The 144,179-nt window shown below is 42.2% G+C and overlaps 3 protein-coding genes across 7 annotated transcripts; 2 read left to right on the plus strand and 1 right to left on the minus strand.

The window, feature by feature from the left end:
• Positions 1 to 24,400: 24,400 nt before the first annotated feature.
• LOC129476734 (general transcription factor II-I-like) lies at positions 24,401 to 54,204 on the minus strand. Its single transcript, XM_055269595.2, has 4 exons — positions 53,969 to 54,204; positions 47,891 to 47,949; positions 36,977 to 37,160; positions 24,401 to 24,563 (listed from the first exon to the last, which is right to left on the minus strand). The coding sequence occupies exons 1-4, from the start codon at positions 54,010 to 54,012 to the stop codon at positions 24,401 to 24,403; spliced, it is 450 nt and encodes a 149-aa protein (XP_055125570.1). The 5' UTR covers positions 54,013 to 54,204.
• A 169-nt stretch (positions 54,205 to 54,373) lies between these two features.
• LOC129476766 (TATA-box binding protein associated factor 11 like protein 2-like) lies at positions 54,374 to 113,244 on the plus strand. 5 transcript variants are annotated; one of them, XR_010119871.1, is made up of 6 exons: positions 54,374 to 54,705; positions 57,587 to 57,693; positions 75,029 to 75,100; positions 79,512 to 79,586; positions 79,935 to 80,007; positions 81,364 to 87,024. XR_010119871.1 is itself a non-coding variant. In XM_063635513.1 (6 exons), exon 6 carries the CDS (start codon positions 112,318 to 112,320, stop codon positions 112,912 to 112,914), a length of 597 nt encoding a protein of 198 aa, XP_063491583.1. In that variant the 5' UTR covers positions 54,374 to 54,705; positions 57,587 to 57,693; positions 75,029 to 75,100; positions 79,512 to 79,586; positions 79,935 to 80,007; positions 111,617 to 112,317; the 3' UTR covers positions 112,915 to 113,244. The 5 variants fall into 5 exon arrangements, 1 of the variants encoding a protein (XP_063491583.1); XR_010119873.1 differs by having other exon boundaries at positions 84,362 to 87,024; XM_063635513.1 differs by lacking the exon at positions 81,364 to 87,024 and adding an exon at positions 111,617 to 113,244.
• A 10,849-nt stretch (positions 113,245 to 124,093) lies between these two features.
• LOC129482833 (transcription initiation factor TFIID subunit 13-like) lies at positions 124,094 to 125,200 on the plus strand. Its single transcript, XM_063635508.1, has one exon. The coding sequence runs from the start codon at positions 124,135 to 124,137 to the stop codon at positions 124,507 to 124,509; it is 375 nt and encodes a 124-aa protein (XP_063491578.1). The 5' UTR covers positions 124,094 to 124,134; the 3' UTR covers positions 124,510 to 125,200.
• The last annotated feature ends 18,979 nt before the right edge of the window (positions 125,201 to 144,179 follow it).

The following is a 144,179-nucleotide window of genomic DNA, read 5'->3' on the forward strand; positions in this document are numbered from 1 at the left end:
AGCCACTGTGAGTAAACTCCACGATAATGAAGCTTCTGGGAATCACCACCATGACAATGAAGCTTCTGGGAATCACCATCCCGATGATGAGTCTTCTTGGAATCACCACACCGATGATGATGAAGCAACTGGGAATCAACAACCACGATGATGCAACCTCTGGGAGTCACCACCCTGATGATGATGAAGCTTCTGGGAGGCACCATTCCGATGATAAAGCTTCTGGGAGTCACCAGCCTGATGATGATGACGCTTCTGGGAGTAACCACCCCGATGACAAAGCTTCTGGGAGTCATCACCCCGATGATGAAGCTTTTGTGAGTCCCCACCCCAATAATGAATATTCTGGGGGTCACCAACCAGATGATGAGGCCTCTGGAAGTCACCAACCCGATGATGATGAAGCTTCTGGGAGTCACAATCCCGACGATGATGAAGCTTCTTGGATTCACCACCCTGATGTTGCAACTTCTGGGAGTCACCACCCTGATGATGATGAAGCTTCTGAGAGTCATCACCTCAAGGATGAAACTTCTGAGTGTGACCACCCTGATGATGAAGCTTCTGGGATTCACCAACCCGATGATGAAGCTTCTGGGAATCACCACCCCGAGGATGAAGCTTCTGGGGTTCACCCAAACAATGATGAAGTTTTTGGGAGTCACCACCACGATGATGATGAAACTTCTGGGTGTCACCACTCCAATGATGATGAAGCTCAGGGAGTCACCACCCTGATGATGAAGCTTCTAGGAGTCACCACAACGATGATGAAGCTTCTGGGAATCACCACCCTGATGATGAAGATTCTGAGAGTCACCACACCGATGGCGAAGCTTCTGGGAATAACCACCTGGATGATAAACCTTCTGGGAATTACCAACCCCATGATGAAGACTCTGGGAGTCGCCACCCCGGTGACATAGCTTCTGGGATTCAGCACCCCGATGATGATGAAGCTTCTGTGAGTCATCACCCCGATGATGAAGCTTCAGAGAGTCACCACCCCAATGATGAAGCTTCTGGAAATCACCACCACGATGATGAAGCTTCTGGGAGTCAACACCCTGATGAAGAAGATTCTGTGAGTCACCACAACGATTATGAAACTTCTTGGATTCATCACCCTGATGATGAATCTTCTGGGAGTCACCATCCCGAAGATGGAGAGTTTGGGAAGCACCATCCCGCTAATGATACTTCCGGGTATCACCACCTCAATGATGATGAATCTTCTGGGAGTCACCACAACGATTATGATGGAGCTTCTGGGAGACACCACCCCTATGATGATAAAGCTTCTGGGAGTCACCAACACGATGATGATGAAGCTTCTGGGATTCAACACCCCAGTGAAGATGAAGCTACTGGGAGTCACCACCCCAATGATGATGAAGCATCCGGGTGTCACCATCTCGAAGATGATGAAGCTTCTGGGAGTAAAAACCCCTATGATGAAGCTTCTTGGAGTCACCACCCCGATGATGAAGTTTCTGGGAATCACCACCCCTATGATGAAGCACCAAGGAGTCACCAACCTGATGATGAAGCTTCTGGGAATCACCACTTCAATGAAGAAACTTCAGGGAGTCACCACGGTGAAGATGATGAAGCTTCGGTGACTCACCACCACGATTACGAAGCTTCTGGAAATCACAACACCGATGACGAAGCTTCAGAGACTCACCACAACGATGATTAAGCTTCTGGGAATCACCACCCAGTTGAAGCTCCAGGAAGTCACCACCCTGATGATGATGAGGCTTCTGGGTGTCACCACCCCAATGATGAAGCTTCTGGGATTCACCACCGCAATGATGAACCTTCTGGGAATCACCATCCCAATGATGAAGCTTCGGGGAATCATGACCCTGATGATGATGAAGCTTCTGTTAGTCACCACCCTGATGATGATGAAGCATCTGGGAGACAGCACCCCTAAGATGATAAAGCTTCTTGGAGACACCACCCCCATGATGATGAATCTTCTGGGATTCAGCACACCGATGACGATGAAGCTACTGGGAGTCACCACCCCGATGATGATGAAGCTTCTGGGTGTCCCCATCTCGAAGATGATGAAGCTTCTGGGAGTAAAAACCCCGAAGATGAAGCTTCTCCGGGTCACCACCACGATGATGACGTTTCTGGGAGTCACCACCCCGATGATGATGAAGCTACTCGGAGTCACCACCCGGATGTTGAAGTTTCTGGGATTCACCAACTCGATGATGTAGCTTTTGGAGTCACCACATTGATGATGAGGCTTCTGGGAGTCACCACAACGATGATGAAGTTTCTGGAATCATCACCCCGATGACGAAACTTCTGGGAGTCTCCACTACAATGATGATGAAGCTTCTGAGAGTCACCACCCCGAAGATGAAGCTTCTGGGATTCAACACCTCGATGATGATGCTACTGGGAATCACCAACCCAATTATGAAGCTTCTGGGATTCATCTCCCCGATGATGAAACTTCTAGGATTCACCACCCAGATGACGAATATTCTGGGAGTCTCCAAAGTGACGATGAAGATTCTGGGAGTCACCACCCTGATGATGATGAAGCTTCTTGGAGTCACAACCCCGATGATGATGAAGCTTTTAGGAGTCACCCCCCAGATGATGATGAAGCTTCTGGGAGACACCACCCCAATGATGATGGTTCTGTGAGTCACCACTCCGAAGACAAAGTTTCTGGGAGTAACCACCCTGGTGATGAACATTCTGATAGTCACCACCACGATTATGAAGCTTCAGGGAATCATCACCCTGATGATGAAATTTCTGGGAGTTGCCACCCCGATGATGAAGATTTTGGGAAGCAGCACCCTGATCATGATGCTTCTGGGAGTCACCACCCCGATTATGAAGATTCGAGGAATCATCACCCTGATGATGAAATTTCTGGGAGTTGCCAACCCGATGATGAAGGTTTTGGGAAGAAACACCATGATCATGATGCTTCTGGGAGTCACCATCTCGATGATGAGGAATCTAGTGGAAAGTCACCAGCCTGATGATGATGAAGCTTCTGGGAGTCACCACCCCGATAATAATGAAGCTTCTGGGAGTCAGCACCCCGATGATGATGAAGCTTCTGTGAGTCACCGCCCCGATGATGAAGGTTCTGTGAGTCAACACCCTGATGATGATGAAGCTTCTGGAGGTCACTACCACAATGTTGAAACTTCTGGGAGTCACTGACCCGATCATGAAACTTCTGGGAGTCACCACACTGATGATGAAGCTTCTGGGAGTCACCACCCGATTCTGATGAAGCTTCTGGGAGTTACCACCCCAAATATAATGAAGCTTCTGAGAGTCATCACCCCGATGACGAAGCTTCTGGGAGTCACCACCCTGATGATGAAGAAGCTTCTGGCAGTCATCACCACGATGTTGAAAATTATGGGAGTCAGCACCCTGATGAGGAAGCTTCTGGGATTCAAAAACACAGATGATGAAGTTTCTGAGAGTCACCATCCCAATGATGAATCTTCTGGGAATCACCACCCCGATGATGAAGCTCCTGGGAGTCTCCATTACGATGATGATGAAGCTTCTGAGAGTCACCACCCTCATGATGAAGCCTCTGGGATTCACCACGCCAATGATGAAGCCTCTGGGAGTCACCAACCTGATGAAGAATCTTCTGGGATTCATCACCCCGATGATGAAAGTTCTAGAATTCAGCAATCCCATGATGAAAATTATGGGAATCACCACAGCGTTGTTGATGAAAATACTGTGAGTGTCCACCCCTATGATTATGAAGTTTCTGGGAGTCAACACCCCAATGATGATGAAGCTTCTAGGAGTCACCCCCCAAATGATGGCAAAGCTTCTGGGAGACACCACCCCAGTGATAAAGGTTCTGTGAGTCACCACCCCGATGACAAAGCTTCTGGGAGTCACCACCCTGATGATGAGGCTTCTGGACATCCCAACACCGATCATGAAGCTTCTGGGAGTCACCACCCCGATGATGAAGATTCTGGGACTCAACATCTCGATGGTGAAGCTTCTGGGAGTCAACACACCAATGATGAAATTTCTGGGAGTCACCACCCCGATGATGAGGCTTCTGGGAATCCCAAAACCAATCATGAATCTTCTGGGAGTCACCACCACAGTGATGAGGATTCTGGGATTCATCATCCCAATGATGAAGCTTCTGGGAGTCAACACACTGATGATGAAGATTCTGGGATTCACCACCCCAATGAGGAAGCTTCTGGGATTCACCATCCCGATGATGAAGCTTCTGGGCATCGACACCCCGATGATGAAGATTTTGGGAATCACCACCCTGATCATGATGCTTCTGGGAGTCACCACCCCGATGATGATGAATCTTCTGGGAGTCACCACCCCGATGATGATGAAGCTTCTGGGAGTCACCACCCTGATGATGATGAAGCCTCTCGGAGTCATCACCTAGATGTTGAAGTTTCTGGAATTCACCAACACGATGATGAAACTTTTCGGAGTCACCACACTGATGATGAGGCTTCTGGGAGTCACCACAAAGACGATGAAGTTTCTGGAATCACCACCCCGATGAAACTTCTGGGAGTCTCCACCGCAATGATGATGAAGCTTCTGAGAGTCACCACCCCGAAAATGAAGCTTCTGGGATTCAACACCTCGATGATGAATCTTCTGGGAGTCACCAACCCGATGATGAATCTTCTGGGATTCATCTCCCCGATGATGAAACTTCTAGGATGCACCACCCCAATGATGAATATTCTGGGAGTCTCCAAAGCGATGATGATGAAGATTCCGGGAGTCACCACCCTGATGATGATGAAGCTTCTTGGAGTCACAATCTCGATGAAGATGAAGATTTTAGGAGTCACCGCCCAGTTGATGATGAAGTTTTGGGAGACACCACCCCAATGATGATGGTTCTGTGAGTCACCACTCTGATCACAAATTTTCTGGAGTCACCACCCTGATGATGAAGCTTCTGGGAGTCACCATCCCGATTATGAAGCTTCTGGGAATCACCACCCCGATGATGAAATTTCTGGGAGTCACCACCCCGATGATGAAGATTTTGGGAAGCACCACCCTGTTCATGATGCTTCTGGGAGTCACCACCTCCATGAGGATGAATCTACTGGGAGTCACCAGACTGATGATGATGAAGCTTCTACGAGTCACCACTCAATGATGATGAAGCTTCTGGGAGTCACCACCTCGAGGATGAAGCTTCTGTGAGTCACCACCCTCATGATGAGGAAGCTTCTGGGCGTCACTACCCCGATGTTGAAACTTCTGGGAGACACTGCCCCGATCATGAAACTTCTGGGAGTCACCACCCCGATGATGGAGCTTCTTGGAGTCACCACCCAATTCTGATGAAGTTTCTGGGAGTCACCACCCCGATGATAATGAAGCTTCTGGGAGTCATCACCCCGAAGAGGAAGCTTCTGGGATTCTCCATCGCAATTATGAGGAAGCTTCTGAGAGTCACTACCCCGATGATGAAGCCTCTGGGAGTCACCAACCTGATGAAGAAGCTTCTGGAATTCATCACCCCAATGATGAAAGTTCTAGGATTCAGCAATCCCGTGATGAATATTCTGGGAATCACCACCGCATTGATGATGAAAATTCTGAGTGTCCACACATATGATTATGAAGTTTCAGGGAGTCAACACCCCGATGATGATGAAACTTCTAGGAGTCACCCTCCAAATGATGGCAAAGCTTCTGGGAGACACCACCCCAGCGATAAATGTACTGTGAGTCACCACCGCGATGATGAAGCTTCTGGGAGTCACCACCCGATGATGAAACTTCAGGGCGTCCCAACACTGATGATGAAGTTTCTTGGAGTCACCACCACAATGATGAAGATTCTGGGAGTCATCACACCGATGATGACACTTCTGGGAGCAACCACCTCGATGATGAAGCGTCTGGGAATCACCACCCCTATGATGAAACTTCTGGGAGTCACCACCCTGATGATGAAGATTTTGGGAAGCACTACCCTGATCATGAAGCTTCTGGGAGTTACCACCACGAAGATGTTCATTCTTCTGGGAATCACTACCCCGATGATGATGAAGATTCTGGGAGTCACCATCCCAGTGATGATGAAGCTTCTGGGAGTCACCACCAAGATGATGATGAAGCTTCTGGGAGTTACCACACCGATGATGATGAAGCTTCTGGGAGTAACCACCACGATGATGATGAAGCTTCTGGCAGTCACCAACCCGAAGATGAAGAAGCTTCTGAGAGTCCAAAACCCGATGATGAAACTTCTCGGAATCATCACCCCGATGATAAAGTTCCTGGGAATCACCACTGCGATGATGAGGCTTCTGGGAGTCACCACCCCAGTGATGAAGCCCTGGGAGTCACCAACCCGACGATGAAGCTTCTGGGAATCACGACCCCAATGATAAATCTTATTTGAGTCATTATTCAGATGAGGATGAAGCTTCTGGGAGTCACTACCCCGATGATGAAGCTTCTGGGAGTCACCACCCCGATGATAAAGTTTCTGGCAGTCACCACGCCGATGATGAAGCTTCTGGAACTCACCAACCAGATGATGATGAAGCTTCTGGGAGTCACCACCCTGACGAAGATGAAGCTTCTGGGAGTCACCACCCCGATGAAGAAGCTTCTGGGAGTCACCACCCTGATGATGAAGATTCTGGGAGTCATTACCACAAGGATGAAAATTATGGGAGTCATTACCCTGATGGTGAAGGTTCTGGAATTCAAAACACTGATGATGAAGCTTCTCGGAGTCACCACCAGGATAATGAAGTTTCTGGGATTTACCAACCTGATGATGAAGCTTTTGGGAGTCACCACCCGGATGATGAAGCTTCTGGGTGTCACCACAACGATGATGAAGCTTCTGGGAATAAACACCCCGATGATGAAACTTCTGGGAGTCTCCACCGCCATGATGATGAAGCTTCTTAGAGTCACCACCACGATGATGAAGCTTCTGGGATTCAACAGCCCGATGATGAAGACTCTGAGAGTCACCAACCTGATGATGAAGCTTCTGGGATTCATCACCCCGATGATAAAACTTCTAGGATTCACCAACCCAATGATGAATATTCTCGGAGTCACCACCTCAGTGATGATGAAGATTCTGGGAGTCACCACCCCGATGATGATAAAGCTTCTGCGAGTCACCTCCCTGATGATGATGAAGCTTTTAGGAGTCACCCACACTTTGATGATGATGAAGCTTCTAGAAGACACCACCCAATGACTAAGGTTCTGTCAGTCACCACTCTGCTGATGAAGCTTCTGGGAGTAACCACCCCGATGACGATGAAGCTTCTGGGAGGCACTACCACGATTATGAGGCTTCTGGGAGTCCCCACACCGATGATGAAGCTTCTGGGAATCACCTCCCCGATGATGAAGACTCTGGGATTCACCACCCCGATGATGAAGCTGCTGGGAGTCAAAACCCGGATAATGAAGCTGCTGGGAGTCAAAACCCTGATAATGAAGCTTCTGGGAGACACCAACCCGATGATGAAGCTTCTGGGAGTCACCACTCCGATGACGAAGCTTCTGGGAGTCACCACCCTGATCATGAAGAAGCTTCTGGGAGTCATCACCGTGATGAGGAAAATTATGGGAATCAGTACCCTGATAGTGAAGGTTCTGGAATTCAAAACACTGATAATAAAGCTTCTCGGAGTCAACACCAGGATGAGAAAGTTTCTGGGATACACCAACCAGATGATGAAGCTTTTGGGAGTCACCACCCCCATGATGAAGCTTCTGGGTGTCACCACAATGATGACGAAGCTTCAGGGAATCATCACCCCGATGATGAAACTTCTGGGAGTCTCCACCGCCATGATGATGAACTTTCTGAGAGTCACCACCCCGATGATAAAGCTTATGGGATTCAACAACCCGATGATGACGCCTCAGGGAGTCACTAACCCGAGATGAAGCTTCTTTAATTCATCACCCCGATGATGAAACTTCGAGGATTCACCAACCCAATGATGAATATTCTGGGAGTTACCACCACGATGATGAAGATTCTGGGAGTTACCACCCCGATGATGATGAAGCTTTTAGGAGTCACCCACCTGATGATGATGAAGCTTCTGGGAGACACCACCCCAATGACGAAGGTTCTGTGAATCACCACCCCGATGAAGAAACTTCTGGGAGTCACCACCCCGATGATGATGAGCTTCTGGGAGTCACTACCCCAATTAGGAGGCTTCTGGGAGTCCTCACATTGATGATGAAGCTTCTGGGAATCACCTCCCTGATGATGAAGTCTCTGGGATTCACCATCTTGATGATGAAGCTGCTGGGAGTCAAAACCCCAATGATGAAGCTTCTGGGAGAAACCAACCCAATGATGAAGCTTCTGGGAATCACCACCCCAGTGATGAATCTTCTGGGAGTCGACACACTGAAGTTGAATAATTTAGGAAGCACCACCCTGATCATGATGCTTCTGGGAGTCACCACCCAGATGATGATGAATCTTCTGGGAGTCACCACACTGATGATGATGAAGCTTCTGGCAGTCACCACCACGATGATGATGAAGCCTCTGGGAGTCTCCATCGCGATGATGAAGCTTCAGAGAGTCACCACCCCAATAATGAAGCTTCTGGGAGTCACCATCCCGATGATGATGAAACCTATGAGTCACCACCCAGATAATGAAGAACCTTCTGGGAGCCACCACCCCAGTGATAATGAACCTTCTGGGAGTCAGCACCCTGATGATGATGAAGCTTCTGGGAGTCACCACCCCGAAGATGTTGAAGATTCTGGGAGTCATAACACCGATGATGAAGCTTCTTGGAGTTACCACCCCGACGATGAAGTTTCTGGGAATCACCACCCTGATCATGAAGCTACTGGGAGTCACCACTCCGAAGATGAACCTTCAGGGAGTCACCACCCAGATGATGAAGATTCTGGGAGTCAACACCTCGATGATGAAGCTTTTTGGAGTCCCCATCCCGATGATGATGAAGCTTCTGGGAGTCACAACCCCAATGATGAAGTTTCTGGGAATCACCACCCTGATGATGAAGCTTCTGGGAGCCACCACCCTGATGATGAAGCTTCTGGGAGTTACCAACCCGATGATGAAGATTCTGGGATTCATCAACCCGCTGATGAAACGTCTAGGATTCACCACCCCGATGATGAATAATCTGGGAGTCACTTACGCGATGATGATGAAGCTTCTGGGAGTAACAACCCCGATGATGATGAAGCTTTTAGGAGTCATCCCCCAATGATGATGAAGCTTCTGGGAGACATCACCCCAGTGATGATGATTCTGTGAGTTACAAGGTAGATGACAAAGATTCTGGGCGTCACAACGATGATGAATTTTCTTGGGGTCACCACCCGGATCATGAAGCTTCTGGGAATCACAACCAAGATGATGAAATTTCTGGGATTCACCATCCCGATGATGAAGATTTTGGGAAGCACCACCCTGATCATGATGATTCTGGGAGTCACCACCCCGATGATGATGAATCTTCTGGGAGTCACCACCCTGATGATGATTAAGCTTCTGGGAGTCACCAACCCGACGATGATGAAGATTCTGGGAGTCACCAACGTGAAGATGATGAAACTTCTGGGAGTCAAAACCCTGATGATGAAACTTCTCGTAATCATCATGCCTATGAAGAAGTTTCTGGGAATCACCACTGCCATGATGAAGCTTCTGCGAATCACCACCCGATTACAAAACTTCTGGGAGTCTACACCGTGATGATGATGAAGCTTCTGGGAGTCACCACCCCGATGCTGAAGCTTCTGGGAGTCAACACAACGATGATGAATCTTCTGGTAATCACCGCGCCGATGATGAAACTTCAGAGTATCATCACCCTGATGATGAAGCTTCTGGGAATCACCATCACGATAATGAAGTTTCTGGAAGTCACCAACCCTTTGACGATGAAGCTTCTGGTAGTCAAAACCCCAATGATAAAGCTTTTGGGAGTCATCATCCCGAGGATGAAGTTCTGGGAGTAACCAACCCGATGACGATTAATCTTCTGGGAGACAACACCACGATGATGAAGATTCTGGGACTCACCACACCGATGATAAAACTTCTGGGATTCACCATCCCAATGATAAATCTTCTGGGATTCACCACCCAGATGATGATGAAGCTTCTGGGAGTCACTACTCCGATGAACATGAAGCCTCTGGGAATCACTACCCGATATTGAGACTTCTGGGAGTCACTACCATGATGAAGCTTCTCGGAGTCACCACCCCAATGATAAAGCTGCTGGGAGTCACCACCCCGATGATGAAATTTCTGGGAGTCACCACCCCGATGATAAAGCTTCTGGGATTCACCAACTCAATAATGAAGCTTCTAGGAATCACCACCCAGATGATGATGAAACTTCTGGGAGTCACCACCCCGACGAAGATGAAGCTGCTTGGAGTCACCACCAGGATGACGAAGCTTCTGGGAGTCAACACTCTGATGATGAAGAAGCTTCTGGGAGTCCTCAAAGCGATGATGAAATTTATGGGAGTCATCACCCTGATTATGAAGCTTCTGGGATTCAAAACACCAATGATGAAGCTTCTCAGAGTTACCACCAGGACGATGAAGTTTCTGGGATTCACCAACCTGATGATGAAGCTTTTGGGAGTCACCACCCGGATGATGAAGCTTCTGGGTGTCACCACAACGATGAAGCTTCTGGGAATCACCACATCGATGATGAGACTTCTGGGAGTCTCCACCACGACGATGATGAAGCTTCTGAGAGGCACCACCCAGACGATGAAGCTTCTGGGATTCAACACCCCAATGATGAAGCCTCTGGGAGTCACCAAGCCGATGATGAAGCTTCTGGGATTCATCACCCTGATGACGAAACTTCTAGGATTCACCACTGGGATGACGAATATTCTGGCAGTCAACACCACGATGATGATGAAGATTCTGGGAGTCACTACACTGATGATGATGAAGATTCTGGGAGTCACCACCCTGATGATGATGAAGCTTTTAGGAGTCACCCCATGATGATGATGAAGCTCCTGGGAGACACCTCTCAAATGATGAATGTTCTGTGAGTCACCACCTCGATGACGAAGCTTCTGGGAGTCAGCACCCCGATGATGATGACGCTTCTGAGAGTCACCACCCCAATTATGAGGCTTCTGGGAGTCCCCACACAGATGATGAAGCTTCTGGGAATCACCTCAATGATGATGAAGTTTCTGGGATTCACCACCCCGATGATGAAGCTTCTGGAAGTCAGCATCCCAATGATGATGAAGCTTCTGGGAAGCACCACCCCGATGATGAGGCTTCTGGGAGTCCCCACACCGATGATGAAGCTTCTGGGAATCACCTCCCTGATGATGAAGATTCTGGGATTCACCACCCTGATGATGAAGCTGCTGGGAGTCAAAACCCCGATGATGAAGCTTCTGGAAGACACCTATCTGAGGATGAATCTTCTGGGAATCACCACCACGATGATGAAATTTCTGGGAGTCACCACCCCGATGAAGAATATTTTGGGAAGCACCACCATGATCATGAAGCTTCTGGGAGTCACATCCTGATGATGATGAAACTTCTGACAGTCACCATGATGATGATGATGAAGCTTCTGGGAGTCACCACCCCAATGATGAAGCTTCAGAGAGTCACCGCCCCAAAATGAAGCTTCTGGGAGTTACCACCCAGATGATGAAGCTTCTGGGAGTCAAAACCCTGATGATGTTGCCTCTAGGAGTCACCACCCTGATAATGAAGTTTCTGGGATTTACCACCCAGATGATGAAGCTTCTGGGAGTCACCACCCCAATGATGAAGATTTTGGGAATCACCACCCTGATGATGAAGCTTCTGGGAATCACCATCACGATGATGGAACATCTGGGAGTCACCACCCTAATGATGAAGCTTCTGGGAGTCAATAACCCGATGATGAAGCTTCTGGGATTCATCACCCCCCTGATAAAACGTCTAGGATTCACCTACGCGATGATGATGAAGCTTCTGGGAGTCAAAACCCCGATGATGATGAAGCTTTTAGGAGTCACCCCCACGATGATGATGAAGCTTCTGGGAGACACCACCAGATGACGATTCTGTGAGTCACCACCTCAATGACAAAGACTCTGGGAGTCACCACAACGATGATGAAGTTTCTGGGAGTTACCACAACGATGATGAAGTTTCTGGGAGTTACCACAATGATGATGAAGTTTCTGGGAGTCATCACCCCGATTATGAAGCTTCTGGGAATCACCACCCCGATGATGAAATTTCTGGGAGTCACCATACCAATGATGATTTTGTTAAGCACCACCCTGCTCATGAGGCTTCTGGGAGTCACCACCTCGATGATGATGAATCTTCTGGGAGTCACCACCTTGATGGTGAAGAAGCTTCTGGGAGTCACCACCCCAATGATGATGAAGCTTTTAGTAGTCACCCCACGATGATGATGAAGCTTCTGGGAGACACCACCCCAATGATCAAGGTTCTGTGAGTCACCACCCAGATCATGAAGCTTCTGGGAGTCCCCACAACGATGATGAAGCTTCTGGGAATCACCTCCCCGATGATGAAGATTCTGGGATTCACCATCCCTATGATGAAGCTGCTGGGAGTCAAAACCCCGATGATGAAGTTTCTGGGAGACACCTACCCGATGATGAATCTTCTGGGAATCATGACCCCTATGATGAAACTTCTGGGAGTCGCCACCCCGATGATGAATATTTTGGGAAGCACCACCAGGATCATAATGCTTCTGGGAGTCATCACCTCGATTATTATGAATCTTCTGGGAATCACCACCCCTATGATGATGAAGCTTCTGGGAGTCACCTCCTCGATGATGATGAAACTTCTGGCAGTCACCACCACAATGATGATGAAGCTTCTGGGAGTCACCACCCCAATGATGAAGCTTCAGAGAGTCACCACCCCAATAATGAAGCTTCTGGGAGTCACCACCCCAATGATGAAGCTTCTGGGAGTCAACATCCTGATGATGTAGCCTCTGGGAATCACCACCCCGATGATGAAGCTTCTAGGAATCACCACTACGATGATGATGAATCTTTTGGGAGTCACCACCCTGATGATGAAGCTTCTAGGAATCACCACTATGATGATGATGAATCTTTTGGGAGTCACCACCCTGATGATGAAGCATCTGAGAGTCATCACGGTGATGATGATGAAGCTTCTGGGTGTCACCACCCAGATGAGGATGAAGCTTCTGGGAGTCACCACCAGGAGGATGACGAAGATTCTCGGAGTTTCTACCCCGAGGATGAACTTTCTGGGAATCACCACCCTGATGATTAAGATTCTGGGAGTCACCACCCCGATGATGAAGCTTCGGGGAGTCAAAAACCCGATGATGAAGATTCTAGGAATCACCGCAACGATGATTAAGCTTCTGGGAATCACCATCCGGATAATGAAGCTTCAGGAAGTCACCACCCCCATGATGATGAAGCTTCTGTGGGTCACCACAACAATGATGAAGCTTCTCGGATTCACCACGGTGATAAAACTTCTGGGAGTCACCACCCCAATGATGAAGCTACTGAGAGTCACCAACCCGATGATGAAGCTTCTGGGAGTCAACACCCCGATGATGAAGATTCTGCGAATCATCATCCCGATGATGATGGTTTTGAGAGTCAACACCCTGATGATGATAAAGCTTCTGAGAGTCACCACCGCGATGATAAGGCTTCTGGGCATCCCCACCCCGATGACGAAACTTCTGGGATTCAACACCCCTATGATGAAGATTCTGGGAGTCACCACCGTGGTGATGATGTAGCTTCTGGGAATCACCATCCCTATGATGACGTGACTTCTGGGAGTCACGACCCCAATGATGAAGCTTCAGTGAGTCACCACCCTGATGACGAAGCTTCTGGGAGTCACCACCCCGATGATGATGAAGATTCTGGGAGTCAGCAGCCCAATGATAAGGGTTCTGGGAGTCCCCACCCCGATGATGAAACTTCTGGGATTCTCCACCCCAATGATGAATATTCTGCAATTCACCATCCCGACAATGAAGCTTCTGGGAGTCAAAACCCCGATGATGAAACTTCTGGGAGTCACTACCCGATGAAGCTCCTGGGAATCAACACCCTGATGATGAAACTTCTGGGTGTCGCCACCCCAATGAGGAAGATTTGGGAAGCACCACCACGATAATGATGCTTCTGGGAGTCACCACCCCGATGATGATGAATCTTTTGGGAGTCACCACCCCGATGATGATGAATCACCACCCCGATGATGATGAATCTTTTGGAAGTCACCACCCCGATGATGATGAAGATTCTGGGAGTCACCACCCTGATGATGATGAAGCTTTAGGAAGTCAACACCCCAATGATGATGAAGCTTCAGGGAGTCACCTCCCCAATGATGATGACACTTCTGGGAGTCACCACCCCGATTATGAGAAAGCTTCTGGGAGTCACCACCCGGATGATGAAGAAGCTTCTGAGAGTCACCACCCCGATGATGAACTTTCTGGGAACCACCACCACGATGATGAAACTTCTGAGAGTCACCACAACGATTATGAAGCTTCTGAGAATCACCACCCTGATGATGAAACTTCAGAGAGTCACCAACCCGATGATGATGAAGCTTCTGAGAGTCACAACCCCGATGATGAAGCTACTGGGATTCACCACCCGGATGATGAAGATTCTGGGAATGAACACCCTGATGATGAAACTTCTGGGAGTTGCCACCCCGATGATGAAGATTTTGGGAAGGACGACCCTGATGATGATGCTTCTGGGAGTCACCACCCCGATGATAATGAATCTTCTGGAAGTCACCACCCCGATGATGATGAAGCTTCTGGGAGTCACCACCCCGATGATGATGAAGCTTCTGGAGGTCACCACCCCAATGATGATGAAGATTCTGGGAGTCCCCAACCAGAAGATGAACTTTCTGGGAATCACCACCCCAATGATTAAGCTTCTGGGAATGACAACCCTGATGATGAAGCTTGTGGGATTCACCACCACAATGAAGAAGGTTCTGGGTGTCACCACAACGATGATGAAGATTCTGGGAATCACCACCACAATGATTAAGCTTCTGGGAGACACCACGCTGATGATGAAGCTTCTGAGGTTCACCACCCCAATGATGAAGCTTCTGGGAATCACCAACCCGATGATGAAGCCTCTATTAATCACCACCCCGATTATGAAGCTTCTGGGAGTCACCACTCCGATGATGAAGCTTTTGGTAGTCACCACCACAATGATGAAGATGCTGGGGCTCACCACCCCAAAGATGAAGCATCTGCGAGTCACGTCCCCGATGATGATAAAGCTTCTGGGAATCACCACCCCGATGATGAAGCTTCTGGGAGTCAGCACCCCAATGATGAAGCTTCTGAGAGGCACCACCACGATGATGAGACTTCTGGGAGTCACCGCCCGGATGATGAAGCTTCTGGTAATCACCAAACCGATGATGAAGCCTCTGGGATTCACCACGATGATGATGAAGCTTCTGGGATTCACCACCCCATTTATGAAGCTTCTGGGATTCACCACCTCAGTGATTATGAAGCTTCTGAGAGTCACCACCCCTATGATGAGTCTTCTGTGATTCACCACCGCCATGATGAATCTTCTGGGAGTCCCATCCCCAATGACGAAGCTTCTGGGAAACACCACCCCATCGATGAAGCTTCTGGGAGTCACTACCCTGACGATGAATATTCTGGGATTGAACACCCGATGATGAAGCCTCTGGGAATCACCAACACGATGTTGAAGCCTATGGGATTCATCACCCTGATGAAACTTCTGGTAGTCACCACACCGATGATGAATCTTCAGGTAATCACCACCCCGATGATGAAGCTGCTGGTATTCACCACCCTGATGATCATGAAGTTTCTGGGAATCACCATCCCGATGATAGTAAAGCTTCTGGGAGTCACCACACTGATGAAACTTCTGGGAGTTACCACCCTGATGATGAAACTTCTGAGAATCAACAGCGTGATGTAGAAGTTTTTGGGAGTCACCACCGCAATGATGAAGCTTCTGGGAGTCACCACGCCGATTTCAAAATTTCTAGGAATCACCACCCCGATGAGGAAGCTTCTGAGAGTCACCACCACAATGATAAAGTTTCTGGGATTCACCACCCGGATGATGAAGCTTCTGGGAATCACGAACCCGATGATGAAGCCTCTGGGAGACTCCACTAGGATGATGAAGCTTCTGGGATTCAACACCATGATGATGAAATTTCTGGGATTCACAACCCCGATGATGAAACTTCTGGAAATCACCACCCCAATGATGAAAATTCTGGGAGTCACCACCCTGATGATGAAACTTCTTGGATTCAAAACCCCAATGATGAAGCTTCTCGCAATCACCACCCCAATAATGAAGTTTCTAAGAGTCACGACAGCGATGATGAAACTTCTGAGAGTCACAACCCCGATGATGTAGCTTCTGGGATCCAACAACAGGATAATGAAGCCTCTTGGAGTCAACAACCCGATGATGAAGCTGCTGGGATTCATCACCTCGATGAAGAAACTTCTGGGATTCACCACCCCAATGACAACGAGTCTGGGAGTCACCACCGCGGTGATGATGAAGCTTCTGGGAGCCACCACCCTGATGATGATGAAGCTTCTGGGAGTCAACACAACAATGATGAAGCTTCCATGAGTCACTGCCCCTATAAGGACTATTCTGGGAGTCACCACCCCGCTGATGATGAAGCTTCTGGGAGTAACCACCCCAATGATAAGGCTTCTGGGAGTCCCCAACCCGATGATGAAGCTTCTGGGATTCACCACCCCGATGATGAAGATTCTGGGACTCAGCATCCCGATGATGAAGCTTCTGGGAGTCAAAATCCAGCTGATGAAGCTTCTGGGAGTCATTACCCAGATGATGAAGCTTCTGGGAATCAACACCCCGATGATGAAATTTCTGGCAGTTGCCACCCCGAGGATGAAGATTTTGAGAAGCACCACCCCGATGATGATGCTTCTAGGAGTCACCACCCAGATGATGAAGAATCTTCTGGGAGTCACGACCCCGATTATGAAGCTTCTGGGAATCACCATCCCGATGATGAAGCTTCTGAGATTCAACACCCCGATGATGATGAAGCTTCTGAGAGTCACAACCCTGATGATGAAGCTTCTGGGATTCACCAGCCAGATGATGAAGCCTCTGGGAGTCACCAACCGGATGATGAAGCTTCTGGGATTCATCACACCGATGATGAAACTTCTGGGATTCGCCATCGCGATGATGAAGTTTCTGCGAGTCACCACCATGGTGATGATGTAGCTTCTGGGAGACAACACCCTGATGATGATGAAGCTTCTGGGAGTCACCAACCCGATGATGAAACTTCTCTGACTCACGACTCCGATGACGAAGTTTCTGGGAGTCACCACCCTGATGATGATGAAGCTTCTAGGAGTCACCACACCGATGATAAGGCTTCTGGGAGTGCCCACCCCGATGATAAATCTTCTGGGATTCAACACCCCGATGATGAAGATTCTGGGATTCACCATCCCGGTGATGAAGCTTCTGGGAGTCAAAATCCCAATGATGAAGCTTCTGGGAGTCACTACCCAATGATGAATTTCTGTGAATCCACGCCCTGATGATGAAACTTCTGGGAGTCGCCACCCTGATGAGGAAGATTCTGGGAAGCACCAACCCGATGATGATGCTTCTGGGACTCACCACCGCGATGATGATGAATTTTCTGTTAGTCACCACACCAATGATGATGAAGACTTTTGGAGTCACCACCCCGATGATGATGAAGCTTTTGGGGGTCACCACCATGATGATGATGAAGCTTCTGGGAGTCACCACCCCAATGATGATGATGCTTCTGGGAATCAGCACCCTGATGATGAGGAAGCTTCTGGGAGTCACAACCCTGATGATGAGGAAGCTTCTGGGAGTCAATACCCTGATGATGAACTTTCTGGGAATCAACAACCCTATGATGAAGCTTCTGGTAGTCACCACCCCGATTATGAAGCTTCTGGGAGTCACCACCCCGATTATGAAGCTTCTGGGAGTCACCAGCACGATGATGAAGCTTCTGGGAGTTACCACAACGATGACGAAACTTCTGGGGATCACCACCCTGATGATGAATCTTCAGGGAGTCACAACGCTGATGATGATGAAGCTTCTGAGAGTTACCACCCTGATGATGACGAAGCTTCTGGGAGTCACCAACCCGACAATGAAGAAGCTTCTGGGAGTCCAAACCCCGATGATGAAACTTCTTGGAATCATCACCCCAGTGATGACGTTTGTGGGAATCACCACTGCCATGATGAAGCTTCTGGGCTTCACCACCCCGATGATGAAGCCTCTGGGAGTCACCAACTCGATGATGAAGCTTCTGGGATTCCTCACCCCGATGATGAAACTTTTAGGATTCACCAATCCCATGATGAAGCTTCTGGTGGTCAACACACAGACAATGAAGATTCTGGGAGTCACCACCCCGATGATGAAGCTTCTGGGAATCACCACCCCGATGTTGAAGCTTCTGGGAGTCGACACCCTGATGATGAAGATTTTGGGAAGCACCACCCTGATCATGATGCTCCTGGGAGGCACCACCCCGATGATGATGAATCTTCTGGAAGTCACCACCCCGATGATGATGAAGCTTCTGGGAGTCACCACCCAGATGATGATGAAGCTTCTCGGCATCACCACCCAGATGTTGAAGTTTCTGGGATACACCAACGCGATGATGAAGCTCTTGGGAGTCACCACATTGATGATGAGGTTTCTGGTAGTCACCCCAACGATGATGAACTTTCTGGAATCACCACCCCGATGATGAAACTTCTGGGAGTCTCCACCGCAATGATGATGAAGCTTTTGAGAGTCACCACCCCGAAGATGAAGCTTCTGGGATTCAACATCTCGATCATGAACCTTCTGGGAGTCACCAAGCCGATGATGAAGATTCTGGGATTCATATCCGCGATGATGAAACTTCTAGGATTCAACACCCCAATGATGAATATTCTGGGAGTCTCCAACGCGATGATGATGAAGATTCTGGGACTCACCACCCTGATGATGATGAAACTTCTTGGAGTCACAACCCTGATGATGATGAAGCTTTTAGGAATCACTCCCCAGATGATGATGAAGCTTCTGGGAGACACCACCCCAATGAAGATGGTTCTGTGAGTCACCACTCTGATGACAAAGATTCTGGGAGTCACCACCCTGATGATGAAGCTTCTGGGAGTCACCACCACGATTATGAAGCTTCAGGGAGTCATCACCCTGATGATGAAATTTCTGGGAGTCACCACCGCGATGATGATTTTGGGAAGCACCACCCTGATCATGATCCTTCTGGGAGTCACCACCTCGATGATGATGAATCTACTGGGAGTCACCAGCCTGATGATGATGAAGCTTCTGTTAGTCACCACCCCAATGATGACGCTTCTGGGAGTCATCTCCATTACTATGAAGCTTCTGGGAATCACCACCGCAATGATGAAGCTTCTGGGAGTCTCCATCGTGATGATGATGAAGCTTCTGAGAGTCAGCACCCCGATGATGAAGCCTCTGGAATTCACCTCCCTGAAGATGAAGCCTCTGGGAGTCATCAACCTGATGAAGGATCTTCTGGGATACATCACCCCAATGATGAAAGTTCTAGGATTCAGCAATCCCATCATGAGGATTATGGGAGTCACCACTGCATTGATGATGAAGATTCTGTGAGTGTCTACCCCTATGATTATGAAGTTTCCGGGAGTCAAAACCCCGACGATGATGAAGCCTCTTGGAGTCACCCCCCAAAGTATGGCGAAGCTTCTGGGAGACACCACCCCAGTGAAAAAGGTTCTGTGAGTCACTACCCCGATGACGAAGCTTCCGGGATTCACCACCCCAATGATGAGGCTTCAGGGCATCCCAAAACCGATGATGAAGCTTCTAGGAGTCACCACCCCAATGATGAAGATTCTGGGATTCAAGATCCCGATGATGAAGCTTCTGGGAGTCAACACACTGATGATGAAACTTCTGGGAGTCACCACCCCGATGATGAAGCGTCTGGGAATCACCAACCCGATGATGAAACTTCTGGGAGTCAACACCCCGATGATGAAGATTTTGGGAAGCACCACCCTGATCATGATGCTTCTGGGAGTCACCACCAGGATGATGCTGAATCTTCTGGGAGTCACAACCCCGATGATGATGAAGCTTCTGGGAGTCACCATCCCAATGATGAAGAAGATTCTGGGAGTCAACAACACGACCATGATGTAGCTTCTGGGACTTAACACCCTGATGATGATGAAGCTTCTGGGAGTCACCATCCCGATGATGAAGCTTCTGGGAGTCACCACCCCGATGAAGAAGCTTCTGTGAGTCACCACCCTGGCGATGATGAATCTTCTGGGGTTCACTACCCCGATATTGAAACTTCGGAGAGTCACTGCCCCAATCATGAAAGTTCTGGGAGTCACCAACCCGATGATGAAGCTTCTGGGAGTCACCATACCAATGATGATGAAGCTTCTGGGAGTGACCTCCCCGATGATTATGAATCTTCTGGGAATCACCACCCCTATGATGATGAAGCTTCTGGGAGTGACCTCCACAATGATGATGAAACTTCTGGCAGTCACCACCACGATGATGATGAAGCTTCTGGGAGTCACCACCCTGATGATAAGGCTTCTGGGAGTCCCCACACCGATGATGATGAAGCTTCTGGGAGTCACCTCCCTGATTATGAAGATTCTGGGATTCACCACCCCGATGATGAAACTTCTGGGAGTCGCCACCCCAATGATGAATATTTTGCGAAGCACCACCATGACCATGAGGCTTCTGGGAGTCACCACCCCGATGATTATGAATCTTCTGGGAATCACCACCCCTATGATGATGAAGCTTCTGGGAGTCACCCCTCTGATGATGATGAAACTTCTGGTAGTCACCACCACGATGATGATGAAGCTTCTGGGGGTCACCACCCCAATGATGAAGTTTCAGAGAGTCACTGCCCCAATAATGAAGCTTCTGGGAGTCACCACCCCGATGATGAAGCTTCTGGGAGTCAACATCCCAATGATGAAGCTTCTGGGAGTCACCACCCCGATGACGAAGCTTCTGCAAATCACCACTATGATGATGATGACTCTTTTGGGAGTCACCACCCCGATGATGATGAAGCTTCTAGGAGTCATACAGCAATGAAGATGAAGCTTCTGGGAGTCACCACACTGATGATGATGAAGCTTCTGGGAGTCACCACCCCGAGGATGACAAAGATTCTGGGAGTCTCCACCCCGAGGATGAACTTTCTGGGAATCACCACCCCAATGATTAAGCTTCTGGGAGTCAACACCCCGATGATGCAGCTTCTGGGAGTCATCAACCCAATGACGAAGTTTCTGGGAAGCACCGCAATGCTGATGAAGCTTCGGGAAATCACCACCCTGATAATGAAGCTTCAGGAAGTCACCACCCCCATGATGATGAGGCTTCTGAGAATCGCCACCCCAATGATGAAGCTTCTGGGCTTCACCACCACGGTGATGAAACTTCTGGGAAACACCACCCCGATGATGAAGCTTCTGGGAATGACGATCCCAATGATGAAACTATAGGGAGTCACCACCCCGATGATGAAGCTTCTGGGAGTCACGACCCCAATGATGAAGCTTCTGGGAATCACCACCCCGAAGATGATGGTTTTGAGAGTCAACACCCCGATGATGATGAAGCTTCTGAGAGTCACCACCCCGATGATAAGGCTTCTGGGAGTCCCCAACCTGATGATGAAACTTCTGGGATTCACCACCTTGATGATGAAGATTCTGGGAGTCACCACCGTGGTGATGATGTAGCTTCTGGAAATCACCATCCCGATGATGATGAAGCTTCTGGGAGTCACCACCCCGATGATGAAGCTTCAGTGAGTCACCACCCCAATGACGAAGCTTCTGGGAGTCACCACCCCAAAGATAAGGCTTCTGAGAGTGCCCCCCACCCCGATGATAAAACTTCTGGGATTCACCACCCCAATGATGAAGATTCTACAATTCACCATCCCGATGAAGAAGCTTCTGGGAATCAAAACCCCGATGATGAAACTTCTGGAAGTCACTACCCAATGATGAAGCTTCTGGGAAGCAACACCCTGATGATGAAACTTCTAGGAGTCGCTGCCCCGATGAGAAAGATTTGGGAAGCACCACCATGATGATGATGCTTCTGGGAGTCACCACCCCGGTGATGATGAATCTTCTGGGAGTCACCACCCCGATGATGATGAATCTCATGGGAGTCACCTCCCCGGTGATGAGGAAGCTTCTGGGAGTCACCACGCGGATGATGATGAAGCTTCTGAGAGTCACCACCACCGAGATAATGAACTTTCTGGGAATCACCACCCCGATGATGAAGCTTCTGGGAGTCACCATTACTATTATGAAGCTTCTGAGAATCACCACCCTGATGATGAAGCTTCAGGGAGTCACCAACCCGATGATGACGAAGCTTCTGAGAGTCACAACCCCGATGCAGAAGCTTCTGAAATTCACCACCGCGATGATGAAGCTCCTGGGTGTCACCACGCCGATGATGAAGCTTCAGGTAATCGGCACCCTGATGATGGAGCTGCTGGTATTCACCACCACAATGATGAATATTCTGAGATTCACCACCCTGATGATGATAAAGCTTCTGGGAGTCACCACCCTGACGATGAAGCTTCCGGGAGTCACCACCACGATGATGAGACTTCTGAGAATCACCACCCTGATGATGAAGTTCCTGGGAGTCACCAACCCGACTATGAAGCTTCTGGGAGTCACCACGCCGATTTCGAAGCTTCTGGATATCACCAACCCGATGATGAAGTTTCTGAGAGTCACTACCACGATGATAAAGTTTCTGGGACTCGCCACCGGGATGATGAAGCTTCTGGGAATCACAAACCCGATGGTGAAGCCTCTGGCAGTCAAAATCCCGATGATGAAGCTTCTGGGAGTCACCACCCCAATGATAAAGCTTCTGAAATTCACCACCCAGATGATGAAGATTCTGGGAATGAACACCCCGATGATGAAAATTCTGGGAGTCACCATCCCGATGATGAAGATTTTGGGAAGGACCAACCCGATGATGACGCTTCTGGGAGTCACCACCCCGATGATGATGAATCCCCTGGGAGTCACCATCCGGATGATGATGAAGCTCCTGGGAGTCACCATGGCGATGATGATGAAGCTTCTGAGAGTCACCACCCCGATGATGATGAACCTTCTGGGAGTCACCACCTCAATGTTGATGAAGATTCTGGAAGTCCCCACCCCGAGGATGAACTTTCTGGGAATCACCACACCGATGATTAAGCTTCTGGGAGTCACAACCCTGATGATGAAGCTTCTGGGATTCACCACAACGATGATGAAGCTTCTGAGTGTCACCACCATGATGATGAAGATTCTGGGAATCACCACCACAATGATTAAGCTTCTGGGAGACACCACCCTGATGATGAAGCTTCTGGGATTCACCACCCCAATGATGAAGCTTCTGGGAATCACCAACCCGATGATGAAGCCTCTGAGAATCACCACCCCGATTATGAAGCTTCTGGAAGTCACCACCCCAATGATGAATCTTTTGGTAATCACCACCCCGATGATGAATATGCTGGGGCTCACCATCCTGATGATGATGAAGCTTCTGGGAGTCTCAGCTGTCCCCTACCTGGGGGATGTCAGGCTTCTTCAGCATCAAGCTGGCAGAAGCTCCAAGGACTGGTGTGGAAGGACAGAGCAGTTTTCCCATTTGACGGGGAACTTGTTTCAGAGGTGTCAAGAGATCCACACTAAGCCTGGTGCTATAAACTCCAGCTGTTTCCCAACTGAAGTTTTGAGGGGATGGGGAAGGAGGGTGATTTCTAGGATAGGGGAAATATGCCTTTGGTTGAATATAGGACTGTACATCTCTATATGTCTTGGAAAATTTCCTTCGGTTTTGGAAGCCTCAGAACCCTCCAGAGTTTCAATTTCAGAGGCTAAGTCTTTGAGGGTCCCAACAAGAAATATAAACAGTACAGCCTGCTGGTGATAAAAACAATGGCGGTAGTGAGGAGAGGAGAATACTGAGGGAAATGTTTCTTCTTGGCTCATGATAGTTCCTTTCTGTGAAAGTGTGCAATTGACAGAAACAGTGGGGCTTCACCTGTGGCATCACTTTCTCTACCTTAGCAAGGAGAGGGCCTTATCTCGTTGGAAAATTTCAGAAAAAAATACTAGCTCTTTCTTCTCGTCCTCTCTGATGTTGTCATCAGCAGAAATGTGAGTTCTTGCCAGCTTCTCCATGCTGTAAGTCTTATGTGGCACCACTGCCTGGGTTGGTTGTGTGAATCTACCTGCCAGAGGGTTGAGGGTGGGAGTACCTGAAACCGTTGAATCCTGCAAATACAAACCACAGCTTCCATTCTAGTCTTTATCTGTCATACAGAATAGAGTTGCACTTTCCAATCTGCAACTCTTGTGTCTTGTTTCTGTGAGAAGAACGTGGGTGTGGATGGGCATATTTGTTGTGTCCCTGTGATAGTTAATTTTATGTGTCAACTTGGTGAGGCTACAGCACCTAGTTGTTTCATCAAATGCCAGTCTATATGTTGCTATGAAAATATTTTTAGATGTGATTAATATTTAAATCAGTTGACTTTAAAGTAGAGCATATTTGTGTCCATAATGTGGGTAGGCCTCATTCAATGAGTTGAAGGCTTTCAGAGCCAAGACTGAGATTTCCCAAGAAAGCAGCAATTCTGACTCACGACTGCAACATACAAATCCGGCCCGAGTTCCCAGCCTACCGACTCAAGACTGCAACACCAACACAACTGAATTTCCAGCCTGCCAGCTTGCCCTACAGATGTAGACTGGTTAGCTCCCACGGTTGCATAAGCCATTTCCTTGAAATAAGTCTCTCATATATGTCTCCTAATGGTTCTGTTTCTCAGAAGAACTCTGGCTTATACAGTCCCTCATGATCCCCGCACATAATGACTAATAACTGTGGCTGATATCATTGAGTCAACTAATCCTCACAATTACTTACAAGGTAGGAAATAGCATTCCTCCCATTTTAAAGATGGGGGAGCTTAGATATGAAACAGTTAAGTAACTTGCTCAAGGCTGTGGAACTAGTAAGTGGAGATGCAGCATTTGAATTCAAGTTTTCCTGAAACCATAACTTACGTGTTTAACTATTATTCTATGCAGCCTCCAGGCCACAAAAGGAAGTCCTACTCAAAGTTATGATATACTGCACAGTTAAGTTGAAAACACCCATTTGATCATAGTCAAGAGAGGAAAGTCTTTGTCTCTTAGTCTTATGCTGAGTGTTTATATTTTGAGTGTCTCTCTGTTTCAGTGCTGGATGAAAGAATTACATGTTAAAGCTGATAGTAATAACCCAATGGTTACTTCTCTGGCTAGCCTCATGGGTGCTTCCATCCCTTAGTTTGGGATGTGATCTATGGTTCTGAGTGTCCTTTTTGTATTTGTTACTCTAATATTTAGCATAATCAGTAACTCTCAACGATGGCTATAGGAAGCACACATACCAGCAAGAATAGTGGCATGAAGAAATAAAAGAATCATCATTGATAAAATTCACCTTTGAGGATTTATTCATACATTCATCTGTCTCTTCTTGCATTTATTTGATAGTCGACCAGAAAAGTTTATTGAGAAGTTATTCTGTGCATGTATTTTTATTTCATTCATTCATTTATTCAGAAATGAAATTATTATTACATACTCTGTCTCGCTAGGTGGATTCTCCCAAATTCACCCTTGTTTTCACACCCTGCCTTCAACTTCTCTCCCATCTACCTCTTGGAAATGTACCTAACCCGTTTCTATTCCCTCAGAGCCTCGCACTATATTTTCCATGACGATATTTGATAAACTAATACAGAGAAATGGATTAATGGAATTGAATGGCATAATGGTTAAGACATACTCAGTTTAAGTGAGTTTTTTTAAAAGCACATCATCTTGATGCAGAAGCAATAACTTTTATGATGGACACTTCAGGCAATACATTATGAGTGGTTTTGGTCTGATAAGCCTTCCCAGTGTCCATTCAATCTCACTACACATGTTGAGGGTAGCAGTACCATTTTATCAGAAGCCAGCAATATGTCATCTTGCACGACATATTACTTGTTCATAGGATGATTCTGTCATAACATAAAAAGAACCAAGTATTTGCATTAAGAAAATATTTATGTAAGAAAAAGACAATGACTGAAAGAGGCCAACAGACTTCAAAGTGTCTCCTCTCTGGCTTCATAAAAATACTACTTTACTCCTTTGACAGAGGCTGAAGCTGCCTAATCAATAGCCATATTCCTGAACCAACATCTTGGTTAGGATGTAATTCCCACCAATATTTTTGTTAGGCTGTCTAGTTAAAAGACTACATTTTCCATGCTCCATGTATCTAGTTAGTAGGGTGTTTCTTCTAGGAAGGTTCTACAAGTAATGCTGACTCAGCTAAGAGGTGTTTCCTTTTGTTTTTCCCTCTTCTTCCTGCCTGCAAAGCAGATATAAAGGTTGTAGATTCAGCAGCCAATTTGGAACATGAAGCAATGTTAAGAATTGAAGACATATAATAATATTGTAGAGTGTAAAGATACGGAGAGTTTGGGTCCTTGGTGTGTAGGGAATTATTCCCTCCATATTGGACTACCTACATCCAGAATTCTTTGATGTAAAGAAGATATACATTTCTGCCTCATTTCAAGCTTCTTCAATTTTTGTTTCCATGTATGTGTTCTACTCACCTGAATCTGATGGCAACTAACACATCCCCCAAGTTTATCATTAAAATCTATGAACTATATTATTCCAATAATAATGTTTCATTGGCCAGGTGTGGTGGCTTACGCCTGTAATCCCAGCACTTTGGGAGGCTGAGGTGGGTGGATCACGAGGTCAGGAGATCAAGACCATCCTGGCTAACACAGTGAAATGCCGTCTTTACTAAAAATACAAAAAATTAGCCAGGTGTGGCAGCAGGTGCCTGTAGTCCCAGCTGCTTGGGAGGCTGAGGCAGGAGAATGACATGAACTCAGGAGGCAGAGCTTGCAGTGAGCTGAGATCATAACACTGCACTCCAGCCTGGGTGACAGAGCGAGACTCCAACTCAAAACAAAACAAAAATAATGTGGGCAGCGGTTCCAAGATGGCTGAACAGGAACAGCTCCAGTCTACAGATTGCAGCATGAGCGACACAGAAGATGGGTGATTTCTGCATTTCCAACTGAGGTGCACGGTTCATCTCACTGGGGCTTGTCAGACAGTGGGTGCAGGACAGTGGGTGCAATGCACCAAGTGTCAGCCAAAGCAGGGTGAGGCATTGCCTCACCCAGGAAGTGAAAGGGGTCAGAGAATTCCCTTTCCTAGCCAAGCAACAGTGTGACAGACAGCACCTGGAAAATCAGGTCACTTCCACCCTAATATTGTGCTTTTCCAATGGTCTTAGCAAATGGCACACCAGGAGATTACATCCCACGCCTTTCTTGGAGGGTCCCAAGCCCACAGAGCCTCACTCATAGCTAGCACAGCAGTCTGAGATCAAACTGCAAGGCAGCAGTGAGGCTGGGAGAGGGGCACCCGCCATTGCTGAGGCTTAAATAGGTAAACAAAGTGACTGGGAAGCTCAAACTGGGTGCAGCCCACCACAGCCCAAGGAGGCCTGCCTGCCCCTGTAGACTCCATCTCTAGGGGCAGGGCATAGCCAAACAAAAGGCAGCAGAAACCTCTGCAGATTTAAATGTCCCTGTCTGACAGCTTTGAAGAGAAAAGTGGTTCTCCCAGCATGGAGTTTGAGATCTGAGAACAGACAGACTCCCTCCTCAAGTGGGTCCCTGAATCCTGAGTAGCCTAACTGGGAGGCACCCCCAATAGGGGCTGACACTTCATATGATCAGGTACCCATCTGAGATGAAAATTCCAGAGAAACAATCAGGCAGCAACATTTGCTGTTCAGCAATATTAGCTTCTCAGGAGCCTTCACTGCTGATACCCAGGCAAACAGGGTCTGGAGTGGACCTCTGGCAAAGAGGTCCAACAGACCTGCAGCTGAGTGTACTGACTTTTGGAAGGAAAACTAACAAACAGAAAAGACATCCACACCAAAATTCCATGTGTACGTCAACATCATCAAAGATCAAAGGTAGATAAAACCACAAAGGTGGGGGAAAATAGAGAGCAGAAAAGCTGAAAATTCCAAAAATTGGAGTGCTTCTCCTCCTACAAAGGAATGCAGCTCCTCACCAGCAATGGAACAAAGCTGGACAGAGAACGACTTTGATGAGTTGAGAGAAGACAGCATCAGATGATCAAACTTCTCCGAGCTAAAGGAGGAAGTTCAAACCCATCACAAATAAGTTAAAACCTTGAAAAAAGATTAGACGAATGGCTAACTGGAATAACCAGTGTAGACAAGTCCTTAAATTCTCTACACTGATGGACCTGATGGAGCTGAAAACCATGGAACGAGAACTACATGATGAATACATATTCTTCAGTAGCTGATTTGATCAACTGGAAGAAAGGGTATCAGTGATGGAAGATGAAATGAATGAAATGAAGCAATAAGAGAAGTTTAGAGAAAGAAGAGTAAAAAGAAATAAACAAGGCCTCCAAGAAATATGGGACTATGTGAAAAGATCAAATCTACGTCTGATTGGCGTACCTGAAAGTGATGGGGAGAATGGAAGCAAGTTGGAAAACACTCTGCAGGATATTATCCAGGAGAACTTCCCCAACCTAGCAAGGCAGGCCATCATTCAGATGCAGGAAATACAGAGAACACCACAAAGATACTCTTCGAGAAGAGCAACTGCAAGACACATAATTGTGAGATTCATCAAAGTTGAAATGAAGGAAAAAATGTTAAGGACAGCAGGAGAGAAAGGTCAAGTTACCCAAAAAGGGAAGCCCATAAAACTAACAGCTGATCTCTCCACAGAAACTACAAGCCAGAAGAGAGTGGGGGACAATATTCAACATTCTTAAAGAAGAGAATTTTCAACCCAGAATTTCATATCCAGCTAAACTAAGCTTCATAAGTGAAGGAGAAATAAATACTTTACAGACAAGCAAAGGCTGAGAGATTTTGTCACCACCAGGCCTGCCCTGAAAGAGCTCCTGAAGGAAGTGCTAAATATGGAAAGGAAAAACCAGTACCAGCCACTGCAAAAACATGCCAAATTGGAAAGTGCATCAATGCTAGGAAGAAACTGCATCAACTAATGAGCAAAATAACCAGTTAACATCATAATCACGGGATCAAATTCACACATGACAATATTAACCTTAAATGTAAATGGGCTAAATGCTCCAATTAAAAGACACATACTGGCAAACTGGATAAAGAGTCAAGACCCATCTGTCTGCTGTATTCAGGAGACCCATCTCACGAGCAGAGACACACATAGGCTCAAAATAAAGGGACAGAGGAAGATCTACCAAGCAAATGGAAAACAAAAAAAAGCAGGTGTTGCAATCGTAGTCTCAGATAAAACAGACTTTAAACCAACAAAGATCAAAAGAGACAAAGAAGGCCATTACATAATGGTAAAGGGATCAATTCAACAAGAAGAGTTAACTATCCTAACTACATACGCACCCAATACAGGAGCACCCAGATTCATAAAGCAAGTCCTTAGAGACCTACAAAGAGACTTAGACTCCAACACAATAATAATAGGAGACTTTAACACCCCACTGTCAACATTAGACACATCAATGAGACAGAAAGTTAACAAGGATATCCAGGAATTGAACTCACCTCTGCACCAAGCAGACCTAATAAACAGCTACAGAACTCTCCACCCCAAATCAACAGAATATACATTCTTCTCAGCAACACATCACACTTATTGCAAAATTGACCACATAGTTGGAAGCAAAGCACTCCTCAGCAAATGGAAAAGAATAGAAATTATAAATGGAAACTGAACAACCTGCTCCTGAATGACTACGGGGTACACAACGAAATGAAGGCAGAACTAAAGATGTTCTTTGAAACCAGTGAGAACAAAGACACGACATACCAGAATCTCTGGGACACATTCAAAGCAGTGTGTAGAGGGAAATTTATAGCACTAAATGCCCACAACAGAAAGCAGGAAAGATCAAAAATGGACACCGTAACATCACAATGTAAAGAAATAGAGAAGCAAGAGCAAACACATTCAAAAGCTAGCAGACGGCAAGAAATAACAAAGATCAGAGCAGAACTGAAGGATATAGAGACACAAAAAAACCTTAAAAAAATCAATGAATCCAGGAGCTGGTTTTTTGAAAAGATCAACAAAATTGATACACCACTAGCAAGACTAATAAAGAAGAAAACAAAGAAGAATCAAATAGGTGCAAAAAAAAAAGATAAACGGGATATCATAACTGATCCCACAGAAATACAAGCTATCATCAGAGAATACTATAAACACCTATATGCAAATAAACTAGAAAATCTAGAAGAAATGGATAAATTCCTGGACACATACACCCTCCCAAGACTAAACCAGGAAGAAGTTGAATCTCTGAATAGACAAGTAACAGACTCTGAAATTGAAGCAATAATTAATAGCCTACCAATCAAAAAAAGTTCAGTACCAGACGGATTCACAGCACAATTCTAACAGAGGTAAAAGGAGGAGCTGGTCCCATTCCTTCTGAAACTATTCCAATCAATAGAAAAAGAGAGAATCCTCCCTAATTCATTTTATGAGACCAGCATCATCCTGATACCAAAGCCTGGCAGAGACACAACCAAAAAAAGAGAATATTAGACCAATATCTCTGATGAACATCAATGTAAAAATCCTCAATAAAATACTGGCACACCAAATCCAGCAGCACATCAAAAAGCTTATCCATCATGATCAATTGGGCATCATCCCTGGGATGCAAGACTGTTTCAACATACACAAATCAATAAATGTAATCCAGCATATAAACAGAACCAAAGACAAAAAACACATGATTATCTCAATAGATGCAGAAAAGGCCTTTGACAAAATTCAACAACCCTTCATGCTATAAACTCTCAATAAATTAAGAATTGATGGGACATATCTCAAAATAATAAGAGCTATGTATGACAAACCCACAGCCAATATCATACTGAATGGGCAAAAACTGGAAGCATTCCCTTTGAAAACTGGCACAAGACAGGGATGCCCTCTCTCACCACTCCTATTCAACATAGTGTTGCAAGTTCTGGCCAGGACAACCAGGCAGGAGAAAGAAGAAAAGAGTATTCAATTAGGAAAAGAGGAAGTCAAATTATCCCTGTTCGCAGATGACATGATTGTATATCTAGAAAACTCCATTGTCTTAGCCTAAAATCTCCTTAAGCTGATTAGCAACTTCAGCAAGGTCTCAGGATACAAAATCAATGTGCAAAAATCACAAGCATTCTTATACACCAATAACAGACAAACAGAGAGCCAAATCATGAGTGAACTCCCATTCATAACTGCTTCAAAGAGAATAAAATACCTAGGAATCCAACTTACAAGGGATGTGAAGGACCTCTTCAAGGAGAACTACAAACCACTGCTCAACAAAATAGAAGAGGACACAAACAAAAGGAAGAACATTCCATGATCATGGATAGGAAGAATCAATATCATGAAAATGGCCATACTGCCCAAAGTAATTTATAGATTCAATGCCATCTCCATCAAGCTAGCAATTACTTTCTTCACAGAATTGGAAAAAACTAAAGTTTATATGGAACCAAAAAAGAGCGTGCATTGCCAAGTCAATCCGAAGCCAAAAGAACAAAGCTGGAGGCATCAAGCTACCTGACTTCAAACTATACTACAAGGCTACAGTAACCAAAACAGCATAGTAGTGGTACCAAAACAGAGATACAGACCAATGGAACATAACAGAGCCCTCAGAAATAATGCTGCACATCTACAACTATCTGATCTTTGACAAAACTGACAAAACAAGCAATGGGGAAAGGATTTCCTATTTAATAAATGGTGCTGGGAAAACTGGTTAGCCATATGTAGAAAGCTGAAACTGGATCCCATCCTTACACCTTACACAAAAATTAATTCAAGATGGATTAAAGACTTACATGTTAGACCTAAAACCATAAAAACACTAGAAGAAAACCTAGGCTATACCATTCAGGACATAGGCATGGGCAAGGACTTCATGTCTAAAACACCAAAAGCAATGGCAACAAAAGCCAAAATTGACAAATGGGATCTAATTATACTAAAGAGCTTCTTCACAGCAAAAGAAACTACCATCAGAGTGAACGGGAAATGAACTCAAACAGATTTACAAGAAAAAAACAACCCCATCAAAAAGTGGGCAAAGGATATGAACAAACACTTCTCAAAAGAAGACATTTATGCAGCCAAAAGACACATGAAAAAATACTCATCACTGGCCATCAGACAAATGCAAATCAAAACCACAAAGAGATACCATCTCACACCAGTTAGAATGGCCATCATTAAAAAGTCAGGAAACAACAGGTGCTGGAGAGGATGTGGAGAAACAAGAACACTTTTACACCATTGGTGGGATTGTAAACTAGTTCAACCATTGTGGAAGTCAGTGTGGAGATTCCTCAGGGACCTAGAACTAGAAACACCATTTGACCCAGCCATCCCATTACTGGGTATATACCCAAAGGATTATAAATCATGCTGCTATAAAGACACATGCACACGTATGTTTATTGCAGCACTATTCACAATAGCAAAGACTTGGAACCAACCCAAATATCCAATAATGATATACTGGATTAAGAAAATGTAGCTCATACACACCATGGAATACTATGAAGCCATAAAAAATGATGAGTTCATGTCTTTGTAGGGACATGGATGAAGCTGGAAATCATCATTCTCAGCAAACTAACACAAGGACAAAAAACCAAATACCTCATGTTCTCACTCATAGTTGAGAACTGAACAATGAGAACACATGGACACAGGAAGGGGAACATCACACACTGGGGACAGTTGTGGGGTGGGGGGAGGGGGGAGGGATAGCATTAGGAGATATATCTAATGCTAAATGACGAGTTAATGGGTGCAGCACACCAACATGACACATGTATACATATGTAACAAACCTGCACATTGTGCACATTTACTCTAAAACTTAAAGTATAATAATAATAAAATTAAAATAAAAGATCAAGACTTCTGGCCCAAAGGGCCTGCAGCTGGTCTGACCATCTATCAAAAAATCTGAATTTAAATGGAGACACATTGGATTGTGACATGCAATAAAATAACAAAAGCAGCAGCGGGTCTTGATTTGGGTTTCCTTTCCACCCTACACAGCTCCAGTGAATGGAGGAGTGAGCATGCCTGTGGTGCTCCTGACACATCTGGGGTGGTTCCCACTGACAGTGGTCAACCTTTGGGATTTTCTACACATTGCAGGGTCATCGTCCATCTATGCTAACTTAGAATGTCCAGATAAAAGCTCCTGTTTAGAGAATGGAGAGAAAACTTTCAAACCTGAAGGCCCATGAACTGTGTCAGTCTGGGGGGAACACAGGTAGGAAAGACTACAGAATCTGATGTAAGAAGCCTAATTTCAGATTGACCCATATAGCTTTAAGATTGTGAATAATTACCTTACTTTTCAATGCTCTGTTATTCTCTCATCAATGAGAAAAGTGAACTAAACAGTCTCCCATATCCCTTCCAATCTTGACATACTCTGAGTTTATGATTAAAGAGTGATACTCACTGGGTGCAGTGGCTCACGCCTGTAATCCCAGCACTTTGGGAGGCTGAGGTGAGCAGATCACCTGAGGTGGGGAGTTTGAGACCAGCCTGACCAACATGAAGAAACCCTGTCTCTACTATTTTTACAGAATTAGCCAGGTGTGGTGGTGCATGCCTGTAATCCCAGCTACCCTGGAGGCTGAGGGATGAAAATTTCTTGATCCCGGGAGGCAGATGTTGTGGTTAGCCAAGATCGCACCATTGCACTCCAGCCTGAGCAACAAGAACAAAACTCCACCTCAAAAAAAGGAAAAAAAAAGAAAAGTGATACTAGTAAGGCTAAAACTGTGGCTGAACCCCAATAGGAGCCTGCTGGGATTATGCTATGCAAAATTACTCCACACGGAGCCCTTCTGACCATGTCCCTCCCTACAGCAGCTATCATACAGATATGCACTACTGGTATGAGAAGTCCTTGCTACAGAGGACATTGACTGATTCAATAATAGACTGATTAAGTCATTAAACCAAAAAATATTTACTGAGAAACTTCTAGGATTTTAGGTATACAACAGAGCAAAACAGACAAAAATCCCTTCCCTCATGGAGCTTACATTTTAGTGAAAGAGGAAGAGGAGTCAAGTATCAAATAGGAAATATGAGTTGAGGATATATTTTATGCAGAGCAGCCTGGAGGCCCTTGATAAGGTGACTTTTGAGCCAAAATCCAAATCAGTGAGAGTGAGCCATGTAGACATAAGGGGAAGAATGTTCCAGGCAGAGGGAACAGCAAGGCCCAGAGACAGGACAAGGTCAAGCATGCCTGGCATGTTAAAGGAAACACCATGAGCTCAGTGTTTATAAAGAGGAGTAAGAGCAGGAGAGTAGCAGGAAGCACAGTGAGACAGGTAGTAGGGGACCAGATAATGTAGAAAACAAAGCCACTGGAGAATTTGAACAGAGGGGTAAACATGATCTGAATTCCACTGTAAAAGGATTGTTCTAGCTGTTGTACTGACAGTAGACTGGGTGGGTGCGGTGGCTCATGCCTGTAATCCCAACACTTGAGAGGCCGAGGCAGACAGATTACTAGAGGCCAAGAGTTCAAGACCAGCCTGGCCAACAGGGCAAAACTCTGTCTTACTAAAAATACAAAAAAAAAAAATAGCCAGGCCTGGTGGCTCACGCCTGTAATCCCAGCTATTAGGGAGGCTGAGGCAGAAGAATCACTTCAACCCAGGAGGTGAGGGTTGCAATGAGCCAAGATCACAACATTGCACCCAGCCTTGGTGACAAAGCAAGACTCCATCTCAAAAAAAAAAGAGAGAGAGAGAGAGACAGTAGACTGAAAGAGGCAAGCATGGAAACAAGGAAACCAGTTAGGAGACTGTTGAGATAATCCAGGTGAGAGATGATGGCATATAGGTCCAGGGTGGCAGCAGTGAGGAGTGAAGAAGGACAGACTCTGGGATATATACTGAAGTTGAATCAACCAGGCACTGGAGGACAGGATGACCTTGGAAAATCTTGGGACTACTGCAGAATCGAATGAAGCTAAATGGCACTAAATTCCAACATCCACTGTGAAATCCTGGGATCAGGGATTTGTTCATCTCTGTCACCTACTGTCCCCACCCAGTGCTTGGCATATAATGGGGATATAAAATGTCTTCAATTCTTGAATGAATAAATGTGGAACTGAATATATTACAAAGCCAAAGACCCTGTAGTTTGATAGGTCATTAGGAAACCAAAAAGCATGTGGTACTAGACATGTTTTACTAACAATGGAACAATGGATTCTCTCCCCTGAGTAAATCTATTTCTCATTTTTTTTTTTTGAGAGTCTTGCTCTGTCACCCAGGCTGGCAGTGGCGCAATGTTAGCTCACTGCAACCTCCACCTCCCAGGATCAAGCTATTCTCCTGCCTCAGCCTCCCGAGTAGCTGGGACCACAAGTTCACACTACCACACCTGGCTGATTTTTGTAGTTTTAGTAGACACAGGGTTTTGCCATGTTGGCCAGACTGGTCTTGAACTCCTGGCCTCAGGTAATCCACCTGCCTCAGCCTCCGAAAGTGCTGGGATTACAAGCATGAGCCACTGCGTCTGGCCAATTTTTAAACATAATCCATTCTGCCTTCATTTTACAGTGAAAAAAATCATTTTGGTGACTTGAATTTTGAAAATAGAAATTTTCAGACATTCAGGTGAGACCACCTGGATTTCTCCAAAGTCATCTTTTTTGTAAGATAAATATGCAAAAGTCACTTTTCCCCCAAACCAGCCCAATTATATTTCTGAATCTTAGATGAACTGTCCCACAGCACAGCCAGAAGCGGCTTGCTTTATCATCTTAAAACTTTCCTCTCCCTTATAACTCAGTCCCAATGAACATACACAGATGCACAACTTCAATCAGTAAGCAAGACTCTACCCACTTCAACATTCCTTCCATGAGTAGAGAGAGGCTTTCTGTTCCTACCCCCCAACACTCCAACTACTCATGTGTTGCCCTTCAAAATCAAGCCAGAATAACTTTTCTAAAGGGCAGATCCAAATTATTTTAAGAGGAAACTGCTATGAGACCATTTAGTGACTGCCACTGCTTTTGTAGGAGCCAAGGCCTTCCTCTATTTGGCCACAAACGTCTATCTAAGCAATCCCACCACGCCCACATGGCACTCCTCACTCCACACAGAATGGGCAATGTATGTGAATATGTGAGCATATTTGACTCCTCTCTGCCTTTACTCATATTTGAAACACACTGCCTCCCTTCTGGACGCACAAGTGACTGATCTGGGTGTGCCATCCTTGCCTTCTCCCCAAAAAATCCTCAATAACTCTTCATTGCATTTTTCTGAGTATTAAGCCTCCCAAGGACAGGGTTCTTGCTAGAACCAATTTTGCACATCTGATGCTTATACTAAATAAATGTTTGTTCAATAAATGAATCTAAATGTTAATTTTAATATAAAGAAGTCATGATGAGAGGGGAACAAAAGGCCCATCTTGGTCAAATTAATCTTTCCTTAGGGAAGACAATGGATTTGTTTCTGCAGATTATCATTTTACCTCTTAATAACAAACTTAATTCGATTGCCCACTTGAAAGATGCTTTCGAGCCTTGGGATTCCATGCAATGAGGGGCTTCTGAAAGGAATGTTTTCCGGTAGTCCTTCCACATTCAGCTCATTCACATGTGTTTCAAATTTTTGGTATGGTACCGCCTTGGCTTCAGTGCTCCCCAAGGCTTCAGCTGAAAAACCAAAGTAATTGAGAAGATTATGTTTGTGTTGAAATCAGATTTTAGTACAATCAAAAGCAAGGCGCAGGTCAATTTTTTTTAATTGGAAAAACTCTAGAAACATATTTACTAACTATTGAAACAGACTTAAAGCAAAGGCAACTATAAATGACCCATCATTAGACAGATCAACGAGACAGAAAATTAACAAGGATAGTAAGGACTTGAACTCAGTTCTCGACAAAGCAGACCTAATAGACATCTAGATAACTCTCCACCCAAATCCACAGAATATACATTCTTCTCAGCACTTCATCGCACTTATTCTAAAATTGATCACATAATTGGAAGTAAAACACTCCTCAGCAAATGCAAAATAACGGAAATAATAACAGTCTCTCAGACCACAGTGCAATTAAATTAGAACTCAGGATTTAAAAACTCACTCAAAACCACACAACTATATGAAAACTGAACAACCGGCTCCTGAATGAGTAGTGGGTAAATAACAAAATTAAGGCAGAAATAAAGATGTTCTTCAAAACCAATGAGAACAAAGACACAACATACCAGAATCTCTGGGACATATTTAAAACAGTGTTTAGAGAGAAATTTATAACACTCAAGGCCCACAAGAGGAAGCAGGAAAGATTTAAAACTGACACCCTAACATCAAAATTAAAAGAACTAGAGAAGCAAGAAGAAACAAATTCAAAAGCTAACAGAAGACAAGAAATAACTAAGATCAGGGCAGAACTGAAGGAGACAAGAAAAACCCTTCAAAAATTCAATGAATCCAGGAGCTGATTTTTTGAAAAGATCAACAAAATAGACCACTAGCCAGAATAACAAAGAAGAAAAGTCAAGAATCAAATAGATGCAATAAAAAAAATGATAAAGGGGCTATCAACACTGATCCCACAGAAATACCAACTACCATCAGGGAATACTATAAACACCTCTATGCAAATAAACTAGAAAATCTAGAAGAAATGGATAAATTCCTGGACACATTCACCCTCCCAAGTCTAAACCGGGAAGAAGTCAAATCCCTGAACAGACCAGTAACAAGTCCTGAAATTGAGGCAGTAATTAATAGCTTACCAACCAAAAGAAGTCCAGGACCAGACAGATTCATGGCTGAATTCCAGCAGAAGTACAAAGTGGAGCTGGTACCATTCCTTTTGAAACTACTCTAAACAATAGAAAAAGAGAGACTCTTCCCTAACTCATTTTATGAGCCAGCATCACCCAAATAAAACTTGGCAGAGACACAACAAAAAAGAAAATTTCAGGCCAATATCCCTGATGAACATCGATGTGAAAATCCTCAATAAAATACTGACGGCCGGGCACGGTGGCTCACGCTTGTAATCCCAGCACTCTGGGAGGCTGAGGCAGGCGGATCACAAGGTCAGGAGATAGAGACCATGGTGAAACCCCGTCTCCACTAAAAATACAAAAAATTAACCGGGCGTGGTGGCGGGTGCCTGTAGTCCCAGCTACTCGGGAGGCTGAGGCAGGAGAATGGCGTGAACCCGGCAGGCGGAGCTTGCAGTGAGCCGAGATTGCGCCACTGCACTCCAGCCTGGGTGACAGAGCGAGACTCCGTCTCAAAAAAATAAAAAAATAAAAATAAATACTGACAAATCAAATCCAGCAACACATCAAAAAGTTATGCACCACAATCAAGTCAGCTTCATACCTGGGATGCAAGCCTGGTTCAACATACACAAATGAACAAATGTAATCCATCACATAAACAGAACCAATGATAAAAACCACAGGATTATCTCAATAGATGCAGAAAAGGCCTTCGACAAATTTCAACACCCTTCATGCTAAAAACTCTCAATAAACTAGATATTGATGAAACATATCTCAAAATAATAAGAGCTATTTATGACAAACCCACAGCCAACATCGTGCTGAACGTGCAAAAACTGGAAGCATTCCCTTTGTAAAGTGGCAGAAGACAAGGATGCCCTCTCTCACCACTCCTATTCAACATAGTATTGGAAGTTCTGGCCAGGGTAATCAGGCAAGAGAAAGAAATAAATTGTATTCAATTTGGAAGAGAGGAAGTCAAATTTCTCTTTCCAGATGACATGATTGTTTGTTTAGAAAACCCCATCGTCTCAGCCCCAAATCACCTTAAGCTGATAACCAACTTCAGCAAAGTCTCAGGATACAAAATCAATGTGCATAAATCACAAGCATCCCTATACACCAATGATAGACAGAGAGCCAAATCATGAGTGAACTACCATTCACAACTGCTACAAAGAGAATAAAATGCCTAGGAATACAACTTACAAGGGATGTGAAGGACCTCTTCAGGGAGCACTACAAACCACTGCCCAAGGAAATAAGAGAAGACACAAATAAATGGAAAAACATTCCATGGTCATGGATAGGAAGAATCAATATTGTAAAAATGGCCACACTGCCCAAAGTAATTTATAGATTCAATGCTATCCCTATCAAGCTACCATTGACTTTCTTGACAGAATTGGAAAAAAACTACTTTAAATTTCATATGGAACCAAAAAAGAGCCCGCATATGCAAGACAATCCTAAGCAAAAAGCACAAAGCTGGAGGTAACACGCTACCTGACTTCAAACTATACTACAAGGCTACAGTAACCAAAACAGCATGGTACTGGTACTATAACAGATATATAGACCAATAGAACAGAACAGAGGCCTCAGAAATGACATCACACATCTACAACCATCTGATATTTGACAAACCTGACAAAAACAAGCAATGGGAAAAGGATTCCCTATTTAATAAATGGTGTTGGGAAAACTGCTTGAGCTATATGCAGAAACTGAAACTGGACCCCTTCCTTACACCTTACACAAAAATTAGCCCAAGATGGATTAAAGACTTAAACGTAAGACCTAAAACCATAAAAACCCTAGAAGAAAACCTAGGCAATACCATTCAGGGCATAGGCATGGGCAAAGACTTCATGACTAAAACACCAAAAGCAATGGCAACAAAAGCCAAAATTGACAAATGGGATCTAATTAAACTAAAGAGCACAGCACAGCAAAAGAAACTATCAACAGAGTGAACAAGCAACCTACAGAATGGGACAAACCACAGAATGGGACAAAATTTGTGCAATCTGTCTATCTGACAAAGGGCTAATTTCCAGAATCTACAAAGAACTTAAACAAATTTACAAGAAAAAAACAACCCCATCAAAAGTGGGCAAAGGATATGAACAGACACTTCTCAAAAGGAGACATTCATGCAGCAAAATAATGTATGAAAAAAAAAGCTCATCATCAATGGTCATTAGAGAAATGCAAATCAAAACCACTCCAGTTAGAATGGTAATCATTAAAAAGTCAGTAAACAGAAGATGCTGGAGGGGATGTGGAGAAATAGGAACACTTTTACACAGTTGTTGGGAGTGTAAATTAGGTTAACCATTGTGAAAGACAGTGTAGCGATTCCTCAAGGATCTAGAACCAGAAATACCATTTGATCCAGCAATCCCATTACTGGGCATATACCTAAAGGATTATAAATCATTCTACTATAAAGACACACACACAAGTATGTTCATTGTGGCACTATTCACAATAGCAAAAACTTGGAACTAGCCCAAAAGTTCATCAATGATAGACCAGATAAAGAAAATGTGGCACATATACACCATGGAATACTATGCAGGCATAAAAAAGATGAGTTCATGTCCTTTGCAGGAACATGGATGAAGCTGGAAACCATCATTCTTAGCAAACTAACACAAGAACAGAAAATCAAAAACTGCATGTTCTCACTCATAAGTGGGAGTTGAACAATGAGAACACATGGACACAGGGAGGGGAACATCACACATCGGGGCCTGTCGGGGGGTTGGGGGCTAAAGAAGGGATAGCATTAGGAGAAATACCTAATGTAGATGAGGGGTTGATGGGTGCAGCAAACAACCATGGCACGTGTGTATAGCTATGTGACAAAACGGTACCTTCTGCACATGTACCCCAGAACTTCAAGTATAATAAAAATAATAATAATCACAAAATCCTACCCCCAATCCAAGGCCACAATTTAATTAAAGTCTATAAAACAGGACAAACAAAAAATCACTCAGTTTATTTCACTCCACAACTTGTATGTGTGGCTTACAATGCATTTACTTTAATATCAGTCTTGATAAACTCTGGGGCAGAAAGCCAGGGGTAACCCACCTAATCCTTTCATGAAACGTCTCCAACATGGCCTCGAGTGTGTGGGATCTTTCTCAAGCCCCCATGCTTAAGTGCCATTTGCTGATGGCCCTTCCCCATGAGTGAAGAAGCTGCGTCACTAGTTGAACACTAGGTACAAGAGAGCATGAGAATCATGCTTGCAGCTGTAGTTAGCTGGGGGGCTGGTGGAGGGCACTGCTCCATGATTGTGTATTCTGAGTTCTCCCATTTTAATGATAATTGTATATGTTTTCTATCTTTGAAGATACTTGCATTTTTACGTATCAGAATCCCAAGGCTGAGAAATAAAAATTTTAAAAACTAAAATAATAATAAGAATAGCTAAGCACAGTGGCTCACGCCTGTAATCCCAACACTTTGGGAGGCCGAGGCGGGCAGATCATGAGGTCAGGAGATTGAGACCATCTTGGCTAACACGGTGAAACCCCATCTCTCCTGAAAATACAAAAAATTAGCTGGGTGTGGTGGCGGGCGCCTGTAGTTTCAGCTACTCAGAAAGCTGAGGCAGGAGAATGGCATTAACCTGGGAGGCAGAGCTTGCAGTGAGCAGAGATCGCGCCACTGCACTCCAGTCTGGGTGACAGAGCGAGACTCCATCTCAAAAATAAATAAACAGATAAATAAATAAATAAATAAATAAATAAATAAATAAATAAATAAAAATTACCCATCATTAACAGCCTGATTTTGGCAAATTTAAGTGCCCTGGTCCCAAGACAAAATAACTCTAAGATCTTAAAAGATTGAACTCTATTTTTCAATATCCTTAGGAAGAAGAGAGAGAAAGAAAATCATTATAGACAATAAAGAATACAACCTAAATACTATTTTTTTTTCTTTTTCGAGATGGAGTCTTGCTCCGTCACCCAGATTGGAGTGCAGTAGCATGATCTTGGTTCATTCCAACCTCTGCCTCCTGGGTTCAAGTGATTCTCCTGCCTCAGCCTCCTGAGTAGCTAAAATTACAGGTACCCACCACCATGCCTGGCTAACTTTTGTACTTTTCAGTAGAGTTGGGGTTTCAGTATGTTGGCCAGGCTGGTCTCAAATTCCTAACCTCAAGTGATCCACCCATCTCTGCCTCCCAAAGGGTTGGGATTACAGGCATGAGCCACTGCACCCAGCCTGCAAATACTATTTGGAAGCAGCCTTTTGCTATGAACTGTTCATGACTGTAATAACCCTCCTCCATTTGCTGCTGCAAACTGGCACATTTCAGGCTAAACTTTCATCTACCCTGAAACAACAAGATCAATGTTCTTTACTCCCTTCAACCCCGTGAGCAAGATATATATATATATGTATATATATATATATAAAACTTTGCACACAGAATTCATGGAAAGGGAAATAAAAAAAGTAAGCAGAGGCCAGTTTAGATTACAAGAAGCATAAAAACCAAAGTTAGCACATGAAGATTTTTTGGATCCAGATTTAAAGCAAAATTTTTCAGATAATGAGAAAATGAGATACTGTCCATGTAAGAGTGAGAAACTTGGCTGGGTGTAGTGGCTCATGCCTGTAATCCCAGCACTTTGGGAGGCCGAAGTGGGAGGATCACCTGAGGTCAGGAGTTCAAGACCAGCTTGGCCAATATGGCAAAACCCTGTCTCTACTAAAAATAGAAAAATTAGCCAGGCGTGGTGGTATGTACCTGTAATCCCAGCTACTCAGGAGGCTGAGGCAGGAGAATCGCTGGAGCACAGGGGGCAGAGGCTGCAGTGAGCCAAGATTACGCCATTGTACTCCAGACTGGGTGAAGTACAAGACTCTGTCTCAAAAAAAAAAAAAAAGAAAAAGAAAAGAAAAGAGTGAGGAAACTCAACTAAGGGCTGCATATGAGCTGACACCAAAAAAATCATTGTCAATTTTGTCAGATGTGATGAGATACTGGCTGTGTAGGAATACATAAATGCTGTTCGGGGATGCACACTGAACAGATAAAATGATGTGATGACTGATGTGCTTTGCAATATTCCTGCAAAGGGAGGTAAAGGAATAGAACAAAATGTGAGACAATCTTAAAGATCACAGAAATTGAGGAATGGGTATTTTAGTGGTCATTGTACTATTTTCTCTACTTTTGAATAGGTATAAAAATTGTAATTTAAAAATGTAAAATAAAACAGCCGGGTGCTGTGACTCATACCTGTAATCCCAGCACTTTGGGAGGCTGAGGCAGGTGGATCACATGAGTCAGGATTTCGAGACAAGCCTGGTCAACATGGTGAAAGCCTGTCTCTACCAAAAATACAAAAAACAAACAAACAAACAAACAAAAAATCAGCCGGGTATGGTGGCAGGCACCTGTAATCCCAGCTACTCAGGGGGCTGAGGCAAGAGAATCCAGGAGGCAGAGGCTGAAGTGAGCTGAGATTTTGCCACTGCACTCCAGCCTGGGTGACAGAGTGAGAATCCACCTCAAAAAAAAAAAAAAAAAGAAAAGAAAAAAAAGTAAAAATGAATTGACTAATCCCTGCTCTGAAGCCACATCCAAACAGAACTCTAAAAAAAAGATTCAAGCAATTTACATGGTGCTGCTTATATGCACATCTCCCTCGCACCTCTGTATGTAACATTTAAATATTTTGCAACACGATGGGTGGGAGTGGCTCAAAGCTGGACATGCTGGCATGTGCCTGTAGCCCCAGCTACTACTTGGAGACTGAGGCAGGAGGATAACATGAGCATAGGAGTTCTAGTCCAGCCCAGACAACATAAGAAGACCCTGTTTCTTTTCTTTTTTTTTTTTTTTTTGAGATGGAGTTTCACTCTTGTTGCCCAGGCTGGAGTGTAATGGTGTGATCTCAGCTCACTGCAACCTCCGGCTGCTGGGCTCAAGCAGTTCTCCTGCCTCGGCCTCCTGAGTAGCTGGGATTACAGGCACACACAACCACACCCAGCTAATTTTGTATTTTTAGTAGAGATGGGGTTTCTCCACGTTGGTCAGGCTGGTCTCAAACTCCCGACCTCAGGTGATCCGCCTTCCAAAATGCTGGGATTACAGGCATTGGCCACCGCACCCGGCCAACCCTGTTTCTTTAAAAAGAAAGGTTGGGGAGCTGTCAGGGAGCTCCTTGATGAATTATTTTGGCGATATCAACAATTGCTATCAAAATACCACTATAAAATCCAAAATTATATCTATTCCCAGATCTTTCTCCTTACTTCTAAACTCATTTATCCAACTGTCTCCTCCACCTGCACACCTCAACTTAAATGTCAACTCAAAATAAATAATAATTAATTTATTTGTTCTTAGACTGGCTTTCCTCTAACATCTCAAGACTTGTCTTAAATTCTTACTTAATGTTATTAGCACCAAATCTGAAAGACTCTAATATACAGACTCTTTGATATAAGAAACACGTGTTTTTGAGAAACCACACAAAATAAAATAATTATCATAGCTGTAAAAACAAATATGCCCATAAACAAATAACAGTAAAGGATTAGAGGCTTTCAATCACACTAGAGAGTGATGTTAAATAAAATTATTCTGTTAATTCAACAAGAAAATATATAAACCTAATTCTAACAAACTTTCTATAAAATAAAAAAGAACCAATTGTTGAAGTCGAGAGTGAAAAAAGTGGAAGTTTCAGAAAGAGGTGAGGCCAATTGCAGAATGTGCTCCTCACGTATCATCAAGGCTGCCCCAATCACACCCCCTGCCTCCCCATCCCCTTATTCTACTTAATTCTATCCCAGACCTTAACACCTTATGTAGTAAATATCTCCTACTTACTATACCTTTCCCCACCAGATTGAATGCTCCAGAATGTATGGGGCAGTTCCCCCTCCCCCCACACCCGGCACCTGACTCACAGGTGCCAAATGACTGCAGGATTATGAGGCCGGAAGTAGTAAATATTTCCTCAATACTTGCAGTGGTTCACAGCCATGAAAAATCTAATATTTCCTCTCTCCCTTTCAGGAACCTTAAAGAAAGCAGCAATACTGTCATAGGCATTTGAATGAGAGCAACTGGATTTTAAATAGGAGCTGGGTAAAATGAGGCTGAGACCTACTGAGCTGCATTCCCAGATGGTTAAGTCTTTCTAAGTCACAGGGTGATGGAGGAGGTCAGCACAATATACAGGTCATAAAGAACTTGCTGATAAAATGAGTTGCAGTAAAAAAGCCAGCCAAAACCAAGATAACGACAAAAGTGACCTCTGGTCATCCTCACTGCTACACTCCCACCAACGCCATGGCAGTTTACAAATGCCATGGCAACATCAGGAAGTTATTATCTACGGTCTAAAAGTTGAACCATAAAAATAATCCACTCCTAGTGGAGTTCGGTGGCTCTCACCTGTAATCTCAGCACTCTGGAAGGCCAAGGCGGGTGGATCACCTGAGGTCAGGAGTTTAAGACCAGCCTGGCCAACATGGTGAAACCCCATCTCTACAAAAAATACAAAAAAAAAAATTAGTCAGGTGTGGTGGTACATGCCTGTGATCCCAGCTATTCAGGAGGCTGACACAGGAGAATCGCTTGAACCCAGGAGGTAGAGGTTGCAGTGAGCCAAGATTGCACCATTGCACTCCAGCATGGACTCCATCTCGAAAAAAAATAAAACCAGTATGAGAGCCTGGGCGTGGTGGTTCAAGCCTATAATCCCAGCAGTTTGGGAGGCTGAGGTGGGTGGATCACCTGAGATCAGGAGTTCGAGACCAGCCTGACCAACATGGTGAAACCCCATCTCTATTAAAAATACAAAAATTAGCTGGGCATGGTGGCAGGTGCCAGTAATCCCACCTACTTGGGAGGCTGAGGCAGGACAATAGCTTGAACCTGGGAGGTGGATGTTGCAGTGATCCCAGACCACACCACTGCACTCCAGCCTGGGTAACATGAACGAAACTCTGTCTCAAAAACAAAACAGTAAGAGAAAACTGGAGCTGAGTACTACTCATTGTATTTACTTTCCTAAATAAAACATCATTATAAAAAACATTACTCAGTAATATAACTTAATTGAAGGGGAAAAAACAGACTTACCAAATTTTTTTGCAAAAAGCTGATCCACCGTCTTTCATAATTTAGTGATTCTGGTATACCATACTTCCTTCACTATCGAAATCACAGGAATACAAGTTTTCTCAATCTAATGGGTTTAATAACTTAGGCTATTAAATATTATTATAAAATGGCAGTATTTTTCTTTCCTGTGACTAATTTTTTTTTTTTTTTGAGATGGAGTCTCGCTCTGTGTCCCAGGCTGGAGTGCAGTGGCACAATCTCGGCTCACTGCAAGCTCCGCCTCCTGGGTTCACGCCATTCTCCTGCCTCAGCCTCCCGAGTAGATGGGACTACACACACCTGGCTAATTTTTTGTATTTTTAGTAGAGAAGGGGTTTCACCGTGTTAGCTAGGATGGTCTCAATCTCCTGACCTCGTGCTCCACCCGCCTCAGCCTCCCAAAGTGCTGGGATTACAGGCGTGAGCCACTGCACCGGGCACCTGTGACTAATATTATTTCTAAGATCCAGATTGTATTTATTACTGAAACAATGCTGACATACACTGCACAAAAAAAGGAAGAACCAGGCGTTCGTTAAAGCTAGGAAAAAGCAGAACTGTGTGCTCAAGAACCACTAGCAGGCAGGACAGGCTGTCTCATGCCTATAATCCCAGTACTTTGGGAGGCCAAGGCGGGCAGATCACCTGAGGTCAGCAGTTCCAGACCAGCCTGGTCAACATGGTGAAACCCAAACTCTACTGCAAATAAAAAACTTAGGCAGGCATGGTGGCAGGTGCCTGTAATCCCAGCTACTTGGGAGGCTGAGGTAGGGAGAATTGCTTGAACCCAGGAGGTGGAGCTTGCAGTGAGCTGAGATCATACCACTGCACTCCAGCATGGGTAACAGGGGAAAACGTCATTTCAAAAAAAAAAAATCAGTGAACAGTTAGCAGGTGCCATTTGCTGTGGGGAGACTAGGGATATGATCTTGCTGGCAATCCTTCCATTTTAGTAAATCTAAACAGTGCGATTCCATTCTTTTTTGGCCGCACTCCACTCCAGAGCCAAAACAAGTAAGAAAATCAAATATATTTCTATTTCTTTCAAAACACATCTAACAATTAAGAGATGATATGCATGGCTCCATACTCTGAAAGGAACCTTCTTATGTCCTGGGTATCGTGGACATTTGATGAATGCTTGTTCAGTTGACTAGTGTAGACTTCAATTATAAACTGTTCAATGCATTATGCCAGATAAATCTTGCATGTCAAAAGTAGGGCAACTATTGTGCTTTTAGTTATGTCTACCCATAAATGCAACATTTACATATATTTATAAGGGGTTAATAAAAAGAAAATGAGTTTATTGTTCTAAGGAGTATTAGAATTTTGATAACATGAATTCTCCTGTCCTGGAACATAATCAAAAGTAAAAGGGATCTTATTTCATGTGAAATGTACCATTAAAAAAATCATTATAAGCATTAAATAATTATTTCACATAATCTTCTAATCTGATTTAAGACTGAAGACCTACCTCCTAAAGCTGGTTTATCAAGTTGTAAGTCTTCATGTGTTGAATTCATAAGTTCATGTCTGAAAGGTGAGAATAAATACTTAATATTCACTAGGCAATATTCAGCAAAGTAATATTCACTGGTGCATATTTTACATTTCATCACCAAGGGTGGCTTTGAAAACAAAAGAAAGGCTGGCCATGGTGGCTCACACCTGTAATCTCAACGCTTTGGAAGGCTGAGGCAGATAGATCATGAAGTCAGGAGTTCAAGACCAGCCTGGCCAACATGGTGAAACCCCATCTCTACTAAACATACAAAAATTAGCCAGGCGTTGCGGCAGGTGCCTGTCATCCCAGCTGCTCAGGAGGCTGAGCTAGGAGAATCGCTTGAACCTCGGAGGCAGAGATTGCAGTGAGCCAGGATCATACTCCAGCATGGGCGACAAAAGTGAAACTCCAGCTGAAAAAAACAAAAGAAATATCCCATTACTTTAAGGCAATGTAGATACAGCCAGAATTTCTACAGAAATCTGAACCACATTACAAAGCCAGAAAAACATACCATCTAATATTCTTTAATACAGATAGTACTAAATGGAAGAGGTATTTTTTTTTTTTTGAGATGGCATCCCATTCTGTCACCCAGGATGGAGTGCAGTGGCAGGATCTCAGCTCACTGCAACCATCGCCTCCTGGGTCCAAGCAATTCTCCTGTCTCAGCCTCCCGAGTAGCTGGGACTACAGGCACCTGCCACCATGCCCTACTAATTTTTGTATTTTTGTAGAGACAGGGTTTCACCATGTTGGTCAGGCTAGTCTTGAACTCCTGACCTCAGGAGATCCGTCCACCTCAGCCTCCCAAAGTGCTAGTATTACAGGCATGAGCTACCAGGCCTGGCCAGAAAAGGTAGTATTTTCCAAACATAAAGATTAGCGTAACCTTATTGGACTTATAAAAATAATTTTTTTTAGTAACAGAAGCAGAAGATTCTCCTGAACTGTATCATTTCAGCTAACATTTATCTACTTAAGATGAAAATAATATAACAGCTATAAAAAGTCAAGAGGTAGCCAGGTGCAGTGGCTCATGCCTGTAACCCAAACACTTTGGGAGGCCGATGCAGGTGAATCACCTGAGGTCAGGAGTTTGAGACAAGCCTGGCCAACATGGTGAAACCCCATCTCTACTAAAAATATAAAAATTAGCCAGGCATGGTGGCAATCGCCTGTAGTCCCAGCTACTAGGGAGGCTGTGATGGGAGGGTCACGTGAACCTGAGTGGTGGAGGTTGCAGTGAGCCAAGATCGCACCACTGCACTCCAGCCTGGGTGAGACAGCAAGATTGTTTCAAAGAAAAAAAGAAAAAGTCAAGAGCATGGGGAGTATTAAAATCAGACAGAACCAATGGTCTATCAACAAAACAGCTCCATTTTTTTGCTATCATTGTGTTAAGGTCAATTTGCTAAACATTAATATTTGTATTAAAGTTTTAAGTGTACCATATAACACATTAGTGCTGACTTAGGTTTACCGTCCTTTGCTGTACAATATACTTGAATATCATACTTATATATCACAACAAAAGTATCTTTCCCTAAGGCAATTACCATTAATACTGCTTTAAAGTTATAAAATGTGGGCTGAGGGGTGGCTCACACCTGTAATCCCAGCACTTTGGGAGTCCGAGGCAGGCAGATCATGAGGTCAAGAGATCAAGACCATCCTGGTCAACATGGTGAAACCCCGTCTCTACTAAAGTACAAAAATTACCTGGGCGGGGTGACACACACCTGTAGTCCCAGCTACTTGGGAGGCTGAGGCAGGAGAATCTCTTGAATCTGGGAGGCAGAGGTAGTGGTGAGCCGAGATTGCAACTCCAGCCTAAACAACAAGTGTGAAACTTTGTCTGAAAAAAAATATTATGAAATGTGAAGATTGTTTTCATAATTTTACAACACCTGAGCATTACTGTCTTTAAATAATCTAATAAATCACCATCACAACAAAAGCCCCACAAGCTAATCTGTTTCACCTTATAAAAAGCACTGACATTTAGTGTGCGGTAATTTGTTGCAGCAGCCACGGGAAACTAGTATTGTAGTGAAGCCTCAAAACTCACCTGAAGGGGCCGGGCATGGTGGCTCATGCCTGTAATCCCAGCACTTTGGGAGGCTGAGGTGGGTGGATCACTTGAGGTCAGGAATTCGAGACCAGCCTTGCCAACATGGTGAAACTCCATTTCTAAAAAAAATACAAAAATTAGCCAGGCGTGGTGGCACATGCCTATAATCTCAGCTACTCAGGAGGCTGAGACATGGGAACTGTTTGAACCCAGGGTGGGGCAGAGGTTGCATTGAGCCAAGATTGTGCCACTGCACCCCACCCTGGGGACAGAGCAAGGCTCCATCTCAACAACAACAAAAAACCCACCTGAAGAAGGTTTTCAGTTCTATCAACAGTGCCCCACCAAACCCCTTAGAAGCACATATTCCTTTGCTGTGGGCCATGGACAGGAAGAAGGAAGCGCCTCCTCATGGCAGGGACCTACCCAGGAGAAACTCAAGGGAAGGCACTGCCAGGCCAGTCCTTCTGCCAAGGACATTTTCTTTTTTTTTTTTGAGACACAGTTTCACTCTGTCACCCACACTGGAGTGCAGTGACACAATCTTGCCTCACTTCGACCTCTGCCTCCCCAGTTCAAGCGATTATCCTGCCTCAGCCTCCTGAGTAGCAGTGATTACAGGAGCATAGCATGCCTAGCTAAGTTTTGTATTTTTAGTAGAGATAGGATTCTGCCATGTTCCCCAGGCTGGGCTCAAACTCCTCGCCTCAAGTGATCCACCTATCTCAGCCTCCCAAAGTGCTGAGGAGTGAGCCACCACACCCAGCACTCACCAAGGCCTTTGATAGCAGGCTTTTTCCAGGTAAGCACTCTTGTCTGGTCTGGTTCTGCCCCACTCTTCCTCTCACCAAGTTGGAATCCCTCACTACTTTTCAGTAGAGGAGAGTGTGTACCCCAGTCTCAGCTTGGTATGATTCAGGTCTGCATTTAACTCATGAAACCTGGCTGATCTGGGGGAAAAAGTGTCTCTCTGCAGGTATGATACGGGATGGGCCTGTCCCCAGGACCCTGGGAGAGGGAAGCCCAACGTCACACCAGGTTGGCAGTGCTGGGAAAGAGAAAGTGTTATGGTAGCCCCAAGACTAAAAAGAGGCAGCAGAGGGAGCAGGGCATCATTCCTATTGAACTCATGCAGCTGCCTGAGTGAGGTGAGGGAGGAATGCACCCGAGTGATGTAAGGTAGAGAGGTGCGGTTCCAGGGTGGCCTTCACCCTCCCTTTCTGCCATGTTACTCTGATCCCTTGCAGGTAAGCCTGCCCACTTTGGGCTTAGGGATGTCACTGAGGCGTGTACTTAAACGCAGCCTCCCATGAATCATGTCTCCAGGAGTCGGGCAGAGCAGGGAGGAGTACTAGACAGAAGAGAGGCCAGGGCAGGAGGGAGTGGGCCTCAAACTCCAGGAGGAGGCTTTTCTCATGGGTCCTCTTTTCCGGTCTCTCCTTCCTTACCCCTGGGCTGATCACCTGGGGAAGAACTGAGGCAAGATTTCTCATCCTCAGGTCTGAGGGGTTCAATTACCAGGCCCAAGTAGCTGGGATTACAGGCAAGCACCACCATGCCTGGCTAATTTTGTATTTTCAGTAGAGACAGGGTTTCTCCATGTTGGTCAGGCTGGTCTCGAACTCCTGACCTCAGTTGATCCATCCACCTCTCCCTCCCAAAGTGCTGGGATTACAGGTGTGAGCCACCAAGACTGGTCAAGAAATCCTTTTTTAAAAACGAGCTGGGGTCAGTGGCTCATGCCGAAAATCCCAGCAATTTCGGAGGCTGAGGTGGGTGGATCACTTGAGGTCAGAAGTTTGAGACCAGCCTGGGCAACATGATGTAACCCCATCTCTACTGATATATATAAATAAATTAGCTGGTTGTGGTGTTGGGAACCTGTAATCCCAGCTTTTCAGGAAGCTGAGGCAGCAGAATCACTTGAACCTGGGAGACAGAGGTTGCAGTGAGCCGAGATCATGCCACTGCAATCCAGCCTGGGTGACAACAGTGAGACTCCATTGCAAAAACAAAAACAGATTCCATCTCAAAAATAAATAAATAAATAAAAATAAATAAAACAAAAAACGTGGTATGGCAATGAAAATACTGTGTTAAAGTTTCATAGAAAATAAAAGACCACTCAGATACAATAAGCTGTCTTTTTAGATGAGTATATTTGTTATTCTTATTTTACAGCTAAAGAAACCGGTTCAGAGAATGCTATTTCATTGGACAGTGTTGCATTTCTGGACAGTGCAGCTGAGATCAGACTTCGTGTGTAACTCCACTAGCCTACCAGGGTGCCTCTCATAAAGGTAAGAAATGTAAATTTGGCCTAATATAAAGTCTCCAGGGCAGCACTGGGTCAATTCTACATACAGTACTTCTATGTGAAAATGCTTCTGAAGGCAACTGGACACCAGCGCCCTTGCTTGTTGCCTTTGGGCTCTTCCTCTAAGGCCAATAGTGACCTGAAATTACTAACTGTTCCAATCAAGTGGACAAAAGGGTACCAAGGTCGTCAACATCAGATAAATTCATCTGAGGACCTATCTATGTGCTTTGAAAGACAAAACTGCTTTTGTAAAGGATACCGTATTTCAGAAAAACATAATCATATTAACAACTAATAACACTGTAAAATGCTGATGTGTTGAATGCTACTTCAGAAAAACCTGTTCAAATCTAGGAAAAAAATTTCTGATAGAAAACTACATATTGGTTGGGCGAGGTGGCTCATGCCTGTAATCTCAGCACTTTGGGAGGCTAAGGCGGGCAGATCACGAGGTCAGGAGCTCCAGAGCAGCCTGACCAACATGGTGAAACCCCATCTCTATAAAGATACAAAAAGTTAGCCGGGCATGGTGGCGTGTGCCTATAATTCCCAGCTACTCAGGAGGCTGAGGCAGCAGAATCGCTTGAACCCAGGAGGTAGAGGTTGCAGTGAGCCAGTGAGCCAAGATCTGCACCCCAGCCTAGGTGACAGAACAAGACTCTGTCTCAAAAAAAAAAAAATAATAAGGAAGGAAGGAAGGAGAAAAGAAGAAAGAAGAAGAAAGAATGAAAGAAAACTATGTATCAATTATCTAGCTAGCTAGCTATCTAGAGACAGGCTTTCATTCTATTGCTGAGGATGGAGAGCAGTGGGATGATCATAGCTCACTGCAGCCTTGAGCTCCTGGCCTCAAGTGATCCTCCTGCCTCAGCCTCCTAAGTAGCTAGGGCCACAGGTGGACACATTTACACCTCAGTTTTTTGTTTGGTTTATAGAGATAGGGTTTCACTACATTGCCCAGGCTGGTGTCAAACTGGAGTCACGCTGTGTCGCCCAGGCTGAGGTGCAGTGGTGTGATCTTGGCTCACTGCATCCTCCGCCTCCTGGGTTCAAGCAATTCTCCTGTATCAGCCTCCCGAGTAGCTGGGACTTCAGGCATGCACCACCACATATGGCTAATTTTTGTATTTTTTGTAGAGACTGGGTTTCACCATGGCCAGGCTAGTCTTGAACTCCTGACCTCAGGTGATCCACCCGCCTCGGCCTCCCAAAGTGCTGGGATTACAGGCGTCAGCCAACGAGCCGGGACGAGCATTTTATGTTATTAAATAGCCTAACCAAAGCAGGGCGTGGTCCCTCATGCCTGCAATCCCGACAACTCTGATGGCCAAGGTGAGAAGATCGCTTAAACCCAGTTGTTCGAAACGGGCCTGAGCAACATCACCACACCCCCTTCTCTACAAAAGGTACAAAAATTTGGCCAGGTGCGCACCGCACCTGGCTAATTTTTGTATCTTTTGTAGAGACTGGGTTTCGTCATGTTGCCCAGGCTGGTCTCGAACTCCTGAGCCCAAGCCATCCATCCTCCCACCTCGGCCTCCCAAAATGCTGGGATTACAAGGCCCAGCCAGCCTCATGTTTTATTTAAGCAGTCCCTCCCTGTTGCACACTTGGATAGTTTTTTTTTATTATTATTATTTTAGACAGGGTTTACCTCAGTCTGGCAGGCTGCAATGCTGTGGTGGGATCATAGCTCATTGGAGCCTCGAACCTTGGGGTTCAAGTAGCTGGGGGGCTGAGGTAGGACTACAGAGATCCGGTCGTGCCATATTGGTAGGCTGCTCTTGGCCTGAAGGCATCCTCCAGCCTCGGCTGCGCCAGGACATAGTCTTCTAGTTTTGACCAACATAAACACGGTGCTTGGTCTGAGTTTTCAACTACCCTTCTCCAGCCAGCAACACACACGACCTGGCAGAGAGGTAAGGGTTACCAGGCTACACGCTGAGAAGACTGCCCGGCTGCAAAAACCGTACCGCCCCAGTGACGTCGCCGAACGCCCGCGCCTGTGACGTCGCCGAAGGCCCACATCTATGGCGTCACGAAGGACCGCCTCTCACGCGGAGCCAATCGGAACTCGCGGAGGGGCTGCTGGGGGATTCCAGGAGCGCGCATGTGCGGACGGCTGGCTGCAGGTGGCCGGGCTGGCTGTAACCCGCCGCTGGACTGGCGCTTTTGTGTCAGGAGGGTTCGGCCTGGCAGCCGTCGCCTGTAAGCTACGAGGAGGAGCTTTACGACTTGGCCGGGAGCAGCAAAGGCCAGACTCTGCGCGAACAGACGCTACGCGCCAACCGGCCGGCACCTGGCGGGCACCATCGCACGGTGGCGCAGAAGCTCCTCAATGGCCAGCGCCAGCTGCAGCAGCGGCCGCGCACTAGCCTCACCTGAGCTTGGGTACGTGCACCCCACAACACCTCCCCCAGCCAGGGCCCGGGGACCCCCGGGAGCGTCCCCCCGCTACCTGGTGCCGCTCATCCTGAGCGGGGTCGGTCCCCTCTGAGGCTGCCCGTCATTAGGGAGCTGCACCCCCGAGCTTGACCTCTGAAGGCCCTTTGCGATAGCATTAAGCCTTTGAAACTTTGTAGCGAGTTAGAAGGGGCTAGAAAACGAAGAAAACATCTTTTAAAAAATACAAACGATCGGCGGGGCGCGGTGTCCCACGCCTGTAATCCCAGCACTTTGGGAGGCTGAGGCGGGTGGATCACGATGTCAGGAGTTCAAGACCAGCCTGGCCAGCATGGCGAAACCCCGTCTCTACTAAAAACACAAAAATTAGCTGGGCGTGGTGGCGGGCGCCTGTAATCCCAGCTACTCGGGAGGCTGAGGCAGAGAATTGTTTGAACCCGGGAGGCGGAGGTTGCAGTGAGCCGAGATCACACCACTGCACTCCAGCCTGTTGGACAGACTGAAATAACGTCTAAACAAACAAATATATGTATGTATTTATATATATATGCGATCGAGCCCGGGAGGTTGAGATTACAGTGAGCCGAGATTATATAAGCAATGAAGCACGGGAGGTTGAGGTTACAGTGAGCCGAAATTGTGCCATTGCACTCCAGTCTGTGTGACAGAGGGAGCCTCTGTCTCTTAAAAAATTATATGTAAGTGAAAGCTTTTCTTCCAGCGCTCATGCTCAGATTGAAGAAAATAATTGGGCCAGGACACGTGGCTCACGCCCTTAATCCCAGCACTTTGGGGGGCCGAGGCCGGCGGATCGCTTGAGCTCAGGAGTTCCAGACTAGCTTGGGGAACATGGTGAAGCCCTGTCTCTACAAAAATACAAAAAAATTAGCTGGGCGTGGTGGCACGCGCTTGTAGTCCCTGCTGCTTGCGGAGCTGAGGCGGGAGGATCGCTTGAGCCTCGATCCTCGCTGCAGCCTCCACCTCCTGGGCTCAGGCAATCCATTTCAGCCTCCCAAAGTGCTGGGATTACAGGAACGAACCATCGTGCCTCGCCTTACACTATATTTTAACGCTTTTTTTTGAAAATGGAAACTTTTACAGGCAATTCACTTCTTCAAACTAATGATAAGGAAATGATGCTGTTCTGTCCTGTTATGTGTTTTGTTTGCGTGTATGTGTGTGTGTTTTTTTCTTTTTTGAGACAGGGTCTTGCTGTGTTGCCCTGGCTGGAGTGAGGTGGCGCAATCATGGCTCACTGCAGCCTTGACATTGGGGCTCAAGGAATCCTTCCCCGTCAGCCTCCCCAGTAGCTACTACTATAGGTGCATGCTACCACACTTGGCTAATTCTTTTTTTGACATGGAGTATCACTCTGTCTCCCAGACTGGAGTGCAGTAGTGCAATCTTGGCTCACTGCAGGCTGGTCTCAAACTCCTAACTTCAGATGGTCCACCCACCTTGGCATCCCAAAGTGTTGGGATTACAAGTGTGACCCACTATGCCCGGTGATTTTGCTCATTTTAGATACTAGAACTTTTTAATTTAATTTTTTTTTTTTTTTTCCCTGAGATGGAGTCTTGCTTTGTCGCCAGGCTGGAGTGCAGTGGCGTGATCTTGGCTCACTGCAACCTCTGCCTCCTGGGTTCAAGCGATTCTACTGCCTCAGCCTCCCGAGTAGCTGGGACTACAGGTGCGCACCACCACACCAGGAGTTAAAGGCTGCAATGAGCCATGATCGTGCCACTGCACTCCAGCCTGGGCAACAGAGCGAGACGCTGAGTCCACAAGTAAATAAGTCAACATCATATCATCTGTACCAGGGTACAGGCAGGTGCTGTTATCCCCACTTTCCATCCTCAACTCTGAGTTGAGTCATACATCAACCTCTAGTAAAAAGTGGCATGCTCTCAGTCAAAGGGGCAAGCCCAAACCACGTGGAAAGGATCTTATCTCTCTTGAGAGCTAATATAAAAAGAATTCCTCCTAGATATAAGCATTGTGACATCAGTTACTTAGGCTAAACATGCCTATTATGCTAAGTGAATTATTAACAATAAATACTTTAACTCTGTGCCATGTTAATTATCATAATATGATTTACGATTTGTTTTAACCTTAGGTTATATGTACCTTGAAGCCATTTATATTTTGGTATACTTTTAATGGTTACTATACACTAGACTATGTGTATTGGACTAGACATGGAGAGTCAAAAAGAGTATGTGATCAGAGTAGAAATTATGCCCTAGCTTCCTTCGTGTCTACCTCCTACCTCAAGTAGAAGCAGTAGAAAAAGTAATTACCTAAGATTTTTTGGATTCTGGTTTGTGGAGAAGCACCCTTATATTTAGGCTAATGGGTGGCTAAATTAGAAAGTATTTTTTGTGATTTAGAATTTTATACGGAGATGTTCATTGTGATTAATTATTCTTTGAATTAGCAGATTTTTGCTTTTTATAACTGCATGATTTCTTGTTTATGATTCATTCATTGTTGTATATTAATAAACAAAAACTTTATTTCACTGAAACAGCGATATATAATCCAAGTTAGGTTTTTTAATAATGACTGACTTTTCTCTTTGGGAATACATTACTGTTAAAAATGTAGATTATTAGATACATTATTTTTAATGAATATAAGTAGTATAATTAGAAGGCTGGAAAGAATCCTTGGAAACATTAGTTTAATTTGATAGCTAAGAAACTGAGGACAAGATACTTATTCTTTGTAGCATATTTTCTAAAGTCATTTCATTGTCTCACCAAGAAGTACTTGCATAATGCCAGTTCGATTCTAGCATCTGTTGAATATTTAAGGTTGAGTAAAGTGGGTGAGTTTAACAGATATTTTCCCTTATTTCTTTTAGGCGAATGTGGATTGGGAAAGTCGACATTAATCAACTCATTATTCCTCATAGATTTGTATTCTGCAGAGTATCCAGGTCCTTCTCACAGAATTAAAAAGACTGTACAGGTATGGATATTAGTATTGTTAATTGATGATAAGCTGGAATAAAATTAATACCCAAAAAGCACATGTTGTAACTTTTATTATGCTTCCTTAAAGGTAAGATGCAAACTTGCCCTTAGCCAGTGTAAGATGGTAAATATGACTCCATCAAATTAAAAAAAAATAGGAGAAGAAGTACAGTTAATCAGAAGAATTATCTTGACTAGAACTTTCCAAATTTGTCCTAAGGACTCTCCTAGAGATGACACTGTGACATAGTAACCAATTCTCCTGGAGTTCTGCTATCTAGTATGATAGTCATTTGCCATATGTATAAATCAGTTAAAATTAATTAAACTAAAAATGCAATTTCTCATTTGCTCCAGATACATTTCAAGTGCTCAACAGCCACATGTGGCAAGTGGCTGCCATTTTGTGCAGCACATATATGAAGATTTTCATCATTGCAGAAAATTGCGTTGGACGATGTAGAGAAAACATGATTTATAGAAAAGCTATTGTTATTTAAATACAGTGTTCTATATTAGTCAGTGGGGTAATACCATATCATAGTTGAATGGCAATAGCAATTCTGTAAGACTCCCAAGGTATATATGATCTAATTTACTGCTTCTCAGTCTTTGCTATGCATTCCAATCCTGGGTATCCTGTTAAATTTAGTTCTTCTAGTAGGTCTGAGATGGGCTGTATTTCTACATTTCTAACAAGATCCCAGGTAATACTGATGCTGCTGGATGGTAGATCACACTTTATAGAGCAAGGAGCTAGACTCTAGATGTGCACTTCTTATTAAATGGTACAGCAGCCTGTAGCCACTTCTCATCTTAGCAAAGGTCACCTAACTTCAAGTAACATGACTTGGGTTCGTATACGAACTTTGCAACTTATTGCCTATGTTTAATTGGCTTTGCAGTATCCTGGATCTTCATTATACAATACCCATAGCTGAAAAATTAGTAAAAATGGGAGGAACACAGGCAGTGTCAAAGACAAAAAAAAATTCTCTTTACACATGTCTTACACATTTTTCATATTATGCATGTATTAATCAGGTACCCTGTCATTCTCCCATTGCACTCAAGAAGGTAGAGTGTTGAGAGAGAAAGAATATAAAATCTTCTGTAGAAGGCAGACTTTTAACATATTGGGACAAAGAAAACAAGAATTTAGCAATATATTACTAAGTGACAGATTTAGAAAGTTCTTTGTCATTTGATCTTCAGGCTTTTTTCTCCTCTTGCTTTTTATACAAAGCATGGGTAATAAAAATAGTTCTGTTGGTTGTCATTTCCAGTCTGGTTTCACGTCTGTCTTTTATGTGGTGGTAGCTGTAGTATACTTGAATTCATAGAAAATACCTCAGGGAATACTTACAATCTACTCTTGGGATATTTTCTAGATTTTTGTTTAATAAAATGTATGTCCATGTGACCTGATTCAAATTAAAGTGGATTTTTGCTGAACATTTCAGCCTCGGAAAACCTAGGTATGAATCTTGACCGTAATATCTCCCAGCCATGTAACCAGTAATAATATTACATCACCTCTCTCAGGTCACATTTTTTATTTGTAAAATGCTGATAATCGCATGTCACTCACATGACATTTCACAGGGTTGCTTGGTGTGTTACAAGAAAAATACATGAGGTAGTAAATTGCAAATGATAAAGCCCACTAAAGACTAGTTATTAATATTGAAATATTTCTACCTTTGTTTGAATATTACCATTAAGATAACCTGTTTGAGAAAAAGTCCTAAAACAGAGTTTAGAGCGCTCCTTGAGTAAAAGAGATATGGAAATGATGGGATGGTTCAGGCTTCTGGATTTAGGTATTAGCCCTGGAGACAAACTAAAAAGGGAGGGAAAATTTTTCTAAACAGGCCTGTGGATAAGTAGATACCTCAGAGACGTGTCTTTGATTTTTCAGGTTGCTGTAATTGATTTATTATGTCTGTGTGAAGTTTGTGTGCAAATGTGATATTAACCCATAATTATATTCTAAAAGTGTGAATTATATAGGCAATTAAATATTATGAGACTGAAAGGTGATGCTATCCCAGAGGTATGGTTTTGTAGGATCAGATTTCCACTGTGTGTGTTGGTTTCCAGAATTAAAAACAGCACCCTACTCCCTCACCAGCTCCACTGTAAAAGTAACATGGGTCTGCATGATTTAGAAAACTTTCTCTTCTGCTGGTTGTAGGGTGGGGCTTAAAAAGAAAATTAAAACTCTGCTTGTCTCGATGATCATATCTAAAAGCATATGATGTGCCACCAGATAACAGGAACAAGAAGTTCTGCTGGTTTTTCTCTGGCTTTTTTAAGAGGGTGAGGTAGAGATAATATTCTTTCATCTTCTGTGCAGTTCTAAGGGCATTGTGGATTCTCAAAAATTACTAAACTACCCGTGACAGTTTCAGATCTATGGCATGGAAAAGTCCCCGGATGGTTTAATAGATTTCACCAGTTATTTGCTTCCTGAATGAATATTCAGCTTTTGTCAAGTTCAGGAGAACAGAGCACTTTAAAAATCAGGAGAGTGAGAAAGCATATTTATTTTGTGGATGTATGACAATGACTGCAGATGTAGCAAGTAGAACCAAATCAAAAAGTCATTAAAAATGCTAGTTGATGCTAATTGATTTAATGTGTTGGAATATCTGAGAGTTCAAAAGTAGCTTTGAATAAGCTGCTTTGTGGTTGTAACCCAGATTCATCTCTTACCAGATGGGAAACTTTGGGAGGGTTACTTAGTCCCTCTGAGCCTCAGTCTCCTCATCTGCAAAATGAGGGTAGAGCTATTGTCAGGTTTCCATAAATTATTATATTTAAGGTACCTGAAAGTATACCTAGAACATCACACTCACTCAATAATGCCAGCTATTATTTAAATATTTTAGCAAAATAATTTAAGCAAGGAAATCTCTTCATATACTGAAATTCCTTGTAAAGCCAGAATAAAAACAATGTGTTCAAATTCTTTGGTTAGCCTTTTTTTTTTTTTGACAGTGCCTTGCTCTGTCACCCAGGCTGGAGTGCAATTGTGCGAGCTCACTGCAGCCTTGAACTACTGGGCTCAAGTGATCTTCCCACTTTAGCCTCCTGAGTAGCTGGGATTACAGGCACACACCACCATGCTTGGCTAATTTTTATTTTTTTATTTTTAGTAGAGATGAGGTCTTACTATGTTGCCCAGGCTGGTCTTGAGCTCCTGAGCTCAAAGAATCCTCCCATCTTGGCCTCCCAAAGTGCTGGGATTACAGGAGCCCCCGTGTCCAGCTGTCTTTTGGCATTTGTATTATGACATTTGGTGCAGTTGTCATGTTAATAGAATTGCTGAGAAAAAAGGGTATTGTGCTAGGTGAACCCAGGCTTCATTTTTCCTGCATCGCAACCCTCACTGTGATTTAAAAAGGGACACTGACATGTAACAATAAGAGAAAATACTGATGTGTAACAACCGGGCTTATACATAGCGCAAGATAGGCGTGCAGCAAATTCCCATTAGCCAATTCATTTTCAAAAGAACCTCTGCTATTGCTATCCCAGTTTCATATACAACATATATGGCATCTGGCCAATAATCATATCCCAAGAGGCTTTCTATCTACATGGAACTGACTCCTTCTCCATCATATCAGACATAGCGCTTTCTTTCATTTCTTTCTGTTTCCTCCTTTTCCTCTCAGTTTTACCATACTCTTTGTTTTGTTTAATTTTTTGTTCTTTTTCCCTGTCACATCTGAGTTTTTCCAAAAAGAGCTGTAGACATCCTCTACTACCAATTAAGTGACAGAAATACAGAAATTAGGCTCTCCTTAGCAGAATATGCTTTACTCAATAAAGGAAGGATAGCATAATTTGGCCCTTCTAAATGTTAAAGTCACTGCACATATCTTTCGTTTGAATTAATCATGGTTTCCAGTCATTGTTGAAGTGAGGGTTAACTTATTTATTTCTGTAATTCTTCCTGCCCACATATGAATACAGCAAATGGTAACTTGATCCAAGCCAAAGACTCCAAAAAAAGGAAGTAGTGGTGGGTTGTGCTTCTGTTGCTCTGGGGTTATACATTTCTTAGTGCTCTTTGGAAAAATAAATGGAGATACCAATAGGCATAATTATCACAAAGCGAAGGAGGGAAAGAACAACGAAACTGACATGAGAAGAATTGCGCATAGGTTGGCACTTCCGAATGTGGAAGCGTTGCTGCTAGGGAGGAACAGAACATACCGCTTTGGGCTGAGCTCTAATCCTGCAGAACAGGAGACCCAGCGGGGAAGGGGAAGAAAACGTGGATGTAGCACAAAAGAAGCAGAAAGAAAATGAAGCCGTTTCCAAGGAACAGGTGACTAGGGCTCACCTAGTTGTGAAAACAGATCAACTTCTTTTCTGAGTTTTGTTTTGCTATTGAATAAAGTACATTGCCACAGAACCTTGTCATGATGAATTGTGCTTCTCCTTAGCTTACAGTAATGGGATTGTATACTTCCTTCTCCAGCTAGACTGGCAGCCTGTCCCCCATGTGCTATTCCTCAAGTTGTGCTATTGCACAGCCATATCTTCTTCTTTGTTCAAAGGGTGTGCATGAGGCCTTGGAGACTTCACTGTTTTGAGCTGAAGTCAGTCTCTCTTAATCTGGTCTCAAGTTTCAGTGTGTATCTGCCTGTGTTCCAGACACATTTTCCGGTTGTAATTTTTCAACTTTCTACAATGCTTAAAAGTCAATGGGAATTGATCACCATGTAAGAAAAACTCAGAGTTGTCTTTGGAATACTTTCACACTTTGTGGTGCCCTTCTTAGAATTAGGACATGGAGAACGTGTCTACCCTACCTCTTTAGGGCCCACACTAGGATATGTGGGACTCTGGGCAAGTATATTTTTTGTGGGTCTCTCATTTATACAAGCAATTCCTTTGAAAAATGCTTTGCAAAATTTTAAACATATATAAGGTTTAGTGATTTATCACTGAAGATTTAGAATTATGGGTAAAGAGGTACTGGTGTATTTGTTTGTTGTCCAGACTACTTGATAATTCTTTGTAGCATCCCGACACCACCTCTTTCCTTCTGGATCCAGGAATCATCTCTTCCTATTAATTATTGTCAAATGTGCTGTTCCTGAGTAATTCATATCTCCCACTGTGAGAAAATGGTAGCATTTTCTTGTTATTATTCAAGACCTATAGCTTGTCAGAACCTGTCTGTGTTGAGAAATTCTGATGCTTCTTGCCTCCAAAGTCCCCAGTGCTATTTGTTTCATGCTGGCTACATCATTACTCATGATGCTGTGAATACTGGCTTCCAATGGCTTTTTCAGAGGTTGTGCCAGTGCTTCTTTGAAGGCGACCACAAATGCACAGAGTATGCAGGAAAATGCGCACAGTCATTTATTTTATGGTTATGTTAAATTTACCCTTTGGAACTTTATGGTATAAATATAGAACAACACATTTTCCAACCATGTCTTCTCTTGAACCCTTGAGGCTGTAATCACAGCACTCCTAAAATGTGATCTCTTTTCATGTTGACTGCACCCCTGGTTTCCTCACACTGTTTCCAGTGGTGGAGGAAGAAGAATGATCCCATTTATGCAAGGAATCCCTGACTCTTATCTGGCTCAGCTTAACCTGGGAGGGCACAGTCACCACATCAGCTGGAGGAAAGAATGAACATGGATTGGAAGAGCCTGCTGGTGTTGCAGAACAACAATCTGGAAAGCCCTTGGAGGAGGTGGGTGCAGCCACCCTCGAGCACTGTGATGCAGCCTGGAAGGATGGGGGATGGCCCTGGGTTTCAGCAGCAGGGGGTGCACAGCATAAACCTTGCCTGCCACCGCGGATGCTGCAGAGCAGAGACAGCACCACAGTAGCAGCAAGGGGGATAACTGAGGAGGCAGGGAACCTCACATCAGCTCGAACCCAAGAGCTGGCTGATGGCTGTTGGGAGCCCAGAGTCCTGAACTCATCCTGTGACCAAGTGAGTGAGAATCATTCAAAATCAGGATGTCAGCACCACTCTGGCAGCCCAGTCGCACACCATCCCATGAGAGCAATCCTGTGCCAGTCAGAAGAATCAATCCACTCACTAGGCTGCTTTTCTGGAAGTGGAGGTCAGCCCCAGGGCCCCAGGATGACCTTGCAGGCATGAGTTCTGGAGCTCTTTGGAATGTCAAGCCCACCCCATGCATAAGAAAGTGGGTCGGAAAGAACTCTAAAGGGAAGAAAGGAGGACTGGGTCCAAGCAAATCCCCATTTGGGCTCAGGAAACCTGCCTAGACCACACTACCAGCTCCAGCCAGGCCCAGGAACCAGAGGGTTGGGGGTAGGGGTGCGGGTCTCAGAAACTATCATGAAAGATATTTTCATGGGCCCCTGAATCATGAGGACTGAGGGAGGAGCCCAGCTCATCAGGGTCTAAAGTGAGCCCTGCTGTTTTTTTATTTCTGCAACAAAAAGGAGTGGAAAGGATAAAACAGAGGTTAGGCATGGAAGAGATGAGGTCAAGTATGAACTACTTTTGGAAGCTTGAGTCCTGATAAGGGCTGTCCACAGGTTGGCCCCTATTCAAGGGCTAAAAGTTTTCCATCAAATAATTTAACTACTATATAAACAGTCGCAGCAGCAGCAACAGCAGCAACAAACACTTTTATAATGAAGCTCTACCAATTCTGTACTGGAGGGAGAAAATGCAAGAAAGGACATTATTTGGTCAATGGACAAAACTAGAATATGATTGTTAGATTAGAAAAAATTATTGTATCGATGCAAATGTATGAAGTTGATAAGCCTATGGTCGTTGTTGTAGAAAAGAATATCCTGTAGGATATACTGAAGTATTTAGGGGTAAAAAACAATGTTCAGAAAAAAAGTATCTATTTATCTATCTGTCTATCAATCATCTGTCAGCCTACGAATCTATTGATCTATTGATCATCTACCATCTATTGCAAATGACAAAGCAAATGGGAATAAACTCTTAACAGCAGCAAAATCTGGGTAAAGGCTAAATGGATGGATGATCTTTGTACTATTTTTATTTTTGCCACTTTTTTGTAATGTTAAAATTTTTTTCCAAATAGACAGTTAGAAAGGTTATCCCAACACAATGTATCACTTTGGGTAAAATTAGTTATAAAAATGGTTTCTTTCCTTGTCTTCCCTCATCTTCCCCTTCCCACCCCCACCCCCTTTCCTTTCTTCCTCTTTCCATTTTCCCTTGGCATCATATAAATGACTACAGTTAGGAAGCTTCTGGCATACTGTCATATTCCACAGATTAAAATAATTTAAAAGTAAAGAATTAAAGGGAGGAATTGGCTAGATCCAGGATGGGTGAGATGGCAACGGAGCTGCAAGCAGAGGCAGGAGGATCCAGAACTTGACTTTGTGTTTCTGTAGCTAATACGAAAGTTGTATAGAGAACTTGAGTAAAAGAATCACAATAGGCTGGGTGCAGTGGCTCACACCTGCAATTCCAGCACTTTGGGAGGTCGAGCTGGGCAGATCATCTGAGGTCAGGAGTTTGAGACCAGCCTGACTAACATGGTGAATCCTCATCTCTACTAAAAAGACACAATTAGTTGGGCGTGGTGGTGCGCAGCCTCCCTTCCCCTTCCCTTCCTCCTCCCTTCCTTTCCCTTCCTTTTCTTTTTCTTTCTTTCCTTTCTGGCTCTATTGCCCAGGCTGGAGTAAAGTGGTGCAGTCTCAGCTCTCCACAACCTCTGCCTCCCGGGCTTAAGCAATTCTCCTGCCACAGCCTCCTGAGTGGCTGGGACTACAGGCACACACCTTCATGCCTGAGTTCTTTGTGTGTGTGTTTTTAGTAGAGATGGGATCTCGCCATGTTGTCCAGGCTGGTCTCGAAGTTGTGAGCTCAAGTGATCTGCCCACCTGGGCCTCCAAAAGTGCTGGGATTATAGGTGTGAGCCACTGGGCCAGCCTAGAATGTTCATATTTTTAATCTAATGGCTGCCAGGGGCATCACGGCATGTCATAGTTGTTAGTAATGTGGGCTCTGGGAAAAAAAGAGTTTGAGTTTAAACTAAGCTTTTGCATTTCCCACCTGGGTGATCTTGGACAGATGGCTTCATTTTATCATGTCTCAGCTTCTTCACCTGTAAACGGCACCTGATAGGAATATCTTCACCTGAAGGTACCAGAAAGTATGACTTACAGTAGCTTAAACAAAAAGAAACCCAAAGAGCGGGTGCTGCTGATCAATAGTGTGAGAGAAATGAGGTTTTTTCTCTCTGCCATACTTTGTGTGCGATTCTACTTTTCATACAAAAAGAAGGGAAAAGAGACATGGGAGAATTTTAGCTGAGTTGGCCTTTTTATCAGAAAATCAAAGCTTTTCTCAAATTTCCAATAAGCAGAAACTCACTTACGGGCCTGATTTGTGTCTCCTGACCACCTTTGCTTGAATTTGGGAGAGAAAGGAGATTATAGATAGGGCTTAATTCAGACAATCAAGAGTGTGGGTTATAGTGTGTTACAGGATTCTGGATATTAAATGAGCTAACAGCTGTAACATTCTTAGAAAAATTCACAAGTGCTCAATTGTTAGCTTGTTATCATTATTGGTAATACTAATAGAAGTAGAATTTTTATGTACATATTGAAAATATAATCAGAAATAATTTTGATAAGACCTGTGGAAACCGGGGGAAAAGATTGGAGTCAACATCTCCCTCTTGTAGGGACATGGATGAAACTGGAAAACATCATTCTCAGTAAACTATCGCAAGGACAAAAAACCAAACACCGCATGTTCTCACTCATAGGTGGGAATTGAATAATGAGAACTCATGGACACAGGAAGGGGAACATCACATTCCGGGGACTGTTGTGGGGTGGGGGGAGGAGGGAGGGACAGCATTAGGAGATATACCTAATGCTAAATGACGAGTTAATGGGTGCAGGAAATCAACACGGCACATGGATACATATGTAACAAACCTGCACATTGTGCACATGTACCCTAAAACCTAAAGTATAATAAATAAATAAATTAATTTAAAAAAATTAAAAAAAAAGAAAGAAGGGTAAAATTAAAAAAAACAAACAAAAAAAAACATCTCCCTCCTTAGTTTCACCCTTGGAGAAGGCTTAGAAGGAAGTGAAGCATTGATATGTAAACCACCTACATGCTTGCAAACACCTGTGATGGACCCTCTCTGTTGGCCAGGTAGGACTATGGGACCTGCTACTATGGAGAAGGGCTTGTAGATTTCAAAGAGGATGCTGGGATCCCAGAGTAGCACAAGTGGCTGCACTTATTCACTTATTTTGATTATAATAATATATGTGGTCATTAGTTTCTCCCTTATTTTCCATATGGATGGGCTATATTTATTTTGTTGGGGTTGGCTCAAAGTAGACACAACAATCTTTGCCTTGGACATTTTCAGTGAGCCATGTTACCCCTCTTGGAAGTGGGGGTGCTTTGTCTCTCCACTGGGGCTCCATGTACACAAGCACACCTACATTTTATTGGTGGCTCCTTTCCAGGTTGCTAGCTTGGCGCTTTTCAAAATGTGCTGAATGACCGTTTGGAACTTGTCTCTGCTGACTCCACTGGGCTCGGTTTCAAATCTCTCCTAATCCACTAATGTGCCTTTATTAAAGTGGGAGAGAGAGGTTGAATCAGTCTTTGGACGCATTATTAAAATAAAGTAGGAGAAGTGAAATGATCAAAAGAGAACAATAACAAAGGAAAGCTCAGTCTCTCCACCACTCTCTATTCAGTTCTTTAAAGCTGATGTTTTGGGGGAAGAAATGTCAATATTATTAGATTAGTTTTCAGTAGTCTTTAATTTGTTTTATTTTAACTTTTGTTCTATTTTTCAGGGAAGAGACTGTCATTCACCAGCAAACCCCTGCCCCCTCGCTTTTTCTTTTTTGTAATTGGAAGTTCAGGTTGAACTGCTCTGTGGTTATTCACCCACTTCTGCTGGTCAAAGGCCCATGAGGATTTAAATGACTAAATAGGCCATAAAATGCCAAACTTTTAGAAGTCTAAAAAGTGTCTGCTAGATCAAATAGTCATCACGAACCACCCTTAGATTCCCCTGCCAACCACTTTGCTTCCTGTGTCTGGGACACCCTGAGTCCACAGTGCCTGAGTCCACAGTGCCAAACTATAAAGAAACCACCATGTACCTTTTCAAAAATGTCCAGTCGTCCTTAAAGTCATGAATCAAGGAAGAGATGGCTTCCAGATATGCAACTGGACTTCCGACAGCCATCATCCTCTAAAATCTCCCTGTGTTTTGACTGAAGTTACCCACCCACTTCTGCTGGTTCCTGGCTCACATAAACATTGAGCAAGTAACTGTCCATTAGACCCAGAGGATAGACTAGGATAGACTTCTGAATGTCTGAAAAGTCCTAGTCCCCAACAAAGCTGTGTCCTGCTCAATAATTCATTTCATAAGAAGAAGTTATAATAAGTCTAGTCATTAAATCCAAAGAGAAAAACCTTAATTAAGTACAATATTGCTTGGTACTTGTTTTTGTCCGTTTCATTTCTTCATTAAGTTTTTGATTGGGAAAATAAAGATCATTACACAAATCTATTCTCAAATTTAGCCATGGATGATTTGATTTCTCTGTCTCTTCTCTGTGCATATATATATACACACACACACTCAGAGAACAGAGTTGTCTCTCTCTTTATATATATATATATACAGAGCATATATATCTGTGTGTATATATATGTATATGTGTGTATGTATATATATATAGAGAGAGAGGGAGAGAGAAAGATGCTCCTCAACTTATGATGTGTTCTGATAAACCCACGGTAAGCTGAAAATATTCCAAGTCAAAAATGCATTGAATGCACCTAACCTTTCGAAAACCATAGCTTAGCCTAGTCCACTGTAAATGTGCTTAGACACTTAACATGTAAATGTGGAATATTTACGTCGGTCTACAGTTGGACAAAATCATCTACCACAAAGTTTATTTCATAATAAAGTGTTGAATATTTCATGTTATTTATTGAATTCTGTACTGAAAATGAAAAACAGAATGGTTGTACGGCTACTTGAAGTACAGGTTCTACTGAATGTGTTTCACTTTCATAGCATTGTAAACTTGAAACCATCATAAGTTAGGGACCATTTGTGTATATACCTATATGAGATACATGAAAGAAAGATATATATGTAAACAACATATATGTAAATGAGATATATTTATATTATATATAAATAACACATAGATCTCCTTGTTGAATCCTACTGTGTACAAGACATAATTTTTTATGCTGGGATTCAGCAGTGAAGGAAAGGGAGGAAAGCTCTTGGCTTCACAGAGCTCACACTCTGGTGAGGGAGACAACAAATATACAGAATATAAGATGGTGAGGGCTGGGCACAGAGGCTCATGCCTGTAATCCCAACACTTTGGGAAGCCTAAGTGGAGGAATTACTTGAGGTCAGGAGTTCAAGAGCAGCCTGGCCAATATGGTGAAACCTTGTCTCTACTAAAAATACAAAAATTAGCCAGGTGTGGTGGTACATGCCTGTAATCTCAGCTGCTTGGGAGGCTGAGGCATGAGAATCACTTGAAATCAGGTGAAAGCTGCAGGGAGCCGAGATCGCTCCACTGCATTCCAGCCTGGGTGACAGGATGAGACTCCATCTCAAAGAAAAAAAAAAAAGAAGGGGGTAAGTAGTGTATGCAAAAGCAGAGCCAGGTGGGGGCAAGAGTCTTGAAGAGTTGTCATTTACCCATTTAGATGATATGGTCAGAGAGGCCTCCCTGAAAAGGTAATGTCTGAGCAGAGACTTATGGGAGGAGAGAGAACAGGGTGAGAAGATCTCTGGGGGAGGAGTAGAAAGTGCAAAGACACAGAGATGGCGATGAGCCCCATCCGGTTGGGACAGAGTGAAAGAGGGGTTCAGCTGGAGGGGCCTGAGAGGTGAGGGTGGCAGGGCAGGTGGATGTGTAAGCTCAGCAGATGGTGGACACCCTGGAGGCCATTGTGAGGCTCTGGTTCTCCCTCTGTGTGATTTCAAGTTCCATTGCATGGTTGCAGCTGAGAAGTGAACAAGCCTTATGACCTGGTTTCTCTTGAAGAGGATCACTCTGGTAGGTGCCTTGAGAAAAATATAAGAGGGACTGGGAGGATGTAGAAAGTCCTATTTGTAAGGGTTTGCGATCTGAGTATATGTCCACTGAGCCGTGAACTTACTGTCTCGAGTTCTGTATTCTAGTTGGAACTCTTCTGTTAACTGCTGGAGGGTATTGGCACAATCACTTCATGTTTTATTCAGAAGGGAAATAGAAGTGAACACTTAGTATTTAAGTTTGAGCCAATTTCTTCCTAATCCCTGTCATCTGTAGCCTGCTAGGATCCTCAAGTTTGTTTTTCTTTTTTTCCAACACCAGAGCATGTGCCTTTGCTTGACCCACCTCTGTCCTCATAGTTTCTTTACTAAAAGCTCTGACTTCCCTTCCCAATCTCTCTTAGCACATGCAGAAGATGAGAACAGTGGACAATGGCTTTACTAAGTCCTGAATTGTTCTGAAGTTCGAAGTTCTAACCCATTAGCTATCTCTTTTATGAAAACAGTCAAAACTGGATGTTAGAATTATTTTAGAGGTTAAAGAAAGAGCGACTTGAACCTCCCTACCACTGAACTGTTTAATAGTCTAGAATTTATGTTACACAGTAAAAGATAGACAACTCTGTCTGCAGTTCTGGGACTGGGGTATGTCTGTGCATACACGCATCTGCTCTGTTTTGGTTTCACTTCACCTTAGTTATTTGATTTGGTGTCTGCAAAACCCTGTGTGCACATTTTTATGAGCCTTGGGACAATTTACTGCCAAGCTTGCTTGAACTCTAAAATATGCCTCCAGTTTCGGAAAACCACAAATTATTTATCAAGGAGGCAAGGAAATGGAGGTCACCAGGCTCATTTCTTACATAATTTTCAACTTTCTGAGGTCTGACATCTCCTGGCAGTCACAGTGATGTCTTCTTTAGATAGATTCAATAATGGGGAAGAACAGATGAAAAGTGGCGAAAGTTGCTAACTGCTATGTTCCTCTGCTTGCTTTTCATGCTGTGTGCCAGGAATCAAAGCTGGAGGAGCAGAAGGTAGATAGAAAGTAACCCCGTTTCCTAGGTTATTGTGTTTATAAAGCGTTAAATAGGAAATGCTAAAAAAAAAAAAAAAAAAAAAAAAACTCTTTACTTTGTGGGAAACAAAGTTATTTAAGGTATGAAAACAACAGTTTTAAGCTAAAACAATAGAATAAATGATCACTAAAATGAAAGTACAGAACAGGTACAGAAAGTCAAACTTTGAAACATCAGCTGTTGTCAGTTTCTTTCAAGATAGTTCAAGGGTGACTAAAATATAACTAGCAAATACATTCAACATACAAGAGAAAAAGAGTGAGGATAAAAGGGGCAATAAAATAAATAGGGGAATAAGTGATGACCATAGATCAAATGGAAAGGATAAGGAAGGAGGAAAAGATAGCTCCTATGTGTCTAGCTTGGAAAGATAATGACTCAATTGAGTGAATAGGGGAGACACATTGAGGGTTTGAAAGCCAGGAACTCAGGAATTTTTATTTATTTTTATTTTTATTTTTGAGACGGAGTGTAGTTCTGTCGCCAGGCTGGAGTTCAGTGGCCTGACCTCGGCTCACTGCAACCTCCACCTCCCGGGTACAAGTGATTCTCCTGCCTCAGCCTCCTGAGTAGCTGGGATTACAGGCCTGCTCCCCCACATCTGGCTAAGTTTTGTATTTTTAGCAGAGATGGGATTTCACCTTGTTGGCCAGGATGATCTCTGTCTCCTGACCTCATGATCCACCCACCTCGGCCTCCCAAAGTGCTGGGATTGCAGGCATGAGCCACTGCGCCCAGCTGGACCTCAAGAATTTTTAAAGACATGGCAACATTCTTGTTGTATGGGTTTACCTATGACAGATGGGTAAATAGGTCTGTCCAAAGAGGCTGGTACACTTTGTTAAGTTTGAGGAATTTTTTTCTGCTAAATTCTCTTTTCCCTTTCTTCCAAGGAGGCAGGGTAAGGAGAGGTACTAGGTTCTGGTGGATTGTTTACCTTGGAGATTTCCACCTTATGGAGGAAATAGCTGGTAGAGTCAGCAGAGACCTTTTCTGGTGGGCCTCAGAGTTGTGAGTTGCGCACTTGGAACAGGGAAACATTGGATGTTTTCATGACATCAGTAGGATTTAATTCAATCAACGAATAGGACCCAGAAATAAATTAGCTGAGACAGTGTGGGAAGATGGGCAGAATCCCACTGTGCTTAGTTATAATTTGAGATGTAGAATAAAGAGTGCTCCAGGAAGCACGGCTCCAGGAAAATGATGAGTTTTTGAATCCCTTCATGTTTATGATTTCATTTTTTTTGCCTTCATGGTTATGATTTTAATTATCTCTGTTTCCAAAGTGATTAGCGGAAACAGTTTAAGACAAAATGAATATATGTGCTGGAAGGAGAAGCAAAAGTAGGGTTACATCCCATTTCATAGTCAGGCTTGTGGGTGGGGAGGGGATGGTGCAAGTGAAGAGAGAGAGGGCTTGGTAGTTTCTGAGAGGAGGAAGAAGAAGAGGAACACAAGCTTAGTTCCTGAGGAAAGAAATCGATGGGAATCCAGGCTGATTCCACTCGCATCTGCAACAATTCAGACAAATCCAGAAGCTGGCAGCTAAAATGAATGTTTATTTCTCAATGGAATGAAAAAAGAACTGAGATGGAGCTGAAGACATTATACTGTCTGAAATGATTTACCTTATGGGCATTCAGGCTAATGAATGAGTTTATTTCCACATCCATGTGTGATCTATGTGAAGTTCATTTCATATCTGCAATGCTCTCTGTAAGAAATGTAGTCTAATGCCTGGCACTGTTAAGGGCTCAGTGAATGCTGGTTTCTCACTTCTGATTCTACCCACAATTATACCTGATTCTCTATTATTCTGGTATGTGAGCAATCTCAGTCAAGCTTTCTGCAGTGTATGTCTGTGCTTTCTAAAGTCAACATACAAAGTAAGAGTTAAGACCGGGTGCGGTGGCTCACGCCTGTAATCTCAGCACTTTGGGAGGCCAAGGCGGGTGGATGACCTGAGGTCAGGAGTTTGAGACCAGCCTGACCAACATGGTGAAACCCCGTCTCTACTAAAAATACAAAAATTAGCTGGGCGTGGTGGCACATGCCTGTAATCCCAGCTACTCAGGAGGCTGAAGCACAAGAATCGCTTGAACCCAGGAGGCAGAGGTTGCAGTGAGCCAAGATGGCGCCATTGTACTCTAGCCTGGACAACAAGAGGGAAACTTTGTCTCAAAAACAAAAAACAAAACACAACAAAGTAAGAGTTAAGATGTAAAGTTCTAAACTCTACTTCTTTTGAATTATTTTCTCAATGTTCCAATTAACTCATACTCGTCAGGCATAAGGTTTCTCCGTAAAATTGGTTTTATTTTATCTCAGTTATGAGACAGTTAGAAACAAATGGTTTCTATTTGTTTTGAAAAGCAGCTACAACCTTCAAATTATAAACACAATTTATCCATCTTTCATCTGTTCCTTGTTTTGACTTTGTTGAAATGAATTTCCTTTTTAAACTAGCGATATTCAAATAATTTGTGAAATATTTTATTTGGATTTAAAATAAGGACTGTGGCACATTGATCATCTAGACCATTAGAAACAGCAAGTCTTTCATCTTCAGCAGTTTAGTTGTAAAATGCCTAGTTGTGGTTTTCTTTATAGCTATCCTGAGTTGGCTAAGATTCTTGAATGTGAAGATTTCTAGCTTTAAGAGTTTTGGGAAATTCTTGACTATGTTTTCTTTACATATTTGTCTCACCCTATTCTTTCTTTTTTCTTTAGTAACTCCGATAATAGGAATAAAGGGATTTGCACTATGACTTGCATGTGACTGATATGTGTATTCTTTTGTATTCTCTGTGCTCTACTCAAATATTTCCTGTTGATCTGTCTTTGGGATCACTGAGCCAATCTTCAGCTATACTGTTCAACTCATCCAATGAGGTCTTAATTTCAAGTATTGTATTTTTCAGTCTTAGAATGATTACTTTTTACAGATTTTGATTCAATGATTAAACCCCACATCTTTTCATCACTTTCGTTCATATTGTCTTTCAATCTCTTTAATATATTGATCATTGTATCAAAATGTAATTTTAAGATGCTAAATAAAATATCATTTTCTTTCTTTGCATCTGCTTATATTGTTTGTATGTTTTACCTGGTAATTGATCACAATCTCTTGACTGATTTTATGTTAGTAATATGTGACTATATGCCAGATATTGTGGACAAAGCACATGTCAAAGCTCTGTATGATGCTACTTCGACCAGACAGGAATCTGTGCTTTCTCTGTGGGGCAGATAAGGTGAGGAGATCATCACCCCAATCCAAGAAGCTGAGCTAGATCAAGACTGGGGTGACATTTTAGTAAGATCCCCTCCACTTCTAGTTATGTTTTTATTCCTCAGGCCTGTCTCTTCCACACTGTTGACTGACAGCTCTGAAAGACAGTGGAAGTTTCAGGCTGTTTAGTATCCTGCCATATGCTCCATCCAAATTTGATGAGCATCTTGGGGAGACCAGCCACGTTCTGAGCAGACTCCTTTCCTCCAGTGGAAGTTTTCCTCCCAATTATTATGGGACTTCTGAAGATTTTAACTTACTTTGCAGAAACTCCTAACCTTTTACTCAGTCTCAATTTAGCAAGGGTACTGTGAGGAAAATTGGCAAGGCATTTGGGGATACTTTTGTTTCCAAATTGTTGTGGTTGCTTCTATGAATGCCACAAGCTTTGCTGGCTTCTCTTGCCTTCCTACAGTGCTTCTGCATGAACCAGATCTGATCTGTGTTTCAAATCAGCAAATATCCCAAGAAAGAAAATAGCCTGTGAAAGGTAGATAATCTTGGCAAAACACTTTGCTCTCTGGAATTTTTGTTCTTTTAATTCTTTTTGTTTCCATAATTCACTGATCTCTTTAAATGGATTTTTTTTGCAATTAATTTATCTTTTTTAGTTAGTCTAACAGGATTGTGTTCTCCTGCAACCAAAGGCATTCTATTCATAACCACAAGTCCCCTTAGGGTCAACTTTTAAGAAGCCTTGTGCAGCTATGTCCTTCCAACCTAACAGTCCATAAGATCTTCCCCTATTTTTCCAGAAGCTTCAGATGAGACTATCACAAAGAAAAGTATGGACATATGTGACAAATAGAGATTACAAATTAAATTCTTACTGTCCCACATGAAAAACTTGACTGTCCTTTTTTTCTGTGTGTCCAGAGATACAGGGAGTCCACGGAGCCTCCCCTGCAAGCATCAGTACAGAAGTCGACAATCTGGATGCAAGCCCAGGTGTGTGGAGTCCACTGACTCAGAGGACCTGCATCGAAGGAACTGGCTGTCCTTATCCTTAAGAATGATGACGTGTTTCCAATTCCAGTAGACCCTTTGATGTGTTCTGAATACATATTCCTTTTGGAATTGAACCTCTAGTGTCCTTAACTTTGGCCCACTCTGGTTTTCCATTTGTTTTTTTTTAAATTTTTTTTTATAAAGGTAAGGTCTTGCTTTGTTGCCCAGGCTGGTCTTGAATTCCTGGACTCAAGCAATCCACCTGCCTTGGCCTCCCAAAGTGCTGGGATTATAGATGTGAACCATTGTGTCTAACTGCTTTCTGGTTTTTCTAACATCATGTTATCCCAACTGTGTTCTTTATGTAAATTTCCCTGATCACATGGTTGTATCTTGGCATTTCAAAATCCTTGACAGACTTTGTTTTGTTTGAATTTTACAATGAACTTTCATGACTAGGTACAGTCCCCAGTTCAGTTTTATAGACAAGGATTCTGTAGGTCAAGAAGTGAAACACAACCAGTAACAGAAAGTGACAGGATTTAAACCTGGGTCACTTTACTTATTTTTTTCTACTCTCATTATGTGAATCTATCCTACCTCTGCAATGACAGATGTCCCTAGAGCAAGAACACTTCCTTACATCTGGTATACAGTCAAAAAGTAAAAATTCCACACAAATAAACGTGGAAAGAAATTCTACCTGCTCCTATAGCTTCCTTTCAGGGACCTGGCACCCACAAAGGTTGGGTAACAGAAAGAGGACTTAAGTAACTTAACACAAGGCAGAGAAAGTTACAGAGACTGTCTTAGCATAATATAGCATGGAGTGGTCATGCTTGGATGTGCAAAACGTCTGATGGCCTTGAACACGGCTTGACCCTGAATTACACTAGTGGGGCAAGTTGCCTGGAGCAAAGCAAATGTATTGGACCCAAAGCTCTCCTTCGAGAATTTTGTTGCCTAAAAATTATAAAATATCAGCAATCTCATATGGTTCAGCCTAATATTTTATCACTCTTCCTTTTTCTATTCTAAAACAATAATTTTTAATAATGTAAGCTGTACACATACATGCTTTAAACATACAACACCCTGACCATCATATAGTGGATATTTCAAGAAGTAAATCTTCAGCATGTCTTCACCCCCACTTGAAGACATAATGTGTGTATTAGGCTTTTCTTGCATTGCTATAAAGGAATACCTGAGACTGTGTAATTTATAAGAAAAGAAGTTTAATTGGCTTACAGTTCTGCAGGCTGTACAGGAAACATATTGGGTCTACTTCTGTGGAGGCTTCAGGGAACTTTGACTCATGGTGGAAGGTGAAATGGGAGCAGGCACCTCATGTGACCGAAGCAGGAGCAAGAAAGAGAGCGAGCGAGGTGCCACACACTCTTAAGCAACCAGAACTCTCTCTTGAGAATTCACTCACTGTCTTGCAGACAGCACCAAAGGGATGGTCCTAAACCATTCATGAGAAATACTCCTCCATGATCCAATCACCTCACACCAGGCCCTACCCCCAACACTGGGATTACAATTCAACATGAGATTTGGGCCTGGACACAGATCCAAACTCTATCAATATATTAGCCAGACACTTGCAGCTATATGAAGAATACCCTGGTTACCCAGCTACAAATGGAGATGTTATTGGTAAGGGAGGGGGGCAGGGAAGTGCTGGGAGGAGAAAGGCAGGTCTCTGGCGAGGGCTCCACCCTGGTGCCTGTGCCCACAGACCTAGGTAAGGGTAGGCACTCCTGCCTTTGCGCCCAAATGTTGCATTTCCCAAGACCACCCTGGCCCGTCACGCACCCATCCTGTGCCTAGAAAAACCCCGAAACCCTAGTGGGCACTCACACAAGCGGCTGGACATCCAGAGGACATCAAGAAGAACACACCGACAGGCTGACCCTGGCAGGCCATCGACTGGCGGAAGGATATGGAGTTTGGCTGGGCAGTCGGAGGAGAGCCAGGCCGCTAGGTGGCCTGACTCCAGGAAAATACACCTTCCCACTCCAACTCCCTTCTGCCTCCCCTGTCTGCTGACAGCGGCTTCCACTCAATAAAACCTAGCACTCATTCTCCAAGCCCACGTGTGATCTGATTCTTCCTGTACACCAAGGCAAGGACCCTGGGATACAGAAAGTCCTCTGTCCTTGAGATAAGCCAGGGGGTCTAATTGAGCTGACTAACACAAGTCTCCTACAGATGGCAAAACTAAAAGAGCACCCGGTAGCACACGTGTGCCCACTGGGGCTTCAGCTGTAAACATTCACCCCTAGACACTGCTGTTGGGTTGGGCCCCACAACCCAGTCGTCAGCATGCTCTCCTAGAGGTTGAGCAGCGGGGCACAGAAAAAGCGAGTCACTCCTCCTGTTGCACAGCCTGCGAGGGGGACAAGGGAACGTTTCCTGTTTCATCATCAGGGATATTGTATTGGTGTCTTAAATAACACTAGCATTTTGCCATATTTGGAGCTGCTACTGGGCCAGCTCTGTTTCCAGCCCTGCCTTTCAATCTTTTCCTTGCTTCTGGCATGAGTTTCCTTCTCTCTTGAGAAATCGGTTATGCATTTGAAAATACATGCAGCTATACATACTTTAAACATAACATTTAGCAAGGATGCTCCTTATCGGGCAGTCCTTCATGTTGCTGGGAACAGAGAACAGGACAGTTCCAGGTGAGCGAAGTAGTGCGATCTCATACATGGTGAAATCTAAGCAGGCAACAGCTTTTCCATAAGTAAGCATTTCAAAATATATTTGTAGAAAGTCACTATAAGAATAAGATGCAAATCAAGCTATTTTTAAACAATCGTTTTCAGGGCCAAGGAAGAAATTATGAAAATGAATTCTTTAAAAAAACATTATAAGGTCTTTAGTGGTGTTTTTAGTTGAAGTAATTTAGAGATGATTAGGTATTGTTATTTTTGGTTCAATTCTTTAGAACAAAAGCTTACCGTAATAGAAAGCTTTGCCATTTCTTTTCCTCACAACTTTAAAAAGTAAAGAGTGAGAGTTGGGTCACAATAGCCTTTCTTTTTTAGTCTCCTTTTTGTGCAAATTCATCCACCATCAAATTACATTGTACTCCTTCCTCCTCTGACTACTTGTGGAAGAATGTTTATATAAATAAACCCAAAGCCCTGTCTTTCTGTCTGTTGCTCTGAGTAAATGGTGAAAAATAGATGCTTTAGTCTGGTGATTTGATTTAATACAAATGGAACTTGTTAGAACACTTCTTTACACCTGAGATATTGGGAGATTTACTTGTAACCTTCCTTGCTATGTGAACAGCAGTAGTATTTGCTGTTTCTAAGATGTGTCGTAGTTTGAAAGATTTTGTTTGTATCATGCCAAAGTGACTGCATTAAGAAGTACCGAGTTGAGTGATTAAAACAAAACAAAACAAAACTCCTTTAAATCATTCAGCTGTTTGACCTATGCTAGTGTATAGGTGCTATGCATAAATATATATATATATATATATATATATATATATTTTTTTTTTTTTTTTTTTTTTTTTTTTTTGAGACGGAGTCTCGCTCTGTCACCCAGGCTGGAGTGCAGTGGCGCGATCTCGGCTCACTGCAAGCTCCGCCTCCCGGGTTCACGCCATTCTCCTGCCTCAGCCTCTCCGAGTAGCTGGGACTACAGGCGCCCGCCACCACGTCCGGCTAATATTTTTGTGTGTTTTTAGTAGAGACGGGGTTTCACCGTGGTCTCGATCTCCTGACCTTGTGATCCGCCTGCCTCGGCCTCCCAAAGTGCTGGGATTACAAGCGTGAGCCACTGCGCCCTGCCTAATTATATATTTTGATGCTTTCTGTTTTATTATGTGGCAGTGTGTAGTCCCAGTATTTATGCTAATTACATAGTTCTTTGGACTCCAGTTTTTCTTTTTGTAAATTTGGATTAAAGTCTATCATGGCTCCTTTCAAAAAGAGCATATATGTAAATGGAGGGTACTTCGATACCATTAGAGGGATGGGACTGAGATCTCAAAGAAATAGGCTACACTGGCTCTGGGGTGAGTGGGTCCTGTGACTTGTAGGGCTTCAGAGTAGGACACACACTCTGGGGCTAAAGCTCAGGATATTGGCCATGCAGTTGAACATTTCTGCCAGTTCTTTCCTGGTCCGGCCCTGTGCAATTTCCAGCTTCTGTAAATACATGTTGAAGGTATGCACACAAAGGTGTGCCAAAGTGTACAGTTGCTCAGATTATTTGCACACCTTGGTTTGGCTCTGGCCAGTTGAAGGAGTCATGAGGAAATACCTTGCTGCGATGATTTCTATCATTCATTTCTCAGTGTATATTGGTATTAATTGATTTTTTTTTGCACAGTTTAAAGTACTTTTGAACTTTTCCCCTTTCTTCTCTCTTCTGCTTCTTTTTCCAGACTGTTTCCAAGATTGGATGAAGAGAATCAATTGACAATGCTGTGAAGACAGGGATTTGGAGCGTGTTGGGGGAGGTAGTGTTGACTTCCTTGTGCAATCTAGGATTCAGTGGGGGATGCAGTTGGAAGGGAAGAGAAGTAAGACTCCTCCATCTTCCTGGTCCAGAGAAATTATGCTGGAGCCCCCTACCCTTAATGAGAAAGGAGGTGTTTTTGTTTCCACCATCTTTGAGGTCTGATTGCTAATGTAGCTACCTTTAAATAATTCTGCAATTTACAATAAAAGTGAGATCTCCCTCCTCCATCCTGTGTTACACAGCCTGGGATTGCATCCTTTTTCCTGGCACCTTTCCATTGCGGGAGCCTGCCTTTGACTTTCTTTCCTCTCCACACATCTTCTATTCATGCTGCTTCTCTTTTCAGATAGTGCTGAGCTCCTAGGCGAGTGTCCTTCCCAACGGATGAATATTCAGCAGAGAATGGAGAGCTTTCTACCGTAAGAATCAGGATGTGGCTGTTTATAAAGTTATTGCATTATTTGAAGAGTGGCTGCAATTAGTTTTGGTGTTAGGCAGCAAAAACCCCAAAATGTTCTTTTTTATTTCACGTTGCTTGCATAATACAGATACCCATTTACTAGAAGAAATCTTCATGGGTAAGTGTATGAGTGTGTATGCATAAGAATGTGTGTGTGTGTGTGTGTGTGTGTGACTCCACATATATTTCTAGAGTGCCTTCTATGTGCCAGACATGGTGTTGGTTGACATATGTAATTGAGAATAAAACAGTCATGATTTCTGCTCTTAATCAATTTACAATCTAGGATAAAATAGACCTTCCATGTTCAAATCCACAATGACATTAATTGCAATATGATCATTGTTGTGTTTGAAGAATAGCTAAGAAAAACACAAAGAACTTACAAGATGGCTTAACAGAAGAACTTCATCTAGCTTAGAAGTCTGGATAGCCCCTTTCTAAGAAAGTGCTATGAGTAAGGATGAATAGGAATAGGCCAGATAAAATACGAAGCCAGGAGTGGGAGGTAGACATGGGGGAGGGAGGTGACATTGTACTGATGGAGAGATGTGGAGAGCTGAGGAGGCTGATGAATGTAGAGAAAGTTGAAGTGTCACTGGATTGCAGTTCTTGATAGGTAGAAGTGTTGTATGAGGGGACGAAAACAAGGCCATTGGAAAGGGAAGTTGAAGGTGGTGGTGGTGTTTGTGAAGGTATTTATATTATTGCAGAATTATCTGAAGTGCAGTTTCCAATGTTGACAAAATTCATGGTGTGACTGTGGAAGTTGGTGCTTGAGGTGAATTATGACAACTATCAGTGGGTATCAGGGTAAGGAACTGCTGGGCAGTGTGTTGATGGTGCATCTAAGTGGTGTTAAATCTGCTTAGCACGATGGTAGGGTTGGGTGAAAAGGAGACTTTGAGTTGGGTGCTAAATTCTTTAAGGAATGATCAAATGATTAAGTGAGGACTAGAGGGAGAAGAGGCTCTTATTGTCAACACTCAAAGGAGCAGCTTACAAAAGAGAGTGCAGTCATTTGTCTGCAAGTGGCATTGGGTAGTCAGGAGGACAATGCCTTGGTTCTGATACTGGGATATTTGGAGTTTGATGGAAAACATCTCCCAGCCCCCACTTGAGAGGAGAAGCAGTATCCTTAGGGGACAGTGGGTTTCAGTGAAGTCGAGAAACTGTGTTGGGTGTGTGCGTGTGTGCGTGTGTGTGTGTGTATGTGTGTGTCATAACTTTGAGATAATGATGGGTTAGAAACATGTAGATTAAGGTAAGAAGAGACTACCCTCAGGCATTAATCCAAACTTTGAATTTCTTCTAGAAACCTTCTCTCAAGTCACAGTCAAGTGATCCAGCAATTGCAAAATCACTCTCTTCTAATGTGTACCATTTCACTTGGTAGCTCTTTCTGTTGAATAAATGATACTGTATATAATAGGCAGTCAAATATTCTAGTATTTTCTATGCAAATGTGTAGAAAAAAGTGTTTGGGGGTATGAAGTCAGGGTAGGTAGGCTGAAAGATTATTTTATTTATTATTTATATTTGTTCCTGTAGTGCTCATGTGATTTAAAATATAAAAATTAGACATTTACGTTGGAAAAGTGCATCAAAACTTGAAAAATTAATTTTCAAACATTTTATGCTACTGTTGGAGTTATGAATGTAACTTGTCTGAAGAAGCTTCCTGATCATTGTGCTTCATTTTCTTCTTATTTGGACTGTATAGATTGTACAGTTTTTATTTGACAGATGAACATTAGCACTGAAGAAGCAAATTGAATAAAATACAGACATTTAAGTTAATTTAAAATGTAAGTTTTATTTTATTTTTGGATGGAGTCTTGACTGCATCCTGAAAATATAGCTGATGTTTTTATTATCTTAGCGTAAGCTGTGTAGTCAAAAGAATAGTGGGAATAATCACTGTGTGTGGATATTGTTGTTTCCGAGGTATATTCTGTCCTAGCCAACTACTAACCAAAGGATCTTTCAGAAATGTTCTCCCAAACCACTGCCCATTGGATAGCAAATGCAGTATCTATTTTAGAGGAAATTATTGCATCAGATTAAAATGGTTAAATTGTCTTAACATGCCAGGATCTTATCTTTTCATGAAAACATTTTTTATTAACTTTTTTTAAAGGAGGACAACTGCTCTTCAGATGTTTCCCATGAGAACTGGAGATTAAACTTTGATTTTTCTCCTTTTATCCTCCCTGACAGAAGCTGTATATTTTGAGGATAACCACTTGGTTAAAAGCAAAATAGCCTTAAATAAACACACATACCTTAAAATGAATGAGCATTTCTGGTGTAGTCTTAGATTTCACAGTGTCAAACTAACTGGGTTGAGAAAGCCACCAGAATTTCATAGCTCAAAGTTCAGGTTTTATACAGGATTTATGTGTCATGTAGAATATTTTGTTTGCTGCAGTTTGAAATGATAGTATCTTCTTCTCTAGGAAACTGATGTTTAACCGATAAGTGCAACCAGATTGCTAACACGAGCTGCAGGAAAAAATTTCACCATTTTGAATGGGGTTTGTCTTTACCACACAAAATGTATGCCTGTATTATCGATTATGTGAAAATATCTATAATTGTTAGAAAGATAAAGCACACGTTTGCCAGGAAAAATCCATTTTTTCCATATCTCTCTTTGTGTACTGTGGTTTTACAATTTCCTTTTCATTTTTAATGGTGTTTTCTGTTTAAAAAAGCTTATTTGAAAAAATTAAACAAAAATTGTATACATTTATTGTGTACAATGTAATATTTTAAAATATGCATATATTTGGAATGGCTAAATGTAGCTAATTTTCATATGCATAATTATGATTTTTGTGGTGAGGACACTTAAAGTCTACTCTCTTAGAAATTTTCCAGAATACAATACTGTACATTGTTATTAATTGTAGTCACCATATTGCACAATAGAACTCTTGGACTTACTACTCCTGTCCAGGTGAAATTTTGTATACTTTGACAAACATGTCTCCAACCTCCACCTCTCTCCCCACCAGTTCCTTGTAACCACCATTCTACTTTCTGCTTCTGTGAGTTCAACTTCGTTAGATTCCACATGTGATATTTGTCTTTCTGTGCCTGGCTTATTTCACTTAACATAATGTCCTCCAGGTTCACCCATGTTTCACAAATGACAGAGTTTCTTTTTTAAGGCTGAATAGTATTCCACTGTGCATATATATCACATTTCCTTTATCCATCCCTCCATTGTTGGACATTTAGGCTGATTCCATCTTTTGGCTATTATGAATAATGCTGCAATGAACATGGGAGTGCAGATATCTCTTTGACACATGGATTTCATTTCCATTGGATATATGCGGTATGCTCAGAGATGAGATTGGTGGATAATATGGTAGCTCTTTCCAAATTTTTTGAAGAATCTCCATATGGGTTTCCATAACGGATGTACCAATTTACATTCCCATGTGCATTATTTTCTGACATCGATAAAGCAGTAGATCTATTCATTTCACAAAACTTTATTGTATGCTTACTATGCATCAGCATAATGGGAGGTGCATTTGATACAAATAAAAGGCACAGTCTTGTTCAGAAGCAGATATGATAACTATTTATTAAACAAAGACGGCAGAAGTGGGCAACTGACCACATGTGAGAAAAGTAACAAGGAGAGTGGAATCTAGGATGATGTATATTTTGGCTTGGGCTATTAAGCTGATGGGGAATATATATTTTTTGAAGTGGAATATACTGTCACCTTATTTCTAAGTAGGGTCAAGTTGGAAGCCAAATAAAACTTTCCAACATTGGTTCTTCTAGCACGTTAATAAAATGTACTTTGTGATTATGAGCAGCCGGTTTGAAGATTGATTCATTTCTACTCCTGTTACCTTGATAAATAAGAAATAAATTTCATGGACAAGAACTCATCATTTGAAATAGATGGTAACAGTTGGATTGTCATTGATTACGTGAGGTGATTTACAGGGAGGTCCAGCACATGCATGTAGTGTGCTAATACTTGCCACGTCTGTTTTCTGTTAATTAATACAAATGTTGTTGTGTAGTTTTTGGTATTCTGACTCAAATTGAGAAAATGTATACACTTTTATATACACATATTAATGTAAAACTTGGACCTGGAAAAGCAGAGATTTCTAATAAGTTAGCCAACATTTTCTTTGAAGAATTCAAGGTACCCTGAAGTACTTTCTCTAATGATTGAATTGTTATTGTTGGAGGTCAATTCTCCACAGACTTTTTGTATTTCTGCATCTCTTGTGAGTGAGCAACTAACTGTCCTTCATTCTGAACTATCTTTTCAGGGATATTTGTGTGGTGAACAGTCTTGGAACATAGAGCCAGTGTCTCTCTCTGGAGCAAAGGCCAGGCATGCTCATTGCCCATTATGAAGCATTCAGATTCCCTAAATTAAACATTCCTCTTCTATAGCACAATCACTGAACATGTAGATACCATCTGGTTCTCTTTGTATCACTTTACAAAAATGGAGTCCTGGTTAACTGGTACAAAAAATGCTAATACTTTTGCTACTGCTATTGTCATGAGTACTAAACTATTCTTTGTCTGTGACCCAGGAGTCTTGTGTCTTCTACCAGCATTCATGAAACTTTTGTCAGGCTAACTGGTTAGTATCAAGAAGGGTGAACTCTCAGACCCTTTGCAGTTTTTTGTTTGTTTATTTGTTTGTTTTGTTTTGTTTTGTTTCTTGAGATGGAGTAGTGCTCTATTGCCCAGGCTGGAGTGAAGTGGCGTGATCTCAGCTCACTGCAACCTTTGCCTCTTGGGTTCAAGCGATTCTCCTGCCTCAGCCTCCCGAGTAGCTGGGACTACAGGCGTGTGCGACCACACCCGGCTAATTTTTTGTATTTTTAGTAGAGACGGGGTTTCACCGTGTTAGCCAGGATGGTCTCGATCTCCTGACCTCGTGATCCACCCTCCTCGGCCTCCCAGAGTTCTGGGATTACAGGCATGAGCCATGGCGCCAGGCCTCCTTCACAGTTTTTGATGGTTAATGCACTTTAGTGTCTTACCTTCCAATCCGTAGACTCTATTCTACCATAAAATATGAAACATCCCAACTTTTCCACATTGAGAGGATGGAACTCTAAGTTGCAGATTGACATGATTTGGCTGTGTCCCCACCAAAATTTCAACTTGAATTGTAGCTTCCAGAATTCCCAAGTGTTGTAGGAGGGACCTAGGGGGAGGTAAATGGATCATGGGGACTGGTCTTTCCTGTGCTATTCTTGTGACAGTGAATACGTCTCACGAGATCTGATGAGTTTATCAGGGTTTCCTGCTTTTGTTTCTTCCTAATTTTTCTCTTGCTGCCACCATGTAAGAAGTGCTTTTCATCTCCTGCCATGATTCTGAGGCCTCCCCAGCCATGTGGAACTGTTAGTCCAATTAAGCCTCTATTTCATCCCAGTTTCAGGTATGTCTTTATCAGCAGTGTCAAAACAGACTGATACATAGATGAAATAACAAAAAAGTCAAAAACTACTACATCTGCTTGTCCTTGTGATTGCAGATGAATATGGTGCCTCACATTTATTACATATCACGAATTTTGAAACGTCTCACTGAGAAATATTGGAGTGTAAGTGTACATTTAAAGCAATGGCTTCTGTGAAATATGAATATTTGCTATCACTCATAGTTCATTTATTTTCAGTGAATTTAACTTTTATCTAAGCACCATAAAGAAGTGTTTTGCTTTCTTATTGTAATCAAGTTTATTGAGGTGTTATTTATGTGTAAAAGATTGCATCCAGTGTACAGTTTTATGAATATTGACAGTTTAACATGCCTGTAAGATCACCATCACCATCAAGACCCAAAACACTTCCAACACCCCCAAAGGCTTACACGTACCCTTTGACCAAACGGATTTTGATAATGTGTGTAAGCCCTTGATATTGAGCAATTTGTGAATAATTTCTACTGAGGAGTTTTTATTAGTTTCCTATTTTATTTACTTTTTTAATTATCAGCATTAATATTTTACTCTTTTCCTGGGTTATTTGCTTTGATTTCTGTTTTCCTTTTAAGGGTCCTCTTTTTGGTATTTCCTTCTCTTTCATATCCATTGGAGCAGAAAGACCAAATAATATTTTCATGATCTCACATAAATGAGATACATGGAATAAATTTGAAAAAAACATCAAGATTAAGTAGCTTCAAAGGAAAAAAAAGTCATACAAAAAAGAAGGTGGGAATTAGTGTACTTGAGTATGGAAATTGATTAAGCAGTGAAACTATGATGACAATTATTTTTGCAATTCAGTTATGAATTATGCTTAAAATGTGTACTTTATTCACTTTAATTATGATGTTTGATTCTAAAGTTTTTCATTCTCTCAATTATTGATACATTTTCTAGGGAAGTCTTTCTCAAGTATTTGTTTTCATGTGACTTTTTATAATCATGGCTCTCAAAATCTAAGGATGGATTTTGAACAGCCTATTTCTCTCAGCAGTGTAAAATGAGTCACATGGGTCATATTTGTCTTGAGTCCCTTCAAAGACTGGAATGTGAGTAGAAATCGCAGAGCAACTTTCCCACAGCACTAATTGCATGTGAAGGACAAGACACTTCCATATTGTAATACCAAATATAAAATAGTGCAAAAAAAAGTCTTTGGTTAGAACTGTTCCATTTGTCATACGCCTTCTAATTTATAAAACAAGAATTTTCTCTCTTGTCTCACCCGGTTGGAGGATCAGCTTTATTTTTCAAAATTTGGATGGAAATCAGTCTTCAGCCTGCCCTATCTGAAAAGAGAAAAAATGCTTGCAACTGTTTGAAACACTATAAATCGGAATACTTGAAGTCAGTTATCTAGGATTTTTATATCACTCCTCTTCCAACTTCCCGCTTCTCACTGATGAGGATTTCTTTCTTACTTTGAGGGGAAGAATACACAGCAACTGTGAAAATGTAAAATAAAATGAATTCATCTGATTAGTCTGCAATCTCTCTCTTTATGTTTGCATACAGAAATTCTCAAGTAGACACATATAAACTTGCAGCAAGCATGCTTTCTTCCTGTGTGTTTGTCTGCATCTTCCATGCCATTTTCCAGCCATGCTTGTCTTTTGTTAGGAATTAGATGGTCAGAATGAGAATAATTTAAAACATTTTTTAAAAACTTTATTTTTTAAGAACACTTTTAGGTTCATAGCAAAATGGAGAGAAAAAAACAGAGATTTCCCATATATCCCTCCTGTCCCCCTCACCTGGCCTCCCCCATTATCAACACCTCTGACCAGAGTGGTACCCTTGTTACAATGCATGAGCCTATACTGACACATGATTATCACACAAAGCACAGAGTTTAATTTAGGGTTCCTTGGAGTTGTATATCTTAGGGGTTTAGACAAATATGTAATGACATGTACACAGAAAAATAAAAATTTCAGGTCAACATCTCGCCTTTCCTGTTCAGTATTAAATATGAAGCAATTGTTGTGCCTTTTCCAAAAATAGTCTGCCACAAGGAGCAATAAGTAATCAGAATTTAAGGTGGAGGAAAACAGAAAATCAAGAAGCCTGCTTTACATGGACACACACACATTTTATAAATTCTATTATACTTTAGAACGTTATTCCACTGGATTCTGGATTTCTAGATATCACACGAAAGTTTACCTGTAATTAGGAAGCGCTTAGCTTAGGGTGTGGCAGGGTAGTCTGGGCTCTGTTTGATAGAATTGGGTCAACTTGCAATGCATCAAACACTCAGAGCGAGTATTTTTTTGGGGGGAATCATCCACCTGAACAGGGAAATTTTCTAATTTGCACTAAAGTGCGGTACCTGCTCTCAGAACATGAGGAATTGAAGACAATCACACTCCCCCTCCTTTGCAGCAAAAGCATTTTTTACACCAGAGATCTCTGTGGAATTGTGCCTAGTCAGTATTATCTATGCAGGTTGTAAGGATGAGATGTTTTGATCCAAGTAAAAAAGCATTTTTTGCCTTTTTCTTGTTTTTGTTTGCTTGCTTATTTTTATTTGTTTGTTTTCACTACTGTACCAGTCCAAATAATCACTGGCCAAAAAAGAGGACAAAGTCATAATTGGGAAATAAAGGAGGCTGGTGGGAACTGGAAAGACCTGAATAAGTGGTTCATCAAACTGAGAAAACTGAGAAAACAAAGCTCACTACTGAGAAAGCAAGTTTCACTACTGAGAAATTGTAGTAAGGGTGGGAATGGGGTTGAAAGAGATGCAACTCTATTGTAGACAAGAGAAAGGCCAGTTCAGGGGCTAACTCATAAAGGCAGTGCATCTGCCCTGGTTTTCCTTTCATGAACAGCTAAAATACTAGGTGGCATTGGACATGGCAAAAGCACATAATAGGATGAGGAGGTTGGTTCTGAAATTTGGACTAGGTCAAGATTTCTGGCTCATAGAATTGAGTTGATCGTGGAGCAGTCAATGTGCACAATGGGTCTCAGCAGCTAAGGCAGGCAATGGGGAAGTCAGGCAACGGATCAGAAACCCAGAGGAAATGTGTGGTGAACCCAGAGTCTAGACCTACAGGCTGCGAAGAAAAGATCAAGAAGCCTGGTCAAAGATTCCAGGAAGGAAAGCTGTGGATATCAGCACAGGTGCTGGGTTGTGGGGCGTCAGGTACAAGAATGAAACTTGGTTCCAAGCTCAGTGCCACAGGATCTTCTCTTTCCTGTGTATGCACAGAACTGACGTGCAATTTCCACAAGGCCTGAGCATGAGGTTTGCAAAAAGTAAGTTCTGTCTGACCTAAGTGTGGTGCTTGAACAAATGGAGAGAAGTAAATTTCTGGTGCATAATTCAAACTGGAATATATTTATAATTATAAAGGAAAACCAGAGGCGCACTGTCAAAGTGTATGGTTATGCTCAGGTAAGAAAAAGGTGTAATCCTCCTGAAAGTATCATTTCTTTATATTAAAGCCTAGAAATATTTTCTCATTCATTTATTCATTAGTTCATTTATACATTCATCAAATATTTATTCAATGTCTACTACATGTCGATATGTTTAACATCTTGCAAATTCACTTTAATTAATAACTTTCATTATTTGTCTTTTCAATTTTCAATAATGAAGTCCATCTCTCTAATAATGTTAGCAATTAAAAATGGAGCCGCTGTTGAGGCAAGTTCAAGCTATGGGGAATTATGAAATTTACCAGAAAACTGATGACAATGGAGAGAAACAGGATAAAATTATAAGAGCCGGAGGTGATGGTTTATAACTAAAATATTGATTTGAGTATGAATTAACTGAACCACTTAGCTATGATAATAGTGAGATTGGACATCCATAATGGGAGTCATGATTGATTGTACGGCCATATAGAAGTTGGTCAAAATCCCCAAACTGGATGAAGAAATCAATTTGGTGGCTTCCTTTACATTTATTATTTGAAATAATTTTAGCAGGAAATACTAGACTAAAAAATGTAATGGCGTTTTTTTCTGGGCTCTGGCTCAAGTGGTTTGCCAGAAATAAAGTCTAAAAGGCTCTCCTTACTGTTGTATTTTTGACTTGCATTTTTGAGCCAGTTATTATATTCTCCTGAAAGAATAGCTGTTTTTATTTAGTTCTGATTTTACTACAATGTGTGTGTGTTAGTGTGCATGAAAACATAGCATAGGATGTGTTGGGGTTGCAACGAATAAACCTAGAACTGAGGCATGCTCCTCTATAAGCAAAGACTATTTTGAGTAGCAAGTTATTTTAAACTACAAATTCTACCCAGGTGGTATTGTAGTATTTTTCTTGGCCAAACTGAATGTGAATTATTCATCAGATAAAAACTCTATCCAAAGGAGATAAGGTAGGGATTTGGAAAGAGAAGTGTTGCTTGTTTTTCTTTTGTTCTGGTAAACATGAGGGACTTTGGACAGCAAATGGGCAAGATGATGATATTGGCAATAGGAAGAACCATAAAGAAGAGGGAAGGGAAGTGGAAGTCTTCAGAATGGAAGGGTGAGGATTCATGTTTGCCTTGGAACTGAAGTGCCACTACACACCGACTCTTCTTCCCAAGTTAAATTATAAGGAGAATTTGTATTTATACATTTTGGTGTCCTTAAATTTAATCCTTTATACCAGAACCATGTTAATTCAGCCCAGTCTTTTTTCTGATGGGTTACTCCCTATCTTCTCCTCCATTTGGTGGGAAGAGAAGAGGAATAGACAAGAGGAAAAACAAACTAAAAATAAAAGTACTATGAGAAATTTATGGCTGGGCATGATGGCTCACACTTTAATCCCAGCACTTTTGGGGGGCCAAGGTGGATGGAACGCTTGAGTCCAGGAGTTTGAGATTAACATAGACAACATGGCAAAACCTCATCTCTACAAAAAATACTAAACATTAGCCAGGCTTGCTGGTACATGCCTATCGTCCCACCTACTTGGGAGGGTGAGGTGGGAGGATCACTTTAGCCCAAGAAAGTTGAGGCTGCAGTGAGCTGTGATCACACCACTACACTCCAGCTGGGTGACAAAGTGAGAACCTGTCTCAAAACAAACAAACAAAAAAAATTCATGGCTGGGCTTGGTAGGTCATGCCTGTAATCTTACACTTTGGGAGGCCAAGGTGGGTGGATCACCTGAGGTCAGGAGTTTGAGACCAGCCTGCCCAACATGATGAAACCCCGTTCTGCTAAAAATAGAAAAATTAGTCAGGCATGATGGCCTGTAGTCCCAGCTACTCAGGAGGCTGAGGCAGGAGAATCTCTTGAACCTGGAAGGCATAGGCTGCAGTGCGCCAAGATTGCACCACTGCACTTCAGCCTCGGCAACAGAGCGAGACTCTGTCTCAAAAAAAAAAAAAAAAAGAGATTCATAAGAAATATTAATCTATATTTTCTTTATTGTTAATTGTTCTTAATTGTTCATGAATACATGGATCTTTTCCTGATTTCTACGACCCAGTGAATGCTAAAGCTATGCTGTCAAGAATGAACTCTGTTGACACAATGGATTCATGTTATATGCCCATTTAAGACATGCAGATTCTACTACAACTTGAGAAGAAATAAGAATTTACATATAGAAAATGACTGTGCCTTTCATGTCACCCAGTGAGCATGTGCTCTGCCATGAGAATGAGAAGGGTGATGTAAAGCTGTAATCTCAGCCTCAGTTTCTGGGTGTTATTCATGGCATGAGCATCTGAGTGTGCTGAGATTCCGGTAGTATTATTTAACCAGCCAGCTAATGGACTGGCCAACCAACTGACCTTTAAATACTGACCCTTGGCTGGGCGAGGTGGTTCACTCCTGTAATCCCAGCACTTTGGGAGGCTGAGGGGGGCAGATCACCTGATGTCGGGAGTTCGAGACAAGCCTGACCAACATGGAGAAACCCTGTATCTACTAAAAATACAAAATTAGGCAAGTGTGGTGGTGTATGCCTGTAATCCCAGCTACTTGAGAGACAGACGCAGGAAAATCACTTGAACCTGGGAGGCAGAGGTTGCAGTAAGCTGAGATGGCACCATTGCACTCCAGCCTGAGCAACAAGAGTGAACTCCATCTCAAAAAAAATAACTGACCCTTATTTGGTCTTTATTACCCAAATGCCATTTCCTGTGCTCTTTTCTTTTTTTAATTTTTAATTTTTAATATTTATTTATTTATTTATCTACATTTGAGACAGAGTCTCAGTCCATTACGCAGGCTGGAGTGTGTTGGGGAGATCTCAGCTCACTGCAACCTCCACTTCTTGGGTCCAAGCAATTCTCCCACCTCAGCCTCCTGAGTAGCTGGGATTACAGGCACGCACCACCACACCCAGCAAATCTTTGTATTTGTATTTGTTTTTTTATTTATTTCTTATTATTTTTCTTTATTTCTTCTATTAAAAAATGGGATACATGTGCAGAATGTGCAGGTTTGTTACATAGGTGTACGTGTGTCATGGTGGTTTGCTGCACCTATCGACCCATTCTCTAAGTTCCCTCTCCTTACCCCCCACTCCTCAGCAGGCCCTGGTGTGTGTTGTTCCCTTCTCTGTGTTCATGTGTTCTCATTGTTCAACTCCCACTCATGAGTGAGAACATGAAATGTTTGGTTTTCTGTTCCTATGTTTGTTTGCTGAGGATGATGGCTTCCAGGTTCATCCATGTCCCAGCAAAGGACATGATCTTATTATTTTTTATGGGTGCATAGTATTCCAAAGTGTATATGTACCACATTTTGTTTACCTGGTCTATCATTGATGTGCATTTGGAGTGGTTCCATTTCTTTTCTATTGTAAATAGTGCTGCAATAAACATACATGTGCATGTGTCTTTATAGTAGAATGATTTATATTCCTTTGGGTATATACCCAGTAATGAGATTGCTGGGTCAAATTGTATTTCTGGTTCTGGATCCTTGAGGAATCACCATACTGTCTTCCACAATGATTGAACTAATTTACATTCCCACCAACAGTGTAAAAACATTCCTATTTCTCCACAGCCTCACCAGCATCTATTGTTTCCTGACTTTTTGATAATCACCACTCTGACTGGCATGACATGGTATCTCATTGTGGTTTTGGTTTGCGTTTCTCTGATGATCAGTGATGTTGAGCTTTTTTTCATGTTTCTTGGTCACATAAATGTCTTCTTTTGGAAGTGTCTGTTCATATCTTTGCACACTTTTTGATGGGGTTGTTTTTTTCTTATAAATTTGTTTACATTCCTTGTAAATTCTGGATATTAGACCTTTGTCAGATGGGTAGATTGCAAAAATTTTCTCCTGTTCTGTAGTTTGCCTGCCACTCTGATGATAGTTTCTTTTGTTGTGCAAAAGCTCCTTAGTTTAATCAGATCCAATTTGTCAATTCTGGCTTTTGTTGCCATTGCTTTTGGCATTTTTGTCATGAAGCCTTTGCCCATGCCTATGTTCTGAATGATATTGCCTAGGTTTTCTTCTAGGGTTTTTATGGTTTGGGGTTTTACATTTAAATCTCTAATCCATCTTGAGTTAATTTTTGTATAAGGTGTAAGTAAGGAGTCCAGTTTCAGTTTTCTGCATATGGTTAGCCAGTTTTCCCAGCACCATTTACTGAATAGGAGATCATTTCCCCATTGCTTGTTTTTGCCAGGTTGGTCAAACAGCAGATGGTAGTAGATGTGTAGTGTTATTTCTGAGGTCTCCTTTCTGCTCCATTGGTCTATATGTCTGTTTTGGTATCAGTAGTATGCTGTTTTGGTTATTGTAGCCTTGTAGTATAGTTTGAAGTCAGGTAGTGTGACGCCTCCAGCTTTGTTCTTTTTGCTTAGGATTGTCTTAGTTATACAGGGTCTTCTTTTATTCCATATGAAATTTAAAATAGTTTTTTTTTTCTAATTCTGTGAAGAATGTCAATGGTAGTTTGATGGGAATAGCATTGAATCTTTAAATTACTTTGGGCAGTATGGACATTTTAACGATATTGATCCTTCCTATCCATGAGTATGGGATGCTTTTCCATTTGTTTATGTCCTCTCTTACTTCCTTCAGCACTGGTTTGTAGTTCTCCTTGAAGAAGTCCTTCACATCCCTTGTTAGCTGTATTCCTAGGTATTTTATTCTCTTTGTAGCAATTGTGAATGGGAGTTCATTCATGATTTGGCTCTCTTCGTGTATATTGTTGGTGTAAAGGAATGCTTGCGATTTTTGCACATTGGTTTTGTATCCTGAGAATGCTGAAGTTGCTTATCAGTTTAAGGAGTTTTGGGGCTGAGATGATGGGGTTTTGTAAGTATATAATCATGTCATCTGCAAACAGAGATAACTTGATTTCCTCTCTTCCTATTTGAATACACTTTATTTCTTTCTCTTGCCTGATTGCACTGGCCAGAACTTTCAATACTAGGTTGAATAGGAGTAGTGAAAGAGATCATCTTTGTCTTGTACCGGTTTTCAAAGGGAATGCTTCCAGTCTTTGCCCATTCAATATGATGTTGGCTGTGGGGTTGTCATAAATAACTCTTGTTTTTGAGGCATGTTCCATCAATACCTAGTTTATTGAGAGTTTTTAACATGTAGGGATGTTGAATTTCATCAAAGGCCTTTTCTGCATCTATTGAGATAATCATGTGGTTTTTGTCCTTGGTTCTGTTTATGTGATGGATTATGTTTATTGATTTGTGTATGTGGAGCCAGCCTTGCATCCCAGGGATTAAGCTGACTTGATCATGGTGAATAAATTTTTTTATGTGATGCTGCGTTTGGTTTGCCAGTATTTTATTGATGATTTTTGGATCATGTTAATCAGGGATATTGGCCTGAAGTTTTCTTTTTTTGTTGTCTCTTCCTGGTTTTTGTATCAGGATGATGCTGGCTTCATAAAATGAGTTAGGGAGTAGTTCCTCCTTTTCAATTGTTTGGAATAGTTTCAGAAGGAATGGTACCAGCTCTTCTTTGTATTTCTGGTAGAATTCAGCTGTGAATCCATCTGGTCCTGGGCTTGTTTGGGTTGGTAGGCTATTAAATACTGCTTCAATTTCAGAACTTGTTATTTTCTATTCAGGGATTCGACTTCTTCCTGGTTTAGCCTTGGGAGGGTATATGTGTCCAGGAATTTATCCATTTCTTCTGGATTTTCTAGTTTATTTGCATAGAGGTGTTTATGTACTCTCTGATGGTAGTTTGTATTCTGTGGGGTCAGTGGTGATATCTGCTTCATCATTTTTTATTGTGTCTGTTTGATTTTTCTCTCTTCTTCTTTATTAGTCTAGCTGGTGGTCTGTCTATTTTGTTAATTTTTTCAAAAAACCAGCCCCTGAATTCATTGATTTTTTTGGAAGGTTTTTCCTGTCTCTACCTCCTTCAATTCTTCTCTGATCTTAGTTATTTCTTGTCTTCTGCTAGCTTTTGGATTAGTTTTCTCTTGTCTCTCTATCTCTTTTAATTGTGATGGGAGGGTGTTGATTTGAGATCTTTCTAGCTTTCTGATGTGGGCATTTAGTGCTATAAATTTCCCTCTTAACACTGTTTTAGCTGTGTCCCAGAGATTCTAGTACATTGTCTTTTTGTTCTCATTGGTTACAAAGAACTTCCTGATTTCTGCTTTAACTTCATTATTTACCCAGGAGTCATTCAGAGCAGGTTGTTCAATTTCCATGTAATCATGTGGTTTTGAGTGAGTTTCTTAATCCTGAGTTCTAATTTGACTGCACAGTGGTCTGAGAGACTGTTTCTTATGATTTCAGTTCTTTTGCATTTGCTGAGGAGTGTTTTACTTAAAATTATGTGGTCAATTTTAGAATAAGTGCCGTGTGGCACTGAGAAGAATGAATATTATGTTGATTTGGGATAGACAGTTCTGTAGACGTCTACTAAGTCCACTTGATCCAGAGCTGAGTTCAAGTCCTGAATATTCTTATTAATTTTCTTGTTGATCTAATACTGACAGTGGGGTGTTAAAGTCTCCCACTATTATTGTGTGGGAGTTTAAGTCTCTCTGTAGGTCTCTAAGAACTTTCTTTATGAAGCTGGGTGCTCCTGTATTGGGGTGCATATATATTTATAATAGCTCTTCTTGATGAATTGTTCACTTTACCATTATGTAATGCCCTTCTTTGTCTTTATTGATCTTTGTTGGTTTAAAGTCTGTTTTGTCAGAGGCTAGGTTTGCAACCCGTGGGTTTTTTGTTGTTGTTGTTTTTTCTTTTCCATTTGCTTGGTAAATTTTTCTCCATCCCTTTATTTTGAGCCTGGGTGTGTCTTTGCATGTGAGATGGGTCTGCTGAATACAGCAGATCGATGGGTCTTGACTCTTTATCCAATTTGCCAGTCTGTGTCTTTTAATTGGGGCATTTATCCCATTTACATTAAGGTTAGTATTGTTATGTGTGAATTTGATCCTGTCTTCACGATGCTATTTGGTTATTTTGCACACTAGTTGATGCAGTTTCCTCATAGTGTCATTGGTCTTTATATTTTGTTGTGTTTGTGCAGTGGCTGGTACCAGTTTTTCCTTTCCATATTTAGTGCATCTTTCAGGAGGTCTTGTAGGGTAGGTCTGGTGGTAACGAAGTCCCTCAACGTTTGCTTGGCTGGAAAGGATTTTATTTCTCCTTCACTTATGAAGCTTAGTTTGGCTGGATATGAAATTCTGGGCTGAAATTTCTTTTCTTTAAGAATGTCAAATATTGGCCCCTAATCTCCTCTGGTTTATGGGGTTTCTGCTGAGACATCCACTGTTAGTCTGATGGGCATCCCTTTGTAGGTGACCTGGCCTTTCTCTCTGGCTGCCCTTAACAGTTTTTCCTTCATTTTGACCTTGGTGAATCTGATGATTATGTATCTTGTGGTTGATCTTCTCATGGAGTATCTTAATGGTGTTCTCTGTATTTCCTGAATTTGCATGTTGGCCTGTCTTGCTAGGGTGGGGATGTTCTCCTGGATAATATGCTGAAGTGTGTTTTCCAGTTTATTTCCTTTCTCCCTTTCTCCTTCCTGTACTCCAATCAATTGCAGGTTTGCTCTTTTTATGAAGTCCTATATTTCTTGGAGGCTTCATTCATTCATTTCCATTCTTTTTTCTCTAATCTTGTCTGCATATCTTATTTCAGCAAGGTGGTCTTCCAACTCTGATATCCTTTCTTTTCCTTGGTTGATTTGGCTATTGATACTTGTGTATGTTTTGCGAAGTTCTCATGCTGTGTTTTCAGCTCCCTTAGTTTATGTTCCTCTGTAGACTGGTTATTCTAGTTAGCAATTCCTCTAACCTTTTATCAAGGTTCTTAGGTTCTCTGCATTGAGTTAGAACATGCTCCTTTAGCTCAGCATAGTTTTTTATTACCCATCTTCTGAAGCCTACTTCTGTCAGTTCATTTATCTGATCCCTTATCTAGTTCTGTGCCCCGATGGAGAGACTTTGTAATAATTTGGAGAAGAGGCACTCTGGCCTTTTGTGTTTTCAGCATTTCTTCACTGATTCTTTCTCATCTTCGTGAGTTTCTCTAGTTTCAGTCTTTGAGGCTGCTGACCCTCAGACGGGATTTTTGTGGGGGCTTTTTGTTGTTGTTGATGCTGTTGTTGTCATTTTTTGCTTGTTTGTTTTTCTTTAAATGGTCAGGTCCTTCCGTAGGGCTGCTGCAGTTTTCTGGGAGTTCACTTCAGGCTCTATTCATCTGATTCACTCCGGTGCCTAGAGATGTCACTCAAGGAGGCTGAAGAACAGCAAAGATGGGTGCCTGCTCCTTTTTCTGGGACCTCTGACCTTGAGGGGCACTAACTTAATGCCAGTAGGACCGCTTCTGTATAGGGTATCTGATGACCCCTGTTGGAGGGTGTCATCCAGTTTGGTGGCACGGGAACCAGGACCCATTAACAAAGCACTTTGTGTCTTGGTGGAGGGGTTGTGCTTCTCTGGGGGAAACCCACTCATCTAGGCTGCCCGGATTCCTCAGAACTACTGGGAGGAAAGGTTCGCAGAGACTGTGGCCACCGCCTTCCCTAGGGACTAGGCCCAGGGAAATTCAGCTTATTTCCCTGAGCCTCTGACTGGAGTTATTGGAGTTCTGCTGGGAAGCCCAGCCCAGTGAGGGTCAGGCCCGAAGAGACATTCTCGCTGCTGACTGCCACAGCTGGTGTGTTAGGCTGTGGGCACAAGTCTTGGGAGCAAGCCATCCAGTCTCCTTGGCTCTAGTAGGGGAAAAGAGCAGCCTGGAGCTTCAGAGATGGATGCCACCCTTCCTCCACCCAGGGAGCTTCCATGTTAGGCAGTTTCAAGTCCTAGTGCTGGCTGCTGCCCCTCCTCCAAGGATCTCAAATGGCTTAGACAGCAGGCAGCCTCAGCTGTGTTGCTGGTTGACCTTCCTCCCAGAGGTTTGGTGGGTTTATGCAGATTCCAGCTGTTGAGAATCTGTGTGTTTTGGGGCTGGTACACTAGGCCCCGGCGGCATGGGTTCACAGGTGGGATCTTCCGATCCATGGGTTGCACAGTTCTGTGGAAAAAGCATGGTTTCCCCGGCTAGGTAGCACACTCACTCACTGCCTCCTTTGGCTGAGGGGAGGGTGCTCCCCTGCCCCACGTGGCTGCAGCACCACACTGCTCTTCCTCCTCTCCGTGGGCCACACCAGCCTTCTAGTCAGTTCTGATGAGAGAACCTGGATACCTTGGTTGCCGGTGAAGGAGTCACATGCTTGTTATGTTTTTTTTTCTTTCTTTCTTTTTGTAATGGGAGCCATTAGGTAGCTGCTGAGATAGTTTCTCAGTTCTTTATCCTTTCAGGTGCTGCTTTCTTCTGGATTGCTTAGATTCTCACCATGAAAACAGACAGTTTAGGTAAAAGCCAAGGATTCGAGGAGAGTTTGTTTGCAGATTTGGCAGTATCCCCTCTGTGTCTCCCTTTTTCTGAATATTTTTCTTCCAATTTCATGTTCTGCTAGAATCTCTGAACTTGTCTTCCTGACCTTTTCCCAATAGGATTACATTTCTTGCTCGATATTCATTTTCTCCTTGTACTGCAGGGAGCCTGAACGTGTTATCAGGGGAAAAGCCGACTAATTATGGAGCTCACATACTGTGCTCTTTCAGTTTCTGCCTGCTTTGGATTGTACACCAGTGCCTTCAAACAGTTTAAAAAAAATTTGTCTGGAGTTTATAATTCTTATTATAGGAGATTTAGTCTGATACGAGCTATTCTACCACAAATGGAAATAGAATTTTTGCATAAACTGATATCTAATATTGGTTGCCTGCCAGTCCTTTGTCATGTGTTGTGGGAGAGATTTATGTACCTTAACAATGATCCACATAACAAAACTACAAGGTAAGTATCATCATTGTCATCATCATCATCAATCATCACCATCGTATTACCGAAAAGAAACTGAGGCACAGAGTGAAAACAAATTTGCCCAAGTTTATAAAGTAAGGGACAGATGCAGAATTCAATGATGTGTGTGTGTGTGTGTATATATATATATTTTTTGAAACGGAGTCTCACTGTATCACCCAGGCTGGAGTGCAATGGCATGGTCTCAGCTCACTGCAACCTCTGCCTCTTGGGTTCAAGTGGTTCTCCCACCTCAGCCTCCCAAGTAGCTGGGACTACAGGCATGTGCCACCACACCCAGCTAATTTTTGTATTGTTAGTAGAGATGGGGTTTCACTATGTTGGCAGAGCTGGTCTAGAACTCCTGACCTTGTGATATGCCCACCTTGGCCTCCCAAAGTGGTGGGATTACAAGCATGAGCCACTGTGCCCAGCCTTGAGACGTAGTCTTGCTCTGTAGCTGAAGCTGGAGTGCAGTGGCAGGATCTCCACTCAATGCAAGCTCCGCCTCCTGGGTTCACACCATTCTCCTGCCTCAGCGTCCCGAGTAGCTGTGACTACAGGCCACGGCCACCACGCCTGGCTAATTTTTTGTATTTTTAGTAGAGACAGGGTTTCACCATGTTAGCCAGGATGGTCTCGATCTCCTAACCTCGTGATCTGCCCACCTCAGCCTCCCAAAGTGCTGGAATTACAGGCCTGAGCCACTGCCCCCAGTGTTGTATATATTTTATATAAAGCTTGTAATTATGCCAGTGATTATCAGACTTGGCTGCAGATTGAAATTTCTTGGGGAGTTTTAAAACTACTGATGGTTTGATCCCAACTCTATAGACTTTTAAAAAAACCAGTTGTAACTATGATTTGGCTATTGAGATTTTAAAAGTTCCTCAGATGTTTCAAATGTGCAGCTGAGACTGAGAACCATGGTGCTATGCCATGGTTCCCATGATACCAAATAAATTCTGTAACCAGGTCCATTGATGCTAATTTAATTTTTTTCTTTCTAAATAATTACAGAATGAAAAGATGTTTTATATAGTTACTATTCTGATACCATAATGATTAACAATGAAAAAAACTTTTTGAATATCCCAAGTTAGTTTTTTAAAAAGGCAATCCATTGCTAACGGTTCTGGTTGCCATTATCTATATATGAATGAAAATGCTTATGAATGTAATGAGTGTTTCTATTTATCGTGTAATAGGAGCTTTATACTTGTTCACTTGTTTTGTGAATAAGAATAGGAAATAAAATTTACAAGAGCTATTGGATTACTTTTTTATCTTTGTTACTTAATATGAAGAAAATAAATAGCTAATAATGAGAATAAAAGCCAGCCCATCATGAGAGTCACTTGCCGATGCCTAATGACTGGTTGCTGATAGCAGCTGCTTCATGTTGATAGTGCAGTAAGGGGGCAACACATTGTGGGTGATGAAAAGTTTCTACAGAGAGTCTGGGGGCCTCAGTTTCAGTTTGAGATATTAGCCTACTTTTCTAGTGTGACCTGAAACTGCCTCAACTTCTCTATACCTTGTCTATACTGAGGTACAGAGACAATTCCAAGACAGCAGTTGGAATTGAGGCCCTTCTGGCTCCAGCGTTTTATAATTATCAAATTATTTCCTCCTTGAAATACTCTTTCTCCACTTTCTCTGAAGACAGTAGAACAGTTATCAAAAGTAAAAGTATACCATTTGAATATGTTTTTAACTGCACCCATTTCGGTGAATAAATCCTGTAATAAACTGATGATTTGGAAGTAGAGTGGATGCTGCTAAAAGCTCAGTTCATCTGAGAAAATTCCAGGTAGGGGAAGATGGATGTAGGCAGAGAAAATGAAGAACTATGGTAAAATTTAATGAATAGCTGATGAAACCCATCTGACCCTCTGTGTCAGGAGGTAGCCAAATGTGTCTTTGTTGAGAAGTCCTGTGACACAGAGTTGTGCTTCCACCTGGCAGGAGATGCTGGTACTGGTGGCTGCCTGCATTCAAGCCCCTCTTTCCAGAATGGTAACATTGTGATTTGCTTTAGTCAGGGTTCCTATTCTTGCTGGGGGAGGTATGGCTGTGATACAAAGGTAATAAACCCACCAGGAAAGGCTGATTTGTGTTGGCTGGCTGCAGCATTGAATTGGGAACAATAGATGGGATAATAATGCAGTGGTTGGAGGCCGTTTGGCTTTGACCTGGGTAGCATTCATAAGCTGAACACAAAGCTGTTTTTACTCGTAGTTAAACATTTGGCAGTTGCTGATCAGTAACAATGTACTAGATGTCCCACCGCCCACATGGTTCAGTGGGCAGAACATTGATTGAATTAGAATGTAAAAATATTTGTACTTAAGTGTGTCTGTTTTGCTATTGATTGCTTTTGTGAATTTGGATTCATCCGTTGCCATCTTGATGTGTGTGTGTGTGTGCGTGTCTGTCTGTATTCATTTGCTTTGAGTTGTGAAATCAGGGGAGAGGGTACCTTCAGAAAGATGAGTTTGAAATACTTAAAGGAATGAACCAAAATGAAGGTCAAAATAAAAAAATTAAGAAGAAAAGATCAGGCCAGGCGCGGTGGCTCGCACTTGTAATCCCAGCACTTTGGGATGCCAAGGCGGGTGGATCACAAGGTCAGGAGATCGAGACCATGGTGAAACCCCGTCTCTACTAAAAATATAAAAAAAAAATTAGCCAGGCGTGGTGGCGGGCGCCTGTAGTCCCAGCTACTCAGAGAGGGTGAGGCAGGAGAATGGCGTGAACCCGGGAGGCAGAGGTTGCAGTGAGCCGAGACTGCGCCACTGCACTCCAGCCTGGGCGACAGAGCGAGACTCCATCTCAAAAAAAAAAAAAAGAAAAAGAAAAAAGATCAAAGATATGAAAAAGCTGAATGACAGTATATTTTTATGTAAAAGATTTTCTAGACAAAATATTTGAAATACTGAGGCCCCAAAGCTCCGATGGTTAAGGCCCACAAACACCAATGATTAAGAACATAAATGCAATGAAAAGACAAAGGACGGTTGACTCACAGATTTACTAGGTACATTACATATTACTTTACTTTTTACAGTCTTTGGGTAGTGTTAATTATGGGAGTATATTACCCTGTTCTCTTGTTTGTAAATCAGGGTTGCCAGTTTACAGGTGGAATTTGAGGCCATATTCTATTCTTTGAAGAAGCTCTCCAACGTATCAGAACTCTAAACATTTTACTCTCTTTTTGCTAAGTCTTACTTGGCATAAATACATGCATTCTGGAAAGAATCTTTAGTGTGCATGTGTGTTTGTGTGTGTGTGTGTTGATTATTTATACTTAAGCAGCATTTTTATACACCTTCATTTTAACGAGAAGAACACATATATGTGATAAAGGTAGCATAGGTGATGTTGGGAGGAACATGAGTAGACAGTATGAATTCCAGGATTCTTCAGATCAGAAGTATTTAAAGGTGTGATATAGGTGTAACCCTGTTTATGTTCTACAGAATAGGGGAATTTGTTTTCAGCTTGGACTAAATGAGTAGTTCCTCGCTTGATTACCGGCCACAGGAGTTCAAGGTTTCAAACTTTTAGAATGGTGGTTTATAGCACCTGGAAGCGGGGAGGCATGGGGAATGGAGGGGATGCAGCCTCAAAAGTGAGTAGTCAGAACAAAGCACTCTACCAAGAATAAGGAAGGTACAGGATTATGTGAATAGAACTCTTATCCCCAATCCACTCCCAGGAAAATACAGCATATGCACTGAAGCAATTATTTCATTGGGAAAGAGTCAATGCTTTGAATAAACCTTGGGAAAGTGCATAATCAGTAACAAATTTTCTATCAAAACATATCCCTACAACACAGTGAAGGAGCAATCTCAATATTGAGGCCAGGTTGTATGAGATAGGAATTACATAAGGTACATAAAAGGGAGGATAAGAAAGCACTGAAAGAAGCTGTGTCTAGAATGCAAGCTCTGATAATTTACTGTACGTGAGGCCCAGTTCTAAGCTGTAATTCTCACTCTGGCACATGTGGTACAATATTTCACCTACTGAGAGTGCAGCTGCTCTCCCTAATCCAGAGGCAGTACAAGAGACAGAATAAGAGTTCAAGCTGTGCACAGTCCCTAATGCTGACTCCTCCACCTATTACCCATGATGCTGGGCAAATTTCCTATATTCGATGGACCTCAGTTTATTCAATTGTAAGATACAAACATTAAAGTACTTCCCTTGTGCATTTTTATAAGTACTAATTGAGATAATTCATGCCAGGAATTAGGAGAGTGCTCAATCAGTGTTAGCTATTAGTATGATGGTGATTTCCTCTGAGAGAATGAGAGGCAAAAGGATTTCGATAATTGAAAATGTAACTGGGCCCTGGTGAGCCAGGAGATGGCTCATCATGAAGATGTATCACTATATGAACAGACAAAAGGATGCGGGCAACTAACAGTACTTGGATTGGAATGAGAAAATTGAAAATTTCGAGAGATTCAAGAAGTATTGAGATTATTTCCAACTTCTAAATTTCAGGCTCCATTGGAATTTACCACTTTTCTTATAGATGTAGATGCAGGTTGATATATAGATATAGAAGTATCTATTTTGGTTTCGTTTCTTGGAGTGTAAGCTCTCTGAGGCAGGGTCTTTGTCTCACTCTTCGTGCTATCCTCCCCTGTGCTTGGTGAAATACAGTGCCAAGATAGAAATACACTTTCGGTTGTGATAACATTCTGTAAATGGCTCTTGTTTTCTGGAGTTGCTTATTGTGGAATGCTAGACTTTGATGGCAGAATTTATACAGTGATCTACATTGCTCTCTGTAACTGTGATTACACATTTTTTTAAACCTCATGGCATTTTGAGATGACTAAAAGTTTGATTGAGTATGACTGAATTACACCATGTAATATAAAGTACATTCATTTTACTAGGAAGTTAATGGAAGCTTAAATTGCCATAAAACCTTAAAACATGATTGCATATGATAATAAACTCATTTGCCTTCTAATTAATGATCAGTGAAAAGCCCTCAGTTGGATAAGATACAGAAACATTTTTATTCAGATTTCTCCTAGAATCCACTTCTTGTGTTCTACAAGTTCTTTACAACTTATTTCTCTACTACTTATTTCTCTCATTGTTTCTGTTTTTGAGCCATGATAAAATCCATTGGCTTAAGACTAGAATACCCAGAAACAAATCCATACATCTGTAGTTAACTCATTTTCGACAAATGTGCCAAAAACACACATTGGGGAAAGGACTTGTTTCTTCAATAAGTGGTGCTGGGAAAACTGGGTATCAGTATGCAGAAAAATGAAACCAGACTCCTATGTCTCGCCATATACAAAAATCAAATCAAAATGTATTAAAGACTTAAATCTAAGGCCTCAAATGTAGCACTGCATTAGTTTCCCAGGGCTGCCATAACACATCAGCACACACTAGATATCTTAAAACAACAGAAATTACTTTCCTCACAATTCTGGAGACCAGAAGTCTGAAATTAAGGTATCAGCAGAGCCTTACTCCCCAGAAGCTCTAGGGATGAATGTGATCCTTTCCTTTTCCAGCTTCTGGTGGCTGCAGCTGTCCCTTGGCTTGTGGCTGTGTCTATCCTTGATCCATCTTCATGTCACCTACTCCTGTTATGTGTATCTCTCCTCTGTGTGTCTGTCCCCAAACTCAGACCCTTTCCTAAAAGGATACAGGTGTTTGCATTGAGAGCCCAGAACATGTGATTGCACTGAGAGCCCAGACAGATGATACTGGGTGTGTATCTTTTTGGGTGCCACCATTCAGCCCACTACAGGCACCTATGTTGATAGGAGTGTTTAAGATATTCAAGCAGGACGCCAGGTGCGGTGGCTCATGCCTGTAATCCTAGCACTTTGGGCGGCTGAGGCGGACAGATCACCCAAGGTCGGGAGTTTGAGACCAGCTTGGCCAACATGGAGAAAGCCCGTCTCTACTAAAAATACTAAAATTAGCCAGGCGTGGTGGTGCACACCTGTAGTCCCAGCTACTTGGGAGGCTGAGGCAGGAGAATTGCTTGAACCTGGGAGGAGGAGGTTGTGATGAGCCAAGATCGCACCATCACACTCCAGCCTGGGTGACAGAACAAGACTCCATCTCAAAAAAAAAAAAAATTCCTGCGGGCAACGTGACATTTGGGAAGGTGTTCAGTGCACACACAAGGCACCTTCGTTTTTAAATGAGGTGTCCTCAAAGCACTAAACCCAAAGCTGCCACCTTCTCAAAGCTGATTCAGAAATCCATGTTTTCCATGTTGTCAGGAGTAGAAGGCTTTTGTGGTGTGCTCCTTTCTCTGCGATTTTTATAGTGAACCTTAAAGATGTCTGCCCCAAATGTTCTACATTATTCTAGTTTGTTCACTGGTTCAAAGTCTGTAGTATAAATTTTGCACAAATGGTTCATCTCAATTCTCTTTACCCTTGGAAAGGGCTCAATACACAGTCAGCCCTGGTTAAATTTCATATTAGTAGATGAGTCTATATGCTGTCATTTTCATCAATACTTTTGTGTAAGAAACTAGAAAACATGAAAAATTCACTTAGTTTCTCTAGTCCTATTGAAGGGTAATGGGATTAGGTTAATTTTTGGTTCAATTCCTTTGAATTGAGAATTCTGTATTTTGTAAAGTAGCACGTAAGTACTATGAGGGTAGAAATTAGAAAGAAACTTTTTTTATGGAAAATTTAAACATATGCTAGATAACGTGTCCCTATGCACTCATTACCCAGATTGAACATTTAATAATTCAATTCAAAGTTAACATCATCTAACCCCTCTTGTCATATTACTAAACATATAATAAGCAGTTTGTTGACAATTTAATCTCCAGTTTGAAAACGTATACTGTGCAAAGAATTCTGCTTTTATCAAGATCTTCACAACCAAAGCCTGTAATGCAATGTTTAGATGCATAAATGCTACAAAGTTTTGGGGAAATAAAACAACTTCAAAGTTGGCGCCAGACCTATGTGTGAGGAATACATTTTTTAATTCCTCTTTCCATTGTGTTTCTTCAGTTTTTGAAATTCTATGAGCTGAAAATGAAGGGAGAAAATGTGAGGTGTATTCATTAGCATAGTGATGGTTGTAAGAGGCTAGAATGGATGAAGTTGTCAGGAGAACCAGGAAAAAGAGGAAACTAAGAGGCTGAGAGAGTGACCCTGATAATTGATGACCATTCAGCCAACTAGAAAAAGATGAGCTCAGTAGGAGACTTAGAAGTATGTCGGCCTAGCGCGGTGCTCATGCCTGTAATCCCAGCACTTTGGGAGGCCAAGGTGGGCGGATCACAAGGTCAGGAGTTCAAGACCAACATGATGAAACCTCGTCTCTACCAAAGATACAAAAAAATTAGCTGGGCATGGTGGCATGCACCTATAATCCCAGCTACTCAGGTAGCTGAGGCAGGAGAATCATTTGAACCCAGGAGGTGGAGGTTGCAGTGAGCCGAGATGGCACCATTGCACTCCAGCCTGGGTGACAGGGTGAGACTCTGTCTCAAAAAAAAAAAAAAAAGGAAGTATGTCAACACAGGGAAATCAACCTAGAATAGTTTGGGAACCTGATCCAGAAGCCACAGGAAGAGGATATTTTTTTAAAGGAAGTGAGTGGTGAACATTGTCAAATCCTGCATTTGACATATGAGAGGAGTGTCAGTGGCATGATGAAGGCAGAAGCAAGAATTGAGAAGTCAACAGAAGTTGACCAAGAGGAGACAGGCCGGATTGACAATTCTCAGAAAGAGCCCAGTTCTTAGGTGGGAGGAGAATAACCAATAGCTAGTGGGTAGATGAGGAGAGTGAAGTTAATTATTTTCAAGGCAGGAGATATTTGACAGTATTTAACTTCTTCTGGGATAAAGGTAGTAGATAGGAAAGACAGACAGAAATAAATAAGGGACGTTTTCAGAGAGGCTACTGTGAGACTTAGACCACAGGTAGAGAATAATTTATAGGTGGGGGAGGAATCATCACTGTGATGAAAGAGAAGAGAGAAATCTGAAAACTCTGATCTGGATACAGATGTAGACACCTTTAAGGGTAGGAATCCATGCGTTTCCATCTGATATATATGTGCTATATATATATATATATATATATACACACACACACACACATAGGTGTGTATATATCTATATAGGCATATAGATATACATACCTATATATAAAAATAATATAGAAGTATAATATATAATAGATATAAGTACTGTATATTATACATATATATAATTTTTTGAGGGAGGTGACAATGTGGTCTGCTGAGAAGCTGGAGATTATTCCTATAATCTCAGTGAACACTAAATACTTATGGAATAAATGCTAATAAGCAATGTTAAAAAAACAGATGTATATACTCTTAACAATTTGTTGGTAATTACCTTTTTCTCCCTTTTTTCTTTTTAGCTTGCATTTTTTTCCCTTTTTAATAACACTCAGTGATTGTACCTAAACAGAAATTATAAAATAAAATAATCATTTATTTTTATGGAGAAAAAATAAAATCAACCAACTAACCGAAGTGTTAAATCTAAATTGGTCTTCCTATATTCCAGAGAGTTTTAGTGGTAATACAATCCTTACACAATACATACATGCTCCCACGCACACACACACACCCCAGAAATCAAATCATCCAATGTAAATGCACCCTACAGTCAACCTGAAAGCCTTTAGAAATAAATACGTGTTTCTTACCATGCCCTGTGATTGTCCACCCCCTTGGATCTTCATGCCCAATGCTAAAAACAAGTGAAGCATACAGATCTCTTAGACCCAGAGTTCATCAGCTGATTCTCATTATTCAAGGATGGGAGGAGAGCTGTTAGAGGAACCAGGCAGGGGAAAGCTGGCACAGCATTGTTAGAGATCTCAGTACAGTGGTTGAGAGGAGGCAGCTTGCTTCGATAGGGAAAGGTTAGGGGATGGAGGGGTGTAGTTGGGTTTGAATTTTCTTGTTCCACTCCTAAGTAAATGCCAGTTCCTATGGAGCATACCACTCTTTCTTTTCTGTTCCCTTCCCCTATTTTCTTCTCATTTTCTTCTGTCTTGATCTTTCCATACCCCAATGTTAAAGGATGGGGGTGCCCACTAGAGAGCAGAGTCGATTCAGATCTGGTAGAATGAAGAGTTGGAGTTAATCTTCCCCATCCATGTAGCTTCTATGTTCTACCATGAAGGGAACTCATCTTTCTTTCCCAGCTCCCTTTTATATTGTTCAGCTAAAAAAGGAAGCATCAAAATAATTTGTAAGCACAGTGTTGGTTTTTGTAAACTTCAGATTCATTTTAGAGTCATCAGAGAGCTAACTTCTGCTTATACCTATTTGATACCCAACAAGAAATTTTGCGACAATAAAATGAAACACTTATGGTTTCTGAATATCATAAACACTTTCAATTATGTGTTTAAATTCAATGTCTGTGAAATAATTAAAGAAGTTACAACAGGATAAACCAAGTAGGAAATAAATGCCTGGAACTTTGCTTGGTAGATTTAGGGCATCCAAGGCATTGACTGGTTTTCTGAAAGACCATGACGGTTAAGAAATTCCCCTGCCAGGGATAAAATTTAAAAAAAATAAAAAATACTTTAAAATATCAGATTTTTCATGTCTAGGGAGGAAGAGTTTAAATTTTGTACATATTCACACCATTTCCTCCATGATATGTAGCATGTAGAAAAATGTTCAATAGATATTTGTTGAAAATATTTTTTGAGTATGTATTTAGAAAAGAGGATACGTCTAAAAAGAGGCTGTCAAGGACCTGAAAAACAGCCACCTAATTGGTACGTTTCTTTCTTATTTTTAATTTGAAAACCAGAGTCGCACCATTATTTTGGGGGAGTAACAGTTTTATCACTTTCCTCTGCCAGCACTTTTATAGATGTATCAAGAAAGGCTCTGACTGTCATGAATGATTTTGCAAACATTCTGCAAAATAATAATGGCAGTTCTGGCATAATTTTTTTTTAATTTAATTGGGCATAGAATAGAAATGGAAGAAATGCTTTAAAAACATTACAAGGGATTTCAGAGCAAGAATAATGCTCTGAAATAAGCATAATGGGATGAAGAATGATGACACTTTTTGGTGGAAAAAATTTTAAGTGCTTTTATCCTTTTAAAAAGCAATTCAAAAATTATCCTGATACTGATGCTTAGAAAGTGACTGTAATTTTTCTCTGGAGCACTATAAAATGTGAGCTGGTTCTCTCCCATCTGTGATAGTTTACATGGAGGTTATCTATTCTGTGCAGAAGATCATATACTTTTTTTTTTTTCAGGCTGAGTCTTGCCCTGTCACATAGGCTGGAGTGCAGGGGCGCAATCTCTGCTCACTGCAACCTTTGCCTCCTAGGCTCAAGCCATCTTCCCGCCTCAGCCTCCCAAGTAGCTGAGTCTACAGGCACAGGCCACCATGCCCAGATAATTTTATTAATTTTTGTATTAGCCTGGTGCAAAAGCAATTGAGGTTTTTGCAATAAATACAGGTTTTCACCATCTTGCCTAGGTTGGTCTCCAGATCCTGGGCTCAAGTGATCTGCCTGCCTTGGCCTCCCAAAGTGCTGGACTTATAGGCGTGAGCCAGTAAAATATTTTGGAATAACCCAGCATATATCTTGTTATTTATAAACTTTATTTATGTGCTATATTTTGTATATTAAATATAGAAATTAATTCTTGCTCTTTAGATAAAACTAAGCATAAATTGACATTAATTTTTTTTCTTTATGCCTCAATCATCTTGCATATTTCTTGGGGTATATAGCCTTTTCATCCCCACTTCATTTTAGAAATCATAAATGTAGGCCTTTCTCTACCCTGCAGGTGAAGAATCACATAGTCTTTGAGAAAAGGGCGATATGAAAAGCTTATATACATTCAGTCTCTCCTTAGAGTATAATGAGAGATAACTGTATACAGTAGTTGATTTTTATTAATAGATTACGTATCACTGTTTGTTTTATTTCAGGGGTTAATTTTCAAGTTTTGGATGGTTCTCCCTCTTTGAGTTACCATTTGTTTCTGCTTATAACCTACTGCTCATGCCTTTAGTGCTAGTAAATATTGAAAAGGGAAAGCCTTAGGTGGCTTGCAAAGGCTGTGATGTAAATATGTGTTGCTGAGATGGGGAAGTGAAGGTGTTGGATGATGCATGACTTTCACAGGTGTTCTTATACCACATTCATGCCCCCTCAGGTGAGTTAAGTAAAACTGGTTACTTAGTATCAAGGTATAATAAGGTCTCAGAACTTTGAGTCATTCTTTTCATTGACTGTCATGGATTCCATTTTCAGCTCTATTTATTGAAGACTATCACTATGTTATTCTCATTGTTAATCTTATTCCGGAAGCACCAGTAATCCAAGTGATTAGATTATCCTTAATGTTATAGCAAGGAAAAATTTTCAACAATGTTATTATTAAATGAACTTGTGTTAAATATCATTGTCACGTGAGTTCCAAGTCTTGCCATCATGTTCTGCATTCAATTAAATACCAGAAGGCAAGTCAAAGAAGCCCATATCAAACATGGACCAATTTTTACATTGAAGTATTAAAATCTAGTTTCTTTAGTACTCAGTATGATGTTAATTAGAGGACAATATAATAAAATATAAATTTATTTTTATTTTCTCAATGAAGAATAAAACCCATCAAAAGAATGCTTCAACTACTTGATTCAAGTACAGACTAATTCATATGCAGTGAAGTGCTGCCAAGTTCTCAGATTTTTTTAGGACCTTTGATTTTGTACCAGCAAAACCAGAATTAGGAAAGAAATGTTGAGAAGGCAAATTGCTTAGAATTTGAGTACTTCTAAGTTTAACATTTATATTAATTTATTGAACTGAGAAGTTGAGTAATTCTCAGTTTAGTAATTAATGGCATAAACAAAGTATGGGGGGCATTGGTTTTCAATCTTTAAAAGTTTTTAAATCTTTATAGTCCTCATATATTTTTATGTAGACATCTAAGTTTTCATTACAAGTTTAAATAGTTGCAAAAGATGTTTGACATATTGCAAATTTTGTTATTTAAAAATAAAATAACTAGATCATTATTTTAAATATGTTCAGTGTAATGGCAATAATATAGTAATTTCATATCTCCTACCAAATGTTTTAAAATATATGAAAGGTCTTTAAAAGTCAGGTATTTTAGTGTCTACTTTATCTTCTGAGCTAATTTTATGCTTTTTACCCAACATAATTTTCTCCAAATGTGATACATATTTTTCTGTTTGAAATAATTTTATCTCTTATGCGCTTCTCTGCAATCTGTGTATACATATGTGTATATAATATAAAAATTGAAATTAATATTTCCATATTCCCCTTACCAGCCCAGTTTATCCTCAGAGTACCTGATAAACGACTTGTTGCCAAATCAGTGGGGGATTTTTGCTCAGATATTTAAGTTGTCTAACACGCAACTTCATAAAATGTCAAATTTTCAGAGAAAATATGTCCTTTATTATTGTGAAATGGAAACATTCAGAATATCTGAGGCAGACAGAATTCTGAGATGTCCCATGCATTTCCTGCCCCTCAGAGGCACGCCCTGCATCTGCCCCTCCCCTGAGTGTGGATGAAACCATGAAATTAATGTGCCTACAAATCCCTGATTGGGTTAGGAATACCCTGAAACAATGGGCATTAAGTACTGGGTCTAATTCAATCATCTGAGCTATCAGAATGAGAGATAATTATATACAGTAGTTGATTTTTATTAAAAGATTATGTATCTCTGTTTTATTTCAGGGGTTAATTTTCAAGTTCTGGATGGTTTCCCCTCTTTGAGTTGCCATTTGTTTCTGCTTATAACCCCTGAAATGACAGAGCCCTCCAGCCAGAGGGAGATTTGCCCCCCTTCTCCCATGTGGGAGATTCTCCTATGCCGGCTCTGCAGATCCAGGGAGCCCCACGACCAGACCTGGGAGAAACTTTGGAAGCTGAGAGCATCCTCACAGCACCAGGCAGAACAGACAAGCGGGCCTCGGTCTCACAACCCTAAGGCATCGAATTCCACCACGGAATCAGATCACAACCAGACATTTCCCAGGTCAAGGCAACGTCATCGCAGCCAGGCCCACCCTAGAGGTCCGTTGTTCGACCTTGAGCAGGAGGCAGTCACTCGGACTAGTGGGACTTCTGACCTGTGAGCTGGGGTTTGATTTAAATATCCAAAATTTGTGAGAATTTATTCTGCATTGATCTAAAACTAATATACCCTCCATCCACAAGTTTCTTCACATTGTGGAAGTGAGAAAAACCAGTGTGTGTGTTTGTGTGTGGGAGTGGGAGGCAGGGAGTTGTGTCCATTGGTAGCTAAACTATGGCTCAGCAGAAACACAGCAGCCAAAATCTTTGAAAGGTTCTCATTGCAGATCCATAATCAAACCACCCCAGCTGGAACTTCTGCCTCTACAGCTGCTGTCACGGAGCAGACCTGAATCTCACCCATGGAGACAGGCCGGCAAACAGGCGTCTCTGCTGAGATGTTCGCCATGCCCCAAGTTCTGAAGGGCAGCAACAAGGATGGAATCCCTGAGGACCTAGATGGGAACTTGGAAGAACCCAGGGGTCAGGAAGGTGAGCTCAGCAGTCAGGATGTCACGGACCTCACAGAAGGTGACAATGAAGCCTCAGCCTCAGCTCCTCCTGCAGCCAAAAGACTGAAAACAGATACCAAAGGAAAGAAGGACAGGAAGCCCACCGTGGATGCGGAGGAGGCTCAGAGGATGGCAACCCTGCTGTCTGCCATGTCTGAGGAGCAGCTGGCCCGCTACGAAGTGTTTCACCGCTCAGCTTTCCCAAAAGCACGCATTGCAGGTCTGATGCAGTCTATCACTGGCAGATCGGTGCCTGAGAATGTGGCCACTGCCATGGCTGGAATAGCCAAGGTTTTCTTCAAAGAGGTGGTGGAAGAGGCCCTGGACGTGTGTGAGATGTGGAGAGAAACGCCCCCACTGCAGCCCAAGCATTTAAGGGAGGCTGTTCGCAGGTTAAAGCCCAAGGACCTCTTCCCCAACAGCAACTACAAAACAATCATGTTCTAGGCCCAAGGCCAGAGGGAAGGGCCTGTTTGTGCAGGAATAAGTACTGCATCCAGTCTGCTATGATAGGACTATGTTTGCTGGAGCTTCTGCATCTGTCTACCCTGGATTTAGTAACAATCTTTCTCAAACTGTGACATTGTTTCATAATCGCCTTGACTAAATATTTGGGTTGCCTAGGACATATTGAGTCATTTTATATGTCTTCCTGGTTAGAAGAAGAAAGATGCATGGGTCTTGATCATCCTGTAGACAGATAGCTGCTTTCAGAGAGGGAAATCCCTTCCAAGAGTCTTGTATGGTTTCATACTGAAGCCTGGAGTTGCTGTGCCTTAGTTCATATGCTTCTGTCTGGGTTTTGATAAGTGAAGCCTCCAAAAACTTTTCCCTAGTGATATTCTGCCCTGAAGGCTGTGCCTGAGCACGGGCACTGGAATTGTTGTCCTTGTATGTATTTTAAATTCTGGTATGGATTTTGGTGAGTCATCTTAAAAACAGTTAAACTGTTAAACTGTTTTCCAGCCTGCAGAACTAAAGATAAAATCACAAAGCCTTTTTTTCTCTCATTTGACTGTTCTCGTATTCCTACCTACTGTGCTTTATGTCAGCTAGTGATTCTTTACATTATTATGAAGTAACATAATACGGGAGCATCTTATAAGACTAGAGTGACAGAAACAGAATCCAAAAACCATCTTTCTGCAAAGAGCCATTTGTGATGATCATCTAAGCAGTTTAAAAGACACAGATAGAAAGAGCGTATTGACAGTTCAGGTTTGCTGTGGTGCTTCTATAGGTACCCAAATTTGGTTCAAAACATTGCTTTAGAGTATTCTTTTTTCTTTTTGAGACAGAGTCTCACTCTATCGCCCAGGCTGGAGTGCAGTGGTGTGATCTCGGCTCACTGCAAGCTCCGCCTCCTGGGTTGACGCCATTCTCCTGCCTCAGCCTCCCGAGTAGCTGGGACTACAGGTGCCCGCCACCATGCCCAGCTAATTTTTTGTATTTTCAGTAGAGACGAGGTCTCACCGTGTTAGCCAGGATGGTCTCGATCTCCTGACTTCGTGATCTGCCCACCTCGGCCTCCCAAAGTGCTGGGATTACAGGCGTGAGCCACTGTGCCCAGCCTAGAGTATTCTTAATTTTATTCATTCTGCCAGTGATCCGTTCAGAAAATCAAACCCGAGTACAGCAACAGAGGAAAAGAAGTTATTAAAACACCAGACAAAGTAGGTTCATCAGGAGTTAAAAAGTTATTCCACACTCCACTTGTTCATACTCTACTTTACCTTTTCTGTGGAAAAGCGTACTTTTTATCACAGAAAAAAGCCCTGAGATTTATTATGGAATCACTGTGAACCTTCCCAGCACAGCTCACAGATATTCACAGTGCTATTTCAGTCTGTTTACCTTTGCCATGCGCACCCTGAATCATAGAGTATAAGCAAAAAGGATCTAAAACCCCCGACAGTTCAGCTCTCACATTGAGTGGATAATAACATCTATTCTTTCTTCTTGAAGCCAAATATACCTCCAGAAAATGTTGTTTTATTTCCTCATACACTCAGCTTTTGCTCTTAAAATAGAACTTATTGTACATAGAATCTATCTTTGGCCGAGCATTACATAAATTTCTACATTTTACCAAGCACGGGGAAATTCTGTTTCACACCTCCATATTCTGACATTGTTTAGCTTTCATTTTATTTTATCAAGTTCCGTGTAAAGGCATATAACAAGTTAGACCAGTGTGTCTTAGAGAGACACAAAGAGGGCACAGGTTCTTGGAAGAACTGGTGGAGATGGGAGGGCTCTCTCAGGAATTAAAGTGCTTGAGCAACCAAAAGAAGTAAGATCAAAGAGACTCATTATCTCCCAGTCTTTAGATTGCTCTCAGCTCATTCCTTTCCCATGGCACTGAGGAGTCTTGGGAGCTGTGTTCTGGCAGATGTGGCAGGCCTAGCAGTCTCTTAACACTAGGGTAAAGACAACCTGGCCCAAGCAGCCTGAAGTGGGGATGAGCCACTGCAGAGAGCAGTGACAGTGGTGATTGGACACAAGTTTAGAACGTTTTTCCGACCCCCCATAGAACTCAATGCTTTGAGTGGGTCTTAGTAAGGCTGAATTGCTGAAGACAGAAACAAGATCCCATCGAGATCAGAGGTCAGCTCAGGAGCCGGAACACAGTGCTGTTTCTCAGAGAGGAAAAATGGATTTGTTGGGAAGGATCAGTGTCCCTACACATTCAAAGTCTTCTCAATATGTAACATCATATAGCCACAGCTCTCGAGGAAGGAATCTGTAGAAGGTGGTATCTTTCTAGGCACAATCTTTGTTAGCTTTCATGGCTGGCTGTATTACATATTAATGACAATAAAGTTTTTGGGAGCTTCATCACTATTCTTAAGGTCTATCTCATAATGTGCCTTTGGAGACTGCCTAGAAAAATGTGGTGTCTGGTAAGGTGGTGATGAAATATCTAACAAGTAAAGTGACTGTACTTGACTATTTTCAATAATTCAATATTTTGGGATAAGCTTAACATCCTCACTGCCTGCCTTTGCCCCTACAAAAGTACTTAGCATGTGCCCAAATAAAGTTTAAGCAATCTAGCTCCACTATTCTCAAGCACATATTATCTAGGGTCTAGTCTTTAAAAATATAATGTGAAAAGTTTGAAAATATAACTCACAAAAAGTTGTACCCAAACTAAAAAAGTTGAAATGATAAATTGATGGATTTGTGTTTTCTACAGAAGAGAGAACAACGCAGAGGAGTGCTAACATACATATGCAGGGGAGGAGACAGCAGGGCTCTTATAAAATGAATGCAGTCAAATCCTTTGTAGTAGTTTCTCAAGTAACATGAATATTAGACAGACGATTCATGAAATTTTAAGTTAGTGCCATGTATAGGAATATCAAGACATAGCTAGCATTTTGTAAAAAATATTTTTTTAAACAAATCTATTAATGAGATATATAAAGTGTTTCTTTTTTCTAATTAGTTTTTCTTAGCCACAGATTCAAGGGAACATAATGTTTGGTAAAATCGTGTTTGTCAAATTCTACTTCTCACTTTCACCTACCATGCCATGTTCAACTATTGTAAGTACTGGAATTCAAGTACTGTTCATTTTAATACACTTTCTCTCTAATAAAGTAATATTTTTTATGAGAAAGCCATAATCACATCAGTAAGTCCTTTTTAAAAATCCAACAGAAAATATGAACTAGTAACTGATTATGACAAGAAAAGGAAACCCAGAAATAATCGTAAGGCAGAGCAGCTTCAGGCTTCAGTGGGAAACCATCACAGTCTCTTGGGAGGTGTTTCTCTCTCAAAGCAGCTGTTGGATCGAAAGGTGCTCAAGGACCGTGCACTTTTCTCCTTTCAACTAGGAAGATGTAGAAAAATGACTCAATTCACTCAAGGAGGAACAAATATTTAGTCAAAGTGATTATGAAAAAGGCTGCTTCCATGATCTAGGTGAGACTATGCCAGAGTTTGAGGAAGATGTTAAAATTGAGGGTGAGTCCAGGGTAGAGTGAGACATGGAATCTCCAGCACACAGAGTCTTCTGTTATGGGAAGATGGAGCCGGTACTTCTTCCCTCAGGAGCAGGATTACCTTTCTAGTCTGGGGCTGGAAATCACATAATTTTTTGGTACTTGATAAAAATGTGGCCCTTAAACTTGAATGTACAGGCAAGCTTTCTCAGAGGCATCTCCTTTTCAAATCTCACACATGTCCAGAGCCTCTTCTACAACCTTTGTGTCCAAGGCCTTGACCATTCCAGCCATGACATTGACCACACTCCGGAATTTAGACCACCATGGATGGACTGCATCAGACACCCAGTGGGTTCCTCTCACTCCCTTCAACACACAGATATACCCCACTGGATTTTACCCACACTGCCTTTCATAATATGCATTGACTTTTAGAGAGTCTATTTAAATTGCAGAAAATGAAGTTTAATGTATTTTCGTAGCAGAGTAGCGGAAACATCACAGGAGACAGGGAACATTGAAAACACAGAGTTGCGAGTGTGGATCGCATCTGCTGTTTGATCAAATGCAGGAGACGTTATCTATTTGCCACCAATAAGAAATTTATTTGGTTTTCAATAATATTAATGAACAAATTTTTTCACAATTGTTCTTGATTTGAACTGTTGAAAGGCGTTCAGTGAGAAATTCCCAGATTACATGAACGCATTAGACCATCAATGAAGATGGAAAGTTTACAAACAAAAGAAAACAGAAATACTCATACCCATTATATCTGCCTGTGTTGTTACTCCCAATCATGTGCAGGGCTACTTTTGGACCCCGTGAGGGACATAAAAGCACAAGTGAAGAGAACTGCTAATATCAGAACTATGATTACCACAGAGAAATTGAAAAACACAACTAAACGGAAACAAAGTCGTCTAGAGCTAGAGCGCAGCATTTCCCAGGAGCGTGGGCTCCTCAGCACCCTCTCCGCGGAGGTGGCGGGCCAGCTGCATGTCTCTGGGCATAACTGTGACACGCCTGGCATGGATAACACATGGGTTGATGTCTTTAAAGAGGGGGGCCAGGTAGGCCTCGCTGTTCCCCTGAAATCGCCAGTGGCCGCACATTGGAAGCGCAGGTCTGGGTTGATGGCCTGGGCGATCTCGCGCATTAGGTGCTGGAAGGGCGGCTTGTGCAGAAGCAGCTGCGTGGACTTCTGGTACTTTCTGGTTTTGTGCAGCGCCAGGGTGCCAAGCCTGTGGCGGTGAGGCTTCTTGATCCCTCTTGTAGCCAGGACCCTCTTGCCGGCGGCTTTGGTGGCCAGGGTCTTCCTGGGGGCCTGGCAGGTGGTGGCTTTGCGGTCGGTCTGCTTAATGGGAGCCATGGTGAAGGGCTGTGGCCTCTCCCTTGTCGCTGGGCTGAGCCTGGTTAACTGGAGGCAGTGCTGGTACCAGACAGCAACGGTGGTGGGGTTGTGGGCAGGATTCAGAGAGTCTGTGTGTTGGGATCTATGCAGAAGATGCTCCCATACACTTAGCCCCTTCCAACCCAGCCCCATACTTACCAGCTCATGATCAGTGGGTCCGAGGTCCCTGTATTCAGTCTACTTGAGTAGCCTTGGGATTCCTAGGTCTGCACACAGCAGTGGGGAATCTTTCTCCCGGGCAGTCTTGCTCTAGCTGGAGATCTCTGTGATCTCAGCCAAATTCAGCCCTTTATAGGAGGCTTGGGTGATTGGATTAGACCCACCTAGATACCTTCCACTGCGTGCTGTGCTTCAGCAGATGCTTAACCTAATCAGGGCTGTGAAAGCCCATTAAGTCCCTGCATTCTTCCTCAGCAGAGAGAGGGTCAGACCTCTGGATTGTGCATTGTGGGAGGGATGGTAAATGAGATCTGTCACTTAACGTTTTGTGTGCCGAATGGATTCTGAAAGCTTACATTTTATTTACATCAAGGAAATAGTTACTTAAAGTTGCATGTTAGGCCAGGTGTGGTGGCTCACGCCTGTAATCCCAGCACTTTGGGAGGCCAAGGCGGGTGGATCATGAGGTCAAGAGATTGAGACCATCCTGGCTAACATGGTGAAACCCCATCTCTACTAAAAATACAAAAAATTGACCAGGCATGGTGGCACGCACCTGTAATCACAGCTACTCAGGAGGTTGAGGCAGGAGAATTGCTTGAACCTGGGGGGCAGAAGTTACAGTGAGCCGAGATCACACCACTCCACTCCAGCCTGGGTGACAAAGTGAGACTCCATCTCAAAAACAAAAACAAAAGCTAGTTGCATGTTAGACAACTTACATGTCTGTGGAAAAACTCCAAGGCTTGAGATCATGATGTCTTCATCAGGTCCCATGAGGATGAAGTGAACTGGGAAGGGGAATATGGAAACCTGAAATGGCCACTCCTCTGTGAGGGATTCTCCTGGGGCATTTTTTCCTCAACGGTGATGCTCCTGCAAATCTGCTGGTAGCCTCCTGGGGAAGGCAAAGCTGTTCTGAGAAAACGGTGACATGTGACTGTCACTGATGCCCCCTTTGGCTTCTTTTCCACTCTGAATGTGGATTTGATGCCTGAACTGAGCTATCCTGTTGTTGCCCAGGGTGAAAATGCCATGAGATCCTGAGAAGTCAGCCCCAACCTCACTGAATTGCTGAACCAAGGTCACAGCTTAGCTAAGTAAATATTGAAAACATTTCATTATTTGAATAGCTTTGACAGTACCAAATTGTTTTTGGCACCATAGATGAATTGTAAGGTGGTGAAGTCTATTTCAATTTACTCTTAATGAACTTTTGTGATATCTGTAATAGAAATTGTTGTTGAATTCAATGCAGACTTCATGCACAGAATGATAAATTTCATGATATCAATATTACAAAATGAATTCCTGTTAGTGTTTTTTAAATTAGAGCTTAGTATTATTATTTTCTAGTTGTTTAGTTTTTTAAAAAAATTTATGTTTCATTAGCTTGTAAAAACCACTCGTAAGTGGTTTTTCTTCCATACATGAATTGTATAGTGTTGAAGTCAAGAATTTTATTTTATTTTTTTTTTGAGATGGAGTCTTGCTATCGCCCAGGCTGGAGTGCAGTGGTGCAATCTCAGCTCACTGCAGGCTCCACCCCCTGGGGTTCACGCCATTCTCCTGCCTCAGCCTCCCGAGTAGCTGGGACTACAGGCGCCTGTCACCACGCCCAGCTAATTTTTTGTGTTTTTAGTAGAGATGGGGTATCTCCTTGGTAGCCAGGATGGTCTCAATCTCCTGACCTCGTGATCCACCCGCCTCGGCCTCCCAAAGTGCTGGGATTACAGGCGTGAGCCACCGCGCCCGGCCGAAGTCAAGAATTTTAGTGCGCTCATCACGTGACTACTACACCTACATTGCACCCAGTAGGCAGTTTTTCATCTCCCCCTCACCCTGCCACTTCTGAGTCTCTAATGTTCGTGTTACCACTCTTATGCCTTTCCTACCCACAGCTTACCTCCCATTTCTAAGTGAGAATGTGCACCATTTGGCTGTAGATTCTTAAATGACTTCACTGAGAATAATGGCCTGTGGTTTCATCCAAGTTGCTGTAAAAGACATGATTTCATTGCTTATGGCTGAGTAGTAGTCCATGGCATACATGAACCCCATTCAACTTTACTCACTCATCAGCTGGTGTGCACTTAGGTTTATGTTATATCTTCGCAATTGTGAATTGTGCTAGGATAAACATATGTGTGCAGGTCTGTTAGGTAGAGTGAGTTCTTTTGTTTTGTGTGTCTACCTACTATTTGGATTACTGGATCGAATGGGAGATGTACTTTGCGATATCTTCACGCTGTTTGCCATGGAGATTACACTAATTCGCATTCCCACAGCAGTGCCTAAGCATTGCCTCTCACCACATCTACCCCAACCTCTATTGCTTTTGGCTATTGAGTGATGGTCATTCAGGTGGGGTAAGGTGATACCGCATTGTGGCTTCACTTTGCATTTCTCTGATGATTAGTGTTGCAGGGCATCTTTACCTCTTTTTTTTTTTGGCAATTGTTGTATATTCCTTTGAGAAATTTCTATGCACATCACTTGCCCACTTTATAGTGGGATTATATTTTTTTTCTTGTTTGTTTGAATTCCTTGTAGATTCTGTATCTATTAGTCCTTTGTCAGATGCATAGTTTGCAGATAGTTTGTCCCATATCATAGGATGTTTGTTTCCTAAGAGGATTATTTCTTTTGTTGTGCAGAAGCATTTTCTACTCAATAAGAAATTCTATGATAATAAAATGAAAAACTTATGATATCTGAATATCTAACACACTGTCAATTATGTATCCACATTCAGTATTTGTGTAATAATTAAAGCAGTAACTATACAAGAAACCAGCCTGGAACTACACTGGATAGACTTAGAGCCTCTAAGACATTGACTGGTTTTCTGACAGACCAAATCCTTTAAGAAATTCCCAGCATAACTAATAGAAAAAAAAATTGAGAATAATACTTGAAAATATCAGATTTTTAAATTTCTAGGGTGGGAGAGCTCAACTTCATAAATACAGCATTTCCTCCAGGATACACAGCATGTACAAAAGTGTTCAATAAATATTTGTTGAAAAATAGTTTTTTGAGTCTGTTGTCTACAAAGGGTATGTCAGGGATCAAGAAAACAGCCATCTAATTAGTATGTTTCTTATTCTTAAGTTAACAATTAGAGCCACATAATGGTTTTGGGGTGTAACAGTTTTACCACTTTCCTCTGCCAGCATCTTTATGGGTGCATCCGGAAAGGCTCTGCTTGTTATGAATGCCTTTGTACACATTCAGCAAAATAATAATGGTGTTTCTGACATAATGAAAAAAATGTTTAATTGGGCATAGACAGCAATGGAAGAAATGCTTAAGAACATTAGAAGGGATTTCAGAGCAAGAATTATAGTAATGGGATAAAGAATGATAATTATTTTCATGGGAAAAACTTTAAATGCGTTTATCCCTTTAAAAGCAATTCAAATATGTTCCTAACACTGACGCTTAGAAGGCAGCTAAGTGTGTTGTAGGGTACAAAGTGTCTGTAATTTTTCTCTGGAGCACTGTAAAATATGACCTGGATCTGGCTTATAGGTTTCTGTGGAAATCTCTCTAATCCATTCAGAAGAGAGTGGATGGCTGAAGTTACTATCATCTGTGAGGTTTATGTTTTGGAAAAGTTAATCTAGGAGGCTCTTCTTATTTTTTTCCACTTGCATCTTATCAGTAAGCGCTTTTTGTTTTTAAAAAATGAGATAGGCTCTTGCTCTATCACCTAGGCTGGAGTGCAGTAGCAAGATCTCTGCTCACTGCAACCTCTGCCTCCTGGGCTCAAGGGATCCTCCCACCTCAGCCTCACAAGTAGCTGGCACCACTGGCATGCACACAGTGCCTGGCTAATTTATGTGTTTTTTATAGGGAAGAGTTTCTGCTCTCTTGTCCAGGCTGATCTCGAACTCCTGGGCTCAAGTGATCTGCCTGCCTCAACCTCCAAAAGTGCTGGAATTACAGGCATGAGCCACCATGCCCGGCCTGTAAAACATTTCTGAATAGCCCAACATATATATCTTATTATTTATAAGCTTTATTTATGGGCTATAGTCATTTTGTATATAAATATCAGTTAATTTAATTATTTTTCCTTAGATAAAAATAAACATAAATCAACATTAAATTTTGTTCTTTATGCCTTGATTATCTTGCATATTTTGGGGGGCATATGGCCTTCTTATCTTTACATTTAAGAAGTCATTAATTTAGAATTCTCTCTAGAGTATTTCTCTCTCTAGAGACCCACTAGAGTTTAAGAGAAAAATGAGGAGTATATAAAGCTTAGATAAATTCAGTGTCTTTTTAGAGTATAGTGAGAGATAACTGTATATGGTAATTAATTTTTATGAGAAGTTTATGTATCTGTGTTTGTTTTATTTCAGGGGTTAATTTTCAAATTTTGGATGGTTCTCCCTCTTGGAGTTGCCATTTGTTCGTGCTTATAACCTACCGATCATGCCTTCAGTACTGATAAATGTTGGAAAGGAAAGGCCCTACGTGACTTACAAAGGTTACGATGTAAATATGTGTTCCTGGTAAAGAGGGGTTTCACCATGTTGTCTAGGCTGGTCTCGAACTCCTGACCTCAGAAGATCCACCCACCTCAGCCTCCCAAAATGCTGAGATTACAGGCATGAGCCACAGCGCCCGGCCAGTAATTTCATATATTCTACCAACTATTTTGAATAAACAAAACTCTTTAAAAGTCAGATATTTGAGTGTCTTCTTTATCTTCTGAAGTACTTTTTATGCCAATTCTCAACATAATTCTCCCTAAATGTGATTTATATCTTCGTGCGTGACATAATTATATGTCTCTTTGGTGCTTCTCTGTGACCTATATATACATACATATGTAATATATAAATTGAAGTCTGGGTGCAGTGGCTTATGCCTGTAATCCCTTCACTTTGAGAAGCCAAGGGAGGCAGATCACTTGAAGTCAACAGTTCAAGACCGGCCTGGCCAAAACGGAGAAACCTCTTCTCTAATTTAAAAGTATAAAAATTAGCCGGGTGTGGTCGCACTCACATTAAGACCCAGCTACTCTGGAGTCTGCGGTAGGTGAGTTGCTTGAACTCAGAAGACAGAGGCTGCAGTGAGCTGAGATCAGGCCACTGCAATTTAGCCTGGGGGACAGAGTGAGACTCTGTCTCCAAAATAAATACATAAAATAAAACAAAATAAAATTGAAATAATACTTTCATATTCCCCTCACCCAGCCCAGTCTATATTCAGAGTATCTGATAAACCACTTGTTTCCCTATGAGTCAGAGATTTTTTTCTCTGACGTTTAAGTTTTCTAATGTGCAACTTCATAAAATGTCTCATTTCTACTGTCAATGTTTTCTTTATTGTTGTGAAATGTGAACTTTGCGATTCTGTGAGGAAGACAGAATTCTGAAATGCCCCCGGCATTTCCCGACCCCCCGCCCCAACCTAGCCCTGCCTCTGCCCCTCCCTTGGGTGTGGGCGGAACCTTGAATTGAGGAGCCCGCCCAAACCCCGGATTAGATTAGGAATACCCTGAAACAATAGCTGTTAAGGGCTGGGTCTAATTGAATCATCTGAGCTCTTTATAAGGGACTGAACCTCCCTGAGATTCCATTCCCCTGTGAGTGATTCCTCAGCCCTGGATGTGCAGACCCAGGGAGCTGCACGGCCCAGACCTGGGCAACACCTGTAAGAGCTCAGAGCGTCCTCCTGGCAGCTGGCAGAACAAACAAGTGGGCCTGGGTTTCACGTACCTGAGGCATTGAATTCTGCCACCAACTCGAATCAGATCGAAGCCAGACCCTTCTCAGGTGAAGGCAACGACCACACAGACAGACCCATCCTGGAGGTCCCTCGTGTGACTCTGAGCAGGAGGCAGTCACTTGGCCCAGTAGAACTTCTGACCTGTGAGCTGGGGTTTGTTTTCAATATCCAAAATTTGTGAGAATTTATTCTGCATTGATCTAAAACTAATACACTCTCCATCCACAAGTTTCTCCATATTGTGGAAGTGAGAAAAACCAGTGTGTGTGTTTGTTTGTGGGAAAGGGAGGCAGGGAGCTGTGTCCAGCGGTGGCTAAACTAAGCCTCGCCAGAAACATAGCAGCCAACATCTCTGAAAGTTTCTCGGCTGTGGGTTGGCGGGCCAGTGGGATGGCAGACGAGGAAGAAGACCCCACCTTTGAGGAAGGAAATGAAGAAACTGGAGGAGGTGCAGAAGGTGGACAGGGTAAAAGAAGGAGACTTTTTTCTAAAGAATTGCGATGTATGATGTATGGCTTTGGGGATGACCAGAATCCTTATACAGAGTCAGTGGATATTCTTGAAGATCTTGTCGTAAAGTTTCTCACTGAAATGACTCACAAGGCAATGTCAGTTGGAAGACAAGGTCGAGTACAGGTTGAAGATATCGTCTTCTTGATTCGCAAGGACCCAAGGAAGTTTGCCAGGGTGAAAGACTTGCTTACGATGAATGAAGAGTTGAAACGAGCTAGAAAAGCGTTTGATGAAGCAAATTATGGATCTTGACAGTTTTTGTAGTTTCTGAAAATTACCATCTGGGGAAACCATATATAATAATAGTATATTTTCTAAAGTAAGTTTCTGATATCTAGCCATGTAAACGAAAGATGGAGAAACACAAAGTTTTCAGCCTTTATTTTTATGCCTTTGATTTTAGAGTGATATTGGTGCATGTAATCGCCTGCCTTTGTATTACCATACTTGAATCACTTACTGGGTTTTAATGACCACACGTAAGTCAAAGTACCTTGCAAACCGTGTCGTTCCTTCTGACTTTTGACTATCTAAAGGATAAAGTAGTATTTGTGTGTTAGGTATATTTATAACCTTGTAACCTTGTAAGATATACTGTAGCTTTTTTTTTTTTTTTTTGAGACGGAGTCTCACTGTGTCGCCAGGCTGGGGTGCAGTGGTGTGATCTCGGCTCACTGCGGGCTCCGCCTCCCGGGTTCAGGTGATTCTCCTTCCTCGGCCTCTCGAGTGGCTGGGAAGTGCAGGCGCCTGCCACCATGCCTGGGTAACTTTTTGTATTTTTGGTGGTGACGGGGTTTCGCCATGTTGGCCAGGATGGTTTCGATCTCTTAACCTCATGATCCGCCTGCCTCGGCCTCCCAGGGTGCTGGGATTGCAGGCGTGAGCCACCGTGCCTGGCCTACTGTAGCTATTTAATATGTGAAATCTAAATGGCATTTTTTACTTCACAGCTCAGACTTCTGCTTCATGAATTCAGAAGTTTTTAGACAACAACTAGTTTATTGTCTAGTTCATTATTAAAGAGAATGAACTAGGCTGGGCTTGGTGGCTCATGCCTGTAATCCCAGCACTTTGGGAGGCTGAGGCAGGCGGATCACGAAGTCAGGAGATCGAGACCATCCTGGCTAACACGGTGAAACCCTGTCTCTACTAAAAATACAAAAAATTAGCCGGGCGCAGTGGCAGGTGCCTGTAGTCCCAGCTACTCGGGAGGCTGAGGCCGGAGAATGGCGTAAGCCCGGGAGGCGGAGCTTGCAGTGAGCCGAGATCGCAGCACTGCACTCCAGCCTGGGCGGCAGAGCGAGACTCCGTCTCAAAAAAAACAAACAAACCAAAAAAGGAAAGAAAGTTTCACATTGCTTTCACAATACATAATGCGGTGTTGGAAGGCTTTTTGATTTAAAATCTTTTTGGATTTATAACATCCTGTTAAAGTTTTAGGAGAACCCGTTTACCCAGATCAGATTCAAGCTTCTAAAAATAAATGCTTTCAGCAGCAGGAATGGCATTGCTTAAAAAGCTGATGGCAGGGTAAGCGTTTGGGTGAGTGTTTTATTAACATATTTGTAAGTACTTCTTCATCGTGGAAATGTGTCCTTGACTAAAACCATAGGTGGCTGTGGAAACCATGTGTGTAGTTCGGGATACCCAGGTTTTGTGTGTATTTACTCTATGTATAAAATTATTATTTCCCTTAGTTTAAGTAAGGATTACAGTTGGATTTAAGTAGATCACTGAATGTTATTGTTTATGAAACTTAACTTTTTGTGTGCCGCTTAATAAACATGATCTATAAATCAAAAAAAAAAAAAAAAAAGAAAGGTTCTCAAAATCTCACTTCAGATCCATAATCAAACCACCCCAGCTGGAACTTCTGCTGTTACAGCTGCTGTCATGGAGCAGACCTGAATCTCACCCATGGAGACAGGCAGGCAAACAGGTGTGTCTGCTGAGATGTTCGCCATGCCCCAAGGTCTGAAGGGCAGCAACAAGGATGGGCTCCCTGAGGACCTAGATGGGAACTTGGAAGAACCCAGGGGTCAGGAAGATGAGCTCAGCAGTCAGGATGTCACGGACCTCACAGAAGCTGACAATGAAGCCTCAGCCTCAGCTCCTCCTGCAGCGAAAAGACGGAAAAGAGACACCAAAGGAAAGAAGGACAGGAAGCCCACCGTGGATGCGGAGGAGGCTCAGAGGATGGCAACCCTGCTGTCTGTCATGTCTGAGGAGCAGCTTGCCCGCTCCGAAGTGTTTCGCCGCTCAGCTTTCCCAAAAGCACGCATTGCAGGTCTGATGCAGTCTATCACTGGCAGATCGGTGCCTGAGAACGTGGCCATTGCCATGGCTGGAATAGCCAAGGTCTTCGTCAGAGAGGTGCTGGAAGAGGCCCTGGACGTGTGTGAGATGTGGGGAGAAAAGCCCCCATTGCAGCCCAAGCATTTAAGGGAGGCTATTGGCAGGTTAGAACCCAAGGGCCTCTTCCCCAACAGCAACTACAAAAAAAATGTTCTTTTAGGCCCAAGACCAGAGGGAAAGTTCTGTTTGTGAAGGCAGTACTGCATCCGTCTTCCAGTGACAGGACTGTGTTTTCTGGAGCTTCTGCATCTCAGTCTACCCTGGGTTTACACACGACTTTAATGTCTTTCTCAAACTCTGACATTGGCCTTCCCTAGATGAAGACAGTGGCTTGTTTCATAATCACTTTGACTAAATATTTGGGTTTCCTAGGGCATATAGAGGCATTTTTCTGTGTCTTTCTAGTTGGAAGAAGATGGGTGCATGGGCCTTGAGTTTTTTGTGGGCAGGCAGATGCTTTCAGAGAGGGAAACCTCTTCCAGGGTACTTGTATGGTTTTATACTGAAGCCTGGAGTTGCTGTGTCTTATCTTTTATGATTATTTCTGGTATCAATAAATTAAGCCTGCAGAGACTTTTCTCTTGTGTTCTTCTGCCCTGAAGGCTGTGTCTGAGCAGGAGCACTGCAATTATTGTCCTTGTATGTATTTTAAATACTTGTATGGATTTTTTTGAATCAGCATTGAACTGCTTCCATCCTGAGGAAATAAAAACAAAATCACAAAGCGTTATTTTCTCTTATGTGACTGTTCTCATAGGTATTCCTCCCTACTTTGCTTTATGTCAGCAATTTGATCATCTACATTATTGGAAATTGACATAGTATAGGAGAATCTTATAAGACTAGAGAGAGAGAAACAGATTCCAAAAACCTGTGAACACCCATTTGTAATGATCCTCTGCAGTTTAAAAGACACATATAAAGAGAGCCTATTGATCTTGCAGGTTTGCTTCATGTGGTAATATTACCAGTGCTTCTATAGGCAACCAAATTTAGTTTAAAACACTGTTACAGAGTATTCTTGATTTTATGCTTTCTAGAGGCAATCTGTTCAGAAAATTGAACCTGAGTACAGCAACATAAAAAATAAATTATTGAGATATGGAACAAAGTAGTTCATCAGGAGTTATAAAGTTATCCCATAGTCTCCTTGTACATACTCTACTTTCCCTTTATTATGGCAAAGAAGACTTTTCCACCATAAAATAAAGACCTGAGATTTATTATCAAATCATTGTGAACATTCCCAGCACAACTCGCAGATATTGATGGTGCTAGTTCAGACGGTTCACCTTTGCCCTGTGCCCCGTAAATCACAGAGTATGAGCAAAAAGATCTAAAACCCCTTCCAGTTCAGTTCTAATATTGAACAGAGTAACATCAATTATTTTTTCCTGAAGCCAAATATACCCCCTCAAAAGTGTTGCTTTATTTATTTTTAAACTTAGCTTTTGCTCTTCAAATGGTACTTATGGTACATAGAACCTATCTTTGATTGGGTGAGTATTACAGAAACTTTTAAACTTTACCAAGGATGGGGAAATTCTGTTTCACACCACCATGTTTTGACATTACATAGCTTTCATTTTATTTTACCAACTTCCTTGTAAAGGCATATAACAAGTTAGACTACTGGGTCTAAGGGAGGGATATGGAGGGTACAGATTTTTGGAAGAACTCATGGAGTTGGGAGGGCTCTCTCAGAAATTAAAGTGCTTGAGCAACCAAAATAAGTAAGATCTCAATATCACCCAGGCTTTATACTGCTCTCAGCTCATTCCTTTTTCCATGGCACTGGGGAGTCTTGGAAGCTGTGTTCTGGCAGATGTGGCAGGTCTAGTGCTCGCTGAACACTAGAAGTAAAGAGAACCCTGCCCAAGCAACCTGAGGTGGGGACAAAAATCTACAGACAGCAGTGAGGGTAGTGATTGGACACACAAGGTTAGAACGTTTTTCTGGCCCCCACGTAGATCTCAATGCTTTGTGTGGAGTTTGAGTAAAGCTGAACTGCTGAAGACAGAAACAAGATCCTATCAAGGTCTCAGAGGTCAGGTCGGTTCAGGAGCAGAAACACAGTGTTGTTTTTTCAAAGAGGAAAAACGGATTCGCTGAGAAGGTTCAGTGTCCCTACACATTCTAAACCTTCTCAATATGTAATGTCATATAGCCACAATTCTCAAGAAGAAAATTTGTAGAAAGTGATATCTTTCCAGGAAAAATCTTTGACAGCTTTCGTGGCTGGTTGTATTACATGTTAATAACAATGTAAGTTTTCCTGGAGCTTCACTGCTATTATTAAAGTCTATCTCATAATGTACATTTGGAGACTGCCTAGAAAAATGTGGCCTCTGGCTGGACCTGGTGAGGTAGTGAGGAGATGACTAACAAATGAAGGGATGGCACTTCACAGCTTTTCTTTCCTTCCTTCCTTCCTTTCTTCCTTCCTCCCTTCCCTCTCTCTCTCTCTTTCTCTCTCTTTCTTTCTTTCTTTCTTTCTCTTTCTTTCTTCTTCTTTCTTTCTTTTTCTTTCTTTCTTTTTCTTTCCTTCTTTCTTTCTTTCCTTCTTCCTTTCTTTCCTTCCTTCTTTTTTCCCTTCCCCTTCCCCTCCCCTCCACTTCTGTTCCCCTTCCTTCCCTCCTTTCTTTTTCTTTTTTTTGATGGGGTCTTGCTTGGTTGCCCAGGCTGGCATATAGTGGCATGATCTTGATTCACTGCAACCTCTGCCTTCCAGGTTGAAACAATTCTCCTGCCTCAGCCTCCAGAGTAGCTGGGATTACAGGCATGTGCCACCACTCTGGCTAATTTTTGTATTTTTAGTAGAGATGGAGTTTCACCATGTTGGCTAAGCTGGTCTTGAACCCCTGATTTCAAGAGATCCACCTGCCTCGCCTCTCAAAGTGCTGGGATTACAGGTGTGACCCAGCGCGTATGGCCTACAACTTCACAGTTATTTTCAACAATTTATGATCACTCTGGAATAACCTTAACATTCGCCCTGCCTGCCTTTGCCCCCCAAAAGTATTTAGCCTGTGCCCAAGTAAAGTTTAAACAATCTAGCTGCACTGTTTCCAAGTGCATAGTATCTAGGGTCTGGTCTTCAAAAGTACAACAAACAAACTGCTGTAACCCAATTAGATAAGTTTAAATAATAATTTGATGGTGTTACGTTTTCTATGAAGAAGGATACAAAGTAGAGTGGTAACTTCCATACATGGCGGAGAAGGGGGCCATGCTCTCACAAAATGAATGGAGTCAGATCTTTTGTAATAGTTTAATAACTATCATGAATATTGGAGAGACATGTCATATAATTTCAAGTTAGTGCCGAGTATAGGAATATCTAGCAGTCTGTTTGATAAGAAAATATTTTATTTTATATGAACCTATTAATGAGATAGATGAAGTTCTTTTGTTTTTAATTAGTTTTTCTTAGGCACATATTCAAGGGAGCAGACTGCTGTTTGGTAAAACGAGATGATTCCACATCAGGTTTTTGTTTTTAAAGATGAAAGAGCTGAAAAACCTTGTTTTGTCACAGCAATGCCATCCAATTATTCAAATTTTTTGAGATCATAATTCAAAAATTACATTGTGATTTAGCTTCAAATTTTTTTTGTAATGATCTTTGAATTGACAGCTGATTAAAATTTTCTGTAGTTTGGATAAAAACAAAAAATTTGAAATTATCTGAATTGAAAAAATCTTGTCAAAATCTACCTCCTACTCCCTCACCTACCATGCCATGTTCAACTCTTGTACTTGAGAAGCATTGAAAAATTTAAGTTCTGTTAAACAGACTCTGGATACAGAGTCTGTTTGTATTTTAGAAAGCAGAGTTGAATGTGCGTTCATAGCAAACTAGCAGGAACAGCCCAGGACACAGGGAACACTGCAAACACAGAGCTGCATACAGGAAAAGTCGAAGTGTGGGTCTCATCTACTGATCAAGTTAAACAAACATCACTGAATTGCCATCAGGAAGAGATTTATTTGGTTAGTAGTCTAAACACAGGCATAGTCCAGTGAAAATGAACAGGTTTCTTGAAAATTGATGTAGAGCTGAAGTGCTGAAACTGGCTCACTGAAACATTCCCACCTGACACTAGTGCCTTATGACCCTCAAGGTAGATTAGACATTAACAAACAAAAGCACACAGAAACACCACCAAGATCTGATTTCTGCCTGTTTCCACTCCCAATTCTATGCTTAGCTACCTTTGGGCTCTTAAGGACCCTCTCTGCGGAGGCGGCGGGCCAGCTGCATGTCTCTGGGCATAATTGTGATGCGCCTGGCATGGATGGCACACAGGTTGGTGTCTTCAAAGAGTTGCACCAGGTAGGCCTCGCTGGCCTCCTGCAGGGCGCCAATGGCCGCGCTCTGGAAGCGCAGGTCCGGGCTGATGGCCTGGGCGATCTCGCGCACCAGGCGCTGGAAGGGCAGCTTGCGCAGGAGCAGCTGCGTGGACTTCTGGTACTTTCTGATTTCCCGCAGCGCCAGAGTGCCCAGGCTTGTAGCGGTGAGGCTTCTTGATCCCTCCTGTAGGCGGCGCCCTTTTTCCGACGGCTTTGGTGGCCAAGGGCTTCCTGGGGGCCTGCCAGGCGGTGCCTTTGCGGGCGGTCTGCTTGATGTCCACTGTGGTGCGGGGCCGCGGCCTCTCCCCTGTCCTTGGGCTGAGCCTGGCCTGCTGCAGAAGGTGCTGGCATCAGAGAGCGAGGGCAGTGGTGCTGTGGACAGGATTCGGAGAGCCTGTGAGTTGAGATCCATGCGCATGACTCACACACACGCTTAGCCCCTGCAAACCCAGCCCCACACTTACCAGCTCTCAGGTCTGTGGGTCGGAGGCCAGGCTGCTTAGTCTTCCCGGAGGGAGGGTCCTGGGTTTCCTTGGTCTACACAGCAGCGGCCAGGAACCTCCCTCACAGGCAGTCTCTTTCTGACTGGAGATGTCTGTGGTCTCAGTAAAACCCTGCCTCTTTTAAGGAGCTCAGATGATTGGATTAGACCCACCCAGCTACCTTCCATTGTACTTCCTGCTTCACTAGATACTCAACCTAATCAGGGCTGTGAAAACCCAAGCAAGTCCCCGGGTTCTGCACACACCCAATGGAGACCCAACCTTCTGCAGTGCGCCTTGTGGGAGGGATGGTAGGTGGGTGGGTAACCTAAACTTCTAGGTGTGGAAGGGAATCTGAAAGTTTACATTTCTCCATCATCATGGAAATATTGACAGTGGAAAAAATAATTTAATAAAGTCAAAATTTAGCCAACTTGCACATCTGCTCCAAAACACCAATGCATGAGATCATTAGGTTTTATCAGTTCCTTTGAGAATGAAGAGTTCCAGGAGGGGGGCGGGGGGGTATGGAAATTTGAAAATTTTGAAATGGTCACTTCTGTCAGGGATTCTGCTATGACATTTTCTTCCCAAAAGTGACACTCATGAAAATCTTCTTGTAGCCTCGAGCAGATTTGGCTCTGGATAAGCCAAAGCTTTCCTGAGAAAAGAATCACATGTGACTGTCGCTGGTGCTCCCCCTCAGCTCCCTCAAGCTCCTTTTCCCCTATGAAGGTGGAAGGGACACCTGAGCTGAGCTATCCTGCCATTGCCCATGATGGGAATGCCACGAGGTCCTGAGAAGCCAGCTTTGACCTCACTGACCTGCTGACCCGAGGTCACAGCTGAGCTCAGAAAACATTGAATATATGTTGCTATTTCAATATTTGTAGGGGTACCTGAGGTTTTAGGTTCCATAGATAAATTGTGTAGTTGTGAATTCTATTCAAATATACTGTTAAAAGATTTTTGTGATACCTATAGTAGAAATTAGTGCCCAATTCAATGTAGGTATGGCACACAGAACAATAGATTCCATGATATCAGTACTTACAAAATAAGTTCATATTAGTGTTTTAAAATTCGAGCTTATTATTATTATTATTTTGTTGTTAAATTTTTTAAAATGTGTTTCAATAGCTTTAGGAGTACAAGTTGTCTTTCATTCCACAGATGAATTGTATAGTGTTGAAGTCTGGGATTTTAGTGCATTTATCAATCAGTTAGTTTACATTTTACTCAACAGGCAGTTTCTTCCTCCATCACCCTCCTCTCACCTTCCCCACTTCTGAGTCTCTAATGTTTAGTATACTACATTGCATGCTTTTGTGGACCCATACCTTAGCTTTCACTTCTAGGTGAGATGGTGCACTATTTGCTTGTAGATTCCTGAGTTACTTTACGGAGAATAATGGCCTCCAGTTCCATCTAAGTTGCTGAAATGACATAGTTTCATTCCTGTTTATGGCGAGTAGCAGTCCATGGTGTATATGTTCCTGTTTTCTGTTTGTTTTCTTTTGTTTTATTATTATTTCAATAGTTTTTGGGGAGCAGGTGGTGCTTGGTTACATGGATAAGTGATTTAATGGTGATTTCTGAAATTTTGGTGTGCCCACCACCTGAGCAGTGTACACTGTACCCAACGCATAGTCTTTTATTCCTCACCCCCTTCCACCCTTCAACCTAAGTCCGCAAGGTCCACTGTAACATTCTTATGTTTTTGTGTTGTCATAGCTTAGCTCCTGTTTATAAGTGAGAACATACGATATTTGATTTTGCATTCTTGAGTTACTTCACTTAAAGTAATGGTCTCCAATTCCATCCAGGTTGCTGGGAATACCATTATTTCTTTCCTATTTTTGGCTGAGTTGTATTCAGTGGTATATATATATATATATATATATATATATATATATATATACACACACACACACACAGACACATCTATATAACATTTGTATATATATTTATATATAACATTTATAACAAATTTATTACATATATAACATTTATAACATATATATATATATATATATATAAAAACATTTTCTTTATCAACCCGATGATGGACATTGGCTGGTTTTTTTTGTTTTTTTTTTTTTTTTTGAGATGGAGTCTCACTCTGTCGCCCAGGCTGGAGTGCAGTGGTGCGATCTCGGCTCACTGCAAGCTCCACCTCCTGGGTTCACGCCATTCTCCTACCTCAGCCTCCCTAATAGCTGGGACTACAGATGCCCGCCACCACGCCTGGCTAAGTTTTTATATTTTTGGTAGAGATGGGGTTTCACCATGTTAGCCAGGATGGTCTCGATCTCCTGACTTCATGATCCACCCACCTCGGCCTCCCAAAGTGCTGGGATTACAGGTCTGAGCCACTGTGCCCAGCCTCATTTCATATTTTTGCAATTGTGAATTGTGCTGCTATAAATATGTGTGTGCAAGTGTTTTTTTCATATAATGACTTATTTTTCTCTGGGCAGATTCCCAGTAGTGGGATTGGTGGATCAAATGATAGATCTCCTTTTAGTTCTTTAAGGAATCTCCACCCTGTTTTCCATAGTGGTTGTGTTAGTTTACATTCCTACCAGCAGTGTAAAAGTGTTCCTCACCTCATCCACCATAACATCTATTATTTTTTGATTTTTTAATTATGGCATTCTTGCAGGAGTAAGGTGGCATTGCATTGTAGTTTTGATTTACATTTCCTTGATCATTATTGAACATTTTTTCATATGTTTGGTGGCCATTTATATATCTTCTTTTGAAAATTGCCTATTTATGTTTTAGCCCACTTTTTGATGGGATTGTTTGTTCTTTTCCTTGATGCTTTGTTTTAGTTCCTTATAGATTCTGAATATTAGTCCTTTGTACGATACACAGTATGTGAATATTTTCTCCCACTCTATAGGCTGTTTGTTTACTCTGCTGATTCTTATTAAGTTTTCTTGCTGTGCAGAAGCTTTTTAGTTTAATTAAGTCCTATCTATTTATCTTTGTTTTTCTTGCATTTGCTTTTGGGTTCTTGGTCATGAACTCTTTGCCTAAGCTAATGTCTACAAAGTTTTTCTGATGTTATCTTCTAGAATTTTTATGGTTTCAGGTGTTAGATTTAAAGTGTTTCATCCATTTTGGGTTGATTTTTGTATAAGATGAGAGTTGAGGATCCACTTTCATCCTTCTATATGATAGGCTTGCCAATTATCCTGGCACTATTTGTTGAATAGGGTGTCCTTTCGCTCCTTTATGTTTTTGTTTGCTTTGTCGAAGATCAGTTGGCTGTAAGTATTTGGCTTTATTTCTGGATTATCTATTTTGTTTCATTGGTCTATATGCCTATTTTTATACCAGTAGCATGCTGTTTTGGTAAATATAGCCTTGTAGTATAATTTGTAGTTGGGTAATGTGATGCCTCTGTATTCCTTCTTTGTGCTCAGCCTTACTTTGGCTATGCAGGCTCTTTTATACTTCCATATAAATTTTAGAACCGTTTCTAGTTCTGAGAAGAATGATAATGGAATATTGATGGAAATTGCATTGAATTTGTAGATTGCTTTTGGCAGTATGGTCATTTTTACAATAGTGATTCTACCCCTCCATAAGCATGGGATGTTTTTATGTTTGTTTCATCTACGATTTCTTTCAGCAGTATTTTGCACTTTTCCTTGTAGAGGTCTTTCACATCCTTGGATAGGTATATTCCTAAGTATTTTACTTTATTTTTTGCAGCTATTATAAAAGGGGTTGAGTTCTTGATTTGATTCTCTTTCTAGGTATACAATCATACCACTGGAGACAGTGACAGTTTAACTTCCTCTTTAACAATTTGGATGCCCTTTATTTCTTTCTCTTGTCTGATTACTCTGGCTAAGACTTCCAGTACTGTGTTGAATAGGAGTGGTGAGAAAGGGCAAACTTGCCTTGTGCCAATTTGCACAGGAAGTGCTTCCAGCCCTTGACCATTCAGTATGATATTGGCTGTGGATTTATCATATACAGCTCTTATTTTGAGGTATGTTCCTTTGATACCTAGTTTATTGAGAGTTTTTAACTTGAAGTGATGTTGAATTTTATGAAAGGCCTTTTCTACATCTATTGAGATAATCATGTGGTTTTTGTCTTTAGTTCTGTTTATGTGATGAATCACATTTATTGATTTGTGTATGTTGAACAAGCCTTGCATCACAGGGATGAAGTCTACATGATTGTGGTGGATAAGCTTTTTGATGTGCTGCTGGATTTGGTTTGCCAGCATTTTGTTGAAGAATTTTGCACCAAAGTTCATCAATGATATTAGCCTGAAGTTTTCTTTTTTTGTTGTATCTCTGCCAGGTTTTGGTATCAGAATGATGCTGGCTTAATATTTTGGAATAGTTTCTGTAGGAATGGTGCCAGCTCCGTTTTTTTGTTTTTTTTTTACTTCTGGTAGAATTCAACTGTGAATCTTCTGGTCCTGGGCCTTTTTTTGGTTGGTAGGCTATTAATTACTGTTTCAATTTTAGAACTTATTATTGGCCTATTTGAGGATTTGATTTGTTCCTGGATCAGTCTTGGTAGGGTAAACGTGCCCAGGAATTTATCTGTTTCTTCTAATTTTCTAATTTATGTGCATGGAGGTGTTGTTTGTAGTCTCTGATGGCTGTGTGTATTGCTGTGGGGTTAGTGGTGATATCCCCTGTATTTCTGATTGTGTGTGTTTTTTTTTTTTTTTTTTGAGATGGAGTCTGTATCACCATGCTGGAGTCAGTGGTGTTATCTCGTCTCACTGCAACCACCACTTCCCGGGTTCCAGCGATTCTCCTGCCTCAGCCTCCCGAGTAGCTGGGACTACAGGTGCATGCCACCATGCCCAGCTAATTTTTGTATTTTTACTAGAGACAGAGTTTCACCATTTTGGATCAGGATGGTCTTGATCTCTTGACCTTGTGATCCACCTGCCTTGGCCTCCCAAAGTGCTGGGATTACAGGCGTGAGCCACCGCACCCAGCCTGATTCTGTTTACTTTAATCTTCTCTTTTTCTTCTTTATTAGCCTAGCTAGAAGTTTATCTATTTTATTAATTTTTTCAAAACACCCACTACTGAATTCATCGATTTTTTGAAGGGTTTTTTTGTGTCTCTATCTCCTTCAGTTCAGCTGTGATCTTGGTTATTTACTATCTTCTATTAGCTTTGGCATTTGTTTGCTCCTGTCCTCTAGATCTTTAGTTGTGATGTTAAGTTTTTAACAAGTCTTTTCTAACTTTTTGATGTGAGTGTTTAGTGCAACAAATTTCCCTCTTAACACTGCTTTAGCTGCACCCCAGAGATTCTGGTACATTTTATCTTCATTCTCATTAGTTTCAAAGAACTTCTTGATTTCTGCCTTAATTGCATTATTTACCCAAAAGTCATTCCAGTGCGGGTTGTTCAGTTTCCATGTAGTTGTATGGTTTTGAGTGAATTTCTTAATTTTGAGTTCTAATTTGATTGTGCTGTGGTCCAAGAGACTGTTTTAATTTCAGTTCTTTTGCATTTGGTGAAAAGTGTTTTACTTCCCGTTATGTGATCAATTTTAGAGTAACTGCTGTGTGTTGATGAGAAGAATGTATATTCTATTGTTTTTGGGTGGAGAGTTTTGTAGATACCTATTAGGTCCATTTGATCCAGAGCTGAATTCAGGCCCTGAATATCTGTTAATTTTTTGTCTTGATGATCTGTCTAATGTTGTCAGTGGGGTGTTAAAGTCTCTCATTATTATTGTGTGGGAGTCTAAGTCTGCATTGTTTTATCATGATCCTTAGCTTCTTTCCATTGGGTTACAACATGGTCTTTTAGGTCAGCGAAGTTTATTTTTATCCACATCCTGTCATTTTAGCCATCTCAGTCTCAGCCCACTTCTGAGCCCTTGGTGGAGAGGTGTTGTGGTCATTTGGAGGAAAAGGGGCACTCTGGGTTTTTGAGTTTTCAGGTTTTTTTGTGCTAATCCTTTTTTTTTTTAAGAATTAAAAGTGGCAACATGAATTTCTTTTTTTTTTTCAAAGTTGAAACTGATGAATATCACTATCACTTAGTAAATTTCAGGAGAAAAAATCAAGTTAGATATGCAAAAATGTGATATGAATGTGATAGGAGATGTTATTCTCTGAAGCTTAATTTCATCTGAAAGAAATGTAAGAGAAAATAAAAAGCATTGTCAAATTCTTTCTTATTTTTGTGGGTTTATCTAGCTTCAAGCTTTGAGGTTGCTGACCTTTAGATGGGGGTTTTGGTTTTGTTGTGGTTGTTGTTTGCTGTTTGATTTTTTTTTTTTTTTTAACACTCTAACCACTCTTCTGCAGGGCTGCTGCAGTTTGCTGGGTGTCTGCTCCAGATTATAGTCACCTGGGTTTTTCCCATACTTGGAATTATCACTTTTGAAAACTGCAAAACAGCACAGACGGCATCTTCCTTCTTCCTCTGGAAACTTTGTCCCAGGAGAGTACTAAGATTGTTACTGGCTTGAATGTATCTGTAGGAGGTGGCTGGTACACTGCTTGGGAAAATCTCATGCAGTCGGAAGGAATGGGATCAGGGACATACTTAAGCAATCTAACTGCTTTTTGGTGGAGCAGCTGTGCTGTATTGGGGATCCCTTCAGCCCCTGATCCATTAGGGCTCTCCAAGGCCCACAGGCTGGACCAGCTGAGATGCCTGAACAGTCATGGTGGCAGCATGCACTACCCCATGGATACTTAGACTCAGGGAGAAATTAGAACTCTGTCAGCTGTAGAACAGAGGCAGGTGTGGCTGGAGGCCCTGGCTGGGAGGACCCACCCCACAAGGAGCAGTGGTTTGGGGTCCTGCTTAAAGAAGCAGTCTGGCCACATTCTGGGAAAGCAGCTGTGCTGTGCTGGGGGTACCCTACCTATCCTGACCATTTGGACTCTCCAGAGCCCGCAGACCGAAACAGCTGAGTTGACCAAACAGCATAGATAGCAGCTTGGCCCTTTCCTGGGGTCTCTGTCCTGTCTCAGGCAGGCTCTACCTCGTTTCTTGTGGCTGGCTGGAATTCCAAACCAGTGGGTCCTATCTTGTGAGTTGCCATGTAAGTGGGGCCTGCAGATTGATGCTACTCAGCCCCCAGGATTTAGCCCCCTTCCTAGGGGTATGCACAGACATTCTGCCTTGCCTGAGCTGCAGATACCTTTGCCAGGGATCCTGAGGCCAGAATATGTAAAGTTCCTGGGTCTCTGTACATGTTCGAGCAGCTGCTCTGCGGAGACTCCACACAGCTGTGTGCATCAGACCCAAAGCGCTGGAGACACGGGCCTATAAGGGGACCTCCTGATCCACAGATCGCAAAGATCCACGGGAGAAGTGTGGTTTCCCGGGGGCATGCAATCACTCACTGCTTCCCTCCACCGGGGGGTGCCGGTTCCCTTGGCTCTGTGTTGCTCCAGGGTGGACCGTTTCTCCACCCTGCTTTTCTTTTTTTTTTTCTTTCCTATTTTGGCTGAGTTGTATTCAGTGGTGTATATACATATATATAAGCATTTTCTTTATCGACCCGATGGATGGGCATTGGCTGGTTTCGGTTTTTTTTTTTTTTTTTTTTGAGACGGAGTCTCCCTCTGTCGCCTGGGCTGGAGTGGCTTAATCTCGGCTCACTGCAAGCTCCGCCTCCCAGGTTCGCGCCATTCTCCTGCCTCAGCCTCCCAAGTAGCTGGGACTACAGGCACCCGCCACCACACCCGGTTAATTTTTTCTATTTTTTAGTAGGGACGGGGCTTCATCATGTTAGCCAGGATGGTCTCGATCTCCTGACCTCGTGATCCGCCCGCCTCGGCCTCCCAAAGTGCTGGGATTACAGGCGTGGGTCACCGCGCCCGGCCCACCCTGCTTTTCTTCATTCTCCATGGGTCAGGTTGTTTTCCTACATAGTCTCAATGTGAGTACGTGGATATTTCAGTTGAAGGTGCTGCATTCACTCGCCCCTCTTCCTCTCTGTGAGTGCCACAGACCACAGCTGCTTCCGATTGGCCATCTTGGGGCCCACTCATCAGTTGATGGGTACTTAGGTTGATTTTATATCTTTGCAATTGTGAATTGTGCTATGATAAAAATATGTGTGCAGGTTTCTTTGATATAATGACTTCCTTTTTTTAGGTGTGTACCCAGTAGTGGGATTTCTGGATGGAATGGTAGATCTACTTTGAGTTCCTTGTGAAATCTCTACATTGTTTTCTGCAGAGGTTGTACTAATTTACATTCCACCAGCAATGCCTAAACGTTTCCTTTTCACCACATTTACGCCAACACCTGCTGTTCGTTGACTATGGAATAATGACCATTCCAGCAGGGGTAAGGTGGGTGAGAAACTCAGCTGTTTTTCATTGTGGCTTTAAATTGCATTTCCCTGATAATTAGAGATGTGGAGCATTTTTCCCTGTTTATTAGTTATTCGTGTGTCTTCTTTTGAGAAACGTCTATGCATGTTGTTTGCTCACTTTTTAATGGAATTATTTGTGTTTTCTTTGATGATTTGTTTCAATTTCTTGTAGATTCTGGATCAATCAGTCCTTTGCCAGAGGCATAATTTGCAAATGGTTTCTCCCATTCTGTAGGTTGTTTGTTTACTCTGATGATTTATTTTTTCTTTTCATTAGCTCCCACTGATTTATTTTTGCTTTTTTTGAATTTGCTTTTGGGGTCTTTGTTATAAGTTGTTTGCCTAGGCCAATGTCTAGAAGAGTTTTCCCGGGTTTTCTTCTAGAGTTTTTATTGTTTCAGGACCTAGATTCAAGTCTTGAATTCACCTTAAGTAAATTTTTGTGTATGATGAAAGGTAGGGATCCAGTTTCCCTCTTCTGTGTGTGGCTATTCAATGTTCTCATCAGCATTTATTCAATAGGGTGTTATTTCCCCAGTTGATGTTTGTGTATGCTTTGTCAAAATCAGTTGGCTTTATTTTTGTTTTCTCTATATTGTTTCATTGGTCTATGGATCTACTTTTATGCCAATACCACGTTGTTTCACATAGCCTTTTGGGATACTTTGAAGTCCGGTAATGTGATGCCTCCATATTTATTCCTTTTCCTTAGGATGGCTTGGCTATCCTAGCTGTTTTTGGTTCCATATGAACTTTAGAATTTTTTTCTAACTCTGCATAAAATGATGTTGTTATTTGGGAAGAAATTGCATCGAATCTGCAGTTTGCTTTGGGCTGCATGGTTTTTTGTTTTAACAATACTGGTTTTTCTAATCCACGGGCATGGAAAGTATTTCTGTTCGTTTGTACCGTCTATTACTTCTTTCAGCAGTGCCTTGTAGTTCTCCTTGTTGGGATCTTTTACCTTCTTTTTTAAGTATATTCCCATATACATATGTAGCTACTGTAAGAGGGATTGAGTTTTTGATTTAATTCTCATCTTGGTTGTTGTTGGTGTATAGCAAGCTATTAATTTGAGTGCATGACTTTTGTAACCTGAGATTTTACTGAATTTACCTATGAGGTCTGGCTGTCTTTTGTAGGAATGTTTAAGGTTTACTATGTATACCATCAGATCACCAGGCAACAGAGATAGTCTGACTTGCTTTTTTCCAATGTTAATACCTTTTATTTCTTCCTCTTGCCTGATGGCTCTAGCTAAGAATTTTGCGCTCATTTTATAGAAAAGTTTTAGTTTTATGCAAAATCAGGCAAAAATTAGAGAGTTACCCTATATCCTTCCCCCACATATGCATAGCCTCCCTCCAGTATCAACTCTCTATCTCAGATTGTATGTGAGTTACAATCATTGAACCTACATTGACCTATTATTGTCACTCAATGTCTGTAGCTTACCTTAGGGTTCACTACGTTTTTGTTGTACATTCTATGGGTTTGGACAGATGCATCATGACAGGCATCCACAACCATAGTGTCCTATGAAATTGTTTCACTTCTCTAAAAATTTTTTGTCTCTAGCTTCTCTATTCCTTCTTTCAACACCAACCCCTTCCAACCATGGATCTCTGTATTTATTTATTGGTAAATCTTGTCTACTGACATTTCATATTGTATATAGTTGTTATATACAACATGATGTATTATATACATTTTACAATGTCAAAATCTAGCTACTTTTTACACAGTTATTGTAGTTTTGTAAGAACACTTCACATTCACTCTTAGCATTTTTCAAGAGCACGATATATTGTTAGGTGGAGTCACCACACTGTAAAATAGATCTCTTGAATTTATTCCTCCCATGTGACTGAAATTTTGTATATTTTGACTGTCTCCTCAAATACCCCACCCCTGCCACCCCAACCCATGGTAACTACCATGCTACTGTCTACTTCTACAAGATCAACTTTTTTAGATTCTGCATAAGATTGAGGTCTAATATTTGTCTTTCTATGCCTTGCATATTTCACATAGCATAACATAGCATAATGATCTCCAGGTTCATCTTTCTGTCCTTATCTTTTAGGCTATTCCTTAAGTAGCCTTAAAATATAAGAACACATAGATGAACCTGGAGATGTATTTTGTTGTGTATACATATCACATCTTCCTTATCCAGTCATCTTTTTTTGGACACTTATGTTGATTTTCTATGTTAGTTATTGTAAATAGTGCCGCAATAGACATGAGCATACAGATAGCTCTTCAGTATACTAATTTTATTTCTTCTGGATATATATTTAGCAGTATGGCATTGATGGAACATATTGTAGCTCTATTTTTAGTTTTTGGAGGAACTGCCATACTAGTTTCTGTAGTGGTTGTACTAATTTGCATTCTCACCAACAGGGCAAGTGGTTTCCCTTTTCTTCACAACTTCATCTACAATTGTTATCTCTTGAAGTTTTCATAACAGTTATTCTAATGGGTGTGATGCAATATTTTATTTTGGTTGTAATTTGCATTTCTGTGATGGTTAGTGATGTGGAGCATTTTTCCATACACCCACTGGTCATACTTTTCTGTCTTTTTTTCATAAATGTCTCTTTAGGTCTTTTGGTTATTTTTATTTTTGATTTTTCTTTCCTTCCTATTGAGTTGTTTGAATTTCTTAGGTATTTTGGAAATTTATTCCCATCAGATATATGGTGTGCAAATATTTTGTTCCATTCTGCTGGTTGTCTCTTCACTCTGATGATTGTTTCCTTTGTTGTGCAGAAACTTGTTAGATGTAATTCCTTTTGTCGACTTTTGCTTTTGTTGTCTGTGTTTTGGGATTATATCTAAAAGATCACTGGCCTAACCAGTGTTGGGGATGTTTTTCCCTACGTTTCTTGTAGTAGGGTCATAGTTGAGGGTCCTGCTCTAAAGTTTGAAAGAGATTTTAGTGTATTTTTGTATATGCTGAGAGAAAAGGGTGTAATTTGATTATTTTGCATGTGGATATCTAGTTTTCCTGTCACCATTGATTGAAAGTACAGTCATTTCTTCATTGTTGTTGTTGTCACCTTTGTGTAAACTCAGTTGGCTGTACATGTCTGGATTGACTTCTCTACTCTGTTCCAGTGGTCTAAGTGTCTGTTTTTAAGCCAGTGTTATTCTGCTTGGGTTACTATAATTTTTTAGCATACTTTGAAGTGAGGAAAGCGCAGATCTTTTTATTTTCTCCGCAGTTTGCCCTATGACCTCACTACTCAGAGAAATGTCAAAAGAGATGTTGATTTTTCACTTTTTTTTGAGACAGAGTTTCACTCTTGTTGCCCAGGCTGATGTGCAATGGTGTGATCTTGGCTCACCACAACCTCCACCTCCTAGGTTCAAGCGATTATCCTACCTCAGCCTTCCGAGTAGCTTGGGTTATAGGCATGTGCCACCATGCCCAGCTAATTTTTTTTTTTTTTTAGTAGAGACGGGGTTTCTCCATGTTGGCCAGGCTGGTCTTGAACTCCCGACCTCAGGTGACCCGCCTGCCTCGGCCTCCCAAAGTGCTGGGATTACTGGCATGAACCACCATGCCTGGCCAATTTTGCACTTTTTAAATTTTATACTTGTTGTTAGGGCAGAGCAATGATGACTAAGCTCCATCCATGCCACCATGAACACAGGAAGTTCATTTGATTTTTTACTATACATTTTTTCCCATTTTTCTTACATTCAGGGTAAGAATGAATTTGATGAATTATATGTCAGTGTAATTAGAAAAAGTGTTTTATTTTAATGAAAATATTTAATGCTTAAATCTTATAATCATAGGAATTTTCTCTTTAATTTTTGCATTTTAACACCATTATATAAGATTAAAATATGTGAGAATCTTACGTACTATAAAATTACATGTCAGATGTATTTTTCTTTCTCAGAAGGACAAGAGAGAGATCAGTATATTACCTTAGCTATAAAAATAGTTTACAGTAAAACCGATTCTTCAGAGCTGAAGGCATGGAAATGAGTGCAGAGACTAGACAGTGTTTCTAGGGTCTGTTTTCTCTCTGAAGTTTTCCATGCAGCTTCTAGAATACTTTACCATTTTAATATTATCAAAGGGCCCCCCCGACATAAAACAATCTTGGTAGCAATGTAAATAAAGTCATTTTAGACAACAACTTGGTGTGTAATTTTAATTTCATTCTTGCAAAAGTCAGAAAATAGTTCAGTAGATGACAAATGAAAATTCAATTTTCATTCATTCAAATTTCATTCATTCAAATCAATTCCAGTCTCCTGCTCAGGACACAGCCTTCTGGATAGACTACCATAAGGAAATAGTTTCTGGAGGCTTCACGTATTGAAATCAAGCAGCAAACATAAAAGCTAAGACATTGCGAC

This window comes from Symphalangus syndactylus, chromosome Y, assembly GCF_028878055.3.
Source record: "Symphalangus syndactylus isolate Jambi chromosome Y, NHGRI_mSymSyn1-v2.1_pri, whole genome shotgun sequence".
In the NCBI taxonomy this organism is placed as follows: Eukaryota; Metazoa; Chordata; class Mammalia; order Primates; family Hylobatidae; genus Symphalangus; species Symphalangus syndactylus.

Excerpts from the sequence above, each read along its gene's own strand:
- LOC129482833 (XM_063635508.1), top strand. The coding sequence starts at position 124,135 with ATGGCAGACGAGGAAGAAGACCCCACCTTTGAGGAAGGAAATGAAGAA.
- LOC129476766 (XM_063635513.1), top strand. The coding sequence starts at position 112,318 with ATGGAGACAGGCCGGCAAACAGGCGTCTCTGCTGAGATGTTCGCCATG.
- LOC129476734 (XM_055269595.2), bottom strand. The coding sequence starts at position 54,012 with ATGAGCTATGATCCCACCACAGCATTGCAGCCTGCCAGACTGAG. Across the intron at positions 47,950-53,968 it reads TTGCAGCCTGCCAGACTGAG|ACATGAACTTATGAATTCAA; the intron begins GTAAACCCTGTC and ends CTCACCTTTCAG. Across the intron at positions 24,564-36,976 it reads ATTAAGTTTGTTATTAAGAG|GATTCAACGGTTTCAGGTAC; the intron begins GTAAAATGATAA and ends TTGTATTTGCAG.